Source organism: Paramormyrops kingsleyae, chromosome 3 (genome assembly GCF_048594095.1).
Source record: "Paramormyrops kingsleyae isolate MSU_618 chromosome 3, PKINGS_0.4, whole genome shotgun sequence".
In the NCBI taxonomy this organism is placed as follows: domain Eukaryota; kingdom Metazoa; phylum Chordata; class Actinopteri; order Osteoglossiformes; family Mormyridae; genus Paramormyrops; species Paramormyrops kingsleyae.
This window is the reverse complement of record NC_132799.1, coordinates 30,850,349-30,992,667: the sequence shown is the minus strand read 5'-3', so window position 1 is coordinate 30,992,667 and position 142,319 is coordinate 30,850,349. Positions and strand designations below refer to the sequence as shown.

General features: G+C 43.7%; 7 protein-coding genes, 1 long non-coding RNA gene and 1 other non-coding gene across 20 annotated transcripts in view; 5 read left to right on the top strand and 4 right to left on the bottom strand.

Moving 5' to 3' along the window:
- c3h12orf56 (chromosome 3 C12orf56 homolog) overlaps window positions 1–6,473 on the bottom strand; it is a 13,650-nt gene extending 7,177 nt beyond the window's left edge. For both annotated transcript variants that reach the window (XR_011989604.1, XM_072710141.1), the window contains exons 1-3: window positions 6,222–6,473; window positions 4,352–4,481; window positions 2,380–2,458 (exon numbers count right to left, since the gene is read on the bottom strand). Coding sequence is in view for 1 of the 2 variants with exons in the window: in XM_072710141.1 (XP_072566242.1) it covers window positions 2,380–2,458; window positions 4,352–4,481; window positions 6,222–6,473 (461 nt within the window). In the remaining variant the exon portion in view is untranslated. The remainder of the gene's footprint in view (window positions 1–2,379; window positions 2,459–4,351; window positions 4,482–6,221) is intronic.
- Window positions 6,474–11,174: 4,701 nt separating this feature from the next.
- LOC111859048 (U4 spliceosomal RNA) lies at window positions 11,175–11,316 on the top strand. The gene has a single exon (XR_002841730.2). It is a non-coding gene; the product is annotated as a U4 spliceosomal RNA (small nuclear RNA).
- Window positions 11,317–21,422: 10,106 nt separating this feature from the next.
- On the bottom strand, window positions 21,423–30,886 carry LOC111859028 (uncharacterized). The gene is made up of 5 exons (XM_023841326.2): window positions 30,387–30,886; window positions 25,214–25,405; window positions 24,426–24,582; window positions 22,768–22,947; window positions 21,423–22,549 (listed from the first exon to the last, which is right to left on the bottom strand). The coding sequence occupies exons 1-5, from the start codon at window positions 30,595–30,597 to the stop codon at window positions 22,351–22,353; spliced, it is 939 nt and encodes a 312-aa protein (XP_023697094.2). The 5' UTR covers window positions 30,598–30,886; the 3' UTR covers window positions 21,423–22,350.
- Window positions 30,887–34,135: 3,249 nt separating this feature from the next.
- On the top strand, window positions 34,136–55,866 carry slc13a4 (solute carrier family 13 member 4). Of its 2 annotated transcripts, none has more exons than XM_023841316.2 (16): window positions 34,136–34,801; window positions 38,641–38,769; window positions 43,582–43,718; window positions 44,002–44,177; window positions 44,378–44,432; window positions 44,903–44,936; window positions 45,159–45,233; window positions 45,663–45,847; window positions 51,982–52,101; window positions 52,204–52,305; window positions 52,399–52,500; window positions 52,610–52,716; window positions 52,813–52,946; window positions 54,076–54,237; window positions 54,488–54,625; window positions 54,738–55,866. In XM_023841316.2, exons 1-16 carry the CDS (start codon window positions 34,682–34,684, stop codon window positions 54,873–54,875), a joined length of 1,914 nt encoding a protein of 637 aa, XP_023697084.1. In that variant the 5' UTR covers window positions 34,136–34,681; the 3' UTR covers window positions 54,876–55,866. The 2 variants fall into 2 exon arrangements, with proteins under 2 accessions (XP_023697084.1, XP_072566241.1); XM_072710140.1 differs by lacking the exon at window positions 34,136–34,801 and adding an exon at window positions 34,886–35,252.
- Window positions 38,696–46,797, bottom strand: LOC111859029 (uncharacterized). Its single transcript, XR_002841729.1, has 3 exons — window positions 46,747–46,797; window positions 45,725–45,860; window positions 38,696–38,797 (listed from the first exon to the last, which is right to left on the bottom strand). It is a non-coding gene; the product is annotated as an uncharacterized lncRNA (long non-coding RNA).
- Window positions 55,867–58,332: 2,466 nt separating the features above from the next.
- LOC111859027 (aldo-keto reductase family 1 member B1-like) lies at window positions 58,333–63,487 on the bottom strand. Its single transcript, XM_023841324.2, has 10 exons — window positions 63,310–63,487; window positions 63,001–63,168; window positions 62,657–62,773; window positions 62,330–62,407; window positions 61,702–61,824; window positions 60,606–60,712; window positions 60,449–60,530; window positions 60,282–60,365; window positions 58,962–59,044; window positions 58,333–58,868 (listed from the first exon to the last, which is right to left on the bottom strand). The coding sequence occupies exons 1-10, from the start codon at window positions 63,373–63,375 to the stop codon at window positions 58,826–58,828; spliced, it is 951 nt and encodes a 316-aa protein (XP_023697092.1). The 5' UTR covers window positions 63,376–63,487; the 3' UTR covers window positions 58,333–58,825.
- Window positions 63,488–66,439: 2,952 nt separating this feature from the next.
- On the top strand, window positions 66,440–92,627 carry ahcyl2b (adenosylhomocysteinase like 2b). 7 transcript variants are annotated; one of them, XM_023841317.2, is made up of 17 exons: window positions 66,440–66,847; window positions 82,142–82,253; window positions 83,749–83,892; window positions 84,306–84,406; window positions 84,522–84,624; window positions 84,718–84,812; window positions 84,895–85,001; window positions 85,653–85,769; window positions 85,885–85,948; window positions 86,310–86,398; window positions 87,105–87,175; window positions 87,282–87,376; window positions 87,511–87,609; window positions 87,985–88,053; window positions 89,293–89,371; window positions 90,202–90,322; window positions 90,705–92,627. In XM_023841317.2, the coding sequence occupies exons 1-17, from the start codon at window positions 66,509–66,511 to the stop codon at window positions 90,709–90,711; spliced, it is 1,812 nt and encodes a 603-aa protein (XP_023697085.1). In that variant the 5' UTR covers window positions 66,440–66,508; the 3' UTR covers window positions 90,712–92,627. The 7 variants fall into 7 exon arrangements, with proteins under 7 accessions (XP_023697085.1, XP_023697086.1, XP_023697091.1 ...); XM_023841323.2 differs by lacking the exon at window positions 66,440–66,847 and adding an exon at window positions 69,330–69,958; XM_023841319.2 differs by lacking the exon at window positions 66,440–66,847 and adding an exon at window positions 71,177–71,283.
- A 2,907-nt stretch (window positions 92,628–95,534) lies between these two features.
- strip2 (striatin interacting protein 2) lies at window positions 95,535–120,225 on the top strand. Of its 4 annotated transcripts, none has more exons than XM_023841330.2 (22): window positions 95,535–95,623; window positions 99,639–99,708; window positions 100,248–100,319; window positions 103,443–103,577; window positions 103,673–103,793; window positions 104,929–104,997; window positions 105,641–105,747; window positions 106,807–106,934; window positions 107,226–107,414; window positions 108,072–108,122; window positions 109,107–109,342; window positions 109,695–109,760; window positions 110,585–110,648; window positions 111,124–111,195; window positions 111,273–111,347; window positions 111,538–111,635; window positions 113,174–113,300; window positions 114,882–114,982; window positions 115,094–115,160; window positions 115,756–115,860; window positions 115,971–116,175; window positions 119,198–120,225. In XM_023841330.2, exons 1-22 carry the CDS (start codon window positions 95,612–95,614, stop codon window positions 119,443–119,445), a joined length of 2,418 nt encoding a protein of 805 aa, XP_023697098.1. In that variant the 5' UTR covers window positions 95,535–95,611; the 3' UTR covers window positions 119,446–120,225. The 4 variants fall into 4 exon arrangements, with proteins under 4 accessions (XP_023697098.1, XP_023697096.1, XP_023697095.1 ...); XM_023841328.2 differs by lacking the exon at window positions 95,535–95,623 and adding an exon at window positions 95,958–96,050 and having other exon boundaries at window positions 106,807–106,904; XM_023841327.2 differs by lacking the exon at window positions 95,535–95,623 and adding an exon at window positions 95,958–96,050.
- A 1,269-nt stretch (window positions 120,226–121,494) lies between these two features.
- Window positions 121,495–133,954, top strand: LOC111859046 (nuclear respiratory factor 1-like). Its single transcript, XM_023841373.2, has 11 exons — window positions 121,495–122,750; window positions 122,992–123,233; window positions 123,521–123,635; window positions 124,907–125,033; window positions 125,132–125,272; window positions 126,992–127,150; window positions 127,335–127,550; window positions 128,007–128,108; window positions 128,197–128,354; window positions 130,603–130,727; window positions 131,465–133,954. Exons 1-11 carry the CDS (start codon window positions 122,713–122,715, stop codon window positions 131,623–131,625), a joined length of 1,584 nt encoding a protein of 527 aa, XP_023697141.1. The 5' UTR covers window positions 121,495–122,712; the 3' UTR covers window positions 131,626–133,954.
- The last annotated feature ends 8,365 nt before the right edge of the window (window positions 133,955–142,319 follow it).

The window sequence follows — 142,319 nt, the reverse complement described above, 5'->3', positions numbered from 1 at the left end:
ACATGGATTTGGGCATTTAGTCCCCACAATGTAATATATACATGGCCACACATAGACGCACCGCCCAGGGACCCTTTAATTAGACAGTTATTTAGAGGTTTCCACCTCGCCTCGTACCCTAGCAACCAACGGAAGGCTTACTTGCTGGTCATCCGTAGCAGCCAACATGAACCCGTGCCGGACAGAAAGCGAGAGCTAAGCGCTGGAAGGAAAAAAAAGACTGACAGTGCACCACAGACGGCATGAGATCTATTTTTGTAGATCTTGCCTTGAGACAAAGCAGCGGGAAGCCCGTTAAAGGACACGTCGTGTCGCTGAGCCTGACCTCACAATCCTGGAATGGTAAGAAGCACAGAACCTCCATAATGGTGTTTATGTGTCTTTGTGTTTGTGTTTCTGAGCCAAACTGAAACCAAGGCTCTCTGTCTTCATCCCTGAGAACCTGGAGACGCCCCGAGTCACATTAAAGAGTCACGGCCAGCTTAAGCAGTCCTGCTCATGTCGCAGCCTGACATTTCAACATGAAAGGATTCCCCCCCCCCCCCATCTCGGACTATAACCCTTTAAGTTTCTCACCACCAATGTCGGTAAACTGGTCATCACACTAAGCAAAAGGCTAGCATTTTTTCAACACCGACTTCCAGGTATCGATTTCGTAACACTGAATTAGACTCTCCTGGATCCTGTGACCAGATCACCCCGGAAGAGTGACCTTGTAAAACGAGCCCCAATGAAGATCCTTTGTCCTCTTTCTTTGAACTATGAGAAGAGAACGACAAAGGAAAGTGAGAAAGTGGTTCAGAGCAGGAAAGAGGGACAACTGACAGGTATCACTGCTGTTTTTTTGGTAATTGATATTTGCTCATTGCTTACTTCACGTCCCACAGTCTTCATGCAGTCAGACACAGAAAAATAAGAACAGAGCTATATATGCTATGTTTATGGGGCAGCGTGTGACTCAGCAGGCTAGGATGCTGTGCCTGTGATCGGAATATCACTGGTTCAATCCCAGGTCAATAGAGTTCACCAATGAGACCCTTCAGCAAGTCACTTAACCCTAACTTTTTATAAAACTGCCTGTCCCTGCCACCTCAATTTTATGTAGCTTGGGATAACGATGTCTGCACAACACTGCATGGCCAAAAAAGAAGTCACACACTTTAAATATTTTGTTGGATCACCTTTAGGGTGCCACTTTACAATAAGGCCATCCATGTAAATGGTTTATAATCTGGTTATTAATTAGGCTGTAAATATAAATTATTAATAGACAATTTTAAACAAGTTATAACACTGTTTTCTTTTTATTAATGAGTTACTACCATAGTGGCAAAAGGGAGCCTTATTGTAAAGTGATACAGCCTTTAGCTTTGATTATGCTGCACATTCACCAATGCATTGTTTCCATGTGTTTATGCAACATCTCGACATGATTTTTTTATTATTATCCAGATTTGCATTCATTCCTTGTTGAGATCTTGTATTGATGATAGATGAGTTGAACCACTGTGTAGAGTCTTCTTCAGCACATCTCAAAGACTTTCAATGTGGTTAAGGTCAAGACTCTGTGGTGACCAATTCATGTGTGAAAATGATTCGTCCTGCTCCCTGAACCACTCTTTTATAACTCGAGTTCAATGAATCTTGGCATTATCCTGGAATATGCTCATGCCGTTAGAAAAGGGAAAATCCATTGATGGGATAACCTGGTCAGTCAGTAGATTCAGGTACTCACAGCCACACAATACAGCGTCCAGCGTTTACAATAGTGTGATAAACAGAAATCACCCAGGCAGGGTCATGTGGCAGACAAAACCTGGTTCATGTCTGCTGAGAATATGCAGACTCATTATAACTAAGTGATAAAATAACAGCTCAGTATTTTATGTATTTTTACGTACCATCCGAGTGTCATCCCAGGCTCCTCCCACAATGTGGTGGGATGAGGAAGACGGCAGGAAATAGCCAAACACCCAACTGGGAGCCATTACTGCTTGGCCAATACCATTACCCAGCTTCCTCTGCTTCAGAAGGCCTCATTCTACTACTACGTTCTAATACTGCTGCTCATACCATGATGCCTCCTGATCCACCTGCCAGGCAGAGATAAGAGCTTCTGAATGGGACCATGATCGTCATCACACCTTATTCTTTCGATGGAGGATCTGAATGTTTGTTTGAAAGCCTTTCATTGTCCGTAACTGACATGTGGCCCAGCATAAGAACAAAGAGAGGAGCATTCAACCATCGATTAGTGTTTTAGTGTGGTTATCATCACCATCGGTTAGACGGACGTGAGACACTTGGAGGACACCCAGAAGTATGTCCTTCACACTCCCGACTGTGACGCATTTCCTGAAGGCATGTGTGCTTTTTTACCTGGTGGACAAGGGCGCGTGCTTCCAGATGGCGGTTCCCGGAGGAGCAGAGCACATAGAGGGCAGGACGCTACTGACCCCTGGTGGAAGGCGGGGGACAGGACCAGAATTAGACAGGGGGGAGAGATGACATCTGGCTAATGAGCAGATTCCAATTACAGCCAACTTTTGTAACTTCACACCCTTCACTGACAAGCCTGTTTAATAGGCCGAAGACAGAAAACGAATGAGATTCTGTGGAACCAACACAACAGAAGGTCTCACTAAATGAATGAGTCTACCACGGTCTAGTCCCGAGACAAAGATTTTACTGTATTTTCCAGTCAAGATTGTTTGTTTGTTAGTTTATTTGACAGGCCCAATACCTATCATTGATAATGTAAATATGCCTGAGTTAGCCAAAAGGCTAGTTTGCATCCATAGTCCCTGAGTTTGAGTAAGAAAAGACACACAAACATCTGAATATTCTCAGTACAATAAAATACAAAACCATAAAATACAAAAAAAGTAAGAAAAATAGAAGAACATATTTTAAAAATCAAAGCATATAACAAAACAAAAACAAGACAGAAACGCATGACCCCGATCTAGAGTACACAAGTTTTATTACTATCCAATCCTATAACTGAACGGAGAGAGAGTGGTATGTAGAGCTACTTTTATATTCTGGTACAGTTTTCTAACCCTGTGGAGCTCAAACTAAAAAATAATTTTGTCTGAAACCACTTTGTCCACTAATGCGGAGTAAATCTCCTCTGGTAGATGCTCTGCTTGGTTATTGGCTTAATAAAGGAACTGAATGCAGGAGGCTTCATGCTGTTTGATATTTCAAACAACAGGCACAGTCTGCTGCATTTGATTACATTTACCCAGCTTAAAAGATTGTATTTCCTTTAAGATGTTACAATGATGGTGCTCCAGAGGCTTCTTATCTAAGGTTTTTAGTGTTTGTTTGTATAATGATTCTAATACCCAGGACAAGGCGGCCACATGGCGTGTGCATCGCGGCTGGCGAAAGTATTGATTTTCATTTTAGCTCCGACGTTAACAGGTAGCGCAGCCACAATGCCTACATGTGAATAACAGTGTGTTAAGGACGGAACACCATTAAAGCCAATGCATACTTTACTTTTCCGCGTGTGCTTTCAGTTGCCGAGGGGACTTGACGTAAATATCGTCATCCGGGGTTGGCTGCGGACAGCTGCGGCCGGTGCGCGTTTAGCCCAAATTTTTATATCTACGGAAATCTTGTGCGTCGACTGCGCATGTACAAGATAATTGAGAAGATATATCTAGTAGGTGTCATGTATGTAAACTTTGTCCTTCCGATTTGGTCAAGTCAAAACAATAAAAATCGAAAGCTCCGGAAACCTGCTCTCATCTCATTTTGTTCAAGATTAATGATATATTACTATAGAGCACCTAAGAGGTCAGGGTGAGAAAATATATTTTTAAATAGTTTTGCGTTCCCATGTGAGTCAGATCCATTGACAGCTGTGTATCTGTTAGTTTTTTTTTTGTTTCCAGATGAACTGGGTGTTACCTTTGGCTTCACTGATGATGTTGATAAAAAAATTTGCCTTGGGCATTCTAGATTCTTTGATAATTAACTGTTTCTTAGTCAGTCCTAACTTTGTTTTAAAGGCCTGTTTCAGTGTATAGTAACATTCATTAATATGTTTCCATATGCCCACATGACTTCAGCCATACTAGGCCGTTTTTGAGTCTTCTTAACCTTGTCTTTTCTTTTAAATTTTTCCACTGTATTCTTAATTGTGCTTAATAATATAGTGATGTCTGCTTCAGTGTCTTCACCAGGCAAAAAGTTCATTGCAATCTTTCAATGTATTTTTAAAGTGGTCAGTTACACTTTTAAGCTGTCCCAGTGCAGGCTTCCACCTACTGATAACTAGCATCTTACCAGCATGAGGAGAGACTACAAATTTTCTGGGGTAAAAGAGAAGCACGTGTACCCGTCTTGCCGATTTCTCCTCGGTGCCCTGCATCTCCTTTCCCAGGATGCTTTGCAGAGGTGTAGACGACACGGATATGCTGCGAGTGTTCTCGCTCGCGGCCAGTGAGAAAATCCGGTAGATCGTTGACCTGGAATTAGACATTTTCGCATGATGACAGAAAGCAATTAAATTTCGCAAGCAGCTTGTAATAGCCACAGACTGCTAATGTATGCATCTGTTCACTCAGATTAAACAAGGAGGCTTATTATCATTGTATTATTATTATGCATGCATTTTCCAAACCGCTTATCCTTATTATTATTATTATTATTATTATTATTATCTGTCCGAGGACAGATTCTGTCACCTCCAGTAATGAGAGCACCCATAGCACTTTAATAACTAAAACTACAATTCAATTAACATCCGATGTCTGGTGAACACCAGTCACCATTGTTCCTAATAAGGTCTTCCAAGTAAATCACCTGGGCCGGTATACATAAAATTTCCTTAGAATGGTCTTAAGAATGGTCGTACACTTGGACTTAAGAGTTAAAAAAAAATCTTAGCAAAAAGTAGGACCTAAGAGCATTGCATAAAGCTGCTGAAAGTAATTTTCAGCGAAGTCTAAGCCCAATTCCTAAGTGCTGACGGAGCCAGCATTTAAGTGTTGTGAAATGAGGACTACAAATAAAATCCCGCCCCAAATGCAACCAATAGAGCTGCACGGTGAATATATTAGTGACATTAAACCGTTAATGTAGAGCTTTATACAACATACCTTTCTGTGATCATACCTTTAATTGGTTGTACGAAAATCTACCTAGCACATCACCAATCAATTTCCACTAATAGATGCACATGTTGTATAAATTGTGGGTCAAACGCAAAATTCATAGCAAGACACTGGATTCTAAAAGAAAACCAAACTGGATGACAAACAAAACGGTTCTTTTGGCACAGTTGGTGCTTAAATGGAAGGAATGTCTGAAATGTCTGAAAATCACTCAGGTACATTATTACATGTGAATACTGTATTGTTATTAGTACCGATCGGTCCAGAGTTGCTGTATACCTGTTTTAACAGGGGGGAACCAAATATCCTGGATGTCAGGAAATAGTTTCTCCTAATATTTAGGCAAATATGTATGTGAGATGTCTGAAAATCACTCAGGTACATTATTACATGTGAATACATAGATCGTCACGCATAATATAGTCTTATAAGCAATACTATACCGTTTTCATAAAGAAATATCTATATCCACTGAATTAAATACTTTCATTTATTATCTGTAAAAACAAAAAACATCGAAAAGGCATGTGATGTTTTAAAATATATGACTTGTTTACCTCAAGAGCTTCGCAAAAAGACATGAAAACAACAGCGAAACCGTGTACAACAGGGGAAACATAGGGAAACTGAATTGCCCGGAACACCTGCCCTGATATCTGAGAAACGCTGTCTTCATGTTCTTCCTCGTTATTGAGGTTGGAGTTACTGAAGGTGAGATAAACAAACCGGCAAAGACCCCCTATATATGCTGATTAACTGCCTGTGATCTGATTAAGAAATGAAGGAACAACCTAGTTACAACTTTCTTGGTGTCCAGTTCTACTCCTGCTGCACTGCAGGACAGGACATCTACAACAGCTAAACTGCTGTCAACTGCCTCAGCCCATTATTTTTAATTAAAAATATTCGGTCAGGAACTAAGCACATATTTACTGTATACGTGGGATTCTTAAACTAAACAACTTTGTCAGTGATGCTTCTGAGAGCTATAGGCAAATGCCCTATATTGATGAAAACACCAAAATTTGCAATTAAAAACAACCAACTGATCATTTAAAAAGATAACGTGCGGATCCTACATCCCAGTCTTACCAAACTGATGTCAATGACGTGCCTGAAACAGACCGCAAGCTGGAGCGTGCGAGGCGGAAATTCGGCCAGGTAGACCGACTCGTCGTTCAGCACCGCATACATAAACACCTTGTTGATTTTCGGCGAAATGACGATGCACGGCTCGTAGGCGCGGATCCGCTCGTAGAAGCGGCGCTCGGTGCTCCTCTTGAGAAAGGACTCGAGTTTACTGTTCCGCCTGCACAGCAAACCTCCCCGGTCACTTCTAGCCATGAAAACGGACATATAACGAAGACTTATCAGAGTGAAAATTAAGAAATATAGAAAACAGTCTTCTCCACATATGTATGAGTATTCCAAAAAAAGGAATAAGTAATTACGTAGAGTGATCATACAGAAAAAGCTCGCTTGCGTTCATGCATCAATCACCAGTGCTTTTTCTGCAGCAAGCAAGTTGCCCATTGAAGAGCAAGATCATCCTGACTGGTTTAAATAGTCACTCCGATCGACACACAGAGTGATATAATCCAAGCAAACTTAATCCGTTATCCAACTGAAATATTCTTTGATAAAATGTCTTCTAGCACTTGTCCCAAGTGCAAAAGTCCATCATATGACCTGACAACAAATTATGTAGCCAAAACCATTATCCTTGTCGAGCACCTGTTATAGTCAATCTGAAACTGTCTGCACGCGTTTACATAATAAAAAGAAGATATGATGTTTGCTTTCTTAGCCAAAACAATTAAACACAAAATGCATAGGCAGAGTTTGATTAATTAATTTTCGACATGACAAAATGTATATATAAAATTATATGGTCTTTGTGAAATTCATCAGAAAACATAAATATTACTAGTCGCTAATAATGTTAATTGAAAATGCGATTTCATCTGTATTACGGCTGCACAGATGATCCACTTAAACTGGCTCTGGTGACGCCGAAAGATCCTGTTTCGTCTTCGTATCGTTACTTGGCTGTTTGTACACCCGAAACGATCGGGTTACCTAGCTGTACCTGAAAAGACACCTGTCGGCAAAGGGAACAGTATAGAGATTTAATAAATTGATACAGAAAGGTTTAATATTACGTAAGGGAACCATTCTTACTAGACTCGATGTAATAATAATTGGCCAAAGCACCAGCCATGCCAGCCTGTAATCAGCAAACTTTAAAACCGTCATAAAACGTGAGCGGCGTTCAGTCTTGCGAGAGCGAACGTCTCTCATTTTCATAATTTGTAAACTGATTTGTTTAGTTCAGCGTGCATGAAAAATATGAACGTGTTCAATTAACGTCGCTCATGCACAACACTGCTGCCCGCACTGCTCCCTCCGGAGCCCCATGCCACCGGAATGGCCAGTTTCGCTGGCACTTCACCGTTAAAGGCTGCTTAGCACGCTGCTTCCGCTAGCTGTCACTCAACCCGCCTCCAAGACTCCCAGCGGCTCAGCCCACGACCGACCCAGGAGAGGCCCGCTACACCCATGCTCCAGACTTCTGTCCCAGAGAGGGCCTCTTTGCCCCACTTGCCTCCAGGTGTCCCAGCTTCATTAGATGCGTTTATATAATCAAATAATTGAATAAGGCATTCCATATTAGGATTAAATTCCACAGCACACAGGGCCTGCTCCCTCGAACACATCTTTTGAGAAGCTCTGGTTTAGACTTTGGGTGTTGCGGCACCACTCATCACTATGACCTTTATCGCATATTGATGTTTTTTTTTTTTAGGTTTGATGGTACTTTTAGCATTAGGTAATTATGTACAGACAACTTCTGTTCCACAGAGTATATAGATTCATAGTCTCAGTATGACTGGAAAATGCTCAGAAGAGTATAGTTGATTTGCTCATTATTAACATGCTTATTAGGTATCATGATGTGTTCAATGCCCTCCAATGGGTTCACCACCTGTTGGAGGTGCCATAGGGGTCGGGTGCAGTGCGAGTTGGGTAGTGGCCGAAGGCCAAAGGGTGGAGAGCTCTCTCCGGGTCCCCAACTGGAGGAGTTTAAGTATCTCGGGGTCTTGTTCACGAGTGGGGGGATGATGGAGCGGGAGATCGACAGGCGGATCGGTGCGGCGTCAGCAGTGATGCGGGCGCTGCATCGGTCTGTCATAGTGAAGAAGGAGCTGAGCCAAAAGGCGAAGCTCTCGATTTACCAGTCGATCTACGTTCCTACCCTCACCTATGGTCACGAGTTGTGGGTAGTGACCGAAAGAATGAGATCGCGAATACAAGCGGCTGAAATGAGTTTTCTCTGCAGGGTGGCTGGGCTCTCCCTTAGAGATAGGGTGAGGAGCTTGGTCATTCGGGAGGGACTCAGAGTAGAGCCGCTGCTTCTCCGCATCGAGAGGAGTCAGATGAGGTGGCTCGGGCATCTGATTAGGATGCCTCCTGGACGCCTCCCTGGTGAGGTGTTCCGGGCATGTCCCACTGGGAGGAGGCCCTGGGAAGACCCAGGACACGCTGGAGGGACTATGTCTCTCCGCTGGCCTGGGAAAGCCTCGGGATTCCCCCAGAGGAGATTGATGAAGTGGCCGGGGAGAGGGAAGTCTGGGTTTCCCTGCTGAGACTGCTGCCCCCGCAACCCGACCTCGGATAAGTGGTAGTAAATGGATGGATGGATGGATGGATGTGTTCAGTGTAATAAGAGCAAAAAGCCTAGTCGTGCAACTCATTTCCTGTGCAGAATGCGATCAAGAAGTAAAGAAATACAAGAATAGTCTTTGTGGCATTTAATTATTTAGGTAAACAGTTTTTTTTATTTCACATCTACTTTAATCTTAGGAATATACATTGAAAATCAACAAACCCATATACATCCACCAGAGAAACCTAATATAAAACTACTTAAACATGATCTTATTATCAGCACATATGACATTCCTTATTTGATAATTCTTTCAAAAAATGTAACTGCAACAATTGTGTTTAAAGACCTTGATACTTTAGTGATATAAGTGCATTATTGGCTTTCACAATGGGACTGCACTATATTTACATATGCTAGATACATAATTTATATAGGTATACACAGGACTAAATATGTCTTTGCCACAGGAATAACCAAAAAGTAGGTTGGATAGGTAATCGAGATATTATTATGTGATGTTTACTGAGATATTATAGCATTTCAGTGGTGGCTGTGTTCTGTTGTATTCCGGCTTAATGCAAATGAGATGAAGGAAAACACTCCAGTCATTCTTTGTAACTGGTCCTGAGTTGACCTTCCAATTTGACAGCAAAGGTGCTTCTTTAGGTGGGATAGGAAGAACATTGGGCAGATGTAAATGCCAAAATTAGGGAAAGAGAATACATACTGGAAGATGGTGCAGATGAGGGCATGGGTTTGTTGTTTTTTGGCGGTCAAAATGGACTTGAAAGGGATGAGGGCAATGATGGGTAAGTATGCTATGGTAAATGGACAGAGTACAATCAGTACATTCTTAAGAGCTTTCTTCTTCTGTGTTGTGCTGTTGTCATTGTATCCAGGGCCCTTTTTGCACAGGATGGCGATGATCCTACCAAGACACATTAACATCAGTCCAAAGAGGACTGAGATTCCCATGGTTAGTGTCCATGACAAGTACTGAATGCTTTCAAGGTAGGTTTCAATTGCCAGAGCCAGTGTCACAATCCAGACCAGGGCAGAAAACACCAACCGGTACTGAGACGTCCTCAGCTCCAGGTACAAGATAGGCCAACAAACAGCTATATAGCGCTCCACACACATTCCGGTCGCCAGCAGGGGGCAGCCTATGAGGTTCAATATCAAGAACCCTTCATTGGCAGAGAGAATTTTGTCACTAAACTTGTGGAACCCAGTGCTGATGTCAAGGGGCAGTAAAGCACAGTAGAGGACATTCAGGAATGACAGATTGATGCCCAGGACCTTTGAGGAAGATGTTGCTATTTTCCCCCTGACCAGTAGCACTAAGAGGGCAAGGTTGGGTGGAAGACCTGTCACAAGGATGAAGATCTTAAGGAGCTGCCACAATATGGAGGCAGGGAATACTCGACACTTGAAAGTCATGTGTCCCACATCAAATTCTGTATTATTATAATAATCATAATAATCATAAAAGTCCGTGGTTGTTTCATTGGGAGCCATCTGGAGACCTAGTTATTGAGAGGACAGGACCTACTCCTTCCTAAACATGCATAAGAAACAAGGCAAAAAAAACCAAACGTTAGACTTCAGTAAAAGACACATAATGTCTACAAAAGGTAACAAAGACAAGAGGCACTATGTTTGACTATGAGAGTATGATTGAACCCATAATGTCCTGCATCTTTAAGAACATTTATGATTGTATATAATACCCAAAATTAAACCCACTACTTCTGACTATTAAGCCATTGTTGTTTTTTAATTTTATACCAACAAATCTGCTAAATTGGTAATAGGTTTCTCTAGTCCACTGCTGCACCCGTAGTTGAACTTCTCAGGGAGCTACAATTAAAAGGATTGACTCCCCTGGCACAGCAAGAAACACCTTTTACCTATACCTATGACCTATACCAGTGACATCATTTTTCAAAGGTTGCTGAAACACTTACCTTGAACAGTGGCAATTGTATGTAAGCAATTCCCAGCTCTCACTCTCTGTTCCCAGTTGTTGGTCTCTGAGCCTTTTATATTTATATATATATATTTGACTACGGCAAAAGCTGAAAGGCCCACTTGATCAAAGGATGTTGTGTATGGTACGTACACAACATGCAGATGAGATGCTTTGCATCTATGTAAATAATTCAAATGGAAAAACACAAATGTGTAAACAACACAGGGTAATTCTTTTACTGCTGCTACTCTGCAGTCACGTGTTACATGAGTGTCCCCTTGGCCTGGTCCAGCCACTTGGGTCCTCAGCATTGAGGATCCTCTGAGCCGGATCACCCTCAGCATCACCCTCAGGGAAATGCGCTACATGGCCGTTGTGCTGTAACTGATGCTCCCTCACAATGCACTTTGCGCAGTGGCAAGATTGTAGCCTATGAGGTTCAACCGAGGTGCGATTATTGCTGTTTGAAAACTTAACTCTTTCTGAGTAATACACAAATATCGGTTTAAGCTTGCCAAATCGTGATTTTTTTACTGAATTAAAAATGCAATGCGGAATAGATTATTTTGACGAAATTAAGCAATAATTAAGATGTAATCTAGAATTTTAATGTGATATAATGTATGATTGTCCTCTGATGAATTGGGCCCCATCCTGGGTTATTCTCAGCCTTGCGCCCATAGCTTCCAGGATAGTCCCCGGACATGGGCTGCTATGGGAGGCCTCTCACCGACAGAAGGGAGCAGGCGATCCTGTGGACAGACACCTTCATTGTCAGGTTCAGCGGAGGGCTCTGGCCTCCTGGAACCCATCGCTATCTTAGGAGTGGTTTCCAAATCAAAAGTATCCACATTATCCCCTGATCAAGAGGAAGATGGACAGTCCAAGACCACTGATCCATTTAGAGTTACACTCTGTGGTGTGAGCTTTCGTCCTGCTTGATGGATGATCTTGGTGTGGCCCTTTCCTCCACGTAGTCTAATTTTATACAGGGTTCTCAAACTGTCCAAACATTTTACAATTTCAAAGACTGTACAATAACATAAATTTATATTGAATTACATGCCACCCTTGACAATGATGCTTACAGCTGGGTTTCTGAGGGTGGGTTGGTGGCTCTGAGGCTAGTGATCTGTTCTGGTAATCGGAAGGTTGCTGGTTTAAATCCTGTGAATGCTGTAAGTGATCCTGTTCCATTGGGCCCTTGAGCAAAGTCCTTAACCTGCAATTGCTTTTTTCTGGGTATGATGTTAATCTGCAGGCGGATCCTCCAGCTTACAGGGAAATTTGGTGGCTGGATTGGCACTTCAGTCCCTGGAACAAAACTCACACTGGTCTGGTCTGCTCTTGTCTGGTGTGGTGTGAGGTATCACACGCTGCACTCAGGTTCTCATCCATGAGGTGGTTTCTTGTGAGGTGGGTGCAGCAATATGCTGTAATCAGCATGTTCTCCTTACCTCACTTTTATGTCACTGCTCTACAAACAGCCAGCTGGAACCATACACTAACTATCTCTCTCTCTGTGCTACGGCTCCAGTACGGCTTGGTTCCTGTATAGCATGAAAAAGCACCATAAGGGTGTCTGACTGACAGTAGGCACCAGAAGGTCAAATATTGGTCAGTTTCCCTCAGTTTTCTCACAGGAGCATATACAAAACCCACAAAACTATCTAGCAAAATAAAGCTTGAAAAATTAAGATTTTCAAGAGATTCATAGTAAAATCACAAAATCCACCTTGGAAATAAAACTGAGGTCCCCACTCATCATGTCAAGGGGCACCTTGTAAGCGAGGACCAGGGCCGGTATGCATAAAACTTCCTAAGAATGGTCTTAAGAATGGTCGTACACTTTGACTTAAGAGTTAGAAAAATCTTAGCAAAAAGTAGGACCTAAGAGCATTGCATAAAGCTGCTGAAAGTAACTTTCAGCGAAGTCTAAGCCCAATTCCTCAGTGCTGTCGGAGCCAGCATTTAAGTGTTGTGAAATGAGGACTACAAATAAAATCCCGCCTTAAATACTGAGTTCAACCAATAGAGAAGCTGCACGGTAAATATATTAGTGACATTAAACCGTTAATGTAGAGCTTTATACAACATACCTTTCTGTGATCATACCTTTAATTGGTTATACGAAAATCTACCTAGCACATCACCAATCAATTTCCACTAATAGATGCACATGTAGTAAATTATGGGTCAAACGCAGAACTCATAGCAAGACATTGGATCCTAAAAGAAAACCAAACTGGACGACAAACAAAACGGTTCTTTTGGCACAGTTGGTGCTTAAATGGAAGGAGGTAGTGTGACGAAAATTTGGCCCAGCTGTTATAAGCACGGACAAAAAAGCTTAGGAGGCTCGGACAAGGCGTTCAGCAGAGGAATGTGAAAAAAGATGGTATAATGTTCTATCGACCTCGCGAAAGGAAATCACAGTTTATAAAGCAAGCATGCAAGCTACAGGTTTGTGTCATTACTTATGACCCTCGCTATAATAGATGATGATGATGATGATGATAATAATAATAATAATTATTATTATATTTTTCCAGTTGCCAAAAACCTGATTCTTATCATTATCACCTTCAATTCAACTGTAAGTGCATTTTTAGGTGATGTAGGAGATTGTATCCGGTTCTAATTAGGTCGGTAACAAAAATAATGCCTTCACGATCAAGCCTGTACCTTTTTATCAGCTCGTTATCATAGTAAATCCGCAGTACGTCCTTTCTTTGATGGAAAGTGCGCGGTCTCCGTCTTCGTGCGCGTAGTGCAGCTGCCATCATTCAACTCCTAACTGGCTTAGGACTCCTCTCCAGCTCTCTTATATAAGTTAGGAGCTGAGACCAAGTCTTAACACTTAAGAATGTTTATGCATGCCACTTATTCTTAAGTCCGGGAGTATGAGCAAAATCACGTCTCTCTTAGAACTGTGACGCATTTAAGAGTGAAATTTTACTCTGAGAGGTTTTATGCATACCGGCCCAGGTGGCCAGGTCTCCATGCATGGGGTCTGGCTGGGCATAGCCTGAAGGAATAATATAGGTCTGCCCTTCTGTGGGCCCACCACCAGCAGGGGGAGCCGTGGGGGTGAGGTACAATGGAGATCGAAGGCAAAGGCCTAGGTCACAGGTGTCAGACTCCAGTCCTGGGGGGCCGGAGCCCTGCACATTTTTGGGTTTCCCCTCATTTAACACACCTGATTCAACTCCTTGTGCTAATTGCCACACAGCTCTTGAGCTGAATCATTTGTGGTGGAACAGGGAAAGAACTAAGCTACACAGGGCTCTGGCCCCCCAGGACTGCAGTTTGACACCCCTGGCCTAGGTGGACCAACTGTTGGTTACAAAACCTGATTCTTGGCACGTGCAACATAATTTAAGCTGGTGCAGGAGGTAGAGCGATATCGGTGTGATATATTCAACCTCACCTTAACACACGGTTTAGGCTCCAGATCCAAACTCTTGGAGGGGCTGGACTTTATTTCACGCTAATAATGAAAATGATGCGGTTTATCAAAATTTTAAGTAGCCTAATTTTAAGTAGTGATTACATTTGTTCTGAGTTACTGAGTTACTGTAGTCACCAATCAGAGTATTTTAAAACATTGCACTGAAATGTCACCACATGTTAAAGCTAACAAGGTAACATGATTATATCAGCGGAACAAACCAGTAGCCGGTATGTATAGACAGATCATGTGTTGCTCAACAAATCGGCACATTTTGAAATCTATTTGTATTTAGACAAATATATTGGGAATAAAGTGTTGCATTTTAAAAGGCAGACACTGAGGCTGAATTTAAATTGGTCACAATTGTATTTTTTTTCTGCAGCTAGAAGTGTCGGCTGAGCCTGATTTCAATTGGCATGTTGGTGTAGGATTCTTGCAGTAGAAGCTATGTAGTGAATTGCGGTACTCTGAAATTAAGTGATACGTGTATTAGAATCCTGAAGTGTCATCTTCCTTTGTTTTAGGTTCACCCCAGGCATTTTTATGAACTGTAATGTAATATCAGACAGTGTGTGATGAATTTCTGAAGGCATTTTAAATATGACCATTTTGTGGAAACGTCTGATGGAAAAATGTAGTTGCAGTTTGTCAGGACTAAAGACTGTTTGGCTAATATGCCATGGTGAACAAGTCCTGTGGTTAAAGAATGCCTGCCTGCTGCTTAAAACATTGTGTTGTATGCTGAATGTTTCTTGCCCATAGAGTACATGTTGCTATACTGTTCTTTTATTATATTGAAGTATTATTTTTTAAATCATTTAATGAAATAGGTAAATATCTCATCATTGATGACTGTGGTCCACCTGAGTGACATGAGGTAGTTAAATACACACTACAAAGTGTACACTTTGTTGTGTGCACTCGACAGGGCATACTCGGTAGGGTTACAGTTGGATTAGAGTGCGCACTACGAAGTACACTATGAGGGACTGAGTATGCCCTATCAAGTGCACACAACTGGAAAGGACTGAGTATGCCCTTTCCGGTGCGCACTTCGTAGTGTGGGAAGTGTACACTACGAAGTGTACACTACGAAGTGTACACTACGAAGTGTACATTTCGGACACTACGAAGTGCGCACTATGAAGTGCACACTTCGAAGTGCGCACTACGAAGTGTACACTATGAACTGCGCACTACAAAGTGCACACTACGAAGTGTACACTTCGTACACCACGAAGTGCACACTACGAAGTGCGCACTATGAAGTGCGCACTAGGAAGTGTACACTTTGAAGTGCGCACTAGGAATGCCAAAGAAAAATAAAGAGCCTGAAGTCAAAGTTTAAAGAGGCAAAAGACTCGAATCAGCGCAGCGGTCATGGCCGCACAATGTGCCAATTTTATGACCAGCTTTTTACCCGTGTAAAAACATATCAATGTGGGCATGAGTGACGTTTCGGGGTACCGCTGCGTTCACATTACAGTCAGATACAGGTCACTTGTACTTATGAATGTGAACCGTCAAGATAGACAAATCCGATCTGAGCAAAAAATCGGAATTGAACAATGTGGCTTACAGTGTGAATGTAGCCTTAGTTTGGATTAATTTGGCATTCTTATTTTGGAAAAAGTGGAGGAAAAAATTGAGAGAAACACCAATCAAATACCATTTAACATGGTATGCAACTTAAAGGTCAAGTATGGGCCACAGATCTGAAGTCCAACTGTAGAAATCTGCAACCAATCAGTGCAAAAGATCACAGTAGTTGGTCATAGTAGTTAAACAAAAACCAAGTAGGATTATATTATCAGCATCAGTCTTAGGTCTAATGCAGTAATGTAATGAAATTTATTTATTTGCAGAAGTACAATGTCTTTATAAAATATTTATTATCACTGCTGAAAGAAAGAACATTTTCAATAATTTTGTCTCTATACCAGAATTAACAATGTGGGTTAAATCACAGCCTAGTGAAAAAACACGTTTAATTTGCTTTAATATATATATCAGTCCTTCAATCTTTTACCCGCCGGGACTTTTCTCTACTTCGTCTGTATCCTCAGGCCTGAATGGGCTATATATCCCACATGCAGTGTTAAACTGCCCCCTATTGGTACTAATAATCCACTGCCTATGTATTTCTAATATTGACAGTATTTGTATTTGTTGAGCCACAGGAGCTGGGGACCCATTAACTGGCAACTGCTTCCCATCCAGAGGCGGACATTCCAGGTCCAGATAGTAAAAATCCAATCCAGGATTTTGTTTCCACCAACCAGTTTTCATATTCAACTGGTTGATTGAAACAAAATCCTGGTTTAGATTTTTATTTTCTGGACCTGGACATGTTGCCTCTATTCACATCTGGATCCATTGCTGTTGCACCTGTCAGACAGATATGTCAGTAATTCTCAAACTGTGCGGTGTGAGAAGATTTTCTGAATTTTCTACAATAAAGTTCATAATCTATTTCCATCGACAGTTTATTTGATTGCACATCTCTGTTTATTTTAGGAATATACATTAAAAGAACCAGACCTATATAAACATCCACAAAATAAACCTTAATATACTTAAAGAACAGCACATATCATTATAATGCTATTACCTAATTCATGATTCTTTCAAAATGGTAACATTTGTTGAATAACGACTTATGCGCATTTGAAGTTACGAAAGGCCGTTCGGAACGTATCTCATTCGTAAGTAGAGGAGCGTCTGTACTGTTTAAGGGAAAGAAAAGAAAAAGGCTGAGCAAGTTACAGTGAGTTAAATAAGTGGTAGAAGAGACAAGAATGTTTCTATGCATGTATGTTTTTTAATCTTCATATGAATACCTTTAAGCATGAAATTTGAAGACTCCAATGTGAGTTTTATATGGCTGCTATTCCCAACAGTGGAGTCAAAAAGATATATTTGTAATGTGTCATGTAATGTGTGATAAAAAGCAAAGGACTTCATTCTGTCATTAAAGGACTTGTTGTTTTCCTCTTGTTTTCTGATGCATATATTGTTGAAATTGGAGTTCCAGTCAGAAAGATATAGAATTAAATATGGCAATCTCAAAAGCTCAAAAAAATCACGATGGGACCAGATGAGGAATGTGGTACAGACAACTCAATAAACACATTGTCCTGACCCCAAACGGAGCTATACAGTAGGCTGTGCGAGTGCGTTAACATTATTAAAAAATAACATATTATTACAGCACATAACAGACCCAGACATCACAGCTTTTTTTTTGCTGTTGCTCTTTAAAGGTCTAAACACAAACATCAATATTATACATAGGGGGAAATGCAGGGAGGTCTGTCACTGGACAGCAAGGCACACACACGGTGGGGAGTTACACAATGTCTAGAGACACGCAAGGATCGGACAGGATTCACACATGACACAGGCAAAGACACACACGACAATCAGGAACACAAAAAGTGTTTACAATAAAGCATACACACAGGGGCTATTTACATGGCTTGTGGAGCATGCTGGGAAATGATAATGAAACCCATCTCACGGGCACTACATTGTTTTAATATTAATCGCAAGCATTACCGCATTAACAGTGGGTTTTAGAGGTCAAGGAGATGATATTGTATGATGTTTACTATTTCTCCGAGTCAGATATTGTAAAATGTCTATGGTGGCTGAGTTTTTACTGCTGTAGTCTGGTTTGCTGCAGAAATGGAGTGAGGAAGTACAGTCGACCTTCGGATTCGATAACACAGCTGCTTCTTTAGGTGGGACCGGAAGAACATAGGACAGATATAAATACCAAAATTAGGGAAAGAGAATAAGGATTGGAAGATGGTGCAGTTGAGGGTGGTCATTAGTTGCTTTTTGTCGATGACTAACGTCTGGAAAGGGATGAGGGCAACGATGGGTAAGTATGCTATTGTAAATGGGCAGAGTACAGCAAGCACGTTCTTCAGAGCTTTCTTCTTCTGTGGGGTGTTCTTCTCATTGTCTCCAGGGCCCTTTTTGCACAGGGTGGCGATGATCCCACCAAGACACATTAACATCAGTCCAAAGAGGACTGAGATTCCCACGGTTAGTGGCCATGACACGGACTGAACGCCTTTGAAATAGGACAGAATTGCCAGAGCCAGTGTCACAATCCAGACCAGGGCAGAAAACACCAACCGGTACTGAGATGTCCTCAGCTCCAGGTACAAGATAGGCCAACAAACAGCTATATAGCGCTCCACACACATTCCGGTCGCCAGCAGGGGGCAGCCTACAAGATTCACTATTGAGAATGCCTCACTGGCAGAAACAACTTCTTCTTTGAACTTGTGGAACCCAGTGCTGATGTCAAGGGGCAGTAAAGCACAGTAGAGGACATCCAGAATTGACAGATTGAGGCCCAGGACCTGTGAGGAAGATGTTGCTATTTTCCCCCTGACCAGAAGCTTTAAGAGGGCAAGGTTGGGGGGAAGACCTGTCACAAGGATGAAGATCTTGAAGAGCGGCCAAAAAAACGAGGCAGTATACGCTTGACATCTGTAATTCACGCGTCCCACATCAAATTCTGTATAATTATAATAATCATAATAATCATAATAGTCCATGGTTGTTTCATTGGAAGCCATAAGGAGACCTAGTTGTATAGAGGACAGGACCTACTCCTTCCTGAACATGCATAAGAAACAAGGCAAAAAAACGTTAGACTTCAGCAGAATCCACAGAATGTCTAGACAAGAGGCACTATGGTTGACTGAGAGCATGACTGAAAACCCATAAGGCGCTGCACCTTTAAGAGCACTTATGATTGCATATAATGGGGGACTTGGGGATGGTTGCAACATTTTTTGCATTTATTTCAGTTTCTCTGAAATGTTTTGTATTGGAAAGACAAAATTTTAATACATTAAACCCACATCTGTCAGCTATCCTCCCATATTGCTGTAACATATGCATATGATAATATACGTACAATTTATACTGGAATAGACAAAGTCAAATGTTGCAACTGACCCCATAATGGAATGGCTGCAACAGGTCACGGGGCTGATAGCAATATTCATTAAAATGTAATAAAATTGAACATCATTTAGCAATTTCATTATTTTGTTTTTGCACAGACAGGGTCTTCACTAAGTTAGATTGGCTGCATGTATAAAACAAAGACTAGTAAAAGGAAAAAACATTTTCAAGTAACAAGTACTAATTATGTTTTGGTTAATTATCACAATACATTTGAACTAAAAAAATTTTTCCATCAAAATCAAGACACTAAAATTCAATAATATTCCTGTGGACTTCTGTGAAGGCTTACTGAACTGAACTGTATGTGTGTTTAAGTGAATGTTGGAATATTTCCTTAAGTGTGCATCTGGATATGCAGATAAGTGTCTGTAAGTGTATGTCATGTATACCTCTGACTTAATTTAACCTACACCTGGGACCTAATCCTGTGACTTAATTTAACCTATACCTGTGATCTAAACCTGTGACTTAATTTAACCTATACCTGTCACCTATACCTGTGACTTAATTTAACCTATACCTCTGACCTAAATCTGTGACTTAATTTTTCAAATGCTGCTGAAACACTTACCTTGAATAATGGCAGACAGAACACAAGCAATTCCCAGTTCACTCTCTTGTTTCCTGATGTCTGTTTCGGTCTTATATGCCTTATATATATGCATATTTGACTACAGTAAAACCTCAAACGTCTGCTAAACCACACGGCAAAGTGTACAGCTAATGGCAAATCACATGCAGGTGAAATTCTTTGCATCTATGTAAAGCCTCGAAATGCAAAAACACAAATGTGGAAACACATGGTAATTTTTACAACACATGTTGAAATTTTGTATGTGATACATACTGCCACTGTCGTGATTTATTATGTTAATGGGATAATATCCTCTTTGACTGAACAACAAAAACTCAGATTCAGATTTCAGAATTTAATTACGGGTGTTGATCATTGTTGGCTCAGTAGTTAGCACTGTTGTCTCACTGCTCCAGGGCTGGGGGTCTAGGTCCCACCTCCCTGTAAGGTCATACTGTGTGTGATGTGTCACAAGGGAGACTTGGGATGATTTTTTTATACCAACAGGGATGAATTTGGCCTTCTCGTTTAGGGCAAAATGGAGGAAAAAACACCAATCAAATGCCAAGCCTTTGGCTCTTAAGAAATCGCGTGCAAACCACAAATCTGAAGTCCTGCTGTAAAAATCTGGAACCAATCATGCACTAGATAGTTATTCCTCTGGTGAGAGAGGTTACACAAAACCCAAATGTGATTAGCAACATTGTTTTAGGTCTATTGGTCTGAGGCAGTAATAGAAATGAAATGAAATGACTTGACGTGATGCTTTATTTGGCATTCGCACTAGTATTGGTACAGATACATTGGAATGATTTAGTATTTGCACATCTCATCTGACTCTCTGTTTTAAGATATACACATATATACTGGTGAGAGTGAAATGTGGGGTCAGAGCGCATGATCAGTCATTTATCCGGCACCCCAGAAGAATTTGGGTAACTTAACACCAGTGAACCTGCTTTATCAGGACATTACCTTTCAATAACATATATAACATATTATTTCTATTTCTATAACATATTGGTAGAAGGAAAAAGTACTAATGCAGAAAAAAATGAAAATATCCATCTAAATATTTTGACATTTATACTACAGATATCTACAATGTAGCCCTAACATACTACCTAACTCTTTATGGTTAATCACTGTGATTAGGATGGCTCTTTACATACAAAATCAAACGTAAATTAAATAAAAATGTGAACTCCCTGTGTAAAGGGTCGATGTTGATATGCAGACATTCCATTCATGACTTTATAAAATCATTGCTAAAATAAAAAACAATATCTTGAATAATTTAATTTCTATACCATCATTAACAATGTGGGTTAAAATATGGCCCCGAAAACTGGTGCACGACTGAAAAGCACATATTTAGTATAAATCTATATATGAATTTGTCAATCAAGAACAGAGATTGTGACTGTATGGTACTGAATGGTCCATACAGCAGTATACTACCCTCTGTTGGTACTAATAACATAACATCAGACACAGAAGCACATAGAGAGCAGCTTGATGTTTCCTCCCAGTCCTTGTATGTCCATGACTTTTACTGCAAGTCCTTCAGTGGGATTATAAACACAGCAGCAAGACCCACACAGGACCGTTCAATAGTACCAGAGCTTGTCTGTGCTCACCTGACTGTGCTTTGAATCTGACTATCAAATCCACATCAGCAACAAACTGAGAGTAACCTTGAAAAAGTATTTATTTGCATGTTAAAATTATGTACATTTCTACTTTTAAACACATATCAAGTGCAAAGGTAACAATTGGAGAGCTTATTTCTATTGGTCCATTTCTGATCTCACAATGTCCATCTCATGTTTGAATGGTAGCATGGCTGCCTATCTGTGTTGGTACCTCATAAAGTGCAAAGGTTATAAATCCAGATCATTAGCAGCCGTAACACAACACCAAACGAGCGCTGATGCTTGAAAACAGCAATAAAAAAATATTCAGTTGAGCAATCAATTCCCTGGCCTTCGTAAAGCAAATTCCTATTTACATTCTAAAAGACCCTGGAAGTCTGGACCTCACATATACTGTTTCTGATATGATTGTTTGAAATTCACATCTTTATCTGTGATGGTGTCCAATCCTTGGGAAGCCCAAGGCATTCTGACACCGTGATGCATAGATGTGGTTGCCCAGACCTCACGCAATGTCCCAGCGCTGAGCAACAGAAAGTATCCTGTGCAGTAACTCAATATTGCAACCAGCCAATCACATGCTACTGTGATGTGATGTCACTTCCTGCCACCACAAGGCAATATAAAGGTTTGGGGATACTGGTGGCTCAAAAGCAAATGGACAAACAATACAAAATATGGTAGCTATTCTCTGAAATTGGTTCTAAGTGCATATTAAAAAGGTTCGGGGGGGGGGGGGGGTATTGCTATCTTGTCTCAAATTCAGTGCATTTTCCAGCATAATGTGTGTTTTACATGCCCTGCAGTAATAGCTTATGTGGATGGAATTAGGGGCAGATGAAGAGAGAGATACAGAGAAAGCAGTAGAGAGAGAAATTGTGGAGATAGGTTTAGAGGCTGGCTGCTATGGCCTTGGTCCTGCATGGGTACTGTCACAGTAGGCAGGGTTGACCTGCATTGAAGGGACGGCTTCTGTGTTCTGTGAGGGAAGGTAGACAGGGGCAACTGGAGTGGGCACCCTCTGCAGCACCACGGGGGGGTACATTTGGCAGTCTGTGGGGTGCAGGCCTGGGACAGGGGGCTTTAGCAGGCTCTCCTGGCTCCTGTCATGAATACAAAAACATGCATTTATTAGAGGAAGGATTCCATTGTCAACTCCTCCATTACTTGACCCATAATTCAGTTCCAGCTGCAGACTTGTGATGACTATTTTGTCAGGAGACGCCTATGCCTGACTATCTGAAAGACACTCGTCAATTTTCGCTGAACTCTACCCATTTCCCTTTCATCACGGATGCTGTCAGGAGGATTGTTCTCCCACCTCTGATAGCTGTGGTTCTCAAAGCCACTTTGCCCCCCCAGGTACAGGGGGTTGCTGGACGGGGGCTGGTAGGATAGGTGAAAGATCTTGGGAGGGGGGAATGCATCCCAATCACCCTCCTCCCGCTCCAACCAGCAGTCACTCCTCTGTGACGATGGCCGCTTCCTCACCTTCCGTTTTCTGAGAATAAGGGAGCCTTCATTCATACACTGTCAGAGTCACATATTAATACACCTACAACAAGTGGACCAAGAGTTAGAAATGCACCCAAGTGTCTGCTGTGGCAGCCATATGAATTACAAATAATTCATCCAGGGAAAGGTTACAATTTATGTCAGTTCAGTGGGATTTGAACCTTCGCAGTGTGATCATAGTTCGCTACCTGTTGAGCTGCAGGAACTAATAGCATGACATATACACTGCACATGAGTGTAGATCCACCGCAGTTGCACTTCAGGCAAATTCACAAAATGCCCAGTTGAACTGGCCCAGTTGAGGTGGGTCATTGTCCTGTGAAGTCACTCAGTCACCCGGATATTTTGAACTCCGCCACATGTGACCCACTCTGGGCTTGCTCTTTGCTTCACCTCGCAGTCTGTTCGCCACAGCTTCAGATCAATCCAATCTCCTACAAACACTCATTCTAATGAGGGGGGGTGGGGGGGGTGTGATTGCTACCAAAGGGATTTACATATTTTTCCCACATATTTTGTGTGACTTGCTAACCAGGCCTCCCCTTATCTCGCTGGCACACCACTTTATCAGCCAACCTGATATATAAAGACATTCAGATCATATATTTAACCTTATACCCATTATAAACCTTGTTTATACATATCACAGATTTGCCTGGATTGGCAATGCTGAGCTGCAGAGTGTTTTTGGTCGTCGGTTAAATGTGTCACATGGTTACGTCACGGGTTATTTGCACGCAGGTTGTTAGTTCTGAGATTCGCAAAAACCAAAAGCCATGTATGGGTTAGAAGGTTATGCATGCATTTGCATGTATGGCTTTGTGAAGTTTAGGCAGGAGAGGCATCATTTACATACATTTTTCATTCTTCATTCATTCTTCCTGCAACCCTGTACTGAATACAGTTGGAAGATGGATGAATTTGATGGTTTAAATAAACAAAAAGTATGTTGCTAACCTTTTACTATAATAATTTTAATAAAGCTAAAAATAATCCCCACAAAAGATAATCTCATACTTATCAAACTATCCAGTTTAGAGCTGATTAAATCCACCCCATTAAATTCTTTACATGCTTACTATTATTATATTCCATCATCAAGGTTGTCTTTAAATTGGTATAAAACTGAACACAAATCCAAATCCCAAATCATTTTGCAAAGCTTGTATGTTTCAGCTATTTCACAGCTGGCTGTTCTCCTGTTGCGGAAGTTGCAGAAGAGCAGGGCATAGAGCTTTGGATCTGAACCAATAGTTCTTTTACCTTGCAAGTCCAGGTACCTGCCTTCTAGGGTACCTACACCCAGATCAAAGCCCTGTTTTGATTGGTTGCTCAATGTTACAGCTGAATGACGAGCTGTATCAGTAATGTTACTGCACTGATGCCCTGCACCCACCTCTGCCAGCTTCTTTCTAGCACCTGCTGTTTAGTACACCTCCCCCCCCCCCCCACACAGTGACGCACCTGGACCTGCCATCTCGTCGTCGCTCCCTCTTCCTGCCCAGGTGCTCCTGCACGCAACAGATGATGAAGGAGGCAGACATGGAGAGGATGATGATGCCGCTGACCACGGACACCAAGACGGCCACCTGCAGGCCCCTATCCTCGGGCTTGGGGAGGGCTGATCGACGGGCGACCAAATTGGAGGGGACAGAAGACAGAAAAAGTCGGCCGGGGCGGGGGAGAGTATGAAAGTAAAAGTATTCAGTAAGCTAGTAGGTTTTCCATATAAAACAATCTCCAGACTTTAAATTTCAGTTAAATGATGCAATAGAAAATGTCCTAATCTATGAAGTATCTACTGAAGCTGACCAGAAAATTGCTGTCTAAATTCAGCTGGACCTAAAACAACTAATATATGGGAGACAATTTGATAATAATTTGATATACAGGTCTGCTTACTGTGGGGGGGGGTGACACGTGTCCCTAACCCTCTCCCCAGGTCCTATTTTTAGGGGTTTAGTAATCTGGGAACAAGGCGTTTAAGTTACCAGTACAGTGGAGGCCATTTCATGATCGGGGGTCCATGGACTGAGGCAAGGGCTGCTGTAAAGGGGGGGTGGAGTTAGAATGATTCCACTCAGGGGCCCTAAAAAATTTGGAACATAATTGGATTGGTCTGGGTTGGGGGCCCAGTGTGATCATGGGGTCCATATCTCTGGTGGCACCCCAGGTCTGAGGAATCAGATGTTTGTCGTTAACTGGGCTCTGATGTCAGGTGTTCAAACATGTGCCACTCTGTAGCTACTCACCTTCACAGACTGGGAGATAGTTGCTCCACTGGGGCACGCCGTCCCGAAGAACACAGGTGACCTTCTCGCTGCCTACCAGCTGGAAGCCTTCTCGGCACCAGAAAGCCAGCACGGATCCCAGAGACAACCCTGTGCCCGTCTCCACGTAGAAGGAGCCCCGGCGGGGAGGCAGCAGCGAGACGCAGCCCAGGCCTGCGGACGTAAATGCAGCAGAGAGGAGTCGCACTCTCTCTTCATGAAGAGACGACGCTGCGGCTCCACAGGATATAGAGCGTGTCATGACTGTCGCTTTAAACATGTCTTTTTTTCCCCTCTCCCTCTCTGTTTTTTTGCATATCCACATGTTTGCGTTTTTGCGCATTGCCTCTTTTGCAAACATTGAAGTGAAAGCATTGTGGTGATGTCAGGCTCACGGTTGTTTTACTTACACAAAAATGTTCTATCAGATTATAGCGAAGGTGGATTCAAGCAACTAGAGGGGGCGGAACCAACCAATCAGATTTATTGGTCCCGCCTCCTCTAGTTGCTTAGACCCTCCTCTTCTACAATCTCATTGGTTATCTCTCTGAACCAATCATTTTTCCTTCTGCACTCAGAACATTTTTGTGTAAGTAAAACTCCCATGAGCTGAAATCATTCCTCTTCATCCTTATCCGTTTTCTTTCCTTTGCCTCTTGCACCCGTATTTCCAATGATTCCTCTTCACCAAAAGGAGCACGCGGTCCTGTCCTATTCTGCCATACAGACCTGCCTCATACAGCATCTCTCTGCCTGTCAGTGGGGCTTCCAGCGGGTGGCTCACACAGGTACCTCATAGCCTCCTCTCTAATCTGGCCTGGCTGGAACAATTATGTCACCTAGTGTCTGGTTCTTCCTTGACAGGCAGCTCAAGACTACAGCTGTCTATGCGGCCGAATATTTACGGAAGCGATTCTGTTCCAGGGTGCTTGTACGGACAAAGGTGTCCTACAAGAGCAGACCACTGCAGATATCTGGACATCTAACCCTTAGGTCACAAATCCAATTCCTTAACCATTTAGCTTCCTAGTTCCGCTAATTTCTCCCAGTCTAAGTTTTATCAAATTTATAAGTTAGTTGTAAAGTCCACAATGACTAACTGAACACTGATTGCACTGTGTTGACACAATTATCCTTAAGCCAGGACACTGGGGCTCTGCAGCCCATTTGTCTTCTCCATGTGGGACACCAAAATTTATGCTGCATACTCTGGAGAGAAGCATACACACTTACACTGAACAAGGCCAGCTCGCAAAAATCTGGGGTTCAGAAGTTGAAAAAGTCCCTGTTTTCGCCCTTGTCCTTTTTTCACACTCAGAAAATCAGTAAAATATCTGCTATGTGAGCTGTGCTGGATAAAAAGTATCAGGCGAGCAAAAAAAACATGTGAATTCCTTTTGTATCACCCATGCAAACATTATCGCGTTCTGTTGCAGGGTGGAAATTCTGCTTGGGGTTATTTTACGCTCCTTAGAATACAAAACTGGCAATGAACTTAAATTGCAGGAAGATGACAACTGAACACCTGTTTCTTACTTCTCTTGTTCCCTCTCTCACTCGCTCTCTCTCTCTCTCATTCCACGTGTTCAGAAGACAGTGTGATTTAATACAGATTAGACCATCAGTTACAGATTTATCCCCCTGAAAGCCTCAGCTGATGACTGTAGAGAAAGGCAGTGAAATTAAAGGGCAGAATCTCCAGCACTCGGGTCCACATGGCCTTGCTTTTCTGCTACACCCTGTAGGCAGAGGTACTCTGCTGGCTGATATTGTGTTGGCAGCAGGTGACATGATCACATCGTGCCCCGTGGTCCCTCAAGCCGGCTGGATGCTGCCTCAGCAAAAGCAATAAGCATATTGCCTGACAAGCAGGACACACAAAGGGCATGACAGGAGGTCCCATTCATTTATGGAACATATTGCAGAATACAAAACAGCCAGTGTTCATTAAAGGGGCAGCCCTGTCTGCTGGGTCTTTCACTGTGCATCTGCTGCTGGCTTGATTGCTTTGGTCTTGCACACCGCTCCTGCGCTCTCACATCACACCAGGGTAGATGCAGGTTAACAGACGCCACTGTTCACCTGCTTAAGTGTCATGACTGCAGCCAAAGCTCATGAGCTCACACAGCACATGGCGTGGTCTTCTGGAGGTAACTGTGACGTTAATGGCTGAGTAATCAGCTTATTGGTCCGCTTGTTCAGCCTGGAGCGAGGAGGCAGTGTGAACCCCAAATAAGAAAATAAGAACTCTGTAGTGTGAACCTCAAACCAGAGCACTGTACAGTCGCTCCTCTACTTACGAATGTTCAACTTACGAACTTTCAGACATATGAACGAAGAGGACTGTAAGTCCAAATTCTGTTTGTTGGGCTCCCATTTCCTGTCTGCAACATCAATTTTTTTTCTGCGCGCCAATTCCTCCTAGTATGACTTCTGGCCGCTACTCCCGCCGCGCAGCAGCGTAGCGTGCGAACTCCCAGCATCCTAATTCTCTGTACTTGCGTATATCCTTAAAATGATGTTGAATAACGACTTACGAACATTCCAAGTTGCGAATGGCCATTAGGAACGTGTCTCGTTCGTAAGTAGAGGAGCGTCTGTAGTTGCATCCTTTCGTTAATCCATCCATCCATCTTTCAATCACTAATTCCATGCAGGGTGTTCCCATCCCCAACAGCATAGGACACAAGGCTGGGGAACACCCTGGATGGGATGCAAGTCCATTGCAGAGCACAAAATTTCGCAGAATAATAAGAGATAATGATACTCTGATGGGTACAGTGCTATTAATTACTGTATTCAATCCAGACTCTGTACATCAATGTGCGGTCAAGTGATCCTTTTAACACATCACACTGACCACAGGACCTACACACACATACTCTACCAGTCAAAAGATTTTGCACAACACAGGTTTTTACCACTTTTCCATTTATTTCATACCCTGCACATTTTCTATTCTTGTTAAGCATTCAAAAGTTGAACGAACATCTATAAATTAAAATTTAAGTCAAATAAAACAAGTTTCCTTTATAAGACAGAAAGAGTATGTAACCATGCATGTCTGACATCCTATTAACTGGTTGTGTGGTGATGGCATAGTCAGATTCTAGGCTGTCCTTTAACTTTAAATGCACTAGTGAATTGGTTCATCTCGTGAAACAGAGCAGTATTTAATGTCCCTTGTAGAAAGGATGCCCCATATTTTCTCTGCTGTTTTTAACTGCTAGAGGAAGTTACTTTGATTAATCAAAGATATGACATTTTCTTGCTAATAAAGGTATTCAAATGGCGAATATACCATATTATTGTTAGTAAAGAATATTAAGTGTATTTTTAGTAAATGTTAAGTGATCAACACGCAAAAGTAGAAAATCTCAGTGTTTGCAAAAATTTGTGACTTATAGTGTAATTGCACAAGTAAGCCTTGGCAACACCGGTTCAGGCCGACAGACTTTATTGTGAGATGTAGCCAAGACTGACCCACTGATGAGAATGTTCATAATGCAGCAAAGTGTTAATTCTTTGTGCTATGGTACCAGAAGTGGGTCAAGTCAAACTTGTCTCTGAGAGGGCAGGATCACAATGGAGAACAGTAATCCGCAAGCAGAAAGGGAAGTCCAGCAACACTATATGGGATATGGGATTGAAAGGGTCCTAATTATTTATTATTGTAAAAGATTTATTGGTGAAGAGCTGTTCATTTATTTTTTCTCCATACGTATGTTTTGCATAAGCCAGTCACAACCCCTGGACTAAAGCTATCTACATTCTCCAAATTTTTGAAGCAAAAATTGGAAAGCACAAAATAAAACAGGAAGGCGAAATCTTGATGCATGACTCTGCATTTCTAAAGATTCCTGCATTATCAGCTGGAGCGAGATATTGATATCAGAGTGTGTTGTCCACTGCCCTCCCCGAGGTAGAATTACAGTACAGCCTGCCTTTGTAGAAGGAAGACACATCTGACACTGGCATATTACAGATGGGTGTCAGGAAGTCTCAGAACTGAAATGGAAAAAGGCTTTTTCTCAAACTATTTGCTAATTGGGCATGTCCATGACACAAATGCATAGAGGCTGGACTGGTCTAGGTCCATATATTATCGGTTCACTTTAAATAACTACGGATGCAAATGCAATAACCAAGCAGTGGAAACTGAGTTATATTTGAATTCCTTCCAGCTCATTAAATATGGATGCTTTTCTAAAAAAAAAATCGCTATCCATTTTTCTTAAAAAAATAAATAAATAACCACTGTCCAGCATCTAGTCTAAGAATGGCATAATATCTAGCACTGGTGCGAATGAGCTTAAGAAAAGGGGACATGTACCCTCTCAGTGTTTATAGTATAAAATGATATACCTATAACGTAGCCACCCGCCCACCAATAAGACACTGTTAGTATCCAAATGAAACACACGTTCGTGCATTAGCGTGTCTGAGGTTTAAAAGCAGATGGTCGACCTCCTGCCATTCCTCGGGGGTGCCAGACTTTCATTTCAATGTGAGGCCTCCCTACGAATAATTCCGTCTGTGTTTTATTTGATATTAAGTTGACTAATATCACGGTTTCATTGCTCAATGTGACGACGTCTACGTATCATTTTCTGCCTTATATAAACTTATACAAACCCACATAAATTAATTTAAATATCAGGCTAATTAAGTAATCCTGCTACACACATATATAGACGTATAAATTACAATATATTAATATATTACAATATATCAATTTCATTCTTATATATGATTAACCTGGAAACTTCATACAGAAGGGATTAAAGTTGAATGGTTTTATAAATCAATAGTAAAGCTTGCTGTGTCGCGCTGAGGTAGTTGTTGTCCTTGTTTGCCTGGCTCTGGGGCATTAGTTATCATTAAGATTTCCGCTATTATGAAATAACGGGATGTTTTAAAAAGCCTAAGGCGATTTGGGTCTCAGTGCGTCTTTAGTGCGACCACGTGAGCGTCCAGTCGCGTGCGCAGTGCCAAGCATGTGAGTGTTTGCATGTGTCAGTTTGCGTGATTCACCTAAAGTGAGCTTATTCCAATACAAAAAATGTTTTAGAAGATGCATGTCCCTGTCACCCTGCAAACTCAACTCGTGCTCGCTTCTGGAAACACGGAGTTAAGCGCCAAGTGGGATCCTCACCTGTGTAGTTTGCGATCGCGGTCTCCGTGATGTTTGTCCACTCCTCAGCAGCTGACATAGTGATGGATCGCAGGACGACTGGACTAACCGACGAGCCCCAAGTCACAGTAACCCCCAGACTCAGTCCCCACACTGTCCACACCAAAGGCCACACCTGGACCATATATCGGGGAACAACTTTAACCGTTGTAGGGCCACGATAGCCGTGCATATTGTCCTTGGGAGTGAGATCAGCCTCTACACTATATATGTGTATCCTCGGTGGACCCTCACCGCCCCTGGGCAGAGAGGACCAAGACAAAATACAAAGATGAAAAGTGAACTATTTCTTGTGTTTTTGTCCACAAAATCCCAGCCCCAGTTGTGCCCCCTCTTCCAGAATCACTCCGAAAGGAAGCAGTTAAATATTATTTTCATTATTTTCTCTGGCTCCTCGGTGTCCCCGTCTCTACTCCGCAAGCTCCGTTATCCTTTAGTCACACCCTCGCCTTGCAAGTTCTGCGCTGCCTCCGCTATAAACGGGGCTGTTGCGACTGAAGGTCTTACGTAAGGCGAGCCGCTGATATAGCGGTAATTTATGCGCTTTTAAAACCTGATCTCTCTGGCTGCAGTTTTATTCTTTTTGCGTCAGCATGGTAGCGTGTGTAAGTTAGTGTGGCGATGCATGTGTGTGTTTGGGATTGCTTGCATATCTCACTGCTACTGTGGCAGTGGGTGGAGAGAAATGTGTTTCTTCGGGAATAAATTGGTTTCATTCAGCATAGTTCTATGTGTATCTCGTAGGGAACGTCATATTTTATATATAGATGCGTTTTAGGACATGCCTGGTACGCTCGATGACATCTAGAAAGTGGTATAGTTCAGTTATATTCGTCTTTTTAGCAATAAAGGATACAGTAAAGGACACGTATGGTAGAAATGAGTTTTGTTCACTTTGAACGCGATTCTTCGTCGCGGGGAAGACACTAAGAAGTACGGTTTCAGTGGCACAGCATTAATTTCATAAACGTTAGGCTATTAGTTATTCCTGTTTCGTTTGGGGAACTAAAAGCACCATCTCGTGACAAATTATAATAATGCATGGAACATTCTCCAAAATATCTGTAGGTCTGCGTCAACCACATAACATGTTATGTTTCTGTGATTTCTCTATGTTTTTATGGTAGGCTATTTACTGCGATGCATTAGCGGCCGCATGATTTACAGTTCATGACTGTATATGAAATTTTGTAATTCTGAATTTAGGAAGTCAAAATAATCAAATTTAAACACCAACGGTGGTACACCGTTTATCTCGCTTGTCGGGTTATAATTACATAACAGCTAGCGCTGTTGCGGGGATTGCATATTCCGTAACACATAGTGCGGTCAGTCTGTGCAGCGTGGGGACGCGTGTGAGTGTGCAGCAAGGCGCTGATTGTGGGATATCTTGCCTCATTGAAGAGCAGTAAATTTACACACGGCACACCGAAAAACCGATTGCTGGGAGCTGCCCTCGCAGTCATACTAAAAATATAAGAATGAGGTCATGGAGTAACCGTATAGTAATGGGCAAATATGTTACCGTCTTATTAACGAGTATTCAGCATATAAAATAAACCTACTAATACCAACGACAAAGCCCGTGGTCAAGACAGCTGAATCCCCATTTCCGTCCAAATTTATTTTTCTCACACAGGTGTTTATCATCTCAATGAAATTAACGATGATAGTGTTCACTGAGCAGAAGTAGCCTAATTAATTTCCCAGTGGCCCCGAGTTCAGTGCAGCCTGAATACGGAGCCGTCAGAGCAGAGAAGGCTTGGCTGTGACGGACGCCTCTCCCTTCGCACATCAGGCGATAGGCTCCGGTGTCTGTTCAGGAAGAGACCTGTCAGGACGATTATACACCGCCTGTTTTATTGGGAAAGGCTGAGAACAGGAGGCCCGATCACGCCTGCGTGCCACTACCCTTCTTAATCATCCTGAGTGATCAGTCGGAGACCTTTCTATAATGATCTTATTTTAATTTAATACAAAGAGAGCAAAATCACTCTGTCAGGTGTAGGGCTGAAAACGACTCGACTGTAGGATGGCGTTTGCGCTGTAAACACCTCATTATGTCATTCCAACAAATATGTGCGTATTTCTGTCTCTTGTAGTACAACACTGTTTCGCAGTATTCATTGTAATTGTAATGTAGTCATTTTATCTTATTATAAGCGATAAATTAAATATTAATTAACACCATTATTATATAATTCGTATGTAATTCCTTTTTATCCCAGTAATAATAGTGCGCAATAACACAGAGGGAGGGAGGGAGGGAGGGAGTGAATGAGAGAGAGAGAGAGAGAGAGAGAGAGAGAGAGAGAGACTCAAACAATCGCCCTGTTGGCAGATCTAAAATGTTCTGAGTGGTAAGAACTCAAGCTAAAGTTCAAGTCTGATTAAGATTTGGAGAGCTTTATAGGGCATTAAGCGACACAGTTTATGCAATGACTTCCACAGGGCATTCCCTCCTGAAGGACGTCACCTTTATACTGCCTTGATAATCAGAATAGTGATAGTCACGTGCAAATTGATTTCAGTCCGTTTACGCCTCTTTAATCAAAGCATTGTGACAAACAGGCAATCAACGCATGTAATAAACATATTTGTACGGCAAATTAAATCCGTGCCTAAGCATTTGTGCAATTTCTCTTGCAGTCTACGATCACGTCGAAAAAAGACAAAAAGAACCCAGTATTTCAAAATGCATGACATTCACAGCAATCAGCAGGAAAGTCTAAGGATTTGCTTTATAATAAGGTAATACTCAGAGATTCATCATGTAACTTATAAAATCTGACATGCATAAAGATACACATGTGTAGGAAGTTTACACGTGCTCCTTGTGTCGTCATAGGGTTTCCTTGGGGCGCTCCGGTTCCCACAGTCCAAAAACATGTTAAGGCTTATTGGAGTTACCAAATTGCCCATAGGTGTGCCCGTGTGAGTGAATTGTGTGTGAGTGTGCCCTGCGATGTGCTGGGTCCTCGTCCTGGGTTGTTCCCTGCCGTCTGCCCGTTAGCCTCCGGGATAGGCTTCGGACCCCCCGCGACTATGAATAGGATAATCGGTTACAGCAAATGGATGGATGGATGGATGGATATACAGCCCAATTGTCACTGTCACAGAACTCGTGAAATAATGATGTATAAAACGAAAAAATGCAACCATGCAACCAATGCTGTAATCGAACAACAAGATAATATTAGTAGCAAGTATAATCATAATCATAATACTACATGATCTATGAATGATTTATGAGTTACAGCAATACTCCACTAGGTGGGGGTATTTAACCACCATTTTCAACTTATTGCTTACCCTGTACGTTGAGTAGAGTAAGCGGCCATCAAACGTTGTTCCCATTCTGATATTATTGTCTAATATGTAGAAACGATGACCATGTCTTATTTATATTCCCTAAGTGGGAGAGAGTCTAAATGGTTGCGGGCACATAAAAACAATCCTGCCGCTCCCTGCAAACCTTGTCATCTTTCTTAAACTCAGTATAACAGATGCTGGAATCTGAATATGCTTGTTTTCAGAATCGGTTTTTTTTGTACGTATCAAATACCTAAAAGTGGTGGGATTTAATATTCGTATCTGGTAATTGCTGAAATCTGATTGGCCACGAATCAGCTAAAGGGGAGGATTTACGAAAGCTTAGACTAGTTAGTCAACAAGCTTCCAAGATAATAAATTAGAACTACGACCATGACAACGCTTATTTTAATTCCAAAGTTGTCAGCTCTACTTCATTTCAACATATAAATGTAATAACAATATCCTGATCATTTTACACATTATTATGCACTGAATCTGTATTTTGATATAGATTACAAAACGATTACGAAGAGAACATGCAGCGTTATCTTTATTGTCAATAAGGGAGACCTCTGGATGCCTATAAGTGCCGGGTAACTGAAGACCTTGTCGGAGTGGCGAGGTCAGTGACAGGCGGCTTTGGGACCATCTAGGTGTTGCGCACATACCAAACCAAAAAAGATCAAGCAAACTCCTTCACTGCAGTTTAGACAAATGTAACATACACTACAGAATCTGAAACGCAACAGGGAATACACGTATGTGCCGATTTAAATTTTATTTCACAAGATAAAAAGGGACATTTTTGCAGACACATCCAAGAAATTACCAACGAAACCATCTTACTTTTAAAGGGAACGCGTAGCATAGTACACAATCTATTCACTTTATATCGAAGCCGCATTTGTTTCTTAGACCAGTGCGTGAAGTAACAAAGGTCGATGAGGCTGGAATCAGGAAAAATGGACTTTCTGAAGAAGCTCTGGATCGCTCGCAAACTGATTCTGGTGGTCCTGATCCCTCTGTCCCTGCTCCCGTTGCCTCTCATCCACCCCACCAGCGTAAGTATTTCAACCCGCTCTCCCACCGTCTGACGGATTCCGAGGTTTGGACGGTATGCTAGTGACATGCATTACTGAATTAATCGGATAAGCCACACTTGCAAGAAATTTTGCGTGCTGCTAAATTTAAAGCAATTAACGAAACTAAAAGAAGGCAATGCAAAAAAAAAAAACTTAATATAAGTGCGCGGAAGTGATTTATACCTTTAGGTAACAGCAAATGAATATGATCAGTGCAGTTATTAAGAACTAAAACAATGCGTATGATCTGTTATTATATCAATGCTTATAATCTACAATGATGTTTCAAGATCCATGGCTACTCGAAATACTTGGGACTCGGAGAAAACGAGACAACTTCATAGGGTCGGACAACTGTAAGCTTAATTTTACCGGCATATGTTGCCCACGTGCGTGATGCTCTTCTGCTGCAGCGCGAGCCAAGTTACAGGTAAGCGTGAGATTGGACATGTGGTTTAACAAATGAGCTCCGACCCTTAAATTACACATCTAATAATTAAATTGTGGCTTATACCTAATATTTATTTCAGTCCGATAGTGTTGGCAATCATGCATCTAAATATAAGCAGAAATTTAGCACCTGTATGGTTAATCGAAAACTTTATATTTTACATTTCATGTATATTTTTACATTCCTGTTTTTACATGTTCTAGCAGATAAAATTTAACTTCTGCTGCATACTGTATATAGTAGTTCCATATAGTGTATATTGTTCGTGGACAGGAACTTTATTGTCAGCCATTGCTACTTTACATAATATATAGTATGAAACCAGAATTTGATCCAAAAATGTGTTTAAAATTCCTATATAGATAAAAGCAACAGTTCGTCGATATTATTGCTCACTTTTTTGTTGCTTCTGGCCAACCAGCTGCCAGCTGATAACGAGCCAAGTGACCAGCGAGCTGGCACAATTTGATCAGTTCTAGCGAGTACCAGTGGAAGTGCGTACTAAGCACTAAGCACTAAGCTTACCCGTGGCTCCAGCGGAGGGTAATTAGAGGTTAGCAAAGAGGAGCCGATTGATCGCCATGTGTGAGGAAAGCGAATGGTTCTGACCTCTGCCCTAAAACTACCTCCACAGCCTTGTTTTCAAGCTGTCAGTTACATAACCAAACCTTAATTAAATGTGGAATTTTCCTTTTAATTATGTTTAATCCCGAGACCTGAAACAAGCCAAAAGCAGAGGTTTAGGTACGATTTTGAGTGTTGGGTAGCCAGAAAATGCATTAACGGACTGTTACCCAGAATCCTCTGGATTTCATCTTTCTACTGATGGTTTTATGTTGTTTGCATGTGTGAATGACCTTTAGCCACCGGTCAGGGGCTATTTTTACTCACTCAGAAAGTAATTTTAATGACTAATACACCTATCATTCTTTCAAAGTAAATTTTAGGAGCAGTTGGCTGGTTCTTTTAAAATTAGAATACTTTAAAACACTTTAAGTAGTTAATTCCCTACAATTTTGGCTCGATCGTACATGGCTTCATGCTGTTGATACACTGGCAGAAACAAGGTGTGTGTACAGTATAAACAGTAAACAACATATAAACAAAAAATAGTCCTCGTACTACACAGACAACTTTACCAATGCTCATGTTTTTTGAGAAAAAAAGATTTGATTTGTCTGTTTTATACTTAAATCACATGATCTTTGCTATCATTCAGTATTTGTGACCTTACAAAGTAATGTCTGACGAAACAATTGAGAGAGATTAATCATGTCAGTCAACAGGAAATCCTGTTATCTGCTGGGTTAATATCTGAGATAAGCTCCTTAATTAACAGCTGATCAACTAAAGTGTTCACTGTTCAATTCTGAGGATTTTTTTAAGATAAGATACACATCGGGAAAAAGGTGCTTTACACCAACCATGATTATATAAAAACATCACATGACCTGAGAAACAAACCAATAGTAATGAAACATCTCAAAGCTGTGATGCCATCATGTCTCTAACTCCAAGGAACAACACCAGTTGTCCCATCCCCAGTGTGCAGTTTAGTGGTGTCACTGGCGTTTCCCAGGCAACCAGGGAAACTCTGTGTCCCTCTACATGTACTATTCAGCCCCCTGTCCCTTTAAATTTTCAAAAAAAAAAAAAGACCTGATATGCAGTTCTAAAAACCGTAAAAACAATGACATGTGCCTGGCACCAGTCTGAAGAAAAGACTAATGCTCCCTCTACAAGCATTCTGTGCCCCAGGCTTTGACTCCATTCTAAAGGATTATTAAGAAGCAACAGACCAACCAGTACTTACAAACTAGCAAGAAGTCTTCTCATTGCTTGTGCAGAATGTTAAGAATAAAAGTTTTGGGGAGTTTTAAAAATAAATGGTTTTGTAACCAGTTCAAACTGAAAACACATTGTGTTTCAGTGGGTTAGAGTTTCCCAACCCGGTCCTCGGGGACCTCCAGCCGGTCCACGTTTTTGCTCCCTCCCAGCTCCCTATCAGAGAGTACGCATTTTTGCTCCTACTGGGAGCTGGGAGGGAGCAAAAACATGGACTGTCTGGGGGTCTCAGAGGACCGGGTTGGGAAACATTGGGTTAGACTATCAGTGAACCGAGCTGATCCTGTGTACTGAGCATCATGCTTTGATAACTATTGTGCAGCATGGTCCAAACTAGCTCAGTGTGTGGAAAACGAGAGTAAAAGAATCGGCGAACAGGCCAGGGTGGTATCAAGACCATTTACTCCATAGGTGGCATTGAACTTTGGAAAATTAAATTTGTACATGAACAATGGAGTGTGTGGATCAAGTGTGGGTTAATTTCTCAGCTTATCATTGTGTGTTTGTGTGTGTGTGTGTGTGTGTGGGGGGGGGGGTTATTCATGGGCAAGCTTGCTTAGGCCCCTGGCTGAGACTGAGAAGCCGGACAACTTGACACATCACCTGGGGGCCTATATTCTACTTTTTTTAGTTTCAAAGATATTTCGACTTTTAACAGTTGGCACTCAGTCTTAACATGGAGGCCTGATTGGTACAGAATCCTTAAGTAATGGATTTATCGGATTCTTGGCGTTGGTATCTTAGCAACAAGAGGGGCTACAATGGTTTTCCACCTCATTCCAGTTGTAATGGAAAAGGGGGCTGTGTGTTGTGGGGGGGGGGGGGTGGTTATGGAATAATCAGCAGGTTTAATGAGGATTTTAACTGTACTTTTCAATGGAACATTTGTCTCTCAGTACCTCTTCAAACTTTTTATTATGCTACTATGATTCAGTGAAATACCCCCTGCCCTGAATAAGCAGGGACTATATTTGAATCAGGGTCCTACTAAGTACCCATAAGGGTGCCCTGTGCAGTGCCTGATTGTGTTTATAGAAGCAGGTGATATTTATCGCACCACAAGCACACCTGCAGTTCCTGATCATGTGCCAATTGATAACCGGTCATCAGGATAACGTCTTGTACCAAAAGACAAAAAACTGACTGCAGACTTAATCACAGATTGAAAATCTGCTGTATGAAACACTGTATGTAACAGAGAAAGTAGCACATTCAGACAGAAAATGGCACAAATTTACAAGCAAAGATTCTTTTCCTTTTTTTTGCGTAGATATTTACATATTTGTGCATTTTGCTCTGCATTTCTGGGAAATTGATTAACAAAGTTAGTTTTGTGAGTATTAGTTAAATGAATAGCTCATGAAAGTAAAGCATATTCGGTTGAATTGAAATTCTCTGAGGATTGATGCTGAAACCACAAAGCTTCATGGATTTCATCTGAAGGTGCCAGTGTGGCCGTTGTCTTGGCAAAAAGCTGGGACCTGAGCAGATGTGTCACCTGTGGCTGTGTCGCCCCCTACAGGAGGCATCATGCGCATACGTGCTGATTGTGACAGCGGTGTACTGGGTGTCGGAGGCCGTGCCCTTGGGTGCTGCCGCCCTGGTGCCCGCATTCCTCTATCCGCTGTTCGGGGTCCTCAAGTCAAGCGAGGTGAGTCCACTTCCTCCGTTTACCATTTCTGCAGTATTATAACACCAATTCTACAGCTTCACACCTTTGCACACATTTGCAGTGGAGTGTGTGAATGATAACTTTTGTAACTGTTTAACTGTACAGCAGGACTTAAACTGGTAACATCTAGCATCCTGATCACATAAAGCCGTAATATTTGTTACTCAGATTAAAATGCCTTGGGTTACATGTAGGGAATAAAATTGTTAGACTAAAAGTAGAATTACTTATTTGAATTAAACCCTAAATTTATTTACAAGCAAATGAAATGTTCTGGAAAAAATATATATAGAAAAAACAGATTAAGGCTGTTGTTGTGAATCTGGCCCTTTAAACAGCGTCTGTGAGCTCTGATGATGTGGTGCGTCATTAGTCAGGATCCAAGAGGTCAAAGTTCAGGTGTGGATTAGACGTCTACAAAGTCTGAAATATTGGTCTCCATAACCATGTATGGGAGAAGTAGTTGGAAGATGGAGTGATGGATGGTATATGACAGAATGAAAGAATTTTATACTCGGGCAAAGAGGCAGTATGCGTGTAACAGTCGAAGTAGATAGCAAGAAACACAGAGCGAGTTCATAACAGTGCAACGTACAATCATCCTGAAGGTAATGTTAGGGTATGGTCTATATAGTTATGCAGTTAATCTGCTGAGTATGTCAAAAAAACATACATTTCCTGAATGCAATTGGGAAGGTTTTGTGTATTTACAGATTCCACATAAAATTGTGGGCTGCTTACGTGAATTTTCATAATGAATCTGTTTGGTTAATTGCTCGCTTTGCATGGTTAATCAAAGCATTAGGCCCATTGAGATTCCCTATAATTATTCCTATAAATACATTCATCTCTGTGGCCCTGAAGTGGCAGTCAGGTGACATGTTACGACTGATTTTACAGGGGACATAAAGGGACAGCCTCCTAATAAAGGGGGAACCGCTAATCCCATCAGCCAGCCCCAAAAAATCACCCTCTGTTGTAAAGGTATAAGGACCCATAGTTCCATGCTGTGCGTCCTGTGTTGACATTGGTGGCTTGAATGAAATTAGGCTTGTGTGTGTATGTGTGTGTCTGTGTGTGAAAGTGCAAGTCTGGACTTATGCAATCCCCCCCCCCCCCCAATCCACATCCAGCAGATGCCTGGCCACAGGGGTTGGGGGTTTTTCAGGGGAAATTCAGCAGCTTTAGTTCTGGAACACTGGGGGCTCACTGCAGCTTTTTTTTTCTTTGTCTTAAGTGCCCTTTAATTTGGGTAATGCTGCATGTAGCGTTATCTACATTTATTTATCTGCCAGAGGCGTTTTTTTCAAAGTGACTTAGAGGTCAGTGTAACTAATAAGGGAAGTAGACAGAAAACATCAAAACAAACACATAATTCATAAGGACAGTAAGTCTCATAGCCTTGTTAGCTATGTGAAAATCTCATTCATTAAATTAAATTGCCACGTAATATGAGACATGCAGTTGTGTATCTGTTTTAGATGCAGATTAATTCGAAAGCTTAAACCAAACAGCCTGGTACTTAACACCAAGAGCTAAAGATACACATGCATCCATACAGGCAGTGATGCTGTACAGAGAGCAGGCTCCTGAATATACTCAGGATGCAGTGAGATTTCCACTATGTACAGTCAGCCCACATATTACACTGTTAATACAGTTTCGAACGATCACAGTTCAAAAATATTAACAAAACAGAGGCTTAGTTAGACCTACACATTATGTTTTTACATTACTAAGGGATTCAGTAGTGGTTGAAGGGGAAAAAATGTTGCTGTTTAGTGTACCATAATGTGCTTTGATAGGTTTATTGTATTTAGGGAAAAAAACACGGTACAGTACAGTACAGTACAGTACAGTACATACACAGGATCGTTCTGCACTGTACAATGTTTTTTGTAATTTTTTTTCTAAACAATACATTATAACAACTGCCGTACTGTTTTTACATAGAATTTATATTGCATAGGTACAGCTCTGTAATCTAGGCATGATTTAAAGTACTTATATATAATATAATGTCAAGCCCCACCTTAAAGATTAGCGCATTCTCCACAGTTGAAAGCGGACAGAATTTTGACTTTCCGACCTTCCTGACCAGGAATTGTCAGATGATCCTATGTAGAGGAGCGCAGTGACCATGAAGGGGTGTAGGGTGTAGTGAGGTTTTACAGATGGTGGCACTGGTCCCCAAACACTGGAACTTGATACAAGGTTCAAACAGTGGCCAGTGGAGGCAGACCACAAGCCTAGAGCTGTGTCAGTGAAGACATGTGAGTATGTGTGTGATTACTTTTGTGTTAATAGTTTATGAAGGTCTTAACGGCGATGATATTATTGTTTCGGTCTGTTTTGGTACCTTTATCCATTGTGGACTATTTTTACTCTAAGCTAATTTCTATATGTGTGTTTCCATATGTGTTCTTAGCCAGAGAATGAGCGTATGAGGTCAGAGAAGCCCGTGGACTGTGTGAGCCTAGTTCACAGACCTCAAAGGAGAGAATGCGCTGTTCGTTTGTCATGTTGCGCTTTCATCTTTTCCCCGGCCCAGTTTGATCAGCTGCGGCCCTTTGTTTTGCCGCGGAGCCCCTCTGCTCGTCACACTTACAGCTGTGACAGTGAGCAGGATCTGCCGCACTGCGCACAGGGTTCCCAAAGGTTCAAAGGTGCCCCAAGATGGTTCCTGGGAACGGCAAACTGGACGGGCTCCCCAGCAGGACCCAGTGCAGCTGCGACTGCCCACTACCCCGGTCCCCAAGAGCTTGAGGAAGTCAGAGCTTAACATGCCAATGTGTCATCTGGTTCGTCTGTTCTGTGAACTGGATTGGGCTACAGTTGTACGAGGATCCTTAACAACCCCCTCTGCGTGGGGTGACAATGTCTATGGATCACATGTCCTTAACTTTAGCAGCAGAATGATTTGCTTCCCGTAGCCTCCTGGTGCAACAACTGGTCCAAAAGGCTGTTGGCCCATTTCAAGATTAATACTACAGAATTCTTTTTCCATCCACCCATCCATCAGCCCATCCATCCATCAGCCCATACATCTATCCATCTTCAAACCACTTGTCTTGGTGAAATTAAGAGTTAAATTAATTTATAATTGTGTAAAATAGTCCCTCTGTATATTCAGCTATAGTCCAATTATATACTTTGTAGTGCTGTCAAACGATTAAAATTTTTAATCAGATTAATCACAGGGTTGCTGTGGATTAATTTAGATTAATCACGATTAAATATCATTCATTTTTAATCTATATTAATCACAATTCATTTTGCATGAGCAAACTCGAGAAAAAAGGCAATATATATGCACTTAACATGTGTATTGAACATCTTGAACATGAGTCGGATGCATTCCATCTGCCACAGATGTGCAATACCATGGACCCATATCAAAAAGCAAGATTTTTTGCTTAGCCGGACAACTTGTCGCATTTAAGGTACCTCAGTTTAAATGGTCTTTATCTTCGTTCACTTACAATTAGCCCGAACTACCGTAAATCCGATATATAATCCGACTAATCATGAAATCCAATTCTAGCCAGGTTAATTGCCATATTGTTAGCAATATCAGTTGATAACACATTACGCGCGGTGCTTTATGTATAAAACTCCATAGCAACACGTCCACAGATAAGTTGGACGGTATAGTGTGTGCGACCGATTTAATGAGCCACAAATGAGAAGTAGTGCTTAAACAGTATAAAACTACAACTTTCTCTTCTGTTGATAAAAGGCGCAGCCATCTTGGATTCTGAACTCGGGATCCTCTGTGCTGCTCCGAGATATTTCTCGGATCTCCGAGAAACGGGAGCGCACATGTTGTTACTTCCGGCTTCAAAACTCGGAATTCCGACTCGGAATACGAGTTCCCAGGGCAAATGGAACGCACCAAAACTGCCCGAAATGGGTTGACAGAGACATTTCAGGGATTTTGAGTCATTCTGCACTGCAGATGGGTTAATTGCGTTAAAAATTTTAATCAGATTAATCATGATGATGGATTAATCCGCGTTAACCAGTTAATTTTGACAGCCCTAATACTTTGTTAATATTTTATAATATATTTTTGCTAGGTACTTCAGTCATGCATTTTATTAATATGTACACATTGACTGCTATTTGTATTGCTTATGTTGCACCTCCTGCTACGCTGAATAAACCCCATTAATTATTAATGCGTCGGTGTCCAGCAAGCGAGGCGCTGTGACTGCATCGTCACATGCCGTGACACTTTTTACGTTTGCGTTGTCTCCACCCAAAGAAAGAACAAAGCTTTCTTTTGGGCTGAGAGGGAATGAGAACAAAGCCTTCCTATTGACTCGGCTCATCTGAATGCAGTCAGCCTGGCATGTTAGTAATCGATGCTGACTCTCTGCTTTCCAGCAACATATTTTTGAAACTGATAGGATGTAAAGTGCTCTCGCTATCAAATGCCGCGCTGTAAAAAAGGCGCTAATAATAGATTATAACAAGACCACACCTCATATGTTTTGCATATCCTAATATTCTGGCTAAAACCACACACTGCCAAATACTGACCAATACCGCCTATGCGTGAACTGTGTATTAGAATGCAGGAATCTGACTGAGAAGATGAATATGTTTTGAGTGATAACTTTTTTGTGAGGTTTTGTCTTGTAATGATACATTTAGAGAAAACCATCCCGACAAAGTTCACAAACCCTGCAAAATGGACATTATTAGGACATGCATATGAAGAAATGGCTTCTTTACTTTTCAGTTAAATGCCTAACCAGAAGGTGTGCGTGTTTGTGCCCCCTGCAGGTCGCAGCAGAGTACTGCAAGGACACAACACTGCTGCTGATGGGGGTGATCTGCCTGGCCGCCTCCATCGAGAAGTGGAACTTGCACAAACGCATCGCCCTGCGGATGGTCATGATAGCAGGGGCCAAGCCGGGCATGTCAGTACACAGACACACGCGTGTCCCTTTCTTCCACTCACCCAGCATGACAGCACATCCGTGTGCTGAGAGCACACGCTTAAAGAAATGTGGATCGTGTGCCTAGAAAGGATTTACAAGCATCACCATTCAAAATATGTACCATTGCTAGCTGACGCTAAAAATCTCTCCAGGCCGATTGAATTTCTGTCGGCGATGTAGCATCGGTCGCTAACGCTATTGCAGCTGCATGAAGGCGAAGGTTGTTTCTGAACTCTGTATTCCTACATCTCATGCGGAGCAGGCTGGTGCTCGGCTTCATGTGCTGCACCGTCTTCCTGTCCATGTGGCTGAGCAATACCTCCACCACAGCCATGGTCATGCCCATCGCCGAGGCTGTCCTGCAACAGCTCATCAGCACCGGCGTGGCCGACACCCAGGAGGACGATGAGAACATTGAGGTCCCCGAGGAGGTCAGCGGTGGGTATGGCCTTATTGGTCCTGACCGATAACTGTAGTAACTTCCCAGCGATTTACACGTTTTTGCTACGGAACAGAATCAGACTGACATCATGGCGTAATGTAAAGTCCTGTTAGACTGATAGCTTTTCAAAATCGACGGAAGACAAAATTTATAACTAAGTGACACTGTGTTTGAACTGGCTCTGAATTTCTCACAGACAAGGAAGAAAATCTCGACAAGAACCAGCTTGAGCTCCTATATCGCAGAGAGAGGTATGGAGCTTCGCTGTATTTAAATAACTCTCCGTATTGTATGTCGCTTGTCATCTGGTATAGTGGCACAGTAAGTTGTCAGCTAATGCTAAAAATCTCTCCAGGCTGATGGTATTTCCGTCGGTGATGTAGCACTGATTTCTGATGCTATTGCAGCTGTGTCGTACCTCCAGCGTTGAGGTTCGATTCCCCTTCTGCGTTTGTCTGATGTTGCTATGTTCTGTGTGTGTGTGTGTGTTTCCTCCTGCAGTCTAAGCACAGGCAGTATGATGAATTGGCATTTTTAAATATGTTTTCGATTCCACATGTAATCTGTGAAAAGGTTTATCTTGATATATTGTGTTTTCCACTTTAGGTGAATTAGTGAAATCTAAACAGCCCATAGTATTTGCCTGGGATAGATGGATCGATATTGCAAATATTAATGTACGATACATTTTTTCTTGATTTCATCTGTTGTCCTCTTACAGCTATGTGAAAAAGGAGCTCTCCACCCTGGGAGAGGTGAGTGTTGCCACTAGTTGACCGTTTGGGCTTTGGCACAAAAAATACCTGTCCGGGCAGCACTAACTGGGCCGTAACCCTGTCAGAAGCATCACTGACAGGGAAATTAATGCTGTGGAAAAAAGGACTGATGACAGATGCTGATGCTGTCAGAATGAGCACCGACAAGGACAATAATATGAATGTGTAATTGTGGTCATGTGACTGACTCATATCTCCCAGGAGTCCAATGGTTTAGCCCTGAAGCTCAGCGCAAGACAAGAGTTTCTCAAGAAAAATAATGGATACCTTCCCCAGGTAAGTATACTGTCTAGGGCAGTGTTTCCAAATCCAGTCCTCAGGGACCCCAGACAGTCCACATTTTTGCTCCCTCCCAACTCTCAACATACCTGTACCAGGTAGTCGGTGTTCAGCTGGGAGCTGAGAGAGAGTAAAAATGTGGACTGTCTGGCGTCCCTAAGGATTGGATTGGGAAACATTGGTCTAGGGCAGGGTTCTTCAAATCTGGACCTCAATTCCAGATCCAGGCCTTGTTTTCAGTTCTCCCAGGTAGTTAGTTTAATAATTACTGATTCTGGTTGGTCAGAGGCTTCACATCTGACTGACAGGTAAAGGAAGGCTGGAAAACCAGCAGTGCTCGGACCTCGAGGACTGTGATTTGAATAACCCTGGTCTAGGGGATGCAGATCATGGCCCAATACTGATGCCCTACACTCATCCCCACAGACAGCTGTCAACATCACAGAATCCCAGCAGCCCACGGATCAAAACCCGTCGAGATATCCTACCAAGCGCGACCACATGATCTGCAAGTGCCTCTCCCTCAGCATCACATATGCCGCCACCATCGGAGGCCTGATCACCATCACGGGCACCTCCACCAACCTCATCTTCGCTGAGCAGTTCAACAGGTAGGGTTCTCACCTAGCATGAGGAAAATCCAAAGAGCAGGTACAGTTAAACCTCCAATATCCTCCTGAGACCCAAGGAAAAAAAGCTTCCTTCAATTTTAGGTTATTTGTCTTTGGAGGAAATAAGACATCTTACAATTTAGATTTTTTCAAATTTCACAGCATGTCCTCTTTAGTGTACAACAGGAATAAATACGTTTCCTAACATGAGTGAAAAGATAAATAAAATGTCCACTACAATGGACATAAATGAATGGGTGGGGTCTCAGGAGGATATACAGGCACCTCCCTGTACCGGGCAGCTCTAGGCACGCGCAAGTTAATTTTACACAACCAGCAGCTGTTGTTACGAGCCACAGTCTAGGGTTGGGGCATGACAAGAGTGAAAGGGGACGTGGAGTAAGGTTAAGACAGGGTGCGATGGACAAGGGAACACACGTGGACAAGGTATTTTTAAATATATTTGTCTGTTTTTATTGACACGCTACGGACACAGAACAAATAAACCCAGTGCAAAAGGACTCAGGAGTGACTATAGCGAAAACAATAAACAAAACCCAGCTTCTGAACGCAGCCCAAAGCTAACTTACCTAAGTGCAGAGAAAACAAAAACACAACGACAAATCTTACACCTTACTCCTTATCCAAACAACAGCATGCAACATAAGCTCGCAAAACAAAAATGGCAGCCACCCCCTATGCACCTGACACACACACACAGAGCATACACAGGGATCAAAGCGTCCCATGGCCGCGCGAAGACGCTAACCAAAAACCGGTTCGAAACCAAATAGGTAAACCAAAGCGAAAATCAAAAATTCATTAATCCAAACAAATCATACACAGCAATATCCATCAAGAAAGGCAAACCAACAACAGTAATCAATAAATGAGCAGACCTCCCGAGACGTCTTCTGGATGGCTTTTCACTTCGGAAGACGGAAGTGACGAATGCCGCATACAGAGAGTTTGCACGTGGAGGCGGAGCGAGCGTCGAATGGAGAGCGAACTAGAGGATGACGCTGTGGGCGGAGTCTGCACGTGGAGGCGGAGCGAACGTCGAATGGAGAGCGAGCTAGAGGACGAGGCTGTGGGCGGAGCTGAACTTACAGCGGCGCGTACAACTGCAAAATTCGTATGGCTTCAAAAAGGGAGCGTAGTGTCACGTCCCTCCAAAAGAAGCTTGATATCATTACAGAGGTACGAAAAGGAAAATGACACAGAGTTGTTGCAGACCGTTTTGGAGCGGCTAAGTCTACGGTAGGCGATATTTGAAAGAGTAAAGAAAAAATCATCCAGCTCACTTGATGCTGGTTAAAAACTGGATGACCACTTCAAGAATAAAACGGGATAAAAAAAAAAAAAAAAAAAAAAAAAAAAAAAAAAAGAATAAAACGGGATGACTCGCTAGCTCAGACTGAAATAACATCCTAATTTAAGCCTTGCCCCTCATAAAAATCATTTAGTTTGTATGTGTACACATATACGTTGTACTGTACTGTTCATGTACACTGCTCAAAAAAATTAAAGGAACACTTTGAAAACACATCAGATCTCAATGTGGAAAAAATCATGCTGGATATCTATACTGATATGGACTAGGTAATGTGTTAGGAATGAAAGGATGCCACATTGTTTGATGGAAATGAAAATTATCAACCTACAAAGGGCTGAATTCAAAGACACCCCGAAAATCAAAGTGAAAAAATGATGCGGCAGGCTGGTCCATTTTGCCGAAATTTCATGGAAGCAACTCAAAATCGTACTCAGTAGTTTGTATGCCCCCCACATGCTTATATGCATACCTGACATTTTGTCAGGGCATTCTCCTAATGAGGATCTCCTCCCAGTTCTTGACCAGGGCATCACTGAGCTCCTGGACGGTCTAAGGTGCAACCTGGCGGATGGACTGAAACATAATGTCCCAGAGGTGTTCTGTTGGATTTAGGTCAGGTGAGCATGGGGGCCAGTCAATGCTATTAGTTCCTTCATCCTACAGGAACTGCCTGCATACTCTCGCCACATGCGGCCAGGCATTGTCGTGCACCAGGAGGAACCCAGGACCCACTGCACCAGCGTAGGGTCTGACAATGGGTCCATGGATTTCATCCCGATACCCAATGGCAGTCAAGGTGCTGTTGTCTAGCCTGTAGAGGTCTGTGTGTCCCTCCATGGATATGCCTCCCCTGACCATCACTGACCCACCACCAAACCGGTCATGCTGAACAATGTTACATGCAGCATAACGTTCTCCACAACTTTTCAGACCCTTTCACATCTGTCACATGTTCTCAGTGTGAACCTGCTCTCATCTGTGAAAAGCACAGGGTGCCAGTGGCGGATCTGCCAATTCTGGTATTCTACAGCAAATGCCAATCGAGGTCCACAGTGCCGGGCAGTGAGGACAGGGTTCACTAGAGGACGTCAGGCGCCTCAAGAACTGTGCTGTGCAACCTCTGTAGGGTCCAGGTATCACCTCATGCTACCAGTAGTGACACTGACTGTAGCCAAATGCAAAACTAGTGAAAAGACAGTCAGAAAATATGAGGAGGGAAAAATGTCAACGGCCTCCACCTGTTAAACCATTCCTGTTTTGTGGGTCGTCTCATTGTTGCCCCTCTAGTGCACCTGTTGTTAATTTCATTAACACCAAAGCAGCTGAAACCGATTAACAACCCTCTCTGCTACTTAACTGACCACATCAATATCCCAGAAGTTTAATTGACTTGATGCTTGTTTTTGAGCAGTGTATTTCTAAGTTACGGGCATTTCTTACTTAAGGGCACCCCTCGGTCCCACTCTGCCCAGATAAGGGAGGTTTGACTGTATCATCTAAGAGATTTAAAAAGGTTTCTAGGATCTTCAGGATTCCACACAAGAGAGAGGAAAGCTTGACCAGAGTAAGACATTGTATCTGGAGCAGCTGGGGTTAAGGACCTTGCTTAAGGACCCAACAGTCATATGATTAGTCTGCTGGCCACAGGGTTTAAATTCATGACCTTCTTGACACAGACACAAATCGCTAACCTGCTGAATTAGGCTACGTTGACACTGCCATGCTGAAGTGACTCAAATTGGATTTTTTGCCTTAATGTGACCCATCTGATCTTTTCAGGGCTGTGTGGACACGCAAATCTGATCTTTTCAAATCAGATTTGTGCCACTTTCATATGTGGTACTAAATCTGATACGTATCCAATTCGCGGCCATGCGACCTGAATGTGACGCTCAGATCGGAATTCATGTGGCTTTTTGCTTATACGCATGCGCTGACATCATCAGCCTGCACCGGCAGCGCGGGAAGGTAAAAATGGAGGAGAGCTGCAATAACAGTCAGTGGAAGGATGGAGAAGTTGGGGATTTAATTGATATTTGGGGAAATGAATCTGTTCAAGGTAAATTGGAAGGAACCTATCGTAATAAAGTAGTATTTTAAATAATTGCCAAAGAAATGGCACAGCACGGACACGAACGTGGCTACAATGCCAACGAAAAACAAAGAGCCTGAAGTCAAAGTTTGAGGCAAAAGACTCGAATCAGCGCAGCGGTTATGGCTGCACAACGTGCCAATTTTACAACCAGCTTTTTACCTGTGTAAAAACGTAGCAATGTGCGCATGCGTGACTTTTCGGAGGACCGATGCGTTCACATTACAGTCAGATACAGGTCACTTGTAGTTATGAATGTGAACCGTCAAGATAGACAAATCCGATCTGAGCAAGAAATCGGAATTGAACGATGTGGCTGGCAGTGTGAACGTAGCCTTAGGCTCCTCCCTATATATTATGCCCCTATAGCAGTGTTTCTCAGCCCAGTCCTCAGATGGTCCACATTTTTGCTTCCCTCCAGCTCCCAATAGGGTTAGGGTTAGGATGGACTGTCTGCAGACCCCTGAGGACTGGATTGGGAAGCACTGCCCTATACAATGAGACGATGAAAAATGTTTTGAAATTATAAGAGAAGAGTAATTACAGTGTACAGAGGATACGGTGAATAGCATACAGGTCATTGTTGACCCTACGGAGCTCACCATAACAGCAGGTTTTTTCAATACAAAAAAATGACTGAAGCACCACAACATATTTATTGGTATATGTCTAATTAGCAGTAGCAGACATGGTTTGTCTTTATGTTTATCATTCTAAACAAAATGACATCAATTAAAAACAGCCCCTTTCAGTGGTCAAAGGTTATTTTCTATCTCGCTTCTGTCCCGTGGGCTCGGTGCACATGAATACTGCGCACGTAAAACAGGGCTTCTGGATAATTTTGAGGCATTTGCAAGACATTCTCACAGATATGAAAGATTTACAGCCATCAGTAGCTAAAAAAGGTCTCCAATACTTAACCTTGATACTTTAATATGTATGTACTAGGGGTGAAGCCGAACCCGAATACGGTATTCGGAAAGGCACAAATAATGTGTTTTTTACGAATACTTATTTCGAACAAATACTTAAAAAAATATTTGTATTCGGGAACAAGAAAAACTTTATATCAAAAAGCTGCGTTTCCTCTTGAGACCGCAGTGCATGCCCGGATGAGTGAGTGAGTTCAGGAGTCGGGGGGGGGGGGGTTGTAAAAGAGGTGACTGACACAGGCTGCTCCACACAGTAACAGAGAAGGCTCGGCTGAGCGAAAAAAGACTTAACTGTATCACTATTTTTGTTGAATAGATTTTTGTACCTTAACTGGGTTCCGGAGGCAGTTTATAACTTTCGGGAAGCAGAGTTTGATCGGGAGATTATTCCATTACGCTGCATTATTGACGTCTGCAATCAGGTGCTCTCATGTTCGCTCTGTTTACGTAGCTCTGTTAGCTCGGTAATTTAGACAATAGGCTGTTGACAGAGTAACGTTAACGTTTGGTTAAAAAGGTTAAAACAATGCTTGTGTAGTTGTGTCGAATTGTATGCACTTGTAGGAGTTATATGGTACGTTTAAGTTACTCTGTCTACTGCATATCCATAATTATTATAATTGATATAATTAAAGAATACTTACACTATAGCGTAAATTAGAAGTGCAACGCAAAAAAACTGGATTTTTACGCCTATTTTGAATTTTACTCGAATACGAATACAAATACAAATACTTTTCCCCCCTCAACAAATACAAATACAGATACAAATACCGGCTGCTTTGCACACCCCTAGTATGTACCTTCATTTAATATGTATGTACCTTCATTATTCTCTGGAGAGGGATCGTTCATATTGTCAATACATTTATTGTACTTCAATAGTGATGACAAACAGGTAGGCTATATCAAAATAAAACTATGATTTTCTGCAAAGTTAGAATTTGGAATGGCCGACATTTACATACTGGCCACAAAATTAAAAATTTCTTTTTCTTTAACAAGGAATAGATAGAGTATAAATAAGTCGAACTGGTGGTTCTGTCTAAAAGTTCAGAAATATGCTGCATGCTATAAGTAGCTCAAAGGCTTCTTTCTTTGCCTCAAATCACCTCCATATGGAGCGAACTCTCCGAACTTCATCCATGGGGGGGGGGGGACACAGTCCCGAGGTTTCCTGGAAACTCATAGCTGTTGAGGGAGGTGAGCAAGGGGTTTGACAGGACATCTGACCTACTTCTTTGTAGACCAAACTGAAGGTACATTTCACCAAGTCAGCACAGGTGCTTCAATTTGCAGTAATGCAGTATTACAATTAGTAGTACAATTTTGCAGTATCAAAAGGTGGCATTTTCCTTAAAATTTGGTCTTTCACAAAGGCTTTACACAAGGCAGGTGATTCCATGTTTTGAAGTCTCCTCCACTGTGTCATCTTAAGAGCATGGATTCCTCTCGAATTGCGTTTTTTTTACTACTGCCGTCTGCTCCACAGTTATCAGGCCTCAGCGGTGATTGGTGCTGACTCAAGACAGGACCTGTGTCCTGTATTTTTTCTCCTCACAGGCTTTCCATACTTTTTTGTTAGTTTGCTGTCTGTCTGCATGTTGGGCTAGTCATGGTAAGACTAAAAGTGTCCCGTGATAAGTTTGTCGGATCAATGCGCAAATGTTTTTGAGAGATAGGAGGCTGGTGCCATGGAAAATCTTGGCCTGGCTGCTGGCCGCATAAGGACCCAACAACTGACTCGGTGCCTTTGTCTCTTCGGTGTTCACAGCCGCTACCCAGATGCGAAAGTCATCAACTTCGGCACCTGGTTTATCTTCAGCTTGCCGATCTCCATCATCATGCTGATACTGACCTGGGTTTGGCTTCACTGCTTGTTCTTGGGCTGCAAGTAAGTGTATAACGTAGAACCATGTGATGTCTTATAGATGTTTTGCCTGCAGTTGCCATGACCCAACAGTCTATGCTACTTCTTTTGTCCCCACTTTTGTAGTTTCAAGGAAACATGCTCCCTCAGCAAGAAGCGGAAGACGCGGAGGGAGGAGCTGTCTGAGAAACGCATTCAGGAGGAGTACACCAAGCTGGGACCCATTAGGTAACTTGCCAGAAACTGCAGGCCCAGACATGTGGGTCACCTAAGGCCGTAAGATGCTGACTGCAGGCTGGGCTTCCCACCTCTTTCGTGCAGCTACCCTGAAGTGGTGACGGGCATCTTCTTCATCCTTATGACCCTGCTGTGGTTCACCCGGGAGCCGGGCTTTGTGCCAGGTTGGACATCGCTCTTCGAGAAGTAAGTTTCACTCTCATTGATGGTTCCAGAGACAGAATGGAAGAGGAAAGAAGGCACTCTTTCAGTGAGTACTGATCGCCCACTGAGGCATTTGTGATGTACCCTCTAGGAAAGGCTACCGGACTGATGCCACTATTTCTGTGCTCCTGGGCTTCTTGCTGTTCCTCATACCAGCTCGTAAACCTTGGCCATCAGCCTCCTCAGACAAGGCAACAGGTCAACGATCTTGTCCACCTCTCCACATCGACTTTTTTCTAAATATTAGACTGTTGGTTTTGTTCAGCAACTGAAGCTTGGTTTCTATGAATGCAGATAAAAATTCAGTGAAGGAGGTCAACCCTGACCCTCTCGCCCCGATGATCACATGGAAGGATTTCCAAAGCCTGATGCCCTGGGAGATTGTGATCCTCGTTGGTGGAGGCTATGCCCTAGCAGCCGGCTGCAAGGTAAAGTACAGCAATCCAGTGCCAAGTAGTCTTCAGCAGATGATAGGGATGGTGAGATTTTCTGATGTGCATTGGTGCACCTTCATAAAAGTTCACAAAGGTGCGTTTGCCCTGATTAAAAAAGCGTGCACTGGAAACAATTTAGGATGAACTCAGGATGCATCGTTAATAACATCTTTGCCTCGGTATGATCCAATTTATTAGTAATGCCTTTATTATTTAGAAATGTGACCAGTAATTTAATATTTAGATTTACTCCTCCACTCAAAACTGTTTCTCAAGCACATTCTCCCATCTCCAGTCCTCCACTGCTGTCAGTGAGTGTCACTCGAGCTGAAGGCGTGTCTGCCGATGCATTGCATCATATCGTGTTAAATCGCGTCGCGTTGATTCAAATCATGTTGAATTGCACTACATCTCTTGTTACGACCCTGTCTAGGGGTTAGGGTGTAACAGAGGAAGGGAATGGGGAACACAGGGTGTGGTGTACAAGGGAACACACGTGGACAAAGGGGATATTTTTATAGTTTTTTTTATATTTTATTCACGCAAGACAGACACAGAACAGCAAACCTGGTGCAAGAGCTTCAGGAGTGATAAAGGCCAAAACAATAAACAAAACCCCAACTACCGAACGAAACCCAAGTCTAACTGAACTACCAAAGAACACAGAAACAACAAAACCTATACCTAACTCCCTATCCAAATCAGTGGACACAAAGTATAACAAAACAAAACGGCAACCACTCCCTACGCACCAGATACATACACAAACACACATACAAGCCAAAGCGTAAAGTCATATCACGTCACATTACTAATGTGACGTGAATCATATCACGTCACATTAGTAATGGCTTCGTATGTATCTTTAAGGTATCAGATTGCTCGCGATGCATCGAGATGTGAATTGCATCGACTCCCCTAGTAGATGATGTAACTACCATTAATTATTGTTTCCTTGATGCATTCTGTTCATATCGCAGTGAAGGACATCTTTCCAAAGCGAGCCGTCTTTATTATTCTGGATAACAATGCTGATTGTGTGATTCACTTGTAAAATGTCTAGCTCGTTTATGACATCATCGCACCGCACATAGGTACCCAGCCATAATCTCCTCCCACGCAGGTATCGGGGCTGTCAGTCTGGATTGGGCGGCAGCTGGAGCCCATGAGCGGCCTGCCACCCTGGGCGGTGACCCTCCTGGCCTGCCTGCTGGTCTCCGGTGTCACGGAGTTCGCAAGCAACCCTGCCACACTCACCGTCTTCCTGCCCATACTCTCCACACTGGTAGGAAGCCATCTCCTACCTACAACCACATGCCCGTTGACATTATTTATGGGTGGGATTGACCTGTGCTCGTCAATTACTGTCTCACTGAACCCAGTCAAAGTGTAAAACCTTAAGATTGACCAACAGTGGAGGAATTCCCAGGTACTACAGGTCTTAAAGCCTCATTTCCTCGTTCAGGAAGCACCAGCAGCATGAGATGACTCTCTGTATGCCCTGTAATCTAACCCTTGTCATCTCTGTGTGCCAGTCGGAAACCCTGCACATAAACCCGCTCCACACACTAATTCCCTGCACCATGTGTGTGTCGTTCGGGGTCATGCTGCCAGTGGGAAACCCCCCCAACGCCATTGTCTTCAGTTACGGACACGTGCAGATTAGCGATATGGTGAGTGATAGCTACATATGCAGCTACATATGCATCTAAATCATAAAAACACAGTGAAATGACGAAGCGGTGCTTCAGTCAAAATTTCTTATTGAGTCCCTCTCTCTTACAGGTGAAGGCTGGCTTCGGGGTTAACCTGATCGGGGTGATGGTTGTGATGCTGGCCATCATGACCTGGGGAGGCCCCCTTTTCCAGCTAACGGAGTTTCCAGACTGGGTGATCATGAGAAATATCACTAGGAGTTTATAGCCACAAGGGGGCGCAAGAAGTCAAAGAGGAAAACGGTCTGCTGGAATTCATAACGCGGCCTCTGAAAGATGACCCTGTAATGAACAGGACTGCAAAAGCTCATAACCTGACAAAAATTGTATGCCTTTTTCCATATGGAGTGACAGGGTGGGAATATAGAATCATAGGCAATGAAAACACGCAGTGTTCAAAGTTGTAATCAGAAGAGACCAGCTTTTATAATTATATGAAAGTCACAGAGAGGACTGAGTGCTCTGGAAAGTTACGCAATACATTATTTTACCTCTTAATGTACTTGTCAGAAATGTCTTATTTTAGTATTGTTCACATTTTTAATCATACACCATACGTTTGTACGTAGTTACATAACATCTGTAATATTCCTGGCTTGTTGTGTCAAGTAATAGATAAACATCCATTTGTGTTTCTTTTTTTTTTATCCAAGCAAATAAACATCACAGATTTGTTGTGTTGAAACAGGATTAGGCAGAGATCAGTTTCAGACTCAACCAAAAATAAGCCACATGGTGCAGTTATAAGCAAACAATCATTAATTACTTAAAATAACCCATTGAACCTCTTGAGCTAGACATATAACAAAAAGTAATGGTTACTAAACACTTACAAACTTAACATCTAGAATTTTCCACTGTTATTGCATGTACATACATATTAAGATTTTAAGAATTTAACTAAAAAATATGAATTATCTTTTGTACTTTTTGGCAGTATTACAAAATGTATATAGCAAAAACAACTGGAAATGAATACAATACATCGTAATTTATTAAATGGGCACAGATCCTTGCCCTGCATAGAACATGTACAATGCTTTGGGAGTCAGACACATCTATGTAAATACATAAAACTGTTTACTGAAATAGAGTTTTTTCACTTCAAATTACTCCTAAAAAACCACGATGCTACACACATATAAATATGCACAGGAGACACTGGTGATACTGGTGACTTCATAATAAAAGTGGACAAAAGCAACATCTTTTGGTGTGATTCCTTTTTTATCATTGAACCTGACCTGGACAGTAAAGCGAGTATTTCAGCAACATGTGGCTTGCAGGCTAGTTTCCTCTGGTAGGTACATTTATAAGAAGCAGAATTAACTTCGGCTAATACGTAGCAGCCTTCAATGTCTCTTTTGGCCTGGCAGAAAAACACTTGGGAAAAAAAAGACAAAATAATATGGTGAGTATAATTAAACTACGTCGTTCTCCCCATAAAGGTCACATCCCAAAACACCAAACCTGTTACACAATATGACAATACCCATAGCCAGTAAACTGTAAGCCACAAGAGGTGTGTGTGCATATGTTATAAATAAACTGCATAATCATCTTTCAGTCAAGGGTGGTAGACCTGGTCTCTAGAAATAATTTCATTAAATAATGATAATGGACCGTAACCTCTCATTCTGTCCATGCGGATCTTCAAATTCATCCCTTAATTTCATATCCGGGTCAAAATTACAAAGGGAAGGCAGGAGTTTAGCCTACGAAGCTTATAGCGCCGGGCAGGGGTGCTGCCTTGATGGGGCGGCACGCGATATGGGCAATTCAGAGATATGTTGTTTTTTGTAAATCCCTTTTTAATTTGAACCATTTATTGATGGATTAATATTTCATATATACATTATTTGTATGATTGCTCTTTTAATTGCACAATTAGTTATTAATTATTGAAATGCTGTGTTACTATTTCCGTGACACCGGTGGTCCTCCATACACAACAAGCCAAGTAGGGGGAATGCACTTTCCTGTTTTTCATTTACAGGCCAAGAGATTTTTTACAACAGGACCTCTCCCAGTTGTCTCCATTATGTCTGTATATGGCCAGCAGATGTCGCTGGCCATCTCGTTTTCTTCCCAATTCCTTGTCATGATGTAGTAATTAATTGACTCACTGTTTGTCCCTGTTCCAACCACATTATCTGTGTATATAAGGACCTTGCTTGCAGTTGGGATGGCTGAGCGGTCTAAGGTGCTGTGTTCAGGTCACAGTCTCTTCTGGAGGTGTGGGTTTGAATCCCACTTCTGACATTTCTGGTGGGCAGTGTGTGGCTCAGTGGTTCAAACCCAGCTTCAGCATGTCTGTGGGTCCATGAGCAAGGCCCTTAGCCCCCAACTCCCTGGGTGCTGCTATGGGTGGCTGTCCTTTGCAGACAGCTTACTCTACAAAGAACAAGTTGAGGGAGGTGTAAAGACAATTTCCCCATGGGCATTAATAAAGTGATGATTATTATTTCTCTGTTGGTCATTCTGAGTGCTCTTAGTTTCTGCTACTGGTTCACTTGTTTTCCACATAAATGTTCCTTTGTTACTATTTGCCCTACCTAACCCTGTCGTTATATTAGTCTATGCTCCTTCATGTTAATTTGACCACATTGCCTTTTGTTTCTTGTATATTTTGTTTGTAATGTATTTTCTCTACTGGTGGAAAGCTGCCCATCTCTCCATCTCCCAGACCATACGTGTCACTTTACAGTACATTAGATTACATTTATTTGTCATTTTGTTTATTAAACCGAAATACTTCATATCTTACCTGTGGCATCAATTTCAGTTAATTAACTTTAAATAAAAGATACATCTCAATATCTCTAATTTCAGGGAGCCCAAAAAAATAAGACACAGAACAAACATTTACATGCAACCCACCAGGTAACCTTAAGGTACCATACAAAGTCTTTACCTGGATATCAATATATAAAAATATTACAGCCAAACAGCATATCTGCAGCTATATCCTCAAGGTCAAATGAGATTTGGAAAAATTCAGAAATCAGTAAAAATTAAATCTATTATTTTGGTAGTGATGCAGTAACTGTCCCTATCATTTCCTTATATTTTCTCTAAGATGATTCACATTTATAACAAATGGCTTACATGCACGTTTAAAAGCTGGAAGGGACAACTCCACTAGTTAATGAGCTAATTATCCAAAATATCCTTAAAAAGACATGATGGTATAATGTGTAAGGGACAGTAAGTGACATTCATTTGTGAGACCACCTCATTGAGCTGGGCAGGCGACACTGGCTGAAATTGCTGGAGGTAGCTGATTGGACGATGAGAGATACGTGTCTGGGGGTGAAATGTTACATCTTATGTCGCTAAATGAAAAATTAAAAAACTTCTCATAGGTTTCCATAATAGAAGCAAAGGTAACTCAATAGTAGTAACAGGAGGATTTAAGATGAGTTAATTTTGCCGAATAATATCCTATTTTAGGTCTGTAGGCATTTTTACTGATTACCGTATTGTGTGATTAGATGCTGAAAACCATTTCAAAATAAATTTTAATAGTTTGCTGATATTTTCTGCCATCAACCTGCTATGTAATGTGTCACCAAACTACACCTTCTATTTCTGTAAAAACTGGGTGCTTTTACTCTTTTTTAAAACAGTACATTACCATTAAAAAGAAGGATCAGATTCCTGTATGGTAACTATTAAAGATTTTATTTAACGCACTTCAGGCCGCTAGTTCGAGGCCACTAGTTCACGAATAATGCTGAATCACTGTGATCTGACTTTACAAAATTTCTCTGGACAGATACGGCTCCCTCTGTATCTCAGCAAGACAAAAGTAATTAACTCAGAAAAGTGCTGACTAGGAACGATATAAAGATTTTTTCCAGAAGTGTTACCATGTGGTATTAATCACTGACAACATGTTAGTATGTTAATCCCAGAATCTCTGTCTATAGTTTATGATGTTACTCTGTTACCTTGTTCAGTGTTATATTATGCAACTAAGTTTACATTATTAATACGAGTTAATAATAACGAGTAAATCATTTTTCTTCTTCCCGCTTGCAGAACATCATCGGTTCCTCTCACACCCTTGTCATATTGGGTGACTCAGTCTCAGGAGCACAGATGCTGAGTACTGCGGAGACGAAATACTTAGTAATTTCTTTATGCATGTCCCCGTTAGAATTCACTGTGGAAAGGAAAGTCCTTGTGTTTCGACCCCCTGAAAATGAAAAGAAGACCGGGGAAAGCAATGTTTAGGGTAGCAGAAAATGATGTGCGCAGAAACCTAACCGGCGTACATATCAAGGCTCACCAGAGCATCTGACAGGCTCTCCAGTTCCTGTTGAACCCCATAATGGTCTTCATCTCTTCCTCAGTGAGCTCAAAGTCAAAAACCTGAGCAGAGACAGTGCAGGTTTACAGTTTCAGCATGACGAACTCCTGTAACTCCACCATCTCTGCTCATGAGAGGCAAAAACCACTCTTCATGCAACACATATTAACCTTTGGTCCTAAATAAAAGATCACCTGTCATGTCTGCATTGTATCTTCAATAGTGTGTTAACGCGATCTGATGGGAAATCTTATAACAATGATATAGTCAACTCTAAAATTATTGGCAACCCCCGTGAAGATGAGTTAAACATTAATTATAAGATGAATTACAAATACCATGAAATGGGTTTTGGACAGTATTGGCAGCCTCATGCTTAATATTTAGTGAAGACTCTCCTGGAAAGGATAACAGTGGGGCAGTATGTGATATGTCCTCTTTCTGGAAAATTTTCAACTGTTCCATGCTTATTAAATTTTTTTAATAATTTCACTGACTGCGCTCAATTGTACTTTTTAGCTCTTTATATCTAACTCGTACAGGTTAGCAATCTTTAATCTCATTTGAGATTAATGCTCTTTGGATCTGCCTATGTAGATCCAAAGAATGCCAAATGTGCTGTGTCCGATTTTAGTGGCTGCATCCTTCAAAGGCTGCATTTGAAGATCAGATGCGTCACAGCAGTGCGACACCGCTATTCCATTTCGAAGGCTCCTTCAAATGCGATCGAAAAATGCATCCTTCTTTTGCCGAGGTGCAAAGGATGCACCTGATGGATCCTTCGCAGCCAAAGATTCTTTGCGCAGGGGTAAAGTCGGTGTGTCCCACTTAGGTGATGGAAACGGTATTTTGTGACTCAAGAGTAAGTGTGGGAACAGCTGGTGATGCAAATAGGAAATCATCCATAGGCCAGACCGTCCCATTTGGCAACGCTTTCTGTTCAACCTTCAAAGAACACAGCCTACAAAGGCTACCTTCACAGACTGTGTCCTTCGAAGCATGCAGCCCCTGAATTCGGACACAGCCAGGGATTTTGCATGTGTGTGACGTGATAAATGTTCCCCAGGGAAACAGGAAATGGTCATAGACAACAAAAGACTTTCTGTGCAACAAGACATTTTTCATCAAAGATGCAAATTTCTTCGATGTTATTTAAGATATTAGTCAACAGGGTAAAAAAATCTGTTCTATAAATTTTGACTCATATCCACTGTTTATTTTATGTGATTGTTTTTACCTCTCTTCTGGAGTTGCGAACAATGTGTGCCTTTCTCTCCACAATCTCTCAGCTGAGTTTACCTGGATGTTTTCCTGGATGCGCTGAGGCGTGATGGACTTGGGAATGACAATCAGGTTTCTCTGGATCTGGAAGCGGATCAGGACCTAATGGGACAGCCAGTGGGGACAGTCACATGACACCCAAAGTCATATGAACATCTCTCGCATTGACAGCTTGATCCCCTGACCTGTGCTGCAGTCTTCTTGTGCTTCTCAGCTATGGCCTTTATGCTGGAGTCATCCAGCAGAGAGGGGTCCTCTGCTTTGGCCCTAAAACATAAAGAGCATGCAGGGAAAGATCTCTCCCCATTTCCCTCCATGCACCATGAGAGTCTCCGTCCTCACCACGGTCTGTCGGGGGATCCCAGCGGGCTGTAGGCCGTCACAGAGATGCCCTTGGAGTGACAGTAGCTGATCAGCTTCTCCTGGGTCAGGTAGGGGTGGCACTCAATCTGGAGTCAGAACACACTGTGAGGTCAAATCATTCCTCCTCTACAAGACCCAGCAAATACACACACAACCACCTAAAAATGAGCAGACAGTCTCTTTGATGTAATCCTCTCTGAGAGATGTGAAAGGAGCATACAGCAAAATCCAATGTTTCTTTTGCATCTGACACCACATCTGGTTCTACATAACCGTAACACCGAAGACACAGCAATACAGTGAGATCTTCAATCAAAGATGTAACACACAGCTACATGGTTCAGCTGCTTATGGAGGCAGGCCTCACTTTGTAACACACAGCTACACGGTTCAGCTGCTTATGGAGGCAGGCCTCACTTTGTAACACACAGCTACATGGTTCAGCTGCTTATGGAGGCAGGCCTCACTTTTGTAACACACAGCTACATGGTTCAGCTGCTTATGGAGGCAGGCCTCACTTTGTAACACACAGCTACATGGTTCAGCTGCTTATGGAGGCAGGCCTTACTTTTGTAACACACAGCTACATGGTTCAGCTGCTTATGGAGGCAGGCCTCACTTTGTAACACACAGCTACACGGTTCAGCTGCTTATGGAGGCAGGCCTCACTTTGTAACACACAGCTACATGGTTCAGCTGCTTATGGAGGCAGGCCTCACTTTTGTAACACACAGCTACATGGTTCAGCTGCTTATGGAGGCAGGCCTCACTTTGTAACACACAGCTACATGGTTCAGCTGCTTATGGAGGCAGGCCTTACTTTTGTAACACACAGCTACATGGTTCAGCTGCTTATGGAGGCAGGCCTCACTTTGTAACACACAGCTACATGATTCAGCTGCTTATGGAGGCAGGCCTCACTTTGTAACACACAGCTACATGATTCAGCTGCTTATGGAGGCAGGCCTCACTTTTGTAACACACAGCTACATGGTTCAGCTGCTTATGGAGGCAGGCCTCACTTTGTAACACTGTATCCTTTTTCCTGGGGGCAGCAGTCTTTACAGCAGTATACCTGATTGGTGGCAGGCCTGTACTTAAGGCCTGGCTTATTCAGTATGGCCTCGATCTGCTCTCGGTTGAAGTTGGAGATCCCGATAGCCTTGACCATCCCTGCATCCACCAGTTCCTCCATGGCCTGTGTAATTACAATGTCAATGTCCGCATTTTAAAATATTATTTCAAGGTTGCACTTGATTAATCATGAATTTGGTGATCATTGTTGACACACCACATCACACAGTGTACAACAATGAAATATGTCCTCTGCATTTAACCAATATGCAACATCATGACATAGCAGAGGGCAGCTAATTCAGCGCCTGGGGAGCAGTGCTTGGGGGCGGTACCTTGCTCAAGTTATGTTGCTGGTCAGGAATTTGAACCAGCAATCTTTCAGTTACAAGTGCACTTCCCTAACCATTAGGCCACCACTGCCCATGAATGAAAGATAAGTTTAGGAATGACCAGCTCCTCCATGGCCTGAAAAGAACAACTACCATCATCAGCTACCAAATACTTTAAATGAAAGCATCCCAGTAATTATTATACTCCGTACTGTTATTATACTATATTATGTATTATACAATACTATGCTATACTATTATACTCCACCTTCTCTTGAATAATTTGCAGGGTCTCACCTCCCAGGTGTCCAGGAAGCAGGTATCACTAGGAATCACAAACCCCTCAGAGTCCTTTGGGAACAGCTCCTCTCCAGCCTGAATCAACAACACAATCATATACAAACTAATAATAATAATAATAATAATAATAATAATAATAATAATAATAAACCCTTTTTAAGTATGTTACTTCCAGTGACATATAAAATTGCTTTAACAAAGAAAACGTTAAAGCTTTTTTTGACCAACACCATCTCACCAACACATTAAATCCTGCGATCTTGACTTCTTCTTGACGTGTAATTTTACGGCCATTTCAGGATAATTTTGAAGCATTTGCCTCACCTTGAAACCAAACGGTGCATGGATCAAGTACAAATCCAAGTAATCCAGATTCAAGTCATTCAGAGTCTTCTGACAAGCTGGTTTCACCAAAGATTTTTCATGGAAGGTGCACCACAACTATGGAAGAGAAACAATTAACAACTGCTTTCAGATAGTTAAATTCCTTTACGGGAATTTACAGTGATGCGTGTTAAAATCAGTGACTACGGGCCATGCATGGATTCTTTGCTACATCAACACATGGTATGCGCACGTTTTCCTTGCGAAACAAATGACACAGATAGGTTACTCAGTCAGAGTTATTTAAAGGAGCAGGGGAACGAGGGAAAGCAGCGTATGGACACCTTGCTGACCACGAAGAGGTCCTCCCGCTTCAGCACACTTTCTTTGACCATGGCATGAATTCCCTCTCCCACCTCCTTCTCATTCTGGTAGATGAAGGCGCCGTCAATGTGCCGGTACCCTGCAGTGATGGCAGCTTTCACTGCTTCGGCTACCTTACCCGGGGGAGACTGACAGGCGGAAAAGAAGTCTAAAAGAATACCAATGCTGCAGCAATTATCAAAATTAAAAAGGCATATTTATAATACTATAGAACGTTTAGTGAATACATAAATATACATTCATGCTTTTTAAGGTGTAAAAAAACAAACCTTCCACGTCCCAAGACCGACAATAGGCATTATTGCTCCTGTGTTCAACTTAACAAAAGCTGCCATAATCAAAGTTAATATAATAAATGTATAATATCGGTTCCGAAACTGTTACATAACCAAAGCTGACGATATCGCATGAACCGATACCAAACTTCAACAACTGCTGCCGGCAACCATTGCGAGTTTCCGGTATTAGCTTTTCAAAATAAAAGCCCATATTTAAAAACTGTATACTGTATGTTTTCATTTGATTTTTCTATTCTTCAGGACAGGCTTTTGTTTTGTTGTTATAGGTACAGATCACATACAATTCAACCTTTAGTAAGAATGTCCACGGGGTGGCAGTACATAGGCATGCTTTTAAGTATTTTATCTGCGTCTCCATTGAGCAAGTCATTGAGATTATTTTAAGTAACATTTATTTACTTGTGTACAAATCTTTAGTGACATGAAAGACACATAGACAGCAATACAAATAATCAAATCAAGACGTATTCTGAAACAGTTGCACATCTGTAGTTTTTAAGAACCTTGTCCAAAATCAAAGCTTTTATATAGGTCCTTCTTCTAACCAGTTATGCTAAGATAGCTAAGAACTATTGAGGGCAGCAGAGGGTACAAGGCAGAGTTACACCCAGGGTGGGAAGCTAGTCCACATACACACTCCTTTTGGGCAATTTGCAGACCCCAAATGGGGTAATTGCTTGACTTTGGATTGTAGAAGGATGCAAACTATTCATACAGAGTAGTGGCGAGGCTCCCCAAACTTCAAGGTCGGAGACAAAAGTGTTTCCCACTGAGGCACCCATACCACCCAGCTTTTATACGCTATATAACAGTAAATGTCAAGTGTCAGGTTTAAAATTGTCTGCCTGACTGTGAGAAACTTCTCCTAAAGCTGCTGTAAGCAGAACTGATAGATATATCATGAGTACCTACTGGACCAATAGCTGTTGTTTAATTTGCTTATTATATTGTGAGAAACTTATTATTGTATTGAGTCAATGAATGGTAATCTAATCATAGCATTCTGTTTCATTCTGGGACATTCAGCACGGGTCACAAAGAACCACTATCATGTACCTGTTACTTCACTGTCCAGGTACATACCCATGTTGTGAAATAATGGATTTGAACCCAACCCAAACTTGTTTCTACCCCCACAACCTGCAAAAATTCCCCAGGATCCCTCCTCCAGGCTGCAAAATCTAAAAAAAACTTAAATTCCTGAATAATGGCAGAGGGCCTACTAATTATGTTTATCAGCTATACATTGTATGTATTCTGTGTTCTGCAGTTTAAGAGAAGGATCATACAGCATTAAGACAACTGTTTATTTCATGAATGAATTACACCTATGAACTCCAAGTGACACAAATTGCTACCAAAACAATATATATATATATATATATATATATATATATATATATATATATATATATATATATATATATATATATACTAGCATATTGGACAGTATCAGTGGTCTGGAATGATCTTACACCACATATTATGTTCCAATAGATTACTGACTACCATCTAGTTGCTCTGTCACGCCGTTGTGATATGTATTGTTTAGTTATCCCAATGGGACCTATCCAAGCTTATCCTGTAAAATTCCAAGAACGTGAAGGTTTGCAGATGCAAAGGGCAGCTGGTAAGGTACTAGTTTAAGTACAAAGAGAGGCAGTGATGTAGTAGCATGGAGCAAGGTACTCAAGATGAAATGTTGAAGTAACTCTTAGACATTCTACATAAAATGTAAGCTGAGTGATAAACATGTAATACGAAAATAGGAAACTAATATAAACCATCAACTGTTTTGTAAATTGTGCTTGTGGTTTAAGTGAAATAAAGGTGTATAAGAATGTATGGCCAGAGTTACTGAACCTGAATGTTCCACAATTGGCAAATTTATTTCTGCAACACCTCAAACTCTACATTGAAAGATGAAAGAATATTAAGCACCACACTGGAGATGTAAATGTGAGGAAACCTTCACACATCTGTAGGTGGGAGCAGTTATAGTACATATCCACCACTACAATGTTCTCAGGACGCTACCTTAAAGCACACATGGGAAAATGTACAAGATACAGATCCAAGTAGCCCAGTCTAAGATCAGTCAGAGTCTTTTGGCAAATGTCTTTTACCATAAAAAGAATGCAAATAATAAAAATGCAAACAATGTAACAATGCATAGGAAAAAAATGCCAAAAAGTATGAAGTGTTATGTTATGCATAATTCTTCTCCTTGTGATTCAGTTTCACAATAAATATTCAAATATTGCTGATTTCATCAGTGTAATTAAGAAAATATTGCACATGCTAGTAGGTGAGGTCATAAGCATGTCAACATGACGGACAGAGTGTTCAAGGTAGGGCCGAGTTGAATAAGATAATGGCTCTAGGATAAAAACTGTTTTTGTGTCTGTTCTTGATTTGATTGCCCTGTAGCGCCCACCAGAGGGCAAGAGTTGAAACAGGTGATGTCCAGGGTGAGATGAGTCTCTGAGAATGTTGGTGGCTCTGCTGAAACAGCTAGAGCTGTAAATCTCTATGCTAACCACTGTCTCACCTCTCTGATAAAATATAACATTAACGCTTAATCACTAATGGTGTGAAATAATTTGGTAACTAATTTAGTAAATAAATCACTTGTGTTGTTTCAACAAAACACATGAGAACGTTTTAAGGAACATCTTTCAAAACTTAGGAACACAAATCTAAGGAACACTCAATTGATATTTTGTTGGTAAGTCCATGATTCAAACGACAGGCAACCCGTCCTGAGTGCTGCAGTCTCCCTGCGACCCTGTATAGGACAAGTGGTTGGAAGATGGATGGACGCGGCACAGTATAATAAAAAGGAACTTCATTTACCAGAATGCATTTTGTTATGGAGTTTAAACAATGATGTTGGTCGATGTAGTTTTTTTTAAATATCACCTGGCCTGTCATTTTTGTATTTTTTACAACGACTAGTATTCCTTAAAATCTAATGTATGTTGTCAAAATGAATAAATTACTGCATTTCATTTGCACTAATAAAACTAACAATCTGCTTTAAGATTTTTTGGTATCTGCTACATAAAAACTACATCGACCATCATCCTTTGCTTCATCATCGTCCTCCAAAGGCTCGTATCCGTTTGTATATCCGAGCTCGGGAAAAGGACTTCGTGAAATCGCAACGATGTCAGTGCAGGTTGTGGCAGCGAAAATGGCCGAGGTCGAACTCAAAGACATTCCCAGCAAAGAGCTGGCACCCGTGTCGCCGGTGACGCCTAAAGGAGAGGAAAAAGCGTTAGTGAAAAACGAGCCTAATGCCACCTCCGCAGCTGCCACCTCGCCAGCGGCTATAGCTACGGAGACGGTCCAGAGAGGGGACCCGAGCCTTTCTCCAACCCCCAGCCCGAACCCAATGAAGGTACCGCAGGCATCCGCGATGAAGCGGACTGATCCCCAGCAGAACGGCGGGGAAGCGTTCATAAACCAGGATGGCACAGTAGCCGAGGCTCCGAGGATGAAAAAGGTGAGGGCGCTCGGTCAGTGATACGTGATACACGCGGCTGACCGGCTCGCTAACTAGCTAGCGTGCAGTCATTGATTCTGTTAGCTCCCCCCCGGCAGTAATTCTGCATCGGGGGGTCGAGATGTTTATTTTGAAATTAAAACGTGAAGGGATGATTGCCTGATCGCACCCATCACTGTGTTACTTCTCACGTGACAGGAGTGTGTCTGTTTTTTTTTTTTTTACTTTTTACTATTTTTTTAGGTTTTTGAAGTTGGAGATGGATACCTCACAGGTATCCGATGTGATGGCGATCGCGGTGTATTTTTGTTCTTTTCCTTTGGGGAAGCTAAGCGGTAGCATTGGGGGCAGTACGCCCTGCTTGTCCCATTCGCCGACCGGCTCCCCGGAACACGCTGTTCTCACGCTGCCCATCCAGCTGCGACGGCTCCCGGCGCGTAGTTAAGCACCAGTTAAACGCAATACTCTATGTGCAGTGCTTTCATTAACCAAATTTGACAGAAGCGTTTGTTAATGTGTTTATTTGTCCACGTTTCACTATTTTATTTTATCAAAACTTAAAAAAATAATTACTTTTCCACGTTGCCGGCAAAGGGGAGCTGAGTGATTTTCAGTGAACAACATATTCTTCTGACTGTCATTGCTGTTGACCAACCAAAATCACATCCAGTCCTCAAACTTGGTAAAACTTATTAAAGAGCAACATGACGTTTCCGGATTTAGGCCTAATAACTAAATATTATAGGGATATTTATGAACAGGCTTCTGTCAGCTTGTGTCCTATAACCTATATAGTCACAGTATGTGAAAAATGAAACCTGTTAATTAAGAAACATAATCTCAAAGGCAAGAGACATAGCTCAAAGAAAGTCAGAACGTCTCCTGTTAAGTCAAAAGGATATACTTTGTGTAGGCAGTTACAGGCCAGTAATTGGGTGTTTGTATGGACTGGTGCAAAATGCTGATGTAACACAATATCTGTAATAATTGCTTGAGGAGGACAGAAGCCCAATAGAAAAGTGTTTTATGGAACATCAGGATCACTTCATTAACAGGTCCCTTTGTTCAGACATCATAAATATTAGTATGAAAAAGGGTTTGAAGGCTTTTATTTCATCTACCCTAAAGCTATTGTGGAATTATGTGGCTGCACCCACACTCATCCAGTGATGGTGTGATTTACTGTACTTTACCTCCGCCCAAAAGGTACCTGTGGGCAACACTGCCCCTGTATCTGCAGTGACGTGTAATAACTGCACACCTGACGTGTTTCATATGTGGGATTGAATTCATGTTGCAGGTTTGGTCATTGTCAGCCTTTTAAGGTTTTTTTCATGGACTTAAAGTTTAATCCTGCTAACACCAATAAGTTGAAAATATCTAATATGCATCTCTAATTAGGCAATTGCGAAAGTTCTGGACAACTGCCTAGGGTTAGCTAGATCGCTCATATATATTGAAGGTGACCTGTGGTTTTCTTATGTTTAGACTAAGTGCTACATCCCCCCCCCCCCCCCCCCCACCCCCGGTTGGATAGCCGGTGCAGGAAATGCATGGATCGGTTGAAGTGTCATCCTGAGAAATGAGAAATGCAATGGCAGAGAGTGTCAGTTTAAGGGGAGCGTATCAGAATTTTGGGGACCGTGTCTGTCTGATGGCACTGGTGTGTTTCTGTATTTACCATGGTAATTGTAACAAGTGGCTATGCTGGATATTGGCCCAGGAGGAAGGAACAGTCGGAAAGTGAAGCTGACACGGGGGGGTACCTTCACCCCATGAAAGGGGCTCTGTTGTCAGTATGTATTTAATTACCATATCAGTGGGTATTTAATTTCAAACTTATATGCCGGAGTTTATAAATGGACCTTATTCACTGTGTGCCTTTATAAAAGATCCTTTATCTTCTTTATAAATTATCATAGTTTAAAAAGAATGGATCAGAATTTTAACTGCATGTTTAATTGTCTGGGTAAGGTGTGTATTTCCTATAACCCGAATTCAGTTATTATTAAAGTATGCGCTTTTACTGCATTTCAGCTTGAAATGAACTTTAGGGCGAGGAAACAAATGGCAGAACCTTCTAGATGCATTCCTGCTTTGCTCCTGAGTTTTTAATGGATGGTATTCTCATGTGTTACTCCCTGACCTTTTCACCCCGGTTTCTCGGAAGCTATTCCCCAGATGAGATGAGTCTTTTACTTAAGGAAGCTTTAATGCCCGACAGGCCTCTGTTTGAATGTTACCTTATTCCTGGGACTTGGCTGTTTCTGACTGTCGTCACGTGGTGCCGTTTGCCATCTTGCTCTTGGCACGTCTCCCGGATCTTCTGATTCCCCCCCCCCCCGCCCATATGTGCCTTATCGTATTTTGCAGGCCGCCTTAAGCTACCCGGAGCTGACGACAGAGGAACTTTATCATGCTTTTGAGGAAACGCAGATTTTTTTTTTTTTGCCTCGATTTTGCTTTGTATTTTTTTTTTTAAACTCTGTTTTCTTTTTCTGCCATCTTGATAGCTGTGGCTTCGTGGTGCCCAGTGGAAAATCTTTTAGCGGAAAATGTGTTCTGTGAAATGCCGACTTCCCAGAGATAAGATTACAGTGATCGGCTCAAGCTAGTTATTGTAGCAACCGTTGGAGTCCGAAGACGAGTGTCCCCCAGTTTAGCTGTGGCTGTTTCAGAGTATTGGCACAAAGCGATTGGGTGTGATGTGTTTATACCTTTTGACTTGCTGACAGTGTAATGAATCCTGACTTGGACTCTGACCACATGGATTCGCCTTATCCATGGAAACTTATATCTCTTTCAGTATCCAGCACTATACTGGGCCTCGGATTGCTTGGGCGGAGCCTGTAGCCGTGAACCAGGTCCGAATGCTGTGAGTTCTAAACCCGGCCCAGGTGACGTAGCTTAGAGGGTGCTCGGTCTGACTTTGGTCAACGTGCAGTCGTGCGAAAGGGCAGAGCGTGGGGCACGGTCCCGGTTTTTTTTACAAAACCCTGTGGTGATGCAAATAAGCAGCCCGTGGAATTTCTGGATGGAGTTCAGGGATCAGACCAGCGGGGAAGGATCAGGTCGGCGAGAGATGAGCGTGGGATGCCCCTTCCAGACCAGGTGGGTCTCGCTCTCCTGCTGGGACCGGGACCGTGGGAAGCTCACAGTGAAGTTGCTCCGTTGCCACATTTGGCACCATGAGAATCCAGCCACTTGTGTTTGGGCGGGGGGTGTTTCCACCGCGGGATGCGAAAATTTCTATTGGAGGAAGGGAGCAGTTCTGTATCGCACGTGGTTGGGTGCCCCTATGATGTCTCTTAAATTAGGTCTGCCCTTAAAAACAGACCAACCAAACGTGTTTCCTGGCAGGCCATTCGGCGGCAGTGAGGACGACGGGAAACGGCTCATAATCTCACCCCGCGCGGCTGGGTGGATGCTGGATGAATAGGCTTGCGAAAGGAGGGTGTTTCTTCCTGCTGTGCGGTTTGACCTGACTGTCGCAGGGCTGAGCGGTTCGCAGGAACCAGCTACCCAGCGTCGTTTGCCGTAAGGAACACGTGCAACGTGCAGAGTCCGTAGCGGTGGGTAGCGAGAGAGAGATGCTCGATCACAGGTGGAAAGGGTGCTATTAAAACAAAAAATGGCTTGAATACTATGTTCTGCCCAATTACCCTGGTCTAAAAATAAAATCCGTCACCTGATATCGGTGCTCAGAGTAGCGTGCAGTAAGCGTTACATCAGTGCCCTTTAAAGTGCTTTTTGTGAGAAATGCTTTTATGAAGAAGTAGGAAGGATTTATGTCGATGTCCGTTTAGCTAGAGCTGAGCGTTTTAATTAGCCCAAAATATAGCTCAGAAAAGTGGTTCCTGTGTCCCGACAACTGGGCTTTATATATGAATTTATGTATTTTATCTTGGGGCTTTTTGTATCTGCATCAGCCTGTGCAGTATGAATCCTGGATTTCTGTTCTCTCTCTCTCCCCCCCCCCCCATAATGGGCTTCTCATCTGCTGCCCACTCAGGAAGGCTGGGCGTCTGACAGATGCCCGTTGTGTAACCGGATTGGCCCACTGCTGCTTTTTGCTATTCAGGCTGCCCCCCCCCTCCCCTCCCCAGCCAAGACTCCAGTGTACAAAAGGAAGGGGGGGGGGCTTAGAAGTGCCACATCTGTGCCTGGTATTCTCACCCCAGGCTTGTGCGCTCGTGATTGGGTGCACAGACTGTCCTCAAGCTTAGTCTGACTGTATGTGGGCAGGAATCAAGTTCATGCCTAGCAACCTCCCCCCCCCCCCCCTTGTTGCTTGAGGATAGAGTTTGCGCGGTGGAATTATCCATCTAACCATGGTAACAGAATACAAATGGTGGGAAGAACTTGGCCTGTTCAGATTCCATTATGCCTGTACTGGTCGCCTTGTTAACCAACGGGACCTTTTAACTTCATTTAAGGTGGGGGTGTCTTATTGAATTTTTACAGCTTTTACTGGGCTATATAGCGGTATATAGAGGCAGAATAAGGAGAGGAGCAGAATATATCTTGTGATGTGACATGATCCAGGATACAGCAGCTCATTAGTGAATGTTTTTGAGCAGCGAGAATTCAGTCACTTTGCATCATTGCTGTTAGAAATACTCTTCAGCCTGTAGGCTTTAGATTTACGCCTGTCTTGTCCTTGAGACCTCGCTGCATCAATCTCTGTAGGAAGGGATTTATTACCGGTGTTAAACTGTCAGGAGTGCAGAACTTTGGTGGTTCCATGGACGTGTGGGAGCCAGCCAAGCCTCAACGCGGGCCAGTGAGCGGCTGCAGCGGTTGAGGTGGAAGCTCCGCCGTTTCATGTGGCTTCCATTAGCGAGAGAGACATGGGCGGCTGGGGAAGCCTTCCCTCGCTGCAGCATCACACGAAGGTGCTGCTGCCACCCAGAAACTTTGAGAAGACAATGTCTTGCATGGCTTGGGGTGTTGATACTACATTAATGTATTCATCTACTTCTCTTAGTCAGGCATCTTGGTAATAATTCCCCCAGGACCTGTAGTCTGTTGGGTTAGGCAAATATTTTCATAACCTGTTGCATCGTGGAAGAATATTTTCAGTTACGGCCCGAGGACTTTGGTTCCTGTTCCCGATTTGCATGTGGTACATTTCCATTGACTGTGTTTTTTAATATGCCTGGAATATTCCCAGTTTGTGGATTTTTTTCCAATGTGTAGAATACTTCCGCTGACAGTCTGACTGGGGTGAAGCATTTGTTATGGACCGAGACTAACAGCCTGATTTTCAAGCATGATCGAGGGGGAGCCAAAAGTATAGTGCGTTTAAAAAAGGGCTCTGTCAGCCGTGTGTCTGTGCGTGTGTGTGTCTGTGCGTGTGTGTGTCTGTGTGTGTGTGTCTGTGTGTGTGTGTGTGTGTGTGTGTGTGTGTGTGTGTGTGTGTGTGCGCGTGCGTGTGTGTGTGTGTGTGCGTGCGCGCGTGTGTGTGTGTGTGTGTGTGTGTGTGTGTCTGTGTGCGTGTGTGTGTGTGTGTGCGTGTGTGTGTGTGTGTGTCTGTGTGTGTGCGTGTCTGTGTGTGTGCGTGTGTGTGTGTGTGCGTGTGTGTGTCTGTGCGTGTGTGTGTGTGTGTGCGTGTGTGTGTGTCTGTGTGTGTGTGTCTGTGTGTGTGTGTGTGTGCGTGCGCGCGTGTGTGTGTGTGTGTGTGTGTGTGTGTCTGTGCGTGTGTACGTGCGCGTGTGTGCTTGAGGTAATTGTATCCCTCAAGAAGAGAGAACTATTTTCAGTGTCTGCAAACCTATAATTCATGGATAATTTAATATCCTTATTCCCATGACGTGCTATAAAGGTTGTTGTTGTTAGTTTGTCCAAATCCTTTTCAGGTTTTCAGGTAATTGTTCCACCCACCGTAAATTGGTTCAGCTAATACCTTGGGATGGTCACATTCAATTGTTCACTCCCTTTCAATTCTTGAAGCTACGATCTTTATTCTTAAGAGGAACATTATGCATCAATTTCAAACTATTCACCTCCTTGAATGTTTAAGGCACTTTAGCTTTACATGGGTGTTGGATGAGGCGCTGCAGGTGGCCCAGGAGCCAGGAGATCCCGTGGGAGCACTGCAAAATTGTATCTGGTATAGTGGTGGGGGGGGGTGGGTGGGGGTAAGTGTCCTGCTTGATCCGGTGGCTGGGCGAACAGAAGCTGCTTCTGTAGCCTATCATTTTTTAAATTTTATTCTTCATCTGTCTCTAAACCCCCCAGAACAAGCCCTGGCTCCAGAAGATAGACAAGAAAACCAAGGGCTAGCTATGCTCACATGGTGACAGGGTGGTGCAAGGTGTGTGGGCTCCTAGCCTGTAGACGTGCGGAGTCCTTTTAAAAATTAATGCCCTAAATTTAAGAGACGTTGATGGGGCATATCCTGACACATGCTGATTGAGTAAATGTGCTGGTTCTTCCTGGGGAAGATGGAGTCAGTGGCTGATGGGGAGAAGCCCTCGTGCTCAAAGGGTCTCCTTCAGTCACGTTCATGCCGCCTTGTGTTTGGCAGTTACTCAATAACGTTTCACTGCATTGTTTCTAGAAGGTGTGGTGACACTTCACATGTAATCCCATGCACTCCTGTCATTGAACTGCTGTCACACCTTGCAGCACTGGAGGTTTAAAGGTCTATTTACCAAGGTGATGAAAGGTTGCTCAAACCCTTCTGAATCCAAAATTTCTGAGAGCTTATCCCTAGGCCTGCTCGATGTCACTGCCTCCTGGTTACTCATCTAACATTCTTCTATCAAGCTCTTTTCTGTTGGCTTTGGTTAATTGCTGAATGGCCCCAGCTGCATATGTTGTAGGTATCAGGTTTTGTCTGTGCATGTCGCTCCTGTTTCGTTTAGTTCGGTGTGAGACCTTACTGAACACCTTCCTCCTCGGGTTCTGTGCAGTGGAGCTGGATGAGCTGATGGGATCGTTTGTCTGGCATGCTGGTACTGGTGGGTGTGCAGGCAGTGTCCTGTGTGTTCCGCGTTGGTGGCCAGCTGGCCGTTATTACATCAGCAAACGAGCCAGCTGTGCTTCTCGTGTTACTAGCTACGGTCGTCAACTGGTCAACAGTTTTTTCCAGTCTTTTGCCCTAAGGAAGTATTTTAAATTCATTAGAGCTTGACTGATACAGAATTTTCCAGTACTGATTTCAATATTTGAGAATTTAAAAATCAGTAATGATATATTGACTGGTGTTTTTTTTCTCCCGGACATAAACATAAACTAAGATTTTCCCCTAACATTCATGTGTAATTATTTAGAAGTCCTCACCAACATAACATGACATAGTGCAGTTTAAAAATAATCTTGTTTTATTGTCATATATAGTACTTGGAACAAAAGTCTAACAAAATATATGAAAGTTTTGATAAGTCAAATGTGTATTACAAACAAACTTGTGTTGCTGATGGGTGTTGCGGTGTGCCCTCTGGTGGACAAACTAAACAACAACACTCACAACATGGCTGAAGGATCAGTCTTGCATGTCTCCGTTTCTATATAATTGTCATTTATCGGCCATTATAAACACCATTTTATCGGTCGGGCTCTAAAATTTATGCCCTATTGCCCCATGGACTGCTCTGGATAAAGTAAGTCTCTCTCTCTTCTCCCCCCCCCCCATCACTCTCTGGGGGCTCTCTTAGCTCTCTTAGGGTTTGGAGTTTTCTTACATTTCAATTCACGTGTCTTTGGGTCGCTGAACGTCTTTGTCATTGAGTGAATTTCTAACCTAATGGCCATATGGAAATAGAACCTTCAATTGGTCTATCAACAGGAGATAAATTACTGTTCAAAAGCCCATAACCTTATTACTGTTAATGTTCCTGTTCCTTCTGGGTGAAGTATTTGAATTTCTTCCCATTCTCTCACACTGCTTTCAGGGCCTGTTAAAAATTTGGCACTGGACCCATGTTGATGGTGCAGGGTGGGTGATGGATGGACACTAGGGCTGCTGCGGTTAGTCGACGTAGTCGATGATGTCGACAGTGCAAATGGAGCAGTTCAAATCATCACAAAATAAAAAGGCAGTTTTACACTATGCAGAGTGTGATAGCATAGCATGCTGGTACTAGCGCTATGCCTGAGAGAAACACACGGGGCACTATTCTAGACTGCCAGATTAGGCAAAACCACTGTGTTGCCTATTCATGTTTATTAGATTACCATTAGTACGGAGAGCCTTTTAATATCCTTATCAACTTTCCATGAGCCTCACAGCTTGGGGATCCCAGCAAGCAGGCAGCCACCTTGCACCAGCACTGGAATTTGGGGTCAAGGGCCCTTAGATGTGTGATCGTTCTACCGAGGCTGGGGCTCGAACCAGCAACCTTCTGATCACTGCCACAGAGCATTAGCCCTGTAAGCCACTCACTGCCCTGGGGCAACTGCTTCTCATAGTCCACTGAAGACAGATCTTATTTTGTCTGTCTTCCCTTCCCCCTACCCTCATGGCTCTTGGTTCTGCCTTCTTGTTCTGCATGGGCTGCCTGCTGTCACCTGAGTTGTGCAGCCATCTTTCTCAGCAGAGTGCAAGCTGCAGCTGGGTATAGTGGACTCCTTGCTGTTGTCCTTGCTGGCTTTACAAGATGGAGTCTCAGTCTTGACAGTGCTTTATTTCTGTTATGTATTTTCTGAACCTCTACAATTACAATTTAGATAATTTGTTCCAATATGACATGCAGTTAAAAGCAGGGTGAGCTTGTCCCTATGGTGATTGGAGGTTGAGTTTTCTTATGGTAAAATCACTTTGCTGACTCGGGGATTTGAGCCAGCGACCATCCATCCGGTCACAGGCGATAGGAGCTTATCTGCTGAGCCATATGAGACCTCCTGTTGTGATGCGTATTTGTATAGCTAATCTGGGAGCTACATACCTGTGCTTTTGTCTCGGCTGCTGAGTGACTCTTGGTAAGATCACTTTCAAAACATCAAAAAAGAGAGAGATCTGTGAAAGCAGTCAAAGCACTATGCTGCAGCTGGACCTGTGATCAGATTCCAAATCATGAAACCTGCAGCATCTAAAAGCGACTCCAGCCTGGGCCTGGAGGAGTTCTGATGTGTGGCCCAGGGAATGAAACCAGTGTTTCACAAGATCTGTGATGATTTCCACCCGGGGATGCGTCACGCCTCGTCATTTGAATCCCGATAATATTTGAAACCCTACACCTCAGGTGGTTTTATGTTTCAGGTCGCCCATTCTCCTGGGCGACACTTATTTGCTTCATTGGCTCTGCGTGTGCTATCGGTGATGGGGCATCGCGCTTTTTGCGCTTCCTTGACCGTTCCTCTGACAGAGCACAGTTGTGCATCGATCTCGCGCCATGAAGAAGATGTCCGACTTCGCTAGCCAGACCAAAGTGAAGAAGAATGGGCCGGTCCAGTTAAAAAACTACAAGGTATGGTGAAATGGAAAAAAAAAAACATTCTTGGCATCTTTTGGTCTGTCTGTCTTTTTGTTTGGGGTGCGTTTTAAGTCTCTTTGCTGGTGTACAAAAGCTTGGGGGAATGTCACTCCTTTGCTGTTCCGTTGGTTTCCTGTGGTCCATTGTTTGTTGAAAGCTATCTGGTTTGGAGCTGGACCTTGATGGGCTCTTATGTGTTGACTGTGTTGGTTTTGCATTACTCTTTCTCAGATTGTGAGAGGATTAACTCCCTGAAGACCCCCCACACCCACCTCCCCCAAATGCTCATATCCCACCTTCTCGCTGTGACCCTCGCTTGATGGTTGACTAAGAGCAAATAGGCTCTGCTTTGGTGTCTTACATTGGTAAGGTCTCTTCTGCTACATGTTGTTAAAAGGTTGTCGCTATCAGGAGACTTTGTGTGGGTTGTGTGTCCCGTGAGATGTCATGGCCAGGGGTCACATAGGTTTTTGTCTCGTCAACTGGTCACTGGACCCGGGGTGAGGGCATGTGGACCACGTGGCCTTGGTAGAGGACCATGAGTTCTCTCCAGCTCAGGTCTCACCTCCCTGTTACATCCCTGTTTATTTGCTCTGGAGACCTTCTCATGCCTTGTAACCGGAGTTCTTCAATCCCACCCATTTGTACAGCTGGGTGTTTATCCGATGGGTCTGCGGGGGGGCCTGGCGGGAGGGACCGCGGCTGGCAGCGATCCCCGCGCCGCGTCTGCAAACCGAGTGGCGCCGGGCTCTGATTGCGCCGCGCCCACTGATCGCGAGCCACTTGCTGGGTTTTAGTTCCTCGGGGAGGAGAAGGGAGAATGAAAGCATGACTAGGATTCACTGGAATGCCCCCTGCTCACCCTGTGTTGGCTGGCCTGCAGTTTGCCGCGGTTTGGTGCCGGATTGTGTTTCCGTAACATCTGCGGGCCTGTATTGATTCTGGACTGGACCCAGCCTTTGACATGCTGCTATTACTAACGGCTCTGATACACAGGCCTGAATCCTCCTATGAATATTATTCTGTTCAGGGTCCTCACCAGGGCCCAGGGTAGCACATTGCATTCTGTGGGGACAGTCACTGTCTTACGTACAGTGATTCAGTGACCTATGAAGTCACCGTTGGAGGAACTTGAGCAGGGCCTCTTAAGTTAGTTCTGTGTCCACAGTGCCACTCAGTGGTGACCTTTTGGAACTGCAGGCTTAACACCAGTTGAAGTGCACACTTTACACAGTCGCAGCTGTTAGCTGGGGTGGTTTGGGACTAACTTCACTCCCCATTGTCTTTCCATCATCTTCCTCATTCACTGACTTTTTTCCCAGAATGCATTTCCTTATCATACCTTATCATCCACTGGCTGTCTGTTTACTACGTTCTCAAATCCCTGTGTGTGTCCTTCAGCCAGGTAACTACATGGCCTGGGGGGTGGTTGTTGACACATGGTTCTGTCTGCAGCAGGTGTGCTGAGAACTCCCAGTGTAAAAGGAACCCAGTACAAGAACACAAGCTTGCATAGCACAAAATGTAGTTTTTGTCCTGCACTTAATACCTGGAAATAAATAAGAGAAAGTAATTGGAGGGGGCTGGTATTTTGGGCATGGGGGACACAATTCAGATATCTGATTTTTATTTTTTTTTTCTTCCTCGGCTGTTTTGCATTTTTCATTCATTGCATTTGGTTCTTCTCTCTTAGTCTTGTACTGTGTAAACCTGTGGCCCTTTGGAGAGACCTGTAACTTCCGTGGTCACATCCACACTTCGAATAAACATTTCTGCTAAGTAAATGTACTTTAAATTTAGAGAAATTTAGAATAGATTTACAATATAAATTATTGGCTTGTTAAATAATTCCGGCTTGTTTAATGTGCAGTTTCCTCGACTCATAAGGGGCTGGGTTATCCACTAGAGGACTGAGAATTTCGTTTCTTTCTGTATGCAGGCATGTAAAGACTGAACCTTACTTGAGACGGCAGGGTGAAAAATGAGGGCAGTTTGCTGAAGCGCACTTTCAGAGCACGCTTACGTGTGCGAGGACAGCAGTGAGGGGGACGCTTAAAGGCAGGGGCGCAATGGCGTAAAAAAAAAATATTCACCTGTCAGTTTCATTCTAACCTCAGGACGTGACAAGCAGAGAATTTGCTTCCTTTTGCAGTTTGCAGAGTGAACTTGCAGGGCGTTTTTGCTCCAAATTCATTTAAATGAACTTTGACCTGCGCATTTGCTTTGCTAAGCTAATCCGGTGTGGCATAGCGGGGTTGACCCCCTGCCTAGGCCTTTATTTTTTGCTCATTTACACTGTTATGATAAAGTTCTTAAAAATAAAACTGTGGGAGAAGAATGCATTTGTTCTCTTATGACAGATCATGGAGTCCATCCCTGGAGCAGCTGGGGGTTAAGGACCTTCCTCAAGGGCCCAATGGTGGGATCACTCTGCCAACCCAGGGATTTGACCCTGTAACCTTCTGAGTCCCAAGCCACAGGGCTGTGCACTTTGAGGCATGTTTAGGTAGTGCGATTAATTAGGATTAATTAGTTTTTTTATGACATTACAGTAACTTCAGGCTGAATCAATGTGTGATCTTTTCCTTAAAGTGTTTCAGACCATTCCAGAACTTGCAGGTGTCTGAGATGTCTACATAGTACCTCTGTTCACTCCTCTGGTGAAAAGTAAAAACAGGTTTACTAGCAAGCAAGCCGGTAACTAATTCTTTACTCATCCATTATCTAGTGGCTGTAAAACAAACAGCACTGAAGAAATGACAGAATTTAAATACATCTGTGTTTACTACCTCCCTGCTTCCCATCTCGTGTTATGGGGGGTCACAGCATTTTGGACTGTTTGTTTTCGTTTTGTCGCTTCTTGGCTTGTAATGTTCTGTGTTCGATCACACCCTGCTGACCTAACAGCGTCCTTAACACTGTTCCCCTCCCCCCACTCTGTGTACCTGTCCTGTGCCGGCACTGCGGAGGGCGTGAGTAATTGTAGGGGCACGGCAGGCTAGTTTCACTTTGTTTCAGACAGTGTGCACCATGTGAAAGCAAAATTGGCTGCTGTTTGACCGGCCCTGCTTACATTCATCGAGAGACTTACTGCGCTGGTTCTTCCTCGGTTAATCGTCGTTTCCTCTGCCTGTATTCTGCCTTCGGGCTTATTGGAGTGTCTGATTAATGGTAGCGCCACATGGACCTCTGGCTGAAACCCCAAGCATGTTTACATGCCTCCGCTCCCATAGGCTTATCGCCTGTTAACAGGAAGTGGGCAGTTTATTTGAATCCACAGACATGCCCACTGAGGTCTTTATCTTGAAGATTTTTTTTTTATTTGAGTTATTCACCTTCTGAAATGATCTTGTAACCGGAAAATAATTGATTAATTTATTAATCATTAGTTTTTTGTAAGTCAATTGGATTAGTAATTTAAAGTGAGTTGGAAATGGCAGGTTTGCACCTGTGATGTTGGGTTCTGCTGGAGGTTACTGGATTGGACTTGTGACCAGAAGGCTGTGGGGTCACGTTACGTTGAGGTCATGGCCTCACTGTGATCTCCAGCGGCGTTGAGCTGGTCAGGGTTCAAAACCACAAACTGTACCAGTGTGCTTGGTGTTAACCACTCTTGAGCAACAGCACTTCATGGCTGAATGGATTGTATATGGTCCCCGTAAACCCCCCCCTGCTCCCCCACCCTTGCCGGCTTGCTCTGGAACAGAACTGGTATGAAGTCAGTCAGTGGAGTTTCGCAACAGTGAGTCCGGCCCCCGTATCCACAGGGTCTTGTGCTGCCTAAATCCTATTAGGAACTACCAGTCGCTGCTGGATTGGCAGGGATTAGGACAGCAGGTCGATCAGGGTTGTCATGGGAAAAGAAGCCGCCCGTTCCGTGTAGGGGTGGTTCTTGGGTGGGGGGAGGCGGCAGGGTGGAACCTTCTTAAACTGCTGAGCCTGGTACCCCCCCCCCCCTGAGCAGCCAGAGTAGATTGAAGGAGCCAGCGAGCACAGACATGGCAAAATGGGAATCGAACAGCCTGAGCCCAGCTTTTCTGCTGCCTCACTGGATGGTGAGTCGCGCCTCTTTAGCGTAGAACGCTAGCATGTCGAAAATGCGTGCCTGGGGAAAGCCGCAGCAGCGCAGGCTGGCACGCCGGTGCCGTCGCATGCGGGCTGAATGCATGACCTCGGGGTTAGGCGTGTAAGTGTAAGGAGAGTCTCCTTTGAATGAATGTAAATGCCGGCACCGTTTTGTCGAAGTGTTTGTTGAACGTGTTGCTGTGCGTTTTGTTAACGTGTGATTCTGTTCCAATGACACCGAGGACGGGAGGTACTTGTGAATAGACGGTAGTTTCCGGTTGGTGTCCATTGGCGCCCGCACGTGTCGTCAGCCCGGGCCTGTCGCGATGAAGGTTAGTGCGTGCGGAGTCTTCTCCAAGGTCACAGCGTGTCACCTGTGGAGCTGTTCCGACCAGAGATGTAACGGAGTGTTTGATCTGCTCAAAGCACTTTTTGTTCATGTTCCTCAGATGGGTTACCAGATGGCCCACATGGTAACCAACATCATAACTGTCCATCCAAGCTAATGGTCTCCCAAAGCCTGCCTGAACAAAGGTTCTGTTATCTGACACTGATGCTGACACTGGACCTTCTGCAGCACTAGCTAGAGTGGGATGGAAGCAGTGGGAGGGATTTAACTTGGCCCAGCCCGTCTCTGCCCACCCAGAGCTTCAATTCACATTACATTATTTGTTGTTCAGTACATTATTCTACTCAAAGAGGTGACTTTGACATTTTCAATGAAACAGACCATGCTTTTGGTCTGTCTTGCTGGTGTGAGTGTTGGGGTCCCTGTTAAATCACTTTCATTATCTTTGCTGCCTTAATGTGATTTAGTTGCTCTGAGGCCTGGTTCTTTTGAAGGAATAAACGTCTGCAAATCAGGCTCTTCTAGGCCTCAGAACCAAGCTGTTTGGTCCTTTGTCAGTGCTGTGGTTGCTTTCTGGCTGACCGGTCCGGACATTGCAAAGGAGATCAGAGGGCAGGTGCACGGGACAGATAGGGAGAGCTGGTGTGTGTGGAAGTGGCCCATTTCGCTGGCCCAGGGGCTCCCAGAACCATTCCGGTCAACTGGGTTTTTGAATTCACTGTTTGGATTAGAGAGTTTACGAAGGCTGATGTTGGGACTGCAAAATTTCCACATTTTTCATGCTTCTGCTTTCTGATACACCTAGGTCAAGGTTTCCCAATTCTGCTCCTGGAATCCAGTCTACAACAAAGTGAGCAGCGATATCTGCAAACTGTGCTACACACAGGCCCTCCAGGCCTGGAACTGGGGAACCCTGATCTCTAAGGCCTTCTTAAATTACATTAAATTCCCTGAAAGGGATTTTTTCAAACCACAGACTACCAGAGGTAGGATGAGCACGCCTGTTGGTGTGTTCTAACATCTCCTTTGGTTTAAATTGTGGATGTGGAGCCAGGGCGACTATTATAAATTAATTAAAGTTGTGGATGAAGGTCTGGATGAGTCATCGGCATTAATTAATCCTGGTTCTCTGTGTGAAGCCGCCTGTGTACAGGGCTAGACTCTCGGGTTTACTAATTGAGTATATTTTAAATTCTTGTGGTTGTTAATGGTTTATGGAAAGGTGACTCCCCCCTCCCCCCACCTGTGACATACTGCCTCCTTCAACGAATGGGGCTGGAAACATCATTCATCGGTACTGGTTTACCTGGGGGGTAGTAACAGATTGCCTCACTGGTCAGGTTAAAGGCTTCGCTCACTGGGGTGTCCAGGCTGACCTGCGTGGTTTGCTTTCAGTCACCCTGGCTGCGTTAACAGCGTGTGATGTCATTTTTTTTTTTAAATTGCCGTGTGTCTCCGCAGCAAATCCAGTTTGCTGACCAGAAGCAGGAGTTTAACAAGCGGCCCACCAAGATTGGCCGGCGCTCACTGTCCCGGTCCATCTCGCAGTCGTCCACAGACAGCTACAGCTCAGGTACTTCACACACACATGCTGACCGGACAAGGCGGATGCACGGTCACCTAACAGACACACGGGGGCGCCATAACAGACACACAGACGCATAGATGTGTGTTGAACCCGCATTATGCCAGATTCTCTGCACCTTAGTGTCTCTGACATTTTAGACCGTGAGAAACCAAAGTGCCCTTATCCTAGGGTTATGTACCACATCGTGTTTCATTCATTTTATGACTTGTCTAGTACAGGATCACAGATTGTGTATCGCTATTGTTATATTTCGTTAAGCATCTTGTTAAACATTACAGAGAATTATTTGCAAGAATATAGCTTACGACACCACTAAGCATGAAATTGAAGAGACTTATTTTAATAAAAAAAAAATGTATTTAAAAATATACATGTATACATGTAATATATAATTGACCCTTGCTCCTTACTTGGGAAACTAATTGTTGCACTATATTTTAATGTTATCTATTATATTCTGTTCTATTCTATTCTATTGTTTATTGTATTACTGTTACTATGTGTGCACTCAGAAGGCCAACATGTCATTTCGTTGTGCATATTTTCAATGAAAATTGACTGAGTAAGATGGGGTGGTAACATGGTTAGATTAGTAAGTTTAGACTAGTAAGACTAGTAAGTTTCGTTGGTTGTGAAGCTTAAAGCAGCACAGGTCAGAACTGCTGCATTCTGATTGTCTGATTCTGGCCTGGCGGCCCACGGTCCAGCCTAAGCGGATTAAGGCAGAATCTTTTCATTAAGCTTTGATCCCTGGGAGCGGCTGTACTCTCCGTTAGCCGCTGGGAACGGCCTGTAGTTCGTTAGGGCTCCCCCTGCCAGCCGGGCGCGGCGGTTCGCCCTGGACACACTGGAGTGTCACGTTGACGCCCTGCCATACTCCTCTTAGTCGACCTGACACACAGGCTCATGTGACCCAAGGGACTTAGCAGACGTTCCATTGTGTTTTGTTCTCTTCCTGGCGCTGACTTGCGCCAGTCCCCTTTCATGTTAGCCTTCGATTCACGCAATTTGTTCCCAGTCCGTTCAGTTGGGTGTGCCTCGCAGGGCAGGAGAAAAGCAGAGAATGGCAGGGACTGTGTCATACTGCCCCTGGGATGCAGGGATTTGGGCCTGGCTGTTGTGTAATTAATAGCGAAGTCTGAGGCCTGTTATTATAGTGTCACTTTTTAAAATCTCAGTGTTTCTCAGAATGTCCCAGGGGAGAACGGTTTGGGAAATTATAGGCCCACAGAGCAGATCTCACGCGATATGACGAGGTAAAGCAGAGGGGGGGTGCATTTGTGTTCTGTGGCCCAGGACAGAGAGACTTCCTTTTTATGGATAATTCTGGAAAGATGAGTTCATGTCAAGTTATATATTTTTTTTCCTCTCAGTAGTGAAAAAAGATCTGTCACACAGCTCTGTAGAAGCTTGATTGGTGGAAGAAGTTTGTAGTAAGTTGGATGTGATGTGTTGTGCCCCCCCCCCCCTCCCTCCCCAGCTGCCTCCTACACAGACAGCTCTGACGATGAGACCTCCCCGCGGGACAAGCAGCAGAAGAACTCTAAGGGGCAAAGTGACTTCTGCATCAAGAACATCAAGCAGGCGGAGTTTGGGCGCCGGGAGATCGAGATCGCTGAGCAGGGTTTGTGTGTGCGGGAAGGGGGGGGCGGGGGACACCAGTGGGGGTGCTCTGTCTGTCCTGACGGTCCTGTAAGCTTGTGGCCTCTCTCAGGCCACAGGAAGGAGATCAGTCAAAGAGCAGCATTGATCTCACAGTCGTGCCTTCGACTCACGGTCGATCCTTAAGCCGTGATCTGTGAGTCCCTGCCTTGTGCAGACAATACCTTGTGGTGATGTTGGTCGGCTGTCTTTTGTTCCTCGGGACACGGCCGGCCGCGTGCGCCTGCTGGGGGAGTCTCCCTTTCCTGGGGAGCCTCAGCTGCAGGGGCCAGCCTTCGAGCGGCACAGGCTGCCAGGGGTCAGGACTCCTGAATCATACCGGGGGCTTGTTGGTGACTGTGTGTGTCTTCTTGTTCGCTGACTCTTTTGGGGCAGAGATGCCAGCGCTGATGGCCCTGAGGAAGAGAGCCCAGGGGGAGAAACCCCTAGCTGGGGCCAAGGTGGTGGGATGTACCCACATCACTGCCCAGACAGCAGTAGGTGTCTCAGTGCTCCTATTCCCCTGCTGTCCCCCTACTGGCCAACTTAAACACTGCAGCCTCATAGTAAAGCCGTTAGCATCGAGTCGCTAATGCGTGCCCTTCTCCATAGGTTCTGATGGAGACTCTGTCTGCCCTGGGTGCCCAGTGCAGGTGGGCCGCCTGCAACATCTACTCCACCCAGAATGAGGTGGCTGCCGCCCTGGGTGAGGGGGGTGAGTGCACATCGCCACCTCACCCACCCCCTCATCCTAATCTGCCCCCCATGCAGACTTTAATAAGATCCCCCTCCCATCCACAACCCCTAGGGTTCTCGGTTTTTGCCTGGAAGGGGGAGTCTGAAGACGACTTCTGGTGGTGCATCGACCGCTGCGTCAACGTGGAGGGATGGCAGCCCAACATGGTGAGCCGCGGACGTCCATATCCGCGCACAGATAATATTAGATAATATTAATTGAATAACCTCCCTCTCCCCGGTTTTCCAGATTCTGGATGATGGGGGCGACCTCACCCACTGGATCTACAAGAAGTACCCCAACATGTTCAAAAAGATCAAAGGAATCGTGGAAGAGAGTGTAACCGGGGTCCACAGGTGGGCTGACCCTTTACGGTAGTGAGGGAAGCACTCGACGCATGCAGTTTTTTTTTTGTTTTTTTTTTAGCATCTCACAGCCGTATAACACCAGCATAACATAGTCTCTGCCCTGGGGCTATGGCTCCATCTAGTGGCCAGTGGACATTTGATCAGTTGCAGGATCTTCAACATTTGGCCTCAGATCTTATGCCAGTTTAAATATCATAGCGGAGTGTGTTGTACAAAAAAAAAGAGAAACACCGAACGTATTGTTGGTAAGGTTTCCAGATAACTAAATTCAATTTGTGATGACAAATTGCTGAATAACACATGATTGGTTTGGGCTCAACATTAACATTCAGAAATCTAAAGCATGGTGCACTGTAACTGTAACAGTGTTTTGTGTAAGATCCTGCGATCATCAGAACACCAGGAGAGCTTCTCTCTCCCATCCACAAGCTCCCTCCATTCTCTTGTGGCCATTTTTGTCACTGGCCCCCCCTGCCACCCCCTATGTTTGCCATGTGTCATTTGGGCTGAAAGTTCTGGGTTTTAGCTTAAATACTTTTTTTTTCTGCTGAGTTGTGTTTTAAGGGGTATTTTCAGAACTCTTCTGGGCATTTTTATTTATAACTGTGGCTGTGACCTTCCCTTGATGCTGTGTACCAGGCTGTACCAGCTCTCCAAGGCCGGGAAGCTGTGCGTTCCAGCCATGAACGTCAACGACTCGGTGACCAAGCAGAAGTTTGACAACCTCTACTGCTGCCGGGAGTCTATTCTGGATGGGTGGGTGTAAGATCCTGGATTAGCGCCCCCCTTTGTGGAGAGGCCATCTGGCTGTGGCTTCGGGGGTCACGGCATCCTACACACGTGCTTTTTGTTTTGTTTATTTTACCCTCAGCCTGAAACGGACCACGGACGTGATGTTCGGGGGGAAGCAGGTCGTGGTTTGCGGGTATGGAGAAGTAAGTGAGCCGACGGCAGTGTTTCTGCAGTGTCCTCCGTGATGCGCGACTGCAGTGCAAGTAACACTTGACAGCTATTTTTCATTTAAAGCAGTATTCCCGATGAATCCCTTCCAGCGGTTGTGCGTTCTAGCTCAGTGTTTCTGAACCCGGTCCACGGGGGCCCCCAGACAGCCCACGTTTTTGCTCTCTCCCAATTCCCTGAGCTAAAACGTGGACCTCCTGAACATCCCTGAGCACTGGTTTCAGAAACACTGTGCTAGATGATGCTAAAGTCACTCCCAGAGAGGAAAATAAGCTTTGATATGTGGAAAGCACTGTGGAGTTTAAGCTTGACAGGTCTCTGTCTGCCCGAGCGCAGGTCGGCAAAGGCTGCTGTGCTGCTCTGAAGGCCATGGGCTCCATCGTCTACGTCACGGAGATCGACCCCATCTGCGCCCTGCAGGCCTGGTATGGTGGGGGACAGGCCGGGGTTGCCTAGTTCATACTTTTCCGCCTGCCGTCATGATCCGTGCACAGTGGTGCGTGCACGCTCTTGTGTGCACGTTACATTTGAACACGGATGGTCACAGTCGGCGCATGCAGGGTGGATTTATTGGAACAAATTAATACAAGCAATGTGCTGAAATAGTTTTAAAGGTGTTACTTGACTTGGGCAGTATTACAGTAATATGGGGGTATTTTGAGATATTGACAACAAAATTAGTGCCCCCCCCCCCCCCCGAATAGCGTTGATTTTAAAAATACAGAGGTACCTCTGCACCTTCTCGTATGGCTACTCACCATAACTGCGACTACAAATACAACTGTTCTTCTTCTCTTTCCTCGTTGACCTCTGTGAGAGTAAGTGCTGCCACCTACTGGGAATACCTAGGCGATTTCCTTGTATGTGCATAGTCAACATGCATAATGTCCGCCGGAAACTAAAATCCGGGCTACACCCCCGTCGCCCAGCTCCCACCCACTGAACATGACATTCACGCCGCTCACACTGTGCACGGAGCATAAGTGCACCTGGAAAAGTGAAGTGTGAATGGGCTTTTAGGCTGGGTGTGATGAAAGGGTGATGGAAGTATTGTTTCACTTTTTATAAATGGGAGTCATGTGACTGCTAGACGTCCTTTTTAATAGCTGTGCCCCCACTCTCTCCCCCCAGCATGGATGGATTCAGGTTAGTGAAACTGAGTGAAGTCATCCGTCAGGTGGACATCGTCATCACCTGCACAGGTAGGTCCCTCACTGCTGGCTCGTACCATTGGTCGTCCTGAGAGGGGTGTGTGTGTGTGAGTCCCTTTGCATGTGACCCATCTGTCGTGCTGCTTTTTCACTACAGGCAATAAGAACGTGGTGGTGCGGGAATACCTAGACCGCATGAAAAACGGGTGCATAGTCTGCAACATGGGACACTCGAACACGGAGATTGATGTGGTAAGTGTGCGGTCTGTCAGTGGAGGGCGTCTTGACCCATGCTGCGACTCTTCAGTTAACTGACAGGATCAGTTTGGCAGCGTGGCTGCTGGGATGTTTTGACGGATGCCTCTCCTCGCCCCCCCCGCCCCCAGGCCAGCCTGCGGACGCCTGAGCTGACCTGGGAGCGTGTGAGGTCACAGGTGGACCACGTTATCTGGCCCGACGGCAAGAGGATAGTCCTGCTGGCAGAGGTACGAGTCTGAATGTGCTGCCAAAGACATGCACTTCACACATGGGGATATGTATGGGGGTGGGGCCACGAGGGTACTGCCTCCAGCCAAAAGCTGATTGGCCCTCAGAAGTGCCCCTCCCCTGTCACTCACAAATTCAAATCTGTAAGCATTTTGGGTCTTTGCGTAGTGCATTCGTCAGTGTCAGCTTTCTCAAGCGCTTTGATCAGAGTGCTGTACAGCATAGAAACCAGGAAGCACTTAATAATGATTTTGCCAGCTCAGCCTCGTGTGCCGTCGGTTTCAAGCAGTCCTGAGGGTGGTGATTGACACCGAGGCCTGTTTTTACCGCTGCTCTGTGACTGCATGTTTCCATGTGAACGTTTCCACCCCCAGGGCCGCCTCCTGAACCTGAGCTGCTCGACGGTGCCCACCTTCGTGCTCTCCATCACCGCCACCACACAGGTGAGTTTTGTGCGTGTCACTAAAGAAGCGTTCTGGAGAGCGGTAGGGCTGTCACAATATCAGATTTTTACTACACGATTCTCGTGGCCAAAAGAGTTCACGATAACTAAATAATCACGATATCCGGGCTTTAGCTAACGAGCGCACCAGCATATTTATGCCCAGAAAAATTTGTCCAGTCACCGGCTTTTCTGTTACAGAATGAACAGTGTGCTGAAAAGTTAGCAATCTGTATAAATTCTGCGTATCTTTATGTTTATTAAATTTGGTTAGCGGAGCGCAGCAAATGCTACTGTTTTGATAAATCGTGGAAGTGGTAAGTATTGAAGTGGAGGTGAAGAAAGGGACAGCTCACAGGCAAAACATATTTAAAAAGAGGAGATATTGTGGATAAACAAGGCAAAAAGACATCTGGTCTGACGGTACTTTTTGCAGTTTAAAGTCTGACACGTTTATTAAGCATAAGGATACGTCAAATTTATTCAGATTGCTTACTTTTCGGCATCGCAATATGCATCTCATTAATATTTTAAGAGTACTACTAACCTGCTTACCAAATTGTGGGCATAAGTACATGGCCACATAGTACTGAAAACCCGGTGTCCGGACAGATTTTGCTGTGGGTAAATACGACGGCACACCTATTATCTAAAGTCTGGGATATCACAATTATGTCGTTATCGTGAATCCTTTTAGCCACTGTAATCGTGTAATGAAAATACATATCGTGACGGCCTAAGTGCATGGCTTGTGTGTGGGCATGCCAGTAGGCTGAAGGTCTACATGTGTGGATGTGGTGTTATGGGGAGGGGGGGGGGTTGTGGTTTTGTAGCTTTAACTTGGACCTAAGCTGCAGGGGCCAGTTGCTTATTTACAGTTGATAGCATGTGACTTAATGGCTTAAAATGACCCAATTGTCCCCAAGTGCCTCTCATGTTACAGTCACACCCCTCTTCTGAACTGCTCTGGGATCTGCACTCTCTCCTTGGGTCAGGAGCTGTTTCTGAGCTGTCAGGCTAAATGCAGACGTATTCACTCTGTCTATGCCTCAGTATTTCCCAGTCCGGTCCTCGGGGACCCACAGTCGGTCCATGTTTTTGTTCCATCTGAGCTGCCTGCTAGACAGTCCACATTTTTGCTGCCTGGGAGGGAGCAAAAACATAGACTGTCTGTGGGTTCCTGAGGACCAGATTGGGAAACACTGGTCTAAGTGATGAGGGCCATTCCTGTCCCCCACAGGCCCTCGCTCTGATAGAGCTGTACAATGCTCCTGAAGGCCGCTACAAGCAAGACGTCTACCTACTGCCCAAGAAAATGGGTAAGACTCATCATATTGGGAGGGGAGGCATCCATGACCACTGAGAGTGTGCATGGCTTGTGGGGGGGTGAGCAGTACATATATAGTCCACACCAGTGTTTCCAAATCTAGTCCTTGTGTACCCACAGACAGTCCACGTTTTTACCGTGAGCTGGGAGGGAGCAAAAACGAGGACCGGATTGGGAAACACTGATCTAGACAGCTATACTAACCTATGGTCAGGGATGCACATAACTGGGGCGCACGTGCGCATTTGCCGTATAAAGCAATACGTGCAGCAAATGCGTATGTATTTTATGTGCATTCTCACTATTACAACAGGAAATTGCCGTGGTTTTTAACCTTTATACTGCAAAAGGAGTACAAACTAGCCATATAAAGGTTAAAATGCAGGGTAATTTCTTGTTAAAATAGCATGAACTCACATAATGCACATTTTCGCTGCTACAACAAGAAATTGTCCCACGTATCGCTTTATATGCTGAATGCGTACTTATATACCAGCTACGTTCATCCCTGCCTGTGGTCACTCTATATACACTGAATTGCTAACTTGATGATAATTTGTAGTACTACCTACAGATTAATGTGCAAAATAATGTTAGGGTGGCACAACATTATACAGAATCTTACAAATTTTTAGCCACAATGTTATGGGCTCCAGCACAGCTCGTGATGGTTTTGCCGTAAAACATCACCGAGAAGGTAAAACATGACGAGCTGTTCATAACTGAGAATGGCTCTTCTGATGTCAACATGAAGAGATTCCTGATGTGCGTTGACATGTGACCCCCCCCCCCATTGTATATAACGAGCATGTGCTGTTTCAGATGAGTACGTCGCTAGCCTCCATCTTCCCACATTTGACGCACACCTCACCGAGCTGACGGAGGAGCAGGCCAAGTACCTGGGCCTGAATAAGAACGGCCCCTTCAAGCCCAACTATTACAGGTGAGCACCCCTGCTGCCCCGCGGCCATTACACAGGAGGAGCTGAGGTTAAATATCCGCCAAGACTTGACACTGGGCCCTTAATCTGTAGCAGGGGTGAGGAACCTGATCCATGGAGAGCCGGTGCGGGTTTTTGGGATGACCTCTCAATCAGCCAATAATAAAGCAGCGGTTCTCAACTCAAGTCTTGGGGACCCACTGTTATTGGCTGATCAAGAGGTCACCCCAAAAACCTGCACCGGCTCCCCATGGATCAGGTTCCTCACCCCTGATCTACAGCCTTGGCCAAGTGGTTTGTGGATGGTTACATACAAAAGAGGGTGAATAGTATGTAGCAAAGTATTTATGTGACATATTAATCTAACCTGACTCTTTTTTTTAAGGTACTAAACTGGTGCGAAACTGGCAGAAGAATATAGGGAGCTTGGGGGGAAACACAGACTTCACAACTGTACAGACCATGAAACGAGGAGAGAGGAGGTCATTTTTTGCCCTGCCATTTGAGTGGGAGGACCTCTGCTGTCTGGGAGTGGCGTGCAAACTTGCCAGTTTTTATTTAACATAGAATATTACACTCTAACCCTGTGAGTTGGTCCTGCTGCTTGGTCTCTTGGGATGGAAGACGTATCACTTCACAGCACATTTTCTGTCACCCAGCCTGTCGGTCACCATAATGTCACTAAGTTTATGTATAAAACTAAATTCTGTCTACAAAAATGTAAATAAGGATGAATGAGAACCTATGATGATTTTAATATCCATGAATCTTCTTTTATTCTTTGGATCCTCAGACTAGGGTTTCGGGGATTCAGTTTTATTGGTTTTATTTTTATTTTAGAGCCACGATCAAAATTCAGATTCCCCCCCCCCCCCTAGTGAAGATGGTGGTTGAAAACTAGCGGGGTTCCTTACCCCAGTCGATCAAACACTAAGCCAAATCTCTGTCTGCATCGTACTACCTACCTTCGGACTTCCCATTGTTTGTGATTTAAGGATTACCAGCTGTTCCAACGAAGCGGCCGTCACACTCGGACCTTTATTCATACCACAGAAGCTGTGAGTTTCACTTTGTTTTGCTTTCTGTCTATGCTGAACCTAGGGACACGGTCTTGGTATTATAAAATGGGTGTATATTTAGATTTTTATATAGAAATTAAGCCCTTTCCCCTTATGCTTCCTTTATCATTTGTTTTTCTTAACCTTAACAAAAAACAAAATATTATAAGGTGTAATGCATATGTACTGAGCTGAGAAGCAGAATCGTGTAGGGTTTGGCCTGGTCGTGGGCTCTCTCTGGGTCAATGGGTACTTAACGGAGGAGATATTGCTGTCATACTGCTATACAGGTTGGCTTAAACCAGTGCGGATACTGGAGGGGCCATTTTATCGGAAATGTTTTAATATTATGATTTGATATTTACACATATAAAGAGTCTGATGTCCCTAATTGGTCTTTTGCCAACATGGGTGGAATATGCCCTTCATTTCAGTGTATTTCTGACCTGCTTTTGATTAGTTTGACCTATGAACTTTTCCCTTTTGTTGGGGTGTGTCCCTGTGTCATTGACACACAGCATCTGATGCTGATTCCATCATTAAAGGCAACTGGAAGCCAGGCATTCCAGCCTAGTTTGGGGGGAACTTTGTTAATAAACAATCTACTGCATGGGATTAAGAGCCGGCAAAAAGTCACAAGAAAGCATCTGTTTTACACTCTGTGGAATCTATGAACATGGCAATGATATTTTAAGCTTCATTCACTATTCATTTTTCTATTTATAGGGCAAAATGTTACTCTTAATAAGCAATCAGGTGTTGTGTTGTATACTAATTAACTTCCAACTGAAGATCATTGCTCCGCCCCCGACCACATTGACCTGGAAAAATTCATCCCACATAGTTCGTGTCAAGTGTCCATAACCATAGTTGTTCATTCATTCTCAAATCTGAGCTTTGCTGACTTCTCCTGTTCACGCGTACAAGCCCACGCCCTCCCGGTTCCAGGTGTTTCTAATATGTCAATCGCAAACACCCAAGTGTTGCTGCCGTCTCCAGACTGCAGCGTGTGCGTCTGAGAGGAGTCATCTGGCACCATCATCAGAAGGGAGGGTCGATCATCACCACCTTGGGCTGGTTATAGACAATATGAAGAACAAAAAAAAGAGAAATGTCCTGTATTTATTGTTGTAAATCTTCAGTAAAATTACAAAATCTGATTTTAAGTTGTCTAAAAAAATGTTTTAAATATTGCAAGTGATTATGGTAGCAATAATGAATCTGTAAACACAATAAAATATGTAAAAATATCTGGAATCTCTGACAATGAGTTTGGACTTGTAAGAAAAGGGATTGTGTTGGACCTCCCAAAGTACTACCTTCTACCTGCTCTTCAATACCTGCCACTGGTAATAACAGGTTTGTCCACAGAGCAGGTATTGTCAGTCATGCACACACTAGGCCTGTGTTTCAGCTTTCTTGAAATTGCTGATGTTGCAAATCAAGCAGGCTGAATTTAGCTTAACTCAAAATTTGAATTTGTTTGCTGGAGCTCTGGGAGTGTGCGTGGATTTATAAAGCATTGGGGATTCCTGTTGGCATTGGGGATTCCTGCTGTAGATTATTTTACAACCCCCTCCCCCACCCAGATACCCCCCGCTACCTGCATTAATAATTAATTTGCAGTCTCTGTGGAGCTTTAAACAGATGGCGAAAGATCAGCCTAAAGCGCAGGTTCACGAGTGCTAATGGAACGGCAGGACCAGGGATGACAGAATAGGAGTTGTTTCTTTTTAATGAAAAGCTGTTTCCTTTAATGATTTACATGATTAGGTTACTGAGAAGCCGCTGCAGCCATTAGGAAGGCAATAGCTGGGGGTGTAGGAAGGATTTTAGCCCACAATATAAAATAACTGCACTTCCACATTTCACACTGCTGTTTGCTCACTGTATATTGACTTGTTTTGCCTGCCACGTGCATGAAATTTTTTTTCCATCTTGGGGGGTTTGATTAAAAAAAACAATAACTTTTTTCCACCTACTATGTACTTTGTGCACAGAGGCAATAGCGGGAGAAGCGAGTCTTACTCTCAGCATATCCACAGTATGTTCTAAGTCACTGCAGTATCACATGGATAAACAGGTATTCTTAATGGATGGGCAGCTAGAAGAGGAGAACATTGGACAGACCCATGTTGTCACAGCACATTAACCTAATGCATGGTATATGGGAAAGGCTCTTGATGAAGGGGATGGTATAGTGGCTCCCTGGCCTCTCAGATTATTCTCCATGTGTGCTTGTTCTGTATATGTGTTGTATTCGTTTATTCATTGCTTGTTAGGTTAATTGGCATCCCTATATCACACGTTAACGTGTGTGTTTGAGAGTGAGCCCCGGCATCCTGTCCTGGGTGCCCCCCTGCCTTGTGCCCCATGCTGCCTGGGACGAGCTCCAGGACCCCTCTGACCTTGACCAGGAAGAGCGGCTGGAAGATGGATGGGGGGGGGGGGGTGCTTAGCCATTCCTTGATCTGCAGCCACTTGGGGGGCAGCGGTTGTGGTGTTCAGCTGTCCCTGCCAGTTCAGGGTGACCTAATCCTCCTTGACAGCATGCCAGAGCCCTCGGCCCAGCAGTGACATAGCAGCCTGGCAGAGCTACAGTTCTAATATCAAGACTCACAGACTTGTTATTCTTGAGCTTATGCTAACTTCAGTCAGAGGATGGGCGATGGAAGTGCTCAGGCAGTGGCTCTCAGCTGCCGATGTGTTAAACTCTACAGTTACAACTGTAACGCTAAGAAAGAGCTAAGTAAGGTCAGGTACAGTGAGCCTATCGACATTCCACTATACTCCAAAGCAGCCATTCTCAACTCATGCGAAAGGATCGCGAGGCCGAGTTGAAAATGTAATCATTTTAAAACTAGCATGCTCCTATGCTGATCCACGATCAGATTTCCCAGCCCCAATCCTAAATTAACTTATTTAAACAGGTCTTGGGTCTGCAAATGCTTAGCGCAAACCTAGTGAACACTCAATCAATCCAAGAAGCCAAACCACAGATGCTTCATTTAAGATTCACTGGCACATCCAGTCAGATTTGTGCGATAGGCATTGATTGGTGTAAATTGCAGAGTGCACTGTGCGCTTGATCATAGTGTTAATTTAAACCTATAATTGATATAGGGTCACGACTGAGCTGGCATGGTAAAAAAATTGGGTCGCGGTGCAAAAAAGGTTGAGAGCCACTGCTCTGAAGTCCAAATAACTGACCAGGAGTGAAGAAGAAAGGTAATCATTGATGTTTCCACTATCTGGGTAAGAGGAAATGATTGTTCACCCCTCTGAAAATAAGGTACTTTTATTTGTTTTTCACATATCCTCTCTTGTTCTCCTACATAACACAAAGACACATATTCTGTACAGCTGAAAGTGGATCTTGGGGTCCGAGCAAAGGATTAGCCATTAATCCAACACCGCCGGAGCAGCTGGGATTAAGGGCCATGATTCAGGGCCCAATAGTGATATGATCGGTCCACTGGGATTCAAACTGAATGCCATTATGGGTACAGATACAGGTTCAGGAACCATTTGGTTGCATACTGTTACTTAGGTGTTAAAAGCGATTCAGTGCTACCATTGCACTCTCATGTCATCTGCAACTCTAGGGTTTTAAGGGATGCGATGGTTTGTTAAACATTCTGCTTTCAGTGACCCCTGCTGTGATACTCATTAATTTTAATTTTGGCCGCCAATGAAACCACTGAACATTCTGTCAGCACTCCCAAAAGATGTGTGCTCAGTGGAATAGTTAATGCATTTTAATGGGGCCCGACTGAGAGAAAGTTCATTAATTCATCTTGTCCACTTATGTTGCAATTAATGATTTGGTTCAGTGAACCATACTGGTCCACGGTGATTTATTCTTCCATATTAATTTATACGGTGCTTACCTGCTCTCAAAATATTTTAGCTGCAGGAAGAAAATCAAGTTATTGCAGGTGACACCCTAGTGAACGGCACGTTACGGTTAAATCAGTATGCCATAATTCCGTGTTTATGATCCGTCCTACCCGGAAGATTCCAGAAACCAGGATGCAAATCATTCTCTTTTATGCCTGTGTTTTGAATACCACTAAAAATCCAACTGAGAAACCAGATCCTGTTTCCGATGCTGATTCTTTGCACAGGCGGGGGCGCCGCTCAACTCTGCTGATGTAACACGAATAAGTATTTAATCTCAATTTTGCCACTGAAATAACCGCAAGCTTGGATGTTTAAGCGTTATAGAAGATGAATGGTCGCTCCGGTGAGATATTTCGCTCTATACATGGAATAAAAGTAAAAAAAGGTTTTGCTCTGTTAGCCCTATTCCATTGAATGGGCTTGCTATAGATTTGTGAAGTAAATGTACTTGGTGTTTTTTTATTTATTTACTCAATTCTAATTGACACGTCTAGTTCACAACCTTGAGCCAAATGGTACGAGTATACTGGGCAATTAATAGCGCTCCAACACATGTCCGACTCCTACGCTGGTTTTCCTTCACAGACAAGTCCGCTGTCCACTGTTCAAATGCCATTTACCTTAAATCACGCCCACCCTGTCACCTAATCATCCAATAATACTGGTGGGGACGGGAATCGCGATCTTGGACTCGGTAAATGGCTGCATGTGCGGATACCACTTTCACGGAGCGCCCGATCCGGAGCGAGTTGGCACGGAACGAAATGGAGGTACGGCACCTGATATCTCATATTAATAACGGATACGTGCTCCCGAAGTGTGAGAAGTGCTCGGCAATCAGCGGACAGCTTATGAGGGGAGCCCGAGTGATCCGTGTCCAATTAGGATATTTGTGTGCGTACGGAGGCACAGACGCGCGGCGCTGGAGGAGGTTTGCACCGATCCTTTAGATCTCCTGTAGAAAAACCAGCTCAATCTGACTTGATATTTGGTGACAGTACAAGCGCTAAAAATACAAGGATGAGACCACCACATGAAATGTAATATCACAGCAGCGCCCGGGACAATTTTCTGATAAATTTATGCCTAATCTAATTATATAGTGATTTTAAAAAACAATTCTGACCAATGACTTTCTAAAGTAATCCCTCGGCCAAATGTGCAGGGGTAATGTGAAACCTGGGTTCTGCTGTTTCCCCCCTGTCAATGTTTATCCACGGTACGGGTGGCGAGAACTGGATGAATGAACTGACGCGTAATTTATTATTTATGTCAAAATGTTTTATGTGAACCATCTCGGATTCAGATTTGGTTTATCTGCTCGTGATGACTTATTTCAACACGCGAACATATTGTGGTAGTATTTGTCTATTTATATACTGGATGTTTATTTCACCGAATGAATCAGAGTTGCACGTCCCCGGTCCGCAATTTTTACATATAGCACATGTATTTAAACGACTTTAAAACCTGACAAATACTAACATTGAAATGCTAAAAGACAAATGTACTCTGGTATTAACTCGTCGTTTCCACTGTTTTTTCCTAATCGATTAACTGATGGATTATTAATTAAAGCATTATTAGGGTAACATGGGTGTTTTATTCCGTTATGGACCGCACAACCTTGAAATACATGTAGTAGGCTATGCACAGTGTGCATCGAAGGACATTTTCATATATTCGAATTATTTAATTCTGAATTTAGTGACGAGCACATAAATGGTTTATGGAGAATTCGGTTTCAGAATTATTAATTTTCTTGTAAATTGGGGAATCATATACAGGTATTTGAAAGGCGGTCCATGTAGAAGCACTTCCTCACGCCTGTCAGTGGGGACAGGTTCACCGGCCCCGCGGCCGGGGGAAATCGCAATGCGCTTGGGCGGCACAGGCGATATCCCCGCTTGTGTGCATACAGGCTGGATGCAGGTCAAACACACTTCATTTGGTGGCTGTAAATGACGCCGTGTGGGCAACGGCGCTTCGACGCACGGTGGTCCTTCTGAGTAAACTGTTGATTTGTAACAGGGACTTTGATATTGGGGGGTTCAACGTAATAAGTGAAATTATTGTGGATTTTTACATTTTTTTTGTGTGTGGGGGGGGGACGGGGACGTCACCCCCTGTTCCTACGCCCCTGTTAAAAAGAACGCCTTTTTAAACAGTGATAAATTTAATTGGTTTGTTTGATATAATTATATAATTAGTTGCATTATTCCTGCATAAAACACTTTGACCTTCACTATTAGTTCAGTTCTGTACTCATTCATTCATTAGTCTATTTATCTATCTGTCTATCATCTGTCATTTCATTCTTTCCTTTAACTGCTTATTTGTAAGGAGAAATGTAGGCACCAAATCATGGCAAACGAACTTGTGACAGATTTTTGGGAGTACTGATCCAAAATAAATCACCATCATCATGGTCACACCCCTATTTCTGGTGAGGATTGTGGTAGCAGTGCTGATCATGTCAGACCAGACCTCTCTTTCACAGTCACAGGCTGTGTGCTGTTCTGGTGGATCCCCAGATGTTCCCAAGATAACTTGGAGGTACAATCTCTCCAGCATATCCTGGGATTACCTAGAACAACTCACTTGGGGGCTGAGCAGGTGTCACCCATTTAGGATTCACAAACCACCTCTCAGTCCAAAAGGATTACTTGCATCAGAAAGGCGTGAGCCTACTCTGATGACTTGTGATCACCAGAGGCATTGTCAGAGCCTGGTTTTGCATTCATTGACCTGATCCACCTGTGAAATCCACTCTCTGTATTTCCAGCTCTTGCGAACAAGATCCTGAGACACTTGTACTCCATTGGTGAGGGCAGATTCTCCCTCCTCAGCCAGTATCATGCTCATTCCTGCCACTTCATACTCAAATCGTTTGAGCGTGTGCTGGAGGTGCTGGTCGCATGAGAATGGAAGCAAAATCTCACCTGCATGACAGGGATGTCACCTTCCAGGCTGGTACCCCTTTATCATGTCCATGAAAAGCACAATCTGGAGTGAAGACAACACTCTAAGTCAGTGCTCCCCAATCTGGTCCTCAGGGACTCACAGTCGATCCAAATCTTTGCTCCCATCCCCCCTCCCCTCTGATGCTCACTGTCAGACCACATTTTTGCTACCAGGAGCTGGGAAGGAACAAAAACGTGGGTCCGGATTGGGAAACACTGCTGTAAGTGATAAGTATGCAGACACAACTCTTACTATATTCACACAAGGACTGTATAGCATCAGATGTGGCCATGGTACCCCAAATTCCTGCAGAACTTCCTCGAGTATATGCCAGGACACATGGCGAAGTCCAAGTAGAAGTTTACAAAGCACATGTAGACTGCATTAGGATATTGCCACAAAAGGTGATCCACTGGTCCACAGCTACACTGGAATCTAGAGAACTGTGATCCACCTATAATCGAAAAACATCCCCTCATCTCCCATTTTAAAAATAGAGACAACCACTAGTGTTTTCCAATCTAGAGGTGCTTAACCTTCCATGCACTCAAAAGACAAGTGCCAACAATGTTACCCCAACAGAATCCAGTGCTTTTGACATTTATGGAGGAGTTTGCTCTACCGCTGTAGCCTTTCCGTCATGGAGGACTCTGACCACCAAAACAGCATGGGATCCATCAGAAGTTTTCAACATTGTCTGCTTTTAATGTAATTAGTCCACTGGACTAATGGGATTCCTCAAAGAGTACCCCCTCCCCCATAAAATATTCCCAGAGTTGGTGTGAAATATGAGAGTAAGCCAACATTTTTTTCCAGTGTAATGCCAATCTGAAATGGTCATAAGATAATTTCTCATAAGTTTCTCTCTTAAATTGCGCCCCCATAACAGATGTGGGGGGGTATACCTGCTATAAGGCATGTCATGCTTCTCCTTGTGGGCTGCAGGCCGGTGGCCAGTCTAACTGCCAGCTCTCCTTCTCCACCCTGACCACAGGTCTCTGCTATAGGTTTCACCTTTTGACCAAAGTTCGAATGGGGAGGCAAATTTTACAGTATTAAATGATTCAACTTGATGGGTCGCGTCCTCTCGGTCCCCACCCTGCATTTGTCACTGCGGTTTCTTTTAAATTTATTCATCTGAGCTGACAAGGTGCCCTGTACTTGCTTGGTGTAGGTATGGTTGGTGCAGCGCTTGCAGAATTGAACACCAGGTTAATCTGCACCAACGATGTAACTAAAACGATGTAACTAAAAATTTAATTTTTTAATTTCATAAAGACATGGTAATTGGTTCCCGCAGAAAAGAATCGCATTAAGGGGGGAAACTGGTCCGGCCACAACAATATCAGAGGTTCTCGGTGTGGCAGTAAGCCACTGCATGGTTTGTGTTCCAGGGCTCCGTGGAATCCCCTGCGCTGGAGTTTGAGTATGGAGACACGGATAGCTTCACAACTGAGCTGGCAGGTAAAGTATTCTCTGTTAACAACCACACCACACTATGGCGATAGTTACATCATATGTATATGGCACATTTGCTTAGCAGCCTTTCAGTGAACAGAGGTTTTTATACATCTTTGCAACTGTGTAATATATTAGAGCAATTTCTTAGTATCTTGCTCTAAGATATAACATAAGGACTCTATGAAGTGTAACCTTTTGGTCAATGATCAAGTTGTTTAGCCATGGTGGCCCTTGCAGCCCATGTTCTGATACTGCGTGTTGCTATGGTTTTCCACATGGTGAAAAGAAACGCTTGGTAGGGATAGCGCATGTTTGTAATTCAAGGTGGGTGGGATTACGGTGGACTGTCAATGACAGACTTCATATGAGCTAACATTCGGTCCCCACTGTGTTAAGATATATAATGACTGACGGCATACTGTAGTCCCACCAGCTATGGGTTGTGAAGCCTTGTCTGTTCCATCTTTTGCCTCAGTTACGGGGGCAGTGTTCTGGAAGCAGTTGTGCAGAGGTTGAAAATACACCTTTCTTCCTATCCCCAGAGCTGTACAGTTACACAGAAGTTCCAGAATTCATCCTGAACAGAGACTGCTTTGAGGACTTCAGGACTGAAGGTACCACAGGCACTGAGTTATTCTCTAAAGGCTGTGACTCACCTTCTGGCCTTTTGTGGACCTCCTTGCGTTTGCTTCTCTTCTTGTTCTGGGACGGTTTTGAAGACGTCTTTAAGGCACTGGTTCATTTCTTGCACAATGGCCCCTAACTTTCTGTAAATACCTGACCCTACAGCCACCAGGGCCAGAAAGTCTGTGACGTGTCCTCCATCTGTAGAGAAGTGAGCACAGTCCGCACAGCTGAGGTGGTCTGTGTCTCTGGTAAAGGTGGACGACCATCCCTCTGTCCACTAAACAAATTACGGAATTAAACTGAGAAAATGTGTTATTCTATGGGTTATTTTAAAAACAAGAGTCTACTAAGGGCAGAAAAAGGGCTATCCAACAGAAATTACATTCCATACCTGTGTTTAAAATCAAAGGATGAAGACAAAGAACTCAACTACTGCAGCCATTTGATGAAGTCAATTAAAATTCGTCTAAAACATCAGTCAGATAAATGGTTTATCCACCCATTTATCCTGTGTAGGGTCATGGGGATCTGAAGCCTATTCCAGAACTATAGGTGCATGGCAGAGAATAACCCAGGGCAACACAGGGCATCAACCAATCAGAGTTCACACATGCATTCACTCCTACAGGGAATTTGGCAGGTCTGATTCACCCTAGCATGTTTTAGTTGGGGGACCACACAGCAGGGATTCCAACCCTGGTCCCACAAGTGTGTGGCAACAGTGCAAATCACTGCACCACTGCGCTACCCTTGAAAAATTATTTACCCAATGTTGAATGTAAAACTGCTGCATTGCGTGGACTAAATAATATTTGGGAACCTACAGGGGTTGGACAATGAAACAGAACCACTGGCTGATATAATGTTTGAGGTTTCGCACCTATATATATAGCCAGCCTTCACTGATTGCACATTCCACCAATAAGAGCAGAGTGTGAAGGTTGAATTAGCAGAGCAATAGCAGAGCTGTATATAAAATATTGCAATCCACACAACATAATGGGAGACATATCAGAGTTCAAAGAGGACAAATCATTGGTGCGTGTCTCACTGGTGCATCTGTGACCAGGACAGCAAGTCTTTGTGGTGTATTGAGAGCCACAGTATCCAGGGTAATGTTGGCATACCGCCATGAAGGATGGACCACAAGCAACAGGAGTAACTGTGGACGCAAGAGGAAGCCGTCTGAATGGGACGTCCGGGTACTAACCATGATTGTAGACATAATAAACATAAAACCACAGCTGCCCAACTCACTGCAGAATTAAATGCGCACCCCGACTCTCCCATTTCCTCCAAAACTCTTCACTGGGAGATCCACAGGGTCGATTTTCATGGCCGGACTGCTTTAGCTAAACCTTTGGTCAGTCATGCCAATGGCTAAAGTCGGTTTCAATGGTGCCAGCAGTGCAAATCTTGGGCTGTGAATAATGTGAAACATGTTTTGTTCTCTGATAAGTTCATCTTCCCTGTCTTTCCCACATCTGGGAGAGTTTCGGTGTGGAGAAGCCCCAAAGAGGCTTACCACCCAGACCACTGCGTACCCAGAGTGCAGCATGGGGGTGGATCAGTGACGGTTTGGGCTGCAATGTCATGGCATTCCCTAGGCCCACTAACTTGTTCTAGGTGGGTGCGTCACTGGCGAAGACTGCTGAACTCTTTTGAAGGACCATCCTCACCCGGTGGTTCAAACATTGTACTCTGAAGGTGGTGCCGTGTATCGGGATGATAATGCACCAATACACACAATAAGCTTGGTAACAGTGATTCTATGACATGAAAGTGAACTTAAACATCTCCCATGACCCGCACAGTCACCAGATCTGGATATTATTAAGCCACTTTGGGGTGTTTTAGAGGAATGAGTCAGGAAACATTTTCCTTCACCAACATCACATAGCGACCTGGCTACTGTGAGAGGAATGGCTCAAAATCCCTCTGCCCACTCTGCAGGAAATGTTTCTGTCATTAATAAGATGAATTAATGCTGTATTTGCCTCAATAGGAGGCCCTACACCATACTAATACATTATTGTGGTCTAACATTTAGGTGTTTCAGTTTCATTGTCCAGCCCCTGTACATAACCAATCACATAAATAACTTTATTAAAAGTTAATGCACAGAAGTTAATGTCATAAATACATACATACATAATAATGTGAAGATTTTCCTGCTCTCAGTAACCAGACTCAAGCACTGTATCCCTGTAGCCCTGGAATAAACGTGGCCTAAGATCATGGTTGCCTTCCCTTGTCTGTCATGTCTGAGTTGATGTGTAAATCAAGAACTATCATATGACTCAAATGCAGAAGGAGAGTCACCCCCACCCCCAGTCCCTCCCCCGTTGGGATTCATTGTGTGCTGCCTGCTTGATGGTGTTGCAGCAGATCTGTACTTTGCAGATGACCCAGCTGTTCTACATTCACCAAGGTCTGTTATGACAGAGGAAAACATCCTGAAAACCACTCAGTGGTCACTGTTGTGGGCAGGCAGGCAGTGGGTCCTGCTCACAGCTCCATGACCATGGGTTTCAATCTAACCACAGCAATGTATGAGGAGACATTGTTTACTCTGTGTGTGTGTGTGTGTGTGTGTGTGTTTTTCAGGTCCCCACAAAGATCTGTGAATGCAATCACAAAACTAAAAATGCTAAAAGTCTCGTATTTCGCTTGGTTAATTATGGATAGGGTTAAGGCTGGGTAGGGGTTAAGGCCGTCATGTCAGGATTAGGAGGTCAGAGGTCATGAAGACCTCATTTCCAGACTGCTGTGTAACAGAAAGTGAACTTGAGGTCCCGCCGGTGTTCCCTTGAACGCTTGAGTGTTCCTACTTTTAAAAATGTTTCCCCACTAATGACTTTCAACAGCTCTGGGGAAATCCACCTTCTAGATTTCGGCTCCGTGTCTTTAGCTTGGTCTGGCCTCACAGATTAACACACAACACTGAGTGCCTGTAATGTCCAGTCCTGCTTTGGGCTGCAGTCTTTGGCCAGGGAGCTTTAATGAGTATTGCTGAGCTCAGCTAATCTTTCACATGTGAAGACGAGTTCGAGCGTCACAGTAGCACGGCGCTCTCATTCATATGACCCCTCTGTCTCCCCTCCCCCAAGTGAAGGAGAAGAGGTGGACTGAGCTGGGCATCGTTGAGCAGAGGGCCTATGTGATGCGGCTGCTGGACGCCTTGGAGGTCACCAACAAAGACAGGAGGCTGAGAGTGACCCGTGCCATCCTTTACTTAGCCCAGGGTGAGTTTTTCGTGTGTGCGTGTGTGTGTGTGTGCGCATGCACATGCTTAAATCTCCCCCTGCTGATTCATCATGAATCCCCCCCCCCCCCCCAGGTGTGTTCAGTGAGTGCAGTACAGAAGCGGACATCCTGCACTGGTCCAGGCACAACATCTACCTTCTGCTGAGCATGGGCACTTTCACGGCGATGGTGGAATTGCTGAGCATGGAGATGGAGTGAGTCGCCATGTGGCCCCCCTTCCCCCCCCCAATATGCTATTGCCACACTTCCTGATTGGTAATTTTGTCACTACCAGCCTTCGCCCCCCTCCAACCTCCCGCTTCTTATAAACATCCTTATACTAAAAAGCTCTAGAGCTAAGCCATCTTTTCACGCTTCTCACCCACAGAGGAACCACATTAAAAACATGCTGTTATAATAGCTTCTCCAAATTTGATTTTGGAGTCTCTGCTTGACAATAGGATCATTCATACAATACCTGTACTGTAGCACTGAGTCAAACATCTTCTAAGTCATTGCCAAATAACTCTAGTCGGTGTTGTAGGAGCAGTGTTGTAGGAGCAGTGTTGTAGGAGCAGTCTTGTAGCGTCTGACAAGGTGCCACGCTCACGAATGGCACGTTTAGGTCATTTGAGACATTTTTCAAGCTTCCGTTTTGCACTGTAAGCTTCAGATAGATGAACTCGGTCACTCCCAAATTTTCACTCCACGAAGACCCAGTGGCTTTCTCATTCAGAGCCGAAGGAAGCCAAAGTCAGAGACCCTCCCCATTCCCCATGCCTAATGGTGTGACCTCCTGACAGCCTTTCAACACCCCCCCCCCCCCTTATGGCGGTTCAGCGGAGACACTGAGGTGGCAAGAAAGCAAGCAAGCAGCTGTGGAGTGGATCCTGTCCCATGCAGGAATATTTTTAGTGTGTGAAGCAGCAGACCAAGGAATATTTATAGTACCATTTGAGTCAGGTTCTGGAGTGGGTTATGTCACGGCTTATGAGGGAACAGCCCATCCATTGGAGACCGTGGACCATGTTTAGCTAAACTCCGAGCAGCACTGTGACCAGCCTCTCAATGCGACTGGACCAGGTATTTCCGTTCCATGGTCCCATTGAGTTGATATAGATCTCCATATTGCCTCTCCTCATTTTTCATCCTCTGTGTGCATTGCATAGCACCAAGGTTAAACAAATGGGCTTGAGACTGAAATATCGCCACTTCAAATCCCATATAGGTGTTTGTGTTGTGTCTTTGACCCTGGAGGAGATTATTCATGGTTTAGAAACTTTGTAGAGAATTTTTGATTCTCCTGTGCTTTTGGTGGGTTCCTTACTGTGTTTGTCCATCATCCTGCAGCAATAACCAGGCATGCAGTAATGCAGTGAGTAAGCCAGCCATCTCCCTGGTGGACAGCACAGAGCTCAGGTGAGACCTGAAACAGGATCGGATTGGCTGGGATCATGCTGAGCATTCCCCAGTGACGTCTTTCCGAATCGCGCCTGATTGCTGCAGGAACAGCCATCCTGGTTGCTTTCCGGAGATAATTATACATAAATCTGCTAGGATTTCTGCTCTTGATCAATTGCTTATTGTTATGTAGTTTATTAGTGTGAAGTAGCACATCTTGTTTTTCGCCCACATGAGATGTATTTCCAGCAAACATATGTTAGCAAAGTCAACATCGTCCTCCAATCTTATATAATTACTGGAGAATACATATTGTAGGAGCTTTCATGTTCTGGGATGATGATCATAATAAACCACTTAGGAAAACTCCGTCACATATTTTTACACTCTGTGAATATCATGACCATATTCTGAATGTGTGAAAGTAGGCTAGTCTTCCTTAACATGTCCAACACTAGAATAGCTTACAGCTGTACATTGCAGTGAACTGGATTTAAGTTCTGAGGCAGATAATTAATGAAGTGATTTCTTTTAAGTCCTTTGCTGTTGAACGCAACATGGACTTACCATCCTGCGGTTTCATCTTGTGACCTTTTAATTAGAAACCCCACATTATTTAATAGCTGCCTCCTGCTGGTCTTGGCGTGCTCTGGCTCTCCAGGGTCCTGCTGAACGTCATGTATCTGATGGTGGAAACCGTGCGCTCAGAGGCTGAAAACGACAAACTGGAGTGGAAGATGGCCAGGGAGACCTTCAAGGTGGAGCTGGGTGAGCAACCGTCCACCTGCCCAGACACGGGGGGCCGCGCTGCCTCTTCGCACTTGAACAACACAAGCTTCATTTTGCCTCTGTGTATCATAGGAGAATAAACAGACAGATGTTTAATTGACACTTTAGCGAATATCACTGGTGGTTGTACTGGAGGGTGGTGTGTGACTCACCAGTGATAGATTTCTTCAGTGAAAGCCCAGGGTCTTTCAGAGTCGAATGATGACGCAGGTTCCTTAAGCTTAAGCAGTTCATTAAGACAGAATGAAGATGTTACAGAAACGGTTGGTTCAGTGTCTGCATCTGTCTCTGCCCCCCCCCCCCCCACCTGAGGGAAGCGGGCCTTTCTCTATGGTCTTCTTACAGACTCCTGGAGCCAGGGGGGGTCAGACAGCCTTGGTAAGAGTGAGTTGTATGAGAGGCAAAGAACATGATGAGGAAGCAAGTAACAAGGACAGAAAGAAATATAAAAATGAAAATATAAAAGAGATAAATGAATTAACTAAATAAAAAATAACTACAAATTAACTAGAGAAATCCCTCACTGGGATAGGTCATGGGTTCGAATCCGGTCCTGGTAGAATGGTCACATGTCCATTGGGCCTTTGAGAAATGCCCTTAATACCCCCTCCTCCAGGGGTGGTGGATAAATGGCTGGCCCTTGTGCTTGGACCCCAGGCTTTGTCCCCAACTGTGCGTGTGTGTGTGTGTGTGTGTGTATGTCATAGTTAGCGTTAGCATTTTTCCCATCGAAATGAATGAGCGGTCCCCATAAGGATATGTTTACTCTACATGTGCGTGTGTGTATGTGTGTGTGTGTCAAAGGAGGGAACAGAAGCATTCCAATGCACCTGTATAAATGGCAAATAAAGCAGTTTTCATTACTGTGTTACGGCAACTGTGCTTCAGTTAAAGAAAACACAGAGCTTGTTCTTTCGATATTCGGGGTGTTAGGTGGGGGTGGAGAGACCGGGATGATGAAACCTGAGGCTGCATGTTAGATTATTTGTTTCTTTCAGTGCCTCAAGCCCTGATCACCACCTCCCACCCACTTGGCAGGTTCCTCGCTGCACAATGGCGAGCCCTTTGCGCTCATGCTCTTCGGCATGATGACAAAGTTCTGCAGCATGAACGCCCCTCACTTCCCCATGAAAAAGGTGCTTCTGCTTCTCTGGAAGACGGTGCTGGTCAGTCTCGCCGTGTTGTGCTGTTACATTTATAGAGCTCATCATCAGTTACTCACTCAAAGGCTCTTGAGCCCTTGGGAAGTTTTTCTGACGTGACAGATGGGGTTCCGTCCCGTTCTGGAACATGTTAATCGTCGGCAGTCTTCTTGATGAGAACTTGGGAGTGACATTATGAGGGGAGAAGGATGTAATGTGGGAATGATTAATGATGCTTAGCCACAGGGAAATTGTCAGTGTGCTCAGCGGGATTAAGATGCATTTACTGGATTGAGTGTGCGCATGTGCTTCCAGTTCACCCTGGGAGGCTTTGACGACCTGCAGCAGATGAAGGAGAGAAGTCGTGAGCAGCTGGGCCTTCCCCCGCTCCCGGAGGACAGCATCAAGGTGGTGCGTGCCATGCGGGCGGCCTCACCCCCCGCCTCCGCCATGGAGCTCCTCGAGCAGCAGCAGCAACAGAAGAGGGGGCGCCGAAGTCGCAGGGTGACTTTCCTCTCCTCTTCTCAGCAAGCAGCACCCGGTTATGTGACTCCAGATACCCGATCCGCAGGCATACCTTAAATAAAAAACCTGCATCGTAGCTGAGATTGTACTGGGTGGATTGCTGCAGATTTGCTGCAGTTTTATCAGACAACCCTAGAACTCACACCTGACCACCGTTCAGACTATAGCTGGTAGGCGAAAGTCAAGGTTTTGAATGTGAGCACCGTGATTCCACTCTGGTGACATGGGACTCTCCAGCACCAGGCTGCTGAGGTTTCCACTACAGTCCAGGTCAGTGTTTCTCAAACCGGTCCCCGGGAAGCCCCTGACAGTCCACGTTTTTGCTTCCTACCAGGATGGACAAAAATGATGCTTCTTGAACCATTTGCTATATTTTTTGACCCCACTAGATGGTGCTCTTGGTTTGCTTTGAGGCATGCTTTGTGCCCTACAGTGAGCGCCATCTACTGGGGTCAAAAATACAGCGAATAGATCATGAAGCATCATTTTGTCCATCACTACTGACTGGCTGGAAGGGATCCAAAACGTGGACTGTCTGGGCGTCCTTGAGGCCCGGACTGAGAAACACTAGCCAAGACCATATCTTCAGAGGATTTCAACTTTGCTTTTGAACACCTCTTCCTTCTATTTCTACAGATGGCCTTTCTTGATAGCTTGGAGGGAGACATTCACTTTTCCAAGAAGCAGGTCTTTCACCACGCTCCCTTTTGTGCACTCGTTTTCTGGGCTGGTCCTGCACCCTTTTGTGTCCATCTCTACCTACTCTTTCTCCTCCTGTTTCTGCTCTGCCTCCATGCAGGCTGCATTTTTTTAGTCATCCCCGCTGCTTCTAGTCTCTCTTGAGGTTTGGCGAGAATGGAATAGGCACCAGCTTTTATTAGAAAAATGGCTGTTCCGCTGGAGGATGGGCCCCATGTCACCATTTCTCTTCCACCGTTAAGAAATCGCCATGGCATTTAATGCTACATCAATGCAACCCATGCCTAAGGCTTGTGTCATGGTTGTCTGTCACTTCTTTTATTTAGCTTGGTTTGCTTTGTTGTTTTGGATAAAAAAAAAGGCCTAAATGTTAGCAGGAATTCATAGTGGTTGTTTTAGAAATAAAACATTTTTCCAAAATTTATTTTAGAAATCAATTAAATGCTAAATATATGAGCTTACTGGATTTTATAGGACTTTCTATTCTGTTGACTTGTCTCTCAGTCCAGTTCTATAGCCAGTCAAATGAGGGTATCAAATTACTCATTTATGCTTCAGAATAATGTATTGCATCAGAATTAAATTTCTTCTCTGAAAGAAAATGTGACATTCCCCGATCTTTCATAGTCGTTGTTGCACTGTGATGAACATGAGGGGGTAACAGTGAACGCCCAATGTGGGTGTCCTGCACTAGCCCCGTTTCCATGCAGACCCCCCAGTCTGCATTCAGTCACAATTTCCAGGTGTTTGGAAACACTACTAACCCATTCAAAACAAGACAATTTCAATAAAATCTGAAGGTCTTTTTCAGCCTTTAGCTATGTCAGATTCGATAGCACATGTGTCCTTCATCCAAAATGGACCATTGTCTGAGAGCTGCTTTGGGGATGTCCTGTTTTCCCTATAGCTTAGGAAACCAGACAAGCCACTGCCAGCTTTCATGTGAGGACTGTGTGTTTGCCTGTCTTTCAGCTCCTGGTGAAGCAGGACAGCCTCGACACGTATGGAGAACGGGACCCCTTCAAGAACGACGAGGTGAGGGATGAAGAAGATGACGGCGAGGACATGGACAGCACGATGGAGGCCGAGGTGGACCCCCTGGACCGTGACACCATCATCCAGCCTCCACTGCCACCTCCACTCCTTCTCTCCACCCCTGCTGAGAGGCTTGGCTTTCCGAAGGGCCTCCCCTGGGCACCCAAAGTCAGGTGGAGGCTGTTCCTCAGATATCGTTGCCCCAAGCAGACCGTTCCTGCTTCGCTGCTGTGTTACGGGGTCTGCTGTTGCAGTGCATGAGCTTTCTTTCTCCCAAGGTCGTAACTTCTAGCGCAGCAAATGAAGGGCAGATGTAGAAGGTAAAATCCCATTAACTGTATGAGACAAGCTGAGTGTTAGAGCACCAAAGTAATGTACAGATGTAAAGGTTTGCTAGTGACTGGCCATATTTCCATAATGCCATCATCAGTCAGTCACAGACATATTAAATGTGGACCTTCTCTAGCTGGCGTCCGCTGAATGTGCAGAAGTTACACCGGCTTGACAAGTTCTGTTTTTGTACAGAGAGAAAGACATTTTGCACTTCCTGGAGACAAGCAGGAACAAATTCATTGGCTTCACTCTGGGAAAGTAGGTACTGCGTCTTTGTCAATGGTCAGTGCCGTGAACAGCAAGTCATCTTTCATTAGGTTTAGGATTTGTGCTTATTACAGAATTAGCATAAGCAGCACCAGGCCAGGGAAATATTTCTGGAGAAGAAGGAACAAAAATGGAAAGATTGAGAACTGGGTGTTGATTAACTTTGACCCTGTCTGCAGCTAAGTAATTACTGTTCAGTCTCCCTCTAAAATTACCCTGCAATTCTCCCGCTGTTGTTGAAATCCCTCATGCTTGACAGTAAGTGAAGACCTGCAGTAGAAATGGACTGATTACAGACCTAACATCTAATGAAAAAAGAGTAGAGGTGTGGTGCTTTAAGTGAAAATTCGTCAGCGTCCCCTTGGTGTAAGAACACTTTTAACACTATTATGTCATTCACTAGTACATCATGTTAAACAGTGAAAAGTACAGAAAAAGTATGTTTTAATTGCTGAAAGCCACTAGAACTGTAAAATGTTATATCAGCGGGATCAAGGAATAGAGACGGAGAAAGATGGATGTGGAATTTAGCTTTACTGTGAGATCTGGGGTGTAGTTAGGCCTATTTTTACCCCCCCCCCCCAAATAAATGTACACTAATTAGTTTAAATAATGTGGGCCATTTCCATCAGACCCCCTAATAAAGGCTTGAAGGCGTAGCCCCCTCCCCCCCTTTCATAAATCTCTAGTGTTGCTGCTGTCTTGGATTACGGCATGTTGCCTACTTACATTCTCCGCCCGCTTGCAGTACCTTAGTAATTTTGTATCAGATGCCTATTTTTGACCATTGTTCTGCTTGTGGGATTGTCCTGCAGTGACACTGAAACCTTGGTTGGTCTGCCAAGGCCCATCCACGAGAGTGTGAAGACTCTCAAGCAGGTAGGCTAACTCCTACCTCATCTTTCACCTGAATATTAAAAACCCATAATGCTGATTGAGATCCATCAAACTAAAACTAAATCAAGCCCCAAAATATTCTCAAATATATCAACCTGACCGCCTAATTAGGTCCATTCCAGTCTTGTGTTCCCTCTAAGATCCCCTTTGGTGATTATATTGCATGGGCAACATGGTGGAGCAGTGGTTAGTGCTGTTGCATGCTAAGGTGAATTGTAGTTGACAAATTGTCCGTAGGTATGAATGGTGTGTGTGTGTGTGTGTGTGTGTGCGCCCTGCGATGGGCTGTCGCCCCATCCTCAGTTATTCGCTGCCTTGTGCTCGTAGCTTCCAGGATAGTCTATGGACCCCCGCGACCATCAGTAGGACAAGCGGGTATAGAAAATGGATGGATATTGTATTGCATCATGTGACACAAAGAGCATTATGGGAGAACTTGTCTGCCTGCTTTTCACAGCACAAGTACGTCTCCATAGCGGAGGTACAGATTAAAAAGGAGGAGGCACTTCAGCAGCGTCCCATGACCACGGTCAGTAATGGCCTCCGTCTCTCTCCCATTGGCCTGCCAGCTTCCACCCATGACTCAGTCTGCTGTCTATTGGTCAGGGTATGGAGGAGGTGGAGGAGATGCCTGTGGAGATCCTGTACCAGCGAATGTTGCCCAGCCTGCCCCAATATGTGGTGAGTATCTGGCACCTAGTCTCCAACCAGCTCCACTCTGACTGTCTACAATCTGTTTTGTCTTCGATTAGTTTGCATGGAATCTTTTCTTCCTAGTTCAAACAAATGTCCTTGAGGTTCTGACAAGTTTCCAAGTAAGTCATGACTATAGAGGAATATGCTTCTTTAATGCATTTATAACCTCCCTCAGATAGGCCTGCTGAAGCTCTTGCTGGCTGTAGCTCCCACCTCCAGAACTAATGTGGACTCCATCAATGTCCTGGCGGACGTGCTACCTGAGGAAATCCCGTAAGGGCCTGGCCTCCCCCACCTGTCGCTTCAGCTCAACCTCAACTGCTTTTAAATCAAATATATTGTTTAAATGTAAAATTTTATCATGTGCATGTCCGCGCAATACCTGTCCATGTTCACAGTCATGCGCCACATAACGACATTTTGGTCAGCGACGGACCGCATTCACGACGGCGATGCCATAAGATTATAATGGAGCTGAAAAGTTCCTGTCGCCTAGCAACATTGTGATGTCATGGCACAATGCATTTACCCGGGTGTTTGTGCTGATGCTGGTGTAAACAAACCTACTGTGCTGCCAGTTATACTGTGCTGCCAGTTATACAACATATACAATACATAATACTTGTTGATAACTGTTACTGGTTTATGTATTTACTATACTGTACTCTGTTGTTATTTAAGCTGTAGTATATATCCTAGGTGTCTAGTAGGCTATATCATCTAGGTTTGTGTGAATATACTCTATAAACCCTGTGAAAAAGCCCGGCACCGGCTCTGGCACCACATTGGTGGAAACGAGGCATGTGATTTTCTCACAGCGACGAAATCACTTAATGACGCATTTCTCAGATTGTATCCTCATCGTTAAGTGACGCATGACTGTATCACAAGTAAAACTGAGTGGGAAATACAGAACTGATAATAGTTATTTCCTCCTAGTACTTCTTATTTGTCAGTTTCACTTTGTGCATTTATCATATTTAAATACAATATTTCCCATTTAATATTAACTCCTTCACACTGACTTCATCTTGTTGCTAAACCATTTAGAGCAGTGTTTCCAAATCCGGTCATTAGGGACCCGCAGACAGTCCAAAGTTTTGCTCCCGAATGTGGACCATAGCTGTCAAGTCTCCCGTTTTGGCCGGGAAACTACCGTATTTTACCCCTCTTTCCCGCCGTCCTCCCGTATTAGTATTTTCCTGTAAATCTCCCGTATTATAATATCATTAAAAAAAAAATTCCTCTGCCTCTTCAAACTGAACTGTCAGTAGCCTCGTGAGAACTGCCACTTGCAGTAGTCTGCAGGTCATTTACAACATTAACCAGGTCATAAATGCGGAGGTTAAAATGGCAATGCTGTGTGCGGAAAACAACGTTACTTTCACCTTCTGTGACGACTTCAACAAGGATACAAAGTCTGCAACAAATCTGTATAAGTCATTAGTGAATGCCAGAGAGCCACATGAGTGAAGATGAGAAATTAAAAGAAAATGTGTAATGAAAATAAAACGTAAATGACAAGTGGTTATTTTAGATTTCTTGTACACCTGTCTTAAAATGTAAGGGATACTGGAGCTTGGTTGGGGTGGTGGGATGGCTCGCGGTGGGTGCCGGAAAATTTCTATTATTTTCAAATCCAAAACTTGACAGGTTTGATGTGGACTGTCTGGCAGGGAGCTCAGAGGGCGTAAAAAACAAGGACCGACCATGGGTCCTGGAAGAGCTGATTGGGAAACACTGAGTTAGAAGATAGTTACTGGTGACAGATGGGTATCCGTATAAATCTGCTGGTCTCATCTGCCTCTCAGAATCACAGTCCTGCAGAGCATGAAGCTGGGTGTGGATGTGAACCGGCACAAGGAGATCATTGTCAAGGCTATCTCTGCTCTACTACTGCTGCTGCTGAAGCACTTCAAGCTGAACCACATCTACCAGGTCAGAGTGCCAGTCCCCCCCCCCAGGGTATGATAAGCAGAAGCAGGAGCTGAGGGACACAGGTGAGCCCTGAGTAACTCAGACCACAGCTAATTGAGCTAACCTCTTGCCTCTGTCGAAACTGAAACAGTATTGCCCTCAAACAGTGTTTCTCCTTTCTGTGGAAGAGAGGAATCCCAGGACGGGGTTTTCACACAGAGTGCTAGTGCTGCGGCGCTGTGTCTGCTAACAAGTGTATCGAACCCTATGATTAAGGTTTGGAAACATTAAAAATGTCCAGTGCGCCTGATGTTCCCAGAACGTCATCCCAGTGCTACAACTACTACTATAACTAAGACTAATTACATAAAAGGTAATAAAAGGCATGGTAGGGCAGCAGGTAACCCTGTTACTTTACACCGCTAAGGTTACGGGTTCGAGGCTGGACAGCACGTTTGTAGTATACACATGGAGCACTTTTATAAAATTATATTTTATATTAAACCAATATTTTTCAACATTAATTGCATTAAAAGGATGTTGAGGTAATAATGTTATCGTGCTGACATTGACGGAACCTTTGTTACAATGTAACACATGGAAATAACATTCCATTAATGCTACATTAAGAACATTCTGTGCCAAATTTGAGAGAACCGTCACATAACATTAGCTGAAGCTCTGTGAACGTTCCCTGTTAGCTGGGGTATTCGTATCGGCGTGACCTTGCTTAGCTGGGACTGAAATCGCCGTAGAGTTAACAGTATGTATGTTATGGTATATCGCCCTCTATAGGTCTGTGAAGGAAAGACCAGAATAATACCACTGGACACCATTTTCCATTAGCAGAATCTCTACACTTTATATGCTGGGAGTTTGAGACTGTTTGTTTGGTTGCAATCCTGAAGGACATAAATCATTAACGTGCGTTGAGGCTTCCTCTAAGTGCATTCTGAGAGGGTTAGTTCTTCTTATGGACCACTTGGTTTTCACTTATGGCTTTGCTCAGCAGGGGCATACAGTCCCTCACCACCCAAATGTCTCCTAGATGCACAAATGATCACTAGATGGCATTTCTAAACTTGGGCAAGCTTGTCTAAATGAACTGAACATTTAAAGGAAAGGCTAACATTAAATAAACATCTAACAACAAATGAACAACAAAAAATGTGTAACACTTTTCCTGCACCTTCATAATGCATTAATAGAACATTCAGCGCAACTTCAAAATGCATTCATAAGCAGCATATAAGTATACCGTAACATCCTAACATACATTAATATACACATTATCAAGAAACATTATAATCATAGAATAGTATAATGCTTGTTATTAATGTGTATTAATGCTTTTAAGGTATATTAGGTTCGATGCTGCTTATGAATGCATTATGAATGTATTATGAAGGTGCACTGAATTTTCTACAAATGCATTATAAAGACATTATGAGTGCAGTTAATGTAAAGCATTACCAAAAATTCTATAGAATTCATGACACAGGATATGAATCCTTTCACTTACCACAGACTGAAGTCTTACAGTTCTCTGTCCTATGCCTCTCTCCATCTCATTTTTTTCTGTTCTTTCCACTCTCCATCCAGTTTGAGTATATTTCCCAACATCTAGTCTTTGCTAACTGCATACCGCTCATTCTCAAGTTCTTCAATCAGAACATCGCATCCTACATCAGTGCCAGAAACAGGTATGCGCGAATCCCCTTCTGGAATCAGTTGGATGACAGTGACTGGTCTATGTGTTTGCATGTTTTCTTGTGTGTGTTTCCTGTAACCTTTCTCTCCACCATCTGACTTAGGATCGGTGTGTTGGACTTCCCTCACTGCGTTCTGTATGAGATGCCAGAGCTCACAGTGGAGAGTCTGGTAAGTCCAGCGCTCAGCTCCAATCAAACCTCATCCTCACTGCAACTCCGTTCCTTTATGTCTCCCAAAATGCAAATGAACTCAATTGCAGCAAATATGGAAGGTTCCCCTGATGACCACAGTCAACTTACAGTAGAATTTAAGAAGAATTACTATAGTTGTTTTAAAAATTTAGCAGGAGACTATTAGAAGGTTTTGAGTTTTAAGCTGGTCTTTAGATTTCCTCACTTCTATGGCCAGTGTTGAGGAAGCTACTGACAAAAGTAGTCCATTACAGACAGAAAGTTCAGGTCCAGGAAGTACAAATCCAGACCAAGGTTTTGTTTCAACCAACCAGTTGAGTACTCTGTGACTGTGACTCTTTATACTCAACTGGTTGGTTGAAACAAAACCTTGGTCTGGATTTGTACTTTCTGGACCTGAACTTTCCACGTCTGTGTGTAATGGATTACTTTTGTGAGTAACTTGCCCAATACTGTCTACGACTTTATGTTTGCTTTCTCAAGAGTGTAAGAGCAGTTCTTTTGGGACCTTTTTGAGTTAGTCCACCTACTTATAAGCCACACCATCTGCTGTGTGTGATACCTGCACACAGGAGTCTGGAGATGACACCCAGTTCTGCTGGAGGAACCTTTTTTCCTGCATAAACCTCCTGAGGATCCTCAATAAGGTCACCAAGTGGAAGCACTCTAGGACTATGGTGAGTTTTCAACAGGGACATGCGTCCCTTTATGTTGTACAGGATAAAAAGTCCATCGCCCTTGGTTTTGCTGCTCTGCTCTTTAATCTCAATATTGTCTTTCCTTCCAGATGTTAGTGGTTTTCAAGTCTGCTCCCATCCTCAAGAGGGCACTCAAGGTCAAGCAAGCTATGATGCAGCTCTACATTCTCAAGCTGCTCAAGATCCAGACAAAGTATCTGGGTCGACAATGGAGGAAGAGTAACATGAAGACTATGTCGGCCATTTACCAGAAAGTGCGGCATAGGCTCAATGACGACTGGGCTTATGGCAATGGTAAGACTGTAAGCCCCTACTTGTGTCCAAATATTGAATAGCCTGCTTGGTATAAAAAAGTACTAACATTTTGCCCTGTGTCCCCAGACTATTTAATAAAATAGTAACCATCCTCCTGTTATTGTGAAACATTTTGTGTGTTTTATAATTTAACCAAGCCTCAGTACGAAATTGACATTCTGAAGTACAGTACTCAAAGGTGCTATTCTTCACCTCTTGTAGGCTGGTATAATGTCACATATTTAAGATGTAAATTAGTGACCATTCTTAAGGGAAGGAGGATAAATCTATTTTGTTATTTGGCCACTTATAGCCTCAGTTGAATAGAGGGGATGACTTGGGTGGTCACCTCCTTAGTCAGCCATCCGTGTCATATGCTGTCTCATCAGAATGCTGGCATCCTTGCCTTTTCTTACCAAGTAACTCAGTAAAACTTTACTTAAAGCAGTCATCATAATGCATAATAAACAGGGCTATAATGTGTTATGCCTTTTTATAAATAGTTACAGCCATGTTTATAATACTTTATGAATGCATTATAATACTTTATGAATGCATTATAACTAGTGCTGGGCAAGTTAATGCGTTATTATCGCGTTAACGCAGTACTTTATTAACGCCGACAATTATTTTATCGCGAATTAACGCAGTTTATTATATTAGTAGTAGTATTATTTTGAAAGTCTGTTGCTCGCTGGCTCTGAATCAGAGCATGTGAGCGGAGTGGAGGGGAGCGCGAAGCGGTTTTTTAATTAAGGCTGGAGCGGTCGCTCTGTCTCTCCAATTTCGCTCCGATACCGCTCACACTACGATTCTGAGGCGCGCCCAAATCTACCCAGAATTCATCTGTACAACTATCAAGACTGTTACACAAATTGGAACGAGATGGAATTCGCAAAGTATTTCACAAAGGCAACTGATAAATCATACAAGTGTACTATTCTTATCAAACGTATAGATGACAATAATGTAGAGCAAGAACAATAATGTGGTGAAACTGTTTCAGTGAGTAAAGATTCACTTTGGAATCACTTTTCTCAGAAACATGAGAGGGTGCTACACGAACAGGCGGAAGCCAAAGCAAAACGCGAGCAAGTTTTATATGGTTGTAGCATATCAAGTCTATAGTAAATTAAAGTATAAAAGCCTATAAAGTAAAGATCGGTAATCAAATAAATTCATTTTGTCATTCAAAGTAGGTCTAATAGGATTTTTTAAATTTCACGTAACGCTGTCAGTGAAATTTTATTTTATAGAGACGCAGCAGCAGCATCAACAGAAAAAAATTGAGAAATTTAAAACGTGCATGTATATTTAGGCTATTAAGCCCACTGATTCCTTTATTTTTAAGCCTTTTTTTGCGTGGAATGCCATTGCCAAACCTGTCTGTTGTTGTCTATATGTTGCTTAAAAATAAATATTTTCTGTTCTGAGTGGCAATGTTGCCGTTGCTCATATTTCTTTATGACATAAGGCTTCGGTTTAAGGTTACTTTTGTAAGGCATGCAGATTATTTGTCCCTCTTTTAAATTGGAGCGAGCGTGGAGCGATTTGACTGGAGCGGGAGGAAATTTTAGTGGAGCCAGGAGCGGTGTTGAGCGGAGCGGCTTAGTGCGAATTAGAGCGGAGGAGCGGGCGGAGCCAACAGCCTCGTGAGCGAGGAGCGGAAATTCTCACCGCTCCACTACGCTCACATGCTCTGCTCTGAATACACCTACAAACCATAGGTCACAGGAGGGGAGGGATGTTGATCAGTACTGGCTTGGAATGGGCTTCATCACGCGTTTCAATCAATGAGAGCATTTGGGGTGGGGCTAAGACTGCTGCATTGTTACATGTGCTTTTATTCAGCACAAACTCAGCACCAATAATCTGAGACCACTTAAAATGTTATTATTCTATTTTTTGTTAAAATCTTTAAACATATACTTTTCAAAAACCTATTTTCAGACATGCTGAGAAATTGTAAAAAATCACATTATAGACATTTCTAGGTAAGACTTTTGAGCTCTGAAGCTTAGACACAGGGGTTGGCTACACATAGGTGAAAGAGACATTCTGAAATTTTATGTGGTTTGGTTACTAAAGTGTTAGAATTTTGGAGTGACACTCTTTTTCCTCAAAGTCAGTGGCTTTCACAATGAATATTGATTGAAACGCAAGAAAGTAGCAACAATAAAATCCCTTTCACAGTTTATTGGTAGATGGAATGAAAAATGAAACTGTGACCATATAAATATAGAAAGCGATAAATATGATGCAGTGACTATTATTAACACACGGGACGAGGGCATCGTCAACCGCGTATCTTTCTTGTGTATTTCAGTTTATATCTCGCTGAAATCATTATGTAGAATCATGAAAAAAACACTGACTAAATCTGTAATCGGTCTTCTTTTCAAAACTTTCATTGTTGGAAGTATTAAAGTTTTTTAAATTAGGTTAAATAGGCAAAAAAGCAAACTGTACCACCTTTCTTTGTCTTACTTGCATCAGGAGTGTATAGGACTGCTCTCAGCTGAAGATCACTATTCACATTCTAAATAGGATGGGTTTGAACTGGCGATCTTGTGATTACAGGCAGACAGGCTTAGCACACTGAGCCATGGACACAGGTACAAGAATTGCTGCTGAAAATGGCAACAATTTCTACCTATATATATTTGAAAAGTAGACCGTCCAAGGTTTCTGAGGGTGTTTTTTAAATGTGTATATGACAAAAACTCGCAGTGTTATTTAAATGATTTGGCGAAATTTCTGTCAGGCGGGACCGCCGACCCCAGAGGTTTAAAATAAAGTGCACACAACACTACTTTTGAATTCATTATTAAATTTTGCGCATAACATTGCGATTAATCACGATTAATCAGACAAATCATGCGATTAATCACGATTAAAGATTTTCATCGTTGCCCAGCACTAATTATAACGCATTGTGAAGGTGACTGCTTTAAGTTGAGTGTTACCAGTGGTTCTACAGCTTATGGTCTCCCACTCAGCAGCTGATCCTGTCTTCCCTCAGACATTGATGCCCGGCCATGGGACTTCCAAGCAGAAGAGTGTGCGCTGCGGGAGAGTATCGAACTGTTCAACAGACGACGCTATGGCAAGAAGACCAGAGGAGAGTTTGTTCCCGTGGACAACTGCCTGCAGAGTGTGCTGGGCCAGCGAGTGGAGCTGCCCGAGGACTTTCCCTATAGCTATGAGATGTGGCTGGAGAGAGAGGTGTTCTCCCAGTCCATCCAGTGGGAAGAGCTCCTGCAGGCTTAGTGAACTGGCAGTAGACCTAACAGCCTTTTGTGGTTGGATCAAGAGTGGAGAAAATACAGCAGTTCAATCATTATGTCAGTCATTTGACTGATTTGAAATACATGAGACTAAGTAACATCAGATATGTATAGTGATGCTGGAACACACTCTTTGTACACTTTGTAAAGCACAATGTCCTGATACTTCTTGTCAGTCACTTAAAATAAGCGTTGTTCGAGATAGAGAAGGTGAGGCTGCCCTTTGAGATGGGCCCTTCTGATGCCATGAGTGCATCATTTTCATCATGGGGAAGTGAAGAGCACTTTAAACAATACAAACCATTTTTCTACTGCATCCTTTTCTATGTCACACTGAGTCTACTTGCCCTAGTTCTGCTGTCCTGGAGACAGTGTATAGCATTCAACAGCATTCTCTTATTATTTGCATTCAACAGCAAAAATCAAAAAGCACAATAGGCTTAGTTGAGATTTGGTTTACATTTAGACCTGGGTTTCTGGTTTATTCATATTTGCCAGTTTCTGGAAATGCTATCTTGTTTAATGCCAAACCACTGACTTTGGGAGTAAAAAAAAACAAAAACAAATGTTGATAAACCGCTGTCATTTCAAGATGTGTTTTGTGTGTTTAGCAATCTGGAAATATTGTGTGGTATGCATTTCTGTTGTAATGATATGCTACTTTGCAATTCTGCACCTATGAGATTATCTCCTCTTCAGCATAATGTGCAATCAGTAACGTAGTTCATAATGGAATATAAATTAAAGAGCCGCCTGCTTTAGAGACTTGCCTTCTATTTCTTCTAACTAAAAAGATCTTTGCAGTGTTTTACTTCATACATTTCATTTGTACAGGTTTAGGCAAAATCCATGTACTTTACCCATTGTTACAGTGAATGAGGAGACACACTCTTACCACTGTGCTATGTGACTGTTAGTCATAACCTTATGTTATAGCTTAACTTTAACTTTAATAAAGTGGTAGGCGTGGAAACCACATGAAGCTCAAGCAAGGTACACAATGTGGCAGCTAATTAGCACAAAGACAAAGCAATTAACCAAATAAACAGGTTCAAGACTAGTTCTGAAGGTGGTAACATTCTGAAAGGGGTTTATGCTGAATTTCGTGTGAAATGTTCTGCTCTGGGATTAAATTCAGATTATGTCATATGTAGACGTTGCACATTTCTTATTACTAAGGTGAACATATGTCCTCTTTTTTGGCACCTAAAAATGCCTGAAATATCTGGCATTTTGCTTTGTGTCATGTTGATATTTGCTTCCTACAGTCAGAATACTTTCTGTCATCATATTTGCATCTATTTGATGCCTCTCTTTGCATTCTGCCTCTCATGTCCTCTTTTTTGCAAAGCAAAATATGGTCTCCCTACCATTACATTTCATTCCAAACACATCCAGTGGAGGGAAAGCAGTCTCTTATTATTTGCAATTACTTTCCAAATCTGTGCTCTGCAGATGTCTCAGATGTACCTTGTCTTATCTTAAGAAAAGATAACCATACCCCACATAGCACACACTTTACTGCAAATGGAGGAATAAATAGAGCATCAATCTTCAGCTCCTTATACAGTTTAGGGCTGCAGATGGACTTATCTTAAGTGATAACTTCTTAATCTGGACACTTAATGAAAGTGCTTAAATTTGTCACACCTCATTTAGTAAGAAAACACAGGTTTTGTATAAAAATGCACTTAAGTTATAAGAAATTTCATGTGCACATGTTTAGGCAAGAACAATTATATGTGTCAAGGGATTTTCTCTCTTTTTTTTTTTTTTACTTGTTTGTCCCGTGGTTTTAATACAAACCTTCCCTTCTCAATATGGCGTCGCGGTGACTCCGCCGCAGTGACGCACTGCGCGCGGTGGGACCGGGGGAATCGGCGTTTTGCTGGACTGGCGGCTCTTTGTCCTCCATTAGCTAAAGCTCGGATTCCAGCCCTACACTGCACGGCGCAGGCCCGAAGTAGCGCAGCCGCTCTGAGGTTAGTGCCCTACCGCGCAATCTCCAGCTATTTCAGCCGCGGCGCAGCCGCACCAACAAACCCGGCAGCGGCGGGCTAGGGGAAAGATGGGGGAAAATGTCGACGCGTTTTAGCTGTGGGGTTGTGCAGATTAATTGACCCCATTTCAACGAAAGCCTCACGTTAATCTCATAACTAAGCCCAGACGAAACACAAATGTAGCCTCGGCGCCGCTACAGGCCGCAGTAGGCCTGGGTTTCTTACTATAATACTCATGAGAGGCGGGCTAACGTTGGGAACTGAAAATTACCCCAAAACGAAGAGTTGTGGGTTCGCTTGTAATATCGACACATTACACACTAGTAAAGTTAAAAAAATGTGTTCAATTTAAGGGTACGCCGCGTATTAATTATCTTTGCGCCATGCTAGTGAAGGCGAAGTAGGAAAACGCGCCGTTTGTTAATGCTAAGCAGCTAGCATGACCCGCCAACATCAATCAACCGGAAAGTATGGGCGCAGAGTACCGTGTGGCGAGATGTGCTTTTATACAAGTTGTCATCAGTTTAGCGCGTTGTATTATGCGTGCTTCTTCGTAGTTCAACATGCAAACGTAGTGACAAGTTGGTTCCCAGTGTTGGATGGTTAGATAAATATGCTGTCTTGAACTAATTCAACTAAATTGTGTAATTCAAATAAAAAAACTCTTTTTCAGAACACCGTAAAATTGCATGATTTTCTTGTGAAATTTGATGTGTGTATAGTTTTGTTGAGGGGAAGTGGGGGAAGTAATGGGTGGAATTATACCTTAGTTGAATAGGAGTTGTCATTAATCTACGTTTCTCATCAATGCTGTGTTGCGGTGACAAAACAGTCATGTGAGCTGAGCGAACCAGTTAATTTATCCAAAACTCATATAAAAACAACGATTTCCACTAGTAAAATCTTTCTTATGGCAATATTGTTGTGTGTCTAAATTTTAAAATATTGGAACGTTCTCACATATATCTAGGCAATTCAGATCATTTAAATAAAGATTGATTTAGATTGTCGTAGTTATTATTTAGTTAACGTGTAAGAGTATTTCTCGAAAACGCTGCCATCACAATTCTTCACAATACCCTCTCAGTTGCACTGGATTGCAATTCTTTAGTACTTTACCAATCAAGTAGATTTTCCACTGCATATCTATTGACACGGACAATTTTATGAGTGTAAAACGACAGTAATTTGAAAGGTGGGAAATCAGCGGGCTGTTTTGGCGGTTTTTTCTATTGGCGTTTACAACATTAATGTGGGCCTACAACATTTTTGCAGTTAATTTACATAGGTAAAATTACAGTACAGTTCTTATGTATTGTATTATAAATAATAGATTATCAGTTGTAAAAGACAAGAATTCAAAAGTTTGCTTGGTTTCCCATTATAATTTTATCCAATAAAGTCACCATTGGATGACTGACTATCAAAGTGAACTCCCTTATTTCAAATACAATTTCTCTGTTGACCAACAGGACAGCTGGTCTATGTTTGCACTGATGGCTGTGTTTCTGCCTATGTGTTAATGTCAGTGTGACACAGGCTGTGAGCACCATGGATGAGCACAGTGTGCACCAGACAGATATTAGCACCATCGAGGCCCATGCCGTCAGCGGCCAGGTGCAGCAGGTTCATGTGGCCACCTACACAGAGCACAGCATGCTGAGTGCGGACGAGGACTCTCCCTCCTCACCCGAGGACGACGCCTATGATGACTCCGACATCCTGAACTCCACGGGCACTGATGAAGTTACGGCACACCTGGCTGCTGCAGGTAGGCTGACCCTGTGCCTGGATTTGCGCTTCCAGTGGACCTGTGAGGGAATCCACTCCTTGCCGCTGTGCTGTCTTACCATTGCATGTCCACTAGATGGCGCAAAATACTTTATCTAAATGTTCATGGTATAGTATTTACTATACATAAGCAATGGATCTATACTTTGTAGGTATCTGTACTTTTTCCTACATACAAGGTTACAAGGTGGAGAGGGTGCATACGTGTGTGCAGAATATGGCAATATGCAGTGTACATTCTATTTAATTTTTAACACTGCATTTCAGGGCCAGTGGGTATGGCGGCAGCAGCTGCAGTAGCAACAGGGAAGAAGAGGAAACGTCCACATATCTTTGAGTCCAACCCATCCATCCGCAAGAGGCAGCAGACGCGACTGCTCAGGTGAGTAACCCATTCCCACCTGAGGCTGTATATCACCTTGTTTTGTAAGTGTGTGTATTACGCAGGATATGTTGGAAGCCATATTGCTTAACAGCAAACTATTGCTATAGTGAGATTAATTTTAATAAAGGACAACATGAAGACAGCATTTTTAGTATTTTAACCTATGGCTATAAAGTTCCATAAATATGATGGTGTCCTTGTCTAGAACACTCGGTAAAGTTAGGTAACGTGCTGGACATCCAACCATGTGTCTACCTGATAGGTGTATCCCACTAAAGATCTGGGTGAGAGAAGGCAATACAGTGGTACTTTGGAACACAAACTTAATTTGTTCCAGAAGGCTGGTCTAGTTGCAAATTGGTTGAGTTCCAAGTCGAATTTCCCCATAAGAAATAATGTAAATGAATTTAATTCGTTCCAGATCCTCAAATGATTACCTATTTAAACTAATCTACCTACCTATCTAATGATAAAAAGCATTAACAATCAATATGAAGCTAATACACAAATGAAAAAGTAGACAAACAAAAGCGATAAACTTGAAATAAATGACAATCCCATACTCTGAAGTGGGAGCAGACACACGTGCGCCACCTTCAAATCTCACTGTAATTTCCTTTTTAGGTTCTACAGTTGCTCACTACTTTCCTCTTTGGTTTGCTGCTATCACTGCTCACTTTCTTAGGGGGCATGATTACTGTATCACTAAATGTACTGTAGATGAAGTACAATAAATTTCACACAGGAACACAGCTTTCACACGTCGATCTCGGTCGAGAGGTACCTCAAGACTAAGAGCGATTCATAGGCATCAGCATCCCAGTAGGTCGATCTGCATTTGTGTCGGCCCATCAGAGATGCATCTCCATCCATACAAGTTTTAGCGGGTCTGTTTTGTTTTGTTGTATTCTGAGTTTTCGGCCACGTTGCGGCTAGATTTTTCTCGACCTACCCAGTTCAAGGTCTGAATTTTGTTGTTGAATGCGTCTCAACCCATATTAGTTTAAGCAGGAATGGTCAAGTTCCAAGATTTAGATTGTGGGAGAAAAAAAAAAGTTCCATGTCTGAGTTGGTCAGTTTAAGTTCCAGTTGCAAAGTTCTACTGTATTCAAGACAACCTATGTGAAAAATGATTTTTCCATTGCTAACCACCAGATGGGGCCAAAGGCAAAGAATTCATAATTTCTCCGTCAGTATTTTTACCTTTCGGGAAGCAGGACCGAAGCTTGTGAGGTAATCAGAAGTGGTTTGTCTGCACTTCTCTGCAGAAAACTGAGAGCCACCCTCGATGAGTACACGACCCGCGTGGGTCAGCAGGCCATCGTACTGTGCATCTCTCCCTCTAAACCCAACGCGGTGTTCAAGGTTTTCGGCGCTGCCCCACTGGAGAACGTGGTGAGTCTGCTACACCACAAGCTATGATTTCGTGCCCATCTGCAGACTTTCCTTCCCCGTCATTCCACATGCAGCATGCTTACCGCTGTCCCTCGCAGGTGAGGAAGTTCAAGGGCATGATCCTGGATGACCTAGAGAATGCATTGGCGGAACACGCTCCCCCCGCCGCTGAGCTGAGCTCTGAACTCCCGCCGCTCACCATCGATGGCATCCCCGTATCTGTGGACAAGATGACACAGGTACCATACGCTCTGGCCGGAACGCTTCTCTTCCTGCTGTCATGTTCTGCCAAGCCTATCGCACGCAAGGGATTTTATTCTGAGTCGTATTTTTTGTCGTGAAGGATTTTGCTTACTGGTTTCCCAATAAGTCAATAGTGGTGCTTTTTCTGCTGCTTTTGTCCGTACGAGTTGCTGTTTTAGTAGCGTCACGTCTAATGCCGTGGTATTAGGCTGCTGCGATGGCATGATGCTGACACACTCCTAAGGGTCACTCCGGCTCCCCCAAAACAGCATCTGCTCTCAACCCTGGTGTGAGTGAAGTTTCCAGTAGATTTTTTTTGTATAGGATAAGTGGGTATAGAAAATGGATGGGTGGAAGGAGTGCATACCTGGCCTATCCAGCATTTAATCAGCCCCTACTAACAGCTGTCAGTAGGCCTGGTGTGCCGCTCTACAAACCGGCTGTCGGAGTGGAAGGGCTTCTGGGAGTGGTGAAGCCCTTGGCCCTAGGGAGCACCAGTTGACACCCAGGTGTGCTCGGGCCTATAATTAGCTGGCCCTCCCAGCTCACCTGGCCCCAGTATCTCACTGATGATTGGCTCCCAGTGGACTAAAGCAGAAGCCAGTCTCCCCTTCACCTATAATTACACCAGCTGTCAAGGACGAGAGCCCGATTCATGGGCATTCTGTGTAGGTGGAACCCAAGATTTTCCTGAAGATCCTCAGTGGCTCACTGACCCGTGAATATCGTGTGTGCTGTTGTGGCCATGGGGGGTGCCAGGGATTCAGAGTGGAGACCCCCACAGTGGTGGGACAGCTTGGATGAACCAGACTTAAGGCGGAAGCCGGCTCACAGTCACTTGCTAGTCTCATTATACTAACAGACTTGGGCACAAGCAGATTTCAAACTCAGGCAATAAGCCACCTTGTTCTATCTTAAATGGTGGGCCAGGATAAGAACAATCTTAGTGTTGTGTATTGAGGTCCCAAGTGTCGCGTTAATTTAAAATGAAACGCAGAAAGTGTAAGATACGTCCTACACAGGACACTGTGCTGTGCATGACTGACCAATCCCATGTTGTGCTCCCTACTGCTGTCCATTAAATAATTGATGTTGGGGTTGGGTGAAGGCGTATATATGGTGTGTCATCAGGAGAACCTGATATGGGGATCTGAGTTCAGATTTTAAAACGACGGGATATCGTTTGCCAATATCAGCTGACTGTAACCTCTGTGGCCGCAAAGATGGGTCCAGCTTTAGGGCTTCATGTAGCTCAGTTCCAGGTGCAAACTGGAATGTGCTGAGGCTTCAAGACCGAACTGAGCAGATGGCTAGCCAGCATTTTGGTGATAGAATATTAGCCCCTGTAAAGAGGATGGGGGGTGGGTGCAAATCTGTGGGGATTAGCGGGGAGCCTGAGGGTTTTGTTTTTTGTTTAAGTCCAACTCGGGGCCAGAAATGCTCAGAGGGCTGTGAAATGGTGGTAAATGTGTCTGTCAGTTTGTTTGGAATCACCTTGCTGTAGCTTTGAGTGATGATGATGTAATCTTCCAAGAAAAGATCCCTCGCAAAGTTAACCTGTGCCTGCAGCACCAGGTCCTGAAACAGGACCATGTATGCTTGCCCGTTCGTATTAACTGTAAAAATTCACCATGTCCCGTCATGCCTCATGTTTGACGTAGCATTGAGTCAGGTTGATTCTTTACGGTTATGATTCGTCTGCCCCCATGACGCAGGCCCAGCTGCGAGCCTTCATCCCCGAGATGCTGAAGTACTCAACGGGCCGTGGGAAGCCCGGCTGGGGCAAGGAGAGCTGCAAGCCTGTGTGGTGGCCCGATGACATCCCCTGGGCCAACGTCCGCAGTGACGTGCGCACCGAGGAGCAGAAGCAGAGGGTGGGTTGGCAGTTGTGACCTCAGGCTACGGGGTTGGAGGCCTTGGGGGACATTGGTGGAATCTTAGGACAGGAGACTGACCAGCACTTTCCAGATAAACACCTGCTAGCGATGACACGCATGCAAAGGAGTGCACTGGTGGGGGCAGGCTGACACTCAGACAATACGGCGCTCTCCCGAACAGGTGTCGTGGACGCAAGCGTTGAGGACCATTGTGAAGAACTGCTACAAGCAGCACGGCCGTGAGGATCTGCTCTACGCTTTCGAGGACCAGCAGGCTCCCCAAACACACTTGACCACGGCCACCGCTGCTGTCACCCATGGCATTGCCCATCTGGTACCTTCGCAGACTGTGGTGCAGACCATTAGCAACCCTGACGGCACTGTGTCCCTTATACAAGTGAGTTTCTGTAGGGCCTGTGTTGGGGGACAAGAGCTTTGCTACCTGTGGCAGCCCTAGAGCAACGACCAGGATTTTGCTGTGCTTAGCGTTGCTGTGCTAGGTTAAGATGGCTTAGGTTAGCATAGGCTATGAGCTGCTAAGCTAGGCTAGGCTAGGTTGTGAAATAATATGGTATGCTAACAGCTGTTAGGATAGATTGGTGCTTTGAGCTCGTGCATTTTTTTTCTACCTTAGGCTGGACTAGGCTTGAATGGTCTGTTTTGGGTTGAGACTGGCCATGTTGGGATTGCAAACCCTTGATGTCTATTTTCTTAGATACCTAAACAGTCAGGCATTTTACCTATGATCTGTAGGCCCAGTAATGTTGTTGTCTGACTGCTATTATTTGACTTTTGTATGTGTTAAGGTGACTAAATACATGTTGGCCAGCTGTAATCTTCTCTCTGTGCTCAGGTGGGAACTGGGGCGACTGTAGCTACGTTAGCTGATGCCTCGGAACTCCCTGCCACTGTGACTGTGGCCCAGGTCAACTATTCCACCATGGCTGATGGAGAGGTGAGCGGGTCGGCCGGTGCTGCACTTCCGGCTAAAATGCTCCGGGATCAAGTCTGGGAATGCAGATGGTCCCTGTGAATCAATGCAGGTGGAGCAGAACTGGGCCACGATACATGGGGGAGAGATGACCATCCAGACACCCCAGGGATCAGAGGCCACGCAGGCCGTGGCGTCACTAGCAGAGGCCGCTGTGGCTGCTACGCAGGACTTGCAGGCTGGAGCCACGGTCACCATGGCACTCAACAGGTTCGTAGGCCTGTGGGAATCGGGTTATGCTGGGATGACTGGCAGGGGAACTATTGAGGTAGGAAAATAAAATTGATGGATCAGCACGTGTCCTGCCTGTTGTGTTATACTCACGCTTCTCACATTAGTGTAGTTTATGTAGCCAAAGAATGTAACAACAGAGAGATGGAGTTTATGAAAATGGCTTCTCAGAATATTTTTCTTGGAAAACACAAGTCGCATAGCCAGTGCAGGAAACGGTGATTTGGCTCTTTTGTAGAGCAACATGCATTATTTCCGGGTGATTTGGACCAGAGGCACTTATCAAGTGGAACATGCTTTGTGTGTGCGGGTACCAATGCTGTGTTGCATTATTAGATACGAAGGCTGAATCGTGACGGTTTAAGAGTAACAGTGGGCAAGGCAGCGGCAGTGTCAGCTCTTCTGGGCCGTTTCCACGATGTTCCTCCCTTGGTCTCAGGGCTGGAGACTTGTGCCCACACTCAGCCCCCCTTGGGGCTTGTTACCTGTGATCCCCAGGGCTCTGGGATGGCTGTTTATCACACAGAAGCACGATTTCCTGATTGGACATGCCTACCTTGTTTTCCGTGTGACCCTCTCTAGTGGCAGTGCCGGCCAGCAGTATGTGGTGATTAAGGTCACTGCATTAGGACTCAGAATGATGTACTCTTAAATCCCACGGGATTCACTGCTGTAGGAAGTTGCCTCAAATTATCTCATTGTCTTGGGATATATCCAGCTTTGTTGCTGGGTAAATTTGATATGCATGAGGTCATTTATGGATATGTAAAAGTTTTTTTTTTTATGATGGTTTACTTGAGTGGGTTTAAATTCAATTTTTGGCTGCAGTCCAATAGGAGAGCAGCATTTCTGTATAAGTACAGGCTTTTGTAAGGTGTACGTTCTTGCTCCAGCCTTTAACTTTGTTGTCGTTAGGCCAGCAGTCTGGTCCTGGAAAGGGGGGTGGTATTTTGGCCGTTTGCCTGATGTTAACTCATCAGGGCAATGGGTGGGGGTATTGTGGACAGGTGCTGAGACAGATTTCCTCGCCAGACTAGGGCAGAAAAGCAGCTTACAATCTCCAAGCTGCCTCAGCTCTACGCATACTCTTCACCCCCAACCGTTCATTTGCACTGCTCTCAGCACTGCCTAATGACCCCCTTTTTAGGAATTGTCCCCAAAATTCGCGGGGTGGGGCAATTGGTATTAACCCTTTTACCAAACTAGAGCCAGCCACCTAGCCTGCCATTAGAGACTTGCTTGACACGCATAACTAAAGATTGGTGAACAGTTTAGGGCATACAGTACCATGCATCCAGTTTCTGGGTGACATCCTTGAGCACTGATGTTTTGTGTCTCCGTTGTTGAAATGTTTCATATCCAAACTATTGGAAAGACGTCACTGATTTATTTGATTGTGAGAAATGTTTTAATGATCCTTTTATATACTGAATGACTGATTTATTTTTGAATGACTGTGGTGGTGATTATGTTTTGTGAAGAAGGGTCGATGTCACCGCTAATTGGATTTGGATTTAAGTTGTTCCAGGACTCGGTCTGTGCGTAAGGGTAAGATCGGTTATGCTCTGCCTCTTGGGAGCGGTAATCTGAAGGGGGGCATCTCTCCTCACAGTTTGCCCTGTATTCATCTGCCATCATCTGGGTTTCCAAACTCCTTTGCTGTTGATCCCGGTTAGGCTCAGAAGTGGCTAGCACTCAGCATGATGCACATCTGAACAACTGAAGCCACGTTCATAAAAACACAGCATCAGCCTGACATGCTTCACCTCGTTTGACAGCCCTTCAAACCTCTCTTGTGCCAGATCCAAGGGGAAAGTGTGTCTGAAGTTAATCAGCAAACCAGCAGGGGGCGCTGTCTCTGCAGGGCACTGTAGTGCCTTTTGGTCATTGATTACTCGCCTTCAGCCTTCAAGGCCAGTGTAGCTGTCTCCGGCTCCACACCCCATGTTGATAGCAGCTATCAGAGCAGACTTGAAATACTCCGCATCCACTCTGCTCATGGGATTATTTTAATCCTGAGGCTGGCTGAGCAGGAGCGCAGAGCAGACTGGAGATGAGGGCACCCTCCCCCCCCCACGCCCCCCAAAATGCATCAGGCTTGCTCGTGACCATGGGCTTAAAAGTAAAAAGCCTGGGATTCTGTTAGTGTGTCATCTGTTGTCTTGCTTATGTTGCCTCCCAGGTAATGGATAAATGTGCTGATGAATACCAGTGTGTGTTTTTGCAGTGAGGCAGCAGCCCACGCAGTGGCGACACTTGCAGAGGCCACCCTGCAGGGCGGGGGGCAGATCGTGCTGGCGGGGGAGACGGCGGCTGCAGTGGGAGCTTTGGCCGGCGTGCAGGACGCCAGCGGTAGGTACCTAAGGCCCTAACGGGACCTCTAACCGCACAGAGGGCACCTCACTGTACAGTTTGTATAGGTCTCAATGCAAAGCCATTAATCCAAACATCAATTTATTTCGCTGTACTGGCGAACAGGGCTCATATATTTGCAGGTACAGGCTACAGTTAGGAATGAAAGCAGAGGATGTTGTGCTGATGACTATAATAATGATATTAATAATGGACATGTGAGTGCTGCTTAAAACAATGAAGCTCAGGTTAATCCTGGCCAGCTGGAGACCACCTCTCCCTCACTTCTCTTGGGGGTTGGACATTCTAATCCATGGGGCTCCTCTGGGACAGATGGTGCACGTACATGTCCAGTAGATCTGTGTGATCCAGCCTAATCCATCAGAAGTGGATTCCAGCTGCACGCTTCACCTTCTGTGAGCTTTTTTGTGAGTCTGAGTCCACCATCCCCCCCCCCCCATCCAGAAAGGTGGCACAGGGCCCGAGTGAGTCAGGGCTTCCTCCCTTCCCCATTACCTGACCACTCCATTCTGCTCTCATTCCAGAAGTTTGTCTATTCCTGGATGTTCCTTTTACAGAGCAGAGCATTTTTCTCAACAGCAAGTGCCATCCTGTATGTTCTAGCTATGGCCTTTATAGATAAAATGAATGTTACCCGTCATTATTACGGAGATAGATGCTCCTGTGATTGCGCCAGCGGACAGACAAATCCCACTTACTCTTCTGTCTCTCTGCAGGACTCGTCCAGATCCCCGTCAGCATGTACCAGACTGTGGTCACCAGCCTCACGCAGGGTAACCGCCCTGTGCAGGTGGCCATGGCTCCTGTCGCCACACGTATCGAAAACACAGTCACTCTGGACGGGCAGGCGGTGGAGGTCGTGACCTTGGAGCAATGACGCTGACTTCACTGGATTCCCTTGCGTTTCAAGTCAGGACGTGCCAATCTCCCCCGTGTTCTCCTTTAAGAGAACCATACTTGAGTCGGTTGGGTTTCCTTAGTCTTGTTGGATGTGACTGAGTAATGTACAGATGCATTTGTGTAAATATGGTTAGAGTAATTTTTTCCACATCCTTTTTAAGCATTTTTTGGAAGTGCATGAGGCAGACTGGGGATTTCACAGGTTATACATTAACAGCTTACAACACACTAGAATTTTCCCCCCCTATTCAATACCAATAGTCCTCATAATTTTGGACACATTTCAGGCCTCAGATTCGTCAGTAAAATGCCTCCTAGCTGGTGCTATAATCACTGTGCCCTCTGCTTATAGGCGCTGTGTCATTCCTCAGGTAGATACACATCACCAGACGGACTTCTTTTAGTGAGTACATTGCTCACTATAAAATTCCAGGTAAAACAGACCAAGTTGTAGAAGGCAGGCAGATACTCAGACTTGGAGCGTGTGATGGTGGTAGATTCCAAACCAAATGTACGAGTGTTTGAGGGTTAAGCTGCACTCCAGGTTTCTTGTCCCTCGAGGATCTTTGCCAGGACAGCTGTGGGTAGTGCCCCCCCCCCCCCCCCCCTCCTACCCCCATGGGCCAAGAGGTCATGTGCTGAGTGGGGGTCATCTTTCAGAGAGATGCATGTGTTGTGTGTGGGAACCGCCCCACTCCCCTAAGACCCCAGTGGACAGGAAACCGTTGAGTTTATTGGGCTTGTCCCAAGCAAACACTCCAGTATGTACTGGCTGGTCCAAGGCTGTGGGTGCACTCACAGCGGTTCTGTTTGGAAGAGCAGTGTGGACATTACTACTTTGGTTTAATGACTTTAGGAAGTGCTTTCTCTTGTATTTACCACTTTATATGAAATTGTCAACATTTGTTAGTGCTGATATGTATTTCTTTCATGCCAGATCTTACCTCAAAAGGTGTGTGTTTTGAATAATGTTAATTGTGAATAATAATGTAAGTTTAACATGTCTGGTCTATTCGGCCTTTTGAACTGATCAGAATTTAGAGTAGGTTGACTTTTTGATGCAAACCCACGTGAAGCATGCAGTTACCTACTAATCAAAGTGGACAGTTCTTCAATAAATCATTTAATGTTCACAAAAAAAAATACTTTTTTTGTTCCCAGTGAGTTTAAACCTGATTTTAAAAATCCAATTAAAATGTTTTTTAAAAAAAAAACTAAAAAACTTTGGGTTTGGGTTTTTGACGGCACTGGTAGACCTACATCGCACTGGGAAAATACATCTGGGGCAATGTTTCCCCCCATCCAGTCAGAAGACCGCTTTAAATTAGAAAAACCCAAATACACATTGTCACCAGTTTGGTACAAGTTTAATTATAAACTCACATTAAAAATGCTAATAGAACGGCACTTTATGCTAATACAAGGGGGATATGTCGAAAAATCCAGCCCGAGGCTGTAGTCTCTCCAGCACCTCCTGGTTCTGGCCCGAGGTTGCAGCAGCCTCAGTACCCTTGTGAGCTGACCAGGTGACATCTATCCTTATAAGATACGCAAAACAATTCAGCTTGCTCCTCTTGATCTGGAGTAGCGGAAGCTCTGTTATGAGGTTCCTCTGGATTGTCACAGTCTGTAAAAGAGAAGCCAGAAAGTATGCAGAGAAACCTCATTTTGGCCAGTTGTACTAGTGACATATGTCTGTGTAGTTTCTTCAAGACGTTCCACCTCTCATCCGAATGGTTCCTTCATTTCTGAACTTTTGGATGGGAGGTGAAACGTCTTCAAGAAATTGAAAAAGTTCAGTTGCCTTCAATTCAAGCCCTTAAGATGGTACTTGTGACCTTCTCTTTTCAGTCATTACCAACAGCTGGTGACCTAAAGGTGAGGATGGAGATTTTGTTCTCTCTTCACCGCCACAGTTCTGCAAAACCATGGTCACTAAACAAATCTGCCCTTTTGCTATCATTCATGAGCAAGATCCTGTGATATTTCCTCACTAAGGAATGACTCTCATCTCAGCTGAAAGGAGAAATCCATATTTTTGAGAGCGCACCAATGCCTCAGATTTTGCTAATTCTAATCCCTGCCACTTCTCATTCAGCATCACACTGTGTATGTTAGAGGTCCTGGTGACATGAGGCCAGAGGTGTGGCAACAGGACATGCAAGGAAGGCGATTTCCTGGGGCCCTGAGCGGAGAAGGGCCCCCCCGAGGGCAGTTCATTTCCGAGTACATTGCATTGACAAATCTGCTTTATTTGTGTATTCTGTTTTCACAAAAGTGAAAATAAAGGACTTGCATTTATTAAATTCTGTTTTTTTTTTTACATTATTAATTTACACTTCAGGCTAAAATAATGGTGATAAATTTTGCCATATCGGGGGGAAGGGGAGTTCAGGGGTCCTACGGATTGCCTTCAGGTAATGCTGTACTGCAGTGTTTCCCAATCTGGTCCTTGGGGACCCCCAGGCCGTCCAGGTGATGAACCTGCCCTACAGCGTTCCTCACAGGTGATGAACCTGCCCTACGGCGTTCCTCGCAGGTGGTGAACCTGCGCTACGGCGTTCCTCGCAGGTGGTGAACCTGCGCTACGGCGTTCCTCGCAGGTGGTGAACCTGCTCTACGGCGTTCCTCGCAGGTGGTGAACCTGCTCTACGGCGTTCCTCGCAGGTGAACCTTCTCCACGGCGTTCGTCGCAGGTGATGAACCTGCTCCACGGCGTTCCTCGCAGGTGGTGAACCTGCTCCACGGCGTTCCTCGCAGGTGGTGAACCTGCTCTACGGCGTTCGTCGCAGGTGATGAACCTGCTCTACGGCGTTCGTTGCAGGTGGTGAACCCACAGGAGGGTTCCACATGTCCATTTTAGGTAAATGTGAAGCATAAGAATAACACCCTCCATCAACATTGTCAACAGAGCATTTTGTAGAAGAACAAATTGTCGAGCCCATTTGGAGTGGCAGTTTAAAGTAAGCAGGTGCCAGAGCTATTGATTCAACACCAGTACACTTCAGCTCCCCTGGGGGAGGGGCTCTTTTGCCTGGAGCCCTGCACACATGGGGGCAAAGCTTTAATCTCCGCTAATAGTTTCTTATCACAGGGGCTTGTGTTCCCCCACCCCCTTCAGCCTGTCCGCAGTGGTACAAGGACAAATCCTAATCCTTTCCTTACCATTGCCTTGTTTGTGCTACTACTAGCCAACAGAAAGGTGGGGTTCGAGGCCCCCGGCCAAGGGACATGCCAACGAAGTTCATGTCAAAAATACTGAACCACCTGGGTCGACTGCTCTTTGACTACAGAAGACTTATCAGCATTATAGACAACATTCGACTAGGGTAATTTAACAAAGGGTAATGTTCCATCATCTTCCATAATTACTTGTCTAATGCAGGGCTCTGGTGAGTCCATCCCAGGAAATGCAGGGGACACCCTACATGTGCTGACAAGCAATTCCCCTTAAAACTACAAAAACATGACCTTGTTAAATTTCCACTTAAGTCATTAAGGTTCAATACCCGTCTAAAGAGCACCTTCCCTTCATAGATATAGACCAGAATCTTTGTTAAATGTTTGGTCCCAAGCACCACCCCCCACCATTTCCGTCTAATGGTTCTTCCCTGTCCCCAGAAAACACATCCGATGGGTGAGACACTCTCTGCCCACGCCACTTGCAGTCAGCACCACTCTATACAGCTAATAATGAGGAACATAATCACATTTCGCTAATGTCTGCTGTGCATTAGCAGGTAGTTTGTCCGGCTCGCCGACACCCAAGTGCCTCTCAGGAAAGCCTGTGGGAGATGCGTGTCTGCTGGCCAGGGGCAGGGAGAGTATGTGAGACAGTGAAACTGGACTCCGAAGCTCCCCCCAACTCCAGTACCATCAGATATATAAATATGGGGGAGGGGGGGGGGGGGACAATGATCATAAGTAAATGAAAGGTACCAGAATCAACACTGGTACTGTGGTAGAAATGGACTAATGTCCAATTTTACTTCCACAGTACTTTTCAGGATAGTTCTTGAATTGCCCTGAATTGGCTTAGCACGTACGCACATAACATTCACTGCAACCTCTAGAAATCATTCTGCATTCAGTATTGGGTATGGATTAGCTTCCATGATAGCCCACTGCCGTAAGAGCCCAGAACTGTGGTACAGGTGTTTCTGAGCAGATTTCATAAAGCTTTCAAAGTAGAATTGGGTCAGCACAACCCAAGATCAGGCACCACCCTTGTTTATCACGGGGGATTGGTAGAGCCACCTAGCTGTGAAATGGTACATTCCATGGGAAACATTTGTACCAGTGTGGTACATTAATCCACAGGCTTCTTGCCTTAGCCTGCTAGCCAGGCGAATCTCACTCCTGGGCTGCTGGCGAAAACAAACGATTCATTCAGGCAAATAAAGATTCCGACAAGGTCATCCTTTTCCTGGAACTTAATGGCGGGTGTAAAACGACACTACACGGTCAGGTAATTGTGACACAGGTCTGGAGCGGCTCTTGCCAAAAATCTAAAAAAAGAAATGAAAGAGACACACCCATAGTGGAGTGGGGGGAATTACCATTAACACCCTGCTTATATTAGCTATTTCATTAAATGTACACTGATCTCAACACTTTCTAAACTTCTTTCAGAACAGCAGTACATGCCAACACGAGCAGCTGAGAACTTGGAAGCCCGAAACGAAAATAAAGACAGGCTTCACTCCCAACTTCCAGAGTGCTGAACTGTAAAACTGAACCATTAAAATAACAAACAAGAAAAGGTTGCACTTTGCGTGGTCGGATGATAACTTGGAAGCCCAGCAAAATAAAGTATAACACATAAAGAGCAGTGAAAGTTGTCTACCACCTACTATACCTAGCTACCCAACGTTCCTGTATGTCGCATAAGCCATAAGTACAACATTGTCTCTGGATGCTCTGAGACTGAGGGCAACAGAGTGGCACTTCCTGTTTCAGCCTCTCTGTACTGCCTACAGTCACTTGCTTTCCATATTACCAGACGTAGAAGCGAACGGATGCTAGCCTCAAGTCTTCTTTCTGTTTTCTGAGGTTCCGCAGGGAGAAACTCACAGGAATAAGTGATGTCTATGAGGAGCAAGGGACTGGGCCAAAGCTCTCAGGCAGTAGTTGGCAAGTCTAGAACCACCGGATCCATGTACCTCACCAGTGTGAGTTCTACCATTGCCAAACACCGCCAGAGTCTGCAATGCATTCAGGAATCTCTGTAAAATATCAAATTGGCAGGTCGTCACTGGGCCCCAGCACCACAAAGCACGCAAGCAGACACAGAAGGTTGAAGAGAATCATTATAAGATAGATGCAGACTAGTTTGAGGAACACTTTGAGAAGTAGAGTCAAATACAGAAAAAGACAGACAAAAAAATTCTACAACCTGAAATTAAATGTTCTTACAAGTCCAATTTGAAGAAGACTCATTGTTAATTAATCTTGGAAAGAAAGCCATTGGTGGATTTGAAGAAATTCGTGTAGAAAAAAAAATCCTAGACAGCTGCTAAAGATCTCATCCTGTTTCATTGGCCTGCTTCTTGCAGGCTGGAGCACAGAAATCTCCTGAGGGCCAGAAGAAGTGAAGACGGGAAGTATGGTGTCTTCTTCCTCAGTCACCTCATCATCAACATTCTTCTGGAGCCTTGCAATGATTCAATAGGACCATTTCCCAAAAGAGCTCCACACATCCATCAAATATCAGCCACCACATGGGAGTCTGAGGCTCAGGTTACAAGAGGCATAGAATCAACGACAAAAAAAAGACCTCTACAGCAACCAGAGGACAAGGCGATCGATTGGAACAATCCTCCATCATATGGAGCTATTGCTCAATGTAGACTGGAAAAAAGACATAAAGACGACCAAAGAAAAAGTGGGATCAGCTTTACCGGGATAATAAAAACACATACTGACACGCGAAACAAACAGTCAGCCTACCTGATACAAAATCCTGAGGTACAGCATTTACAAGAGATGGTGAAACACCACTGACATAGAGGTTTTCACAACTTATGATTATGCAGAAAAGGAAACTAACAGAATAATAAGAGTAAAGATGAAAGAAATTTCTCCCACAAAGGCGATCATTCACATGGGGGTGCACTAGATTCTTCGCCATGACTGAGCAGAGATGATTTCATCGTCTCAAAGCAAAGCGAAACCATTCTGGATACCCCATTTGTAAACTGCAAGGTCCTTTTACCCGAAATGTAGATATGACATGATCCAAGTTATAAATATTTGACGACATATCGTGTCACTACTGAGAACACTTTATAGCGGAAAAAGGCCTCACACCGCTCTCCATGTGACCAAAGATGTCGCTGTGCGTCTGTCTTTTCCTATATTGGCACTACACATAATTGCTCAAACGGTATATACAGAAGCAAAAATGTGCTAGTGCCAAAATGGGCGAAGAAGGGTGAGGTAGGTCATCCGGAACCTTAAGAGATTAATGGAATTTTAGCCAGTGAGCGGCCTGCGTCATCCTGAAACCCCCCCTTCAGTAGAAAAGGGGGCAATGAATTTGCCACCACAGATAGAGACAAAAAAGTAAAAAAAAAATTTAAAAAAAATCAAACGGGCACCACTGCGTGGTTCTTTCTCTGCTCTGTTTATGGCCCTATGGTAATTCACTGATGGTGCGCTTTCACAGTGAATTCTACCAGTGCCATACACAGAACAGGAGTCGTCGTCAACCCGGGGGCGAGCCGGGGCACTGCGCAGGCAGGCTGCGAAGGAGGGCGGGCGGCTCTGAGGATGCACCGGAGTAGGAGGGCCTTAAAGGGGAAGGTGCTCGTAATACTGAAGGGAGTAGAAAGGCTCTGCAGAAGGATGGCTCTGGTGGGAGAAGATTAAGGGCATGGAACGTCATGATACGGACGCGCCAGACGGCGCTACTGACGTGGGCTGGGCAAAGAAACGCAGGCAGCGGGAGGGTCTTTGAAGGAATTAAGTAGGTGGAAAAAAAAAAAAATCAATGGAAGAAAAGCTTTGAATTGTACGAGTAATGCAAGTGTGGTCCCCTTGTGCCGAAAACCCGTCTACCTGGCCTTGCTTTAATCACTGAGTCCGTCGTCTTGGAAGGAACTTGAGCATATTGTGGAAAACCGGCAGTGGGTCATACAAGGACATGTTGTTTAGCTTCAGATGGAAGCAAGGTCAGTCTGTCATTCCCCAAAAAAACTCCCATGGACCTTCCGACTTTGTCAGAAATTAAGGACACATAATACTTTATCCTTAATAAACACTACAAAGGATGTTTTTAAAAATGCTCATGCAATCACAGTATGAATGCTGAATGCAAGCAACAATGGCTCCGGCCAGGCATTTAGCATCTTATCTGCAACTAGCACGTCCTGGACTGTGACTTAGAAAGACACTGTTCTGCAGGACTGATTGATCGTTTGTGCGTTCTCAGTTTTCCACTGACAAAACCGCATTTCGAATCACATGACTTCAACTGCAGTACACCGCTGCAGCCGTACTGTCCGCTATCACTCAGGATACCACGCAGATGCCGAACACGTCTCAAAATACCAATCAGGACACCATACGCTTCTCAAAATTCCATTGGACGACTTTGCAAGTCACACTTCAAGCAGAATTTTAAAGAAAGGGACAATATCAACCAGCAACATCACCAGCTTTGGGTTACAGTGGTACCTGCATATCAACAATGATGTAAAGAAAGTGCTGAACATTCAAGAGGAATGAACAATCAAAGAGTAATCAATTAACATTGTCTTGAGTCTCCTATCCCATTTCTGGGATTTCTATTGGTCAATCTGCAAATTAACATCACAAAAAGCTTTCAGCAGAGAGACCTGCAGCCTGACTCTCACATAAGTCTATGACTCGTTAGATCCACATTTTTGAACAGGTTTTAATTAAAATCCACCCTGATTAGAGTTGTTCTCAGCAGGAGGCTGAGACGGTTCTTCTGCCAGGATGCTAACACTGTCTTTGTCCATACAGCCGCTCCATGAACCTGCGGCCAGCTGTTAATCCTCAGTGCATTCCTTTGGCTGCAGCTTAGTAATTACATGACAGCTGAAGGTGGGCCAGCCAGTCGGAAACAAGGCTCTAGCCTGGAACATACACTGTGATGTAATCACACAGAACCGATACAAGACGTCTGCAATACAAGACACACAGAACCGATACAAGACGTCCAGCACATCCATCTTTAATGCAACAGCACTGACCCTTTTCCTTGTTCTGTCACTTAAACTTCCCACTTAAAACCGTTTTCCCTGTTTTTTTTTTCATTTATAAGACCAATTTCCTTTAAGAGAAGTAAGACATTAGGTCTGAAGACCTTATATACTAATCCGTTTTAAGCCCGTTTCCGTTATTGCTGCAGTAATGTTATTCTTTTTCACTTATATATGCATGGGTCAGAGATCAGTCAAAGGCATAGGATACAATGACTATATACCGCTAGATCACCCCCCCCCCCCCCCCCTGGCCCTGAACGCATTACCATCTGTCAGGACTATCGAGCAGCATCATAGCCCGCCGTCCTGCCCAGACTGCTCCTTCCCATAAAGCCCCCCAGCGCCATACCGTGGAGCGAACTCAGATTGATTCCGGCTCCAAATGATGTTCTAAGTGATTTTTTAGACGCCCAAATGGCTCCCAAAGCAGGAGCCTTCTTGCCATTTCCTGGAGAAATCGATACGGCCTGAAAGTGCCGCTGCGTTTCGAACAGCCCCTTTGCGGGTGATACCTCCGCATTTTCATCGTACAGCCGCAAAACGTCACCCGCTAACTCAGATCTCACAACATGGGTTCCCATTCAAATGTTCGTGAATTATTTTTACAGTTTTTTTTTCTAAAACTACTGATAAGCATACTCCACTCTCCGACGATCGCCTTTGGCTTTAATTAGTGGGATAGTTTCACAAACCAAATAACCTGCATTTAGTCAATGCCTTAAACGCTGTTAAAAAGCGATGTGATGAATATTTTAAAAGACCTTAAGTTCATCATATTGACTTTGCGTAATATTAGCTCATCTATCGCAAACTAGCCAGGGTTCTGACTCTTTTTTTCTGCATGCAAACTACCAAAGCAGATTTAAGATGATAAACTGAATACATATTTAAATCGTATTAAATAAAAATATTTAAATATAACGATTCCATAAAGAAAATAAATTAAGTTCTGATCACCAGAAGCAGTAATCTTTTCCACAGATGAATGAACAACTTCAGTCGCTACAAATTAAACAACTGCAATGAAACGGACATATTTATAACACGATTAAGAGACATCAATAACACATAAAGACAGAGGTAACAGTTCCCGTACCATTTTCTAACTGGCATTACGGACCACTGCAGTAAACGTGGGAAGGTGAGCACTCAGGTATATCGAAGCAAGAAGTCTGATCTAGTCACATATGTTTGAATATCTGCCAAAATGACGGGGAAAATCGCACTTATTTGATTACGAAATTTTCCAACTTAGTTAATTTCGGAATTAAGAGCTACTTAAGAAATACGAAATTCCGTTAAGCCAGACGCTGTTTACGAGAAGAAGCATTCTGCGCATCGACTTCAATGCACCTAATAATAATAATAATAATAATAATAATAATAATAATAATAATAAGCACCAGATACATTTGGAAATACTAGGACAAGTGCCACATTTTAAAATTAAAATATCTCATAATATTCAACAAAACTTATTGTAAAATATGTCTTATAATGCTAAACCATGTCGAATGAGAGATATATAGTATGTATAGAGTAAGATTGTTCCGACTTGTTTAAATTAACTTAATACCATTTATTTACTCAAACAATTATACATGTTGAGGGCCATCAGTTATCAGTAATATTTTGCATCTTATTGGCTGTTCGATAGTATTTTTTCCTGTCAAAACGAAATTAACGTATCACATAAATTATAAAGTAAACTTTATCCCGGTAGTAGTTTGGAATAAGAGCAATTGTGAATAAATTGAAAACCCACATAGCCTACACGTACTGAACTTTTAAAATGGTAAATTCGGAAATTCTACAGGAGAAGTTCAACAATAAACATCCAAGCAAGATCCTTTGAAAATTAAACGCCCCTGCCCCCCTCCCCCGTAGTTTCTTCAGCACAAAAGACACTTTGTCTTGCATGTAAAGAGACATTTTTTGGAGAATTTTTCAGTAGAATCCCAAGTCAAACGGAGCTGTTTTGATTGTCTTTCGTCAAAAAACATCGGGGGATATGAAACGTGTAGGACGAAACCAAAGTATTATTTTTTTCAGTCGAAAATAAGTACCTTTATTTTTTACGAAGTAAAAAGTTAGAAGCAAATGAAAAACTACTGCAGCCCGTCTAGAAAACTCTGGATAATAATGGAAACGTCAGAATGGCACTATATATTAGCGTATTTACGAACGTGCGCTGCTGTAATCAAAATTCACACCGGGTCAACATTTGCACGCTCATACTGTTGACAATTACATCATTTGTCCCATAATTTAAAAGCTTTACCTGCTCCAGGTGTTTTGAGACGTCAGCGTAAGTAACGAAAACGAATAAAACAGCAAATACATACAGTTCTCTATGCAGTCGAAGAGTACTTGCGCACTGTACTTCATTTATAATTAGAGTATCTAGAACTGAGACCCTGTTTCACATGCTCCATAGCTT

Bases quoted from the DNA above. Each gene is read 5' to 3' on its own strand.
- LOC111859028 (XM_023841326.2), bottom strand. From the start codon at position 30,597: ATGCACGGCTATCGTGGCCCTACAACGGTTAAAGTTGTTCCCCGATAT. The intron at 24,583-25,213 runs GTGAGTAGCTAC...CCCGTCGATCAG, and splicing joins CTATCTCCCAGTCTGTGAAG to CCCTCCCCAAGCCCGAGGAT. The intron at 22,948-24,425 runs GTGCGTCACTGT...CCTTATTCTCAG, and splicing joins CGACGAGATGGCAGGTCCAG to AAAACGGAAGGTGAGGAAGC.
- slc13a4 (XM_023841316.2), top strand. From the start codon at position 34,682: ATGAGGCTGGAATCAGGAAAAATGGACTTTCTGAAGAAGCTCTGGATC. The intron at 43,719-44,001 runs GTCAGTACACAG...CATGCGGAGCAG, and splicing joins GCAGGGGCCAAGCCGGGCAT to GCTGGTGCTCGGCTTCATGT. The intron at 52,306-52,398 runs GTAACTTGCCAG...TCTTTCGTGCAG, and splicing joins ACCAAGCTGGGACCCATTAG to CTACCCTGAAGTGGTGACGG.
- LOC111859027 (XM_023841324.2), bottom strand. From the start codon at position 63,375: ATGGCAGCTTTTGTTAAGTTGAACACAGGAGCAATAATGCCTATTGTC. The intron at 61,825-62,329 runs GTGAGACCCTGC...GTAATTACACAG, and splicing joins GCTTCCTGGACACCTGGGAG to GCCATGGAGGAACTGGTGGA. The intron at 59,045-60,281 runs GTAAACTCAGCT...GTCTCTGCTCAG, and splicing joins GCATCCAGGAAAACATCCAG to GTTTTTGACTTTGAGCTCAC.
- ahcyl2b (XM_023841317.2), top strand. From the start codon at position 66,509: ATGTCAGTGCAGGTTGTGGCAGCGAAAATGGCCGAGGTCGAACTCAAA. The intron at 83,893-84,305 runs GTTTGTGTGTGC...CTTTTGGGGCAG, and splicing joins GATCGAGATCGCTGAGCAGG to AGATGCCAGCGCTGATGGCC. The intron at 87,610-87,984 runs GTACGAGTCTGA...TTCCACCCCCAG, and splicing joins GGATAGTCCTGCTGGCAGAG to GGCCGCCTCCTGAACCTGAG.
- strip2 (XM_023841327.2), top strand. From the start codon at position 95,979: ATGGCTGCATGTGCGGATACCACTTTCACGGAGCGCCCGATCCGGAGC. The intron at 105,748-106,806 runs GTGAGCAACCGT...CCCACTTGGCAG, and splicing joins GACCTTCAAGGTGGAGCTGG to GTTCCTCGCTGCACAATGGC. The intron at 108,123-109,106 runs GTCTTTCACCAC...CCTGTCTTTCAG, and splicing joins TTCACTTTTCCAAGAAGCAG to CTCCTGGTGAAGCAGGACAG.
- LOC111859046 (XM_023841373.2), top strand. From the start codon at position 122,713: ATGTGGGCCTACAACATTTTTGCAGTTAATTTACATAG. The intron at 127,551-128,006 runs GTGAGTTTCTGT...CTCTGTGCTCAG, and splicing joins GCACTGTGTCCCTTATACAA to GTGGGAACTGGGGCGACTGT. The intron at 128,355-130,602 runs GTTCGTAGGCCT...GTGTTTTTGCAG, and splicing joins GTCACCATGGCACTCAACAG to TGAGGCAGCAGCCCACGCAG.